Genomic DNA, 144,179 nt, shown 5'->3' with positions numbered 1-144,179 from the left:
GCCATTGAGCTGTGGTAAATTGCTTCCTTAAAGCTTTTTCCCCACCTCAAGATTTAAGGATTTTTTTTTCAAAGAGAATGTTATTATTAAAATTCTCATAAATATTGTTAGTTTTCTAAATGAGTTTATTGTTTGTGTTGCTTAGGAGTTGACCAATAAACTCTTGTTTATTAATAATTCCTGAATTTTTTCCCTAATAATGAGACGGTGTAAGAAATCTATTTGGGATAATTTAACATTTTTATTAGTCACTGTGAAAGGAATGAAACTATTTCCATCGTGAATATCTCTCATTCTTTTTATTCCTAATTGGGACTAGTAATCGGGGAGCTCAGATTTTGTTAGAGTTTGGATAACTGATAATGATAAATTTTTAATTTGTTCATTCTTCAAAATCCTCGTTGAAGATTTTGCTAGTTTTTTCCAGGCTGAAATTGCGGCTTTTAAGATATGATGAGGTGAATCCGGGAGTAAAGGGTTGGCATGATGTTTCCATATTAAATCACATAGAGGATGATATTCATTAGCTGACGATTCTAGTTCTACCCAAGCTGTATGTGAATCGACACTTAACCATTTTTGGCTTTGTTTAATGAGATTAGCATAGTAGTAGCTTTCCAAATTTGGAAGTGTCAATCCACCCATTAATTTGTTTCTCATTAAAATACGTTTGGAGATTCTTGGGCATTTTTGTTTCCAAATGAAATTATTTTGCATGGTTTGTAATTTAAGAATGTATTTAGTTGGAATTATTAGTGGAATGGCCCTAAAGATATACAAAATCTTGGGAAGACTTATTTTAAATGCAACTATTCTTCCTGTCCATGTAAGATCAATAGTAGACATACCATTCAAGTCTTTCATTATAGCATTAGTAATTTTTCCATGTTAATCTCTAAAGTCGTTTTCATTTTCCTTGAGAGCAGAATCCCTAGGTATGAGATTGATTTCACCTCCCACTCATTTTCAGAAAAGCTATTTATGTTATCCTTCATTTTAGTGTCTATATTAAAATCAAGACTTTTTGATTTTTCCAAATTTAATTTGAAGTATGAAACATTAGCATACATATCTAATATACATTGTACTTCTCTAATTGAACGTGATGACTCTGTTAGGGATAATATATCATATGCAAAGAGACTAATTTTGAAGTTACGCATAGGTGTGTGAATCCCTTCTATATTGGTATTTGATCTGATCATTTCCGCTAGCGGTTCCATAACTACAGCGAAGAGTAGTGGGGAGAAGAAACAACCTTGCCTCGTTCCATTAGTTATTGGTCTATTCTTTGAAAATTGATTGGCATAAATTCTAGCTGAGGGCTTTGAATATAATGCCAAAATTGTTTTAATAAATTGATCGTGAAATCCAAATTTTGATAGAGAAGATTTTAAAAGTTCTCTCTGTTTGGAGCTATGCAAGGGTATACGTAGAAATCATGGAGTCATGTAGCAAAAGTCTGACTTTGCATCCACCTCAGGCCGGTTTCAGAAGTCACTGGCTCCAGTACATGTAGTGACAGTTTCCTCACGTACCGGAGACACTGACACACGTAGACTCATTAAAATGAATGTGTCTCTGCGCATGTCAGCATTTTTTCACGGACCATGTGTCTGTGTGAAAAACAAGGAGACATGTCAGTGTTCGTGGGAGGGCACGGACCCATACAAGTCAAAGGGTGCGTGTAAATAAGTACAGCACACGGATCACGTCCGTGTGCGTTTTCAAACTTATAGGGTTAACATTCAAATCAATTGTATCAATAGCAGACAGGTGTCTAGACATGTTATGGGCCAAACTTTGACACAAGTCTAGACATTTTATGCTCTGAGGTGAAGTTGGCAAGTGCTCCTAGTGCTGGAATCTTTATACTCTGGTGATTTTGGACAATATAATGGCCCCACAGCACAGAACACCTAATCAGTTTGGTGGAGCAACATCCCGAACTTTGGGACACTAGATCCGATGGATACCATGACAGGCTGGCGATTGAACGTGGTTGGTTCGCTGTAGCTGAGCAGCTCTACCCCAGACCTGGTTGGTCCACATATTCTCCAGCAAAGCAGGCAAAGTTTTGGTAAGTTACACCATAGATGTTCCTTTTTAATTTGTACATGTAATCAATGTAAAAATATGCTCATAGTTCACATATTGCTTGCTATATGACATGTTACATGTCTTAACACATAAACCTCATGGTTCTGATGGTATTAACGATTGAATTTCCATGCACCTTATGATATGTACTTTACAATATGATTAGTAGAGCATGTTCCCGGTGTTTAATATCAGAATTACTCATGAATCATGCTTGTTAGAAAAGGGCCAAAAAGGTAGTTTTTTTTTTTTTTTTTTTTTTGAGTCCCAAGCTTGATTTTTTGAGTTATTTGTGCATCACTACAATAATACCCAGGTAACTCAAGGGCTACTAGTCTGCCATGTGCACAAACTCTATTGTTTCCCCACACTTCCCTCTCATTCTAAATGTGTTAGCTCATATTTTAGACTGTGTACTGTATTCAAGCATATCTCTCCACATGGCTCACGTTAGTTGGTCTTAGGCTTAACTATGTTTGAATATTTTTATGTGTTATTAAAAGACAGATGTAATATATGCCAAAAGGTTAGCAAATAAAGTGTCAGACATTGTTCAAAACAAAGTTTTAGATTATTCAAATTTTAAACATGTAAGGATCATCATGTGCTGCCTGCTATGCTTAATCCAACATACCCAAAATATTCAAACATAGTAGCCCCTTGGAGTGTTTGCTTTTAACATTTATTTCTGGCCACACCACAGTTTGTGTGTGACTGTGGTAATGCAATGTTTAGACTTCGGTAATAACGTCAGATTAAATTATTCACACAAGGACACCCATTACATATGGCTAATGGTCCTTGTTAATTGTGGTAATGTTTGTGTTGTTAAACACAGCCAAAGTCCTGCAGGCTATGTTTGTCCAAACGGTTTTGAACACTGCTCATTTTGGCCAATCCTTAATGGTTTGCATCACACCATGGCTCAAAGTGGTCACACACTTAAGTCTCAATGGCAATGACCAAAATATTTTGTGCATATGTTTGATTTGACCATGCATGAGGATCATAACCAAATAACTTTTGAAATCTTACATAGCTGAACCTATTGTGTTGTTAATGAACGTTTTGGTCTTTACAGAAATGTGACTTGTTTTTACACTTTCCCAGTTGATTTGGTTAAAACGGCAATGGCGCTCAGCAAGGGACCAGTTTCGGCGGGAATTTAACCCCCTCCCCTCAACCTCCGGTGCTTCCAAAAAGTGGCAATATGTATTCTCCAGAAACTTAGCCTTTCTCTGGCCAATCCTGGAGCTCAATCCGTAAGTATGACTCATTATGATTTGTATAACATATTAACCTGTCAATGTTTTTTACTACCTTTCCATATCTTAAACTTGTTAAAACCTTCCTGTAGATAAGTGATCAATACTTATCTTTCCGAAGAACATTTGTGTTTCACATCATAGACACGTGAATCTGTGAAAGTCACAAAAACACACATGTTCTAGACCTAGCTTCATATGTAATCTCAAAATAGTCACTTTTAACTAGTTTATTTGTGGATAATTTTTACCCAATTAAGAGTTAATGTCATAATGTTATTTATCCTAGGACTGATGACAACCTTGAAGACTGATGAATCGCTGACAACAGCAAGATCAGTGCCATGTACCTCTGTATCGGAGACTGAAGCCCCAGCGGACCCAACTCCAGCAACATAGCCTGATGAACAGGTGTCTGATGCTGCAGAAGCCTCCACTGATGCTGGTCATGGAAGTACACAAACATATGCCCCAACAACATCCCAAGCAGCAGTCCCAACACCACAGCCATCAACATCCAATCTACCGCGGTACCTTACACACACTCTCCGAGATAGATGAACCAGGCAATATGAAGAGCCACGTATGTTGCCAGAGCTCATCGATGCTAGAGTTTTATCCATACTAAATTCAATGACACCGGAAAATTCGGCAGATCGTTTTTGGAGGTCCCTCTCTCCTTGCCTACACAAAGTTCTTGATGAACGGCAGGAACGGGTACGGGCTGCAATTTTGACCCTAATTTCTGCAAGCTAAGGAGAGCAGGAACCAAATCAGGTGCTTGGGCCCATTGAACAATGGCGAGCTGTCCAGCATCAAAGCCAGATTCCAACAGCTACAAATGTAACACATGGCCAAAATGTAGCTACCCTATCTTCAGGGGCTGACCCTGGAGCGGCAACATGACAAGCACACCACATGCCTGCACCCTCGTCCATGCCTCCACCTCCAGCCATCCTTATCCCCAAATGTATAACCTGTTTGGTTTCCTCCTGCCAGTTACTCCATCCATGATTATGGGCCAATGTCTGATCCAGCCTCAGTGCCTCATGCCCGTGCCAGTAGCCAGCAATATGGGCCAATGTCTGATCCAGCCTCAGTGCCTCATGCCCGTGCCAGTAGCCAGCAATATGGGTCAATGTCTGATCCAGCCTCAGTGCCTCATGCCCATGCCAGTAGCCAGCAAAATGGGTCAATGTTTGATCCAGCCTCAGTGCCTCATGCCCATGCCAGTAGCCAGCAAAATGGGTCAATGTCTGATCCCAGCTCCTTCTACAGCCAACATTCAGACACAATCTCATCCAGCATGTCTGTGGGGGATAGTAGTGGGGGTACATTTGCTAGGCCACAGCCCTACAATCAGTCCGCAAGGCACCAGACACCTTTGGTGACCCAATTTGGTCAGCACAGCCATATGCCAAGAGGTCCTAACTATAGGAGTTTGCAATCATATCTGAGCCACATTGCTGACTCACAACATAGTTTACCTGAGACACAAAGTGTTTCCCAAATATTTGGGCATGAGTCTTTACAAACACAACCGTATCCCACATGTACATCTGGTACAAGAGCAATTGTGGCAAATCAACCTCCTCAAGCTACCACACGCCAGGCCACAATGTCTACAGGCCAAATTGCCACAGTCCTCCAGCCCCGAATGTGGAACCGCAGAAAATACCACAGACGAATCGTTCTCAAGTCATGGTGACTTCATTGATTTATGAAGAACCCAAATAAGTATGATGCCTTCATTTTTTGGTTCCAAATTGTTATTTGTTTTTGCTCCACCATCATATGACTACATGTGTTGGCTCCTAAATAAAACACATTTGTTAAGTGTTAATCGGTCTTGTTTATTTTTAACTAAATATGTATTTAGAAAAATATGTCCTTGATCTGAACACAAAAAACTCCAAAAAAAATATGTCAACCGTTATGTTACACGAGGTAATCCATATCTGGCCCATTAACACTTTACAACCAGGATGGTGCTAATATTATTCTGTCCCAGCTGCAAAGTAATGGGAAAGGCATGAGATGGTGGTATCAGACGCAGCTTAGTTGACTAGTGGGGAGGTCACAGGAGCTCTGCTCCCTCACAGCCTCCACTGCGTTGAACTTTTGCCCGTGGTAAAAGGCTCAATAATTTGGTGACTTCAAGGTCAGTTGTTATGAACAAGATGATTGCATGGTGACCCACTCATTCATGAACACAGACAATAAGTGAGGGTCTTACGTATTTGGTCATACTTTACACATATCATAGCAAATACATACGTGATTAAATAGCATATTTATCACACACACATTAAACACAGTATACTGAGGTATTCGTTATTTGGTATGTAGAACAGTAAGGCTTTGTGGCGTCCATGTATCAGTTACCCACATCAAATGTAAACTTGCAACCCACGTCAAGGGTCCTCATTGCCTTGTGAGTCCCTTACAAAAATTTAAGAAATGGACAAAAAAAAGTGTATGATAATTAACACATTCCACTTTGGGTCAGAATACATATTTAAGGTTAACATTAGTAGGTCTCCTCCATTTGCCATGGCACACTACCCTCAGGTGTCAAAAAATGAGCAAAAAGATTCCTCACTTGAAGGGCAGACTGAGCAACTCAGGGAGCATGTTGGCCTTCCTCTGGTAATGTGAAATTAACCACTCTCCCATCATCATCATCCAAGCATGCTTCTAGTTGTCGGCATAAATTATGCAAAATTTAGGCTGGTTTCACATTAGCGTTTTTTAGCGCAGCGCATGCGCCCCTATGTTTAACATGGCGGGTGCTGGTCTAGCGTTTGCACGCGTTCATATGCGTTTTCGTGCGCATGTGTGTTTTTGTAGTGTGCGCCTAGGTGTTTCCGACGCAACCTGTTGCATTTTTGGGTCCGTCCAACGGCGTAAAAAAAACGCATGCGCACGCTTGCGCATTGAATGCGCAAAAATAACACATTACAGTCTATGGGAGCGCATGTCCATGCGCACGCCTGCGTTTGAAATCGCATGCGTTTTAAAGCCTACGGTTGTCCAAACTTCGCTGTGGAAATGGTCGAAGTACATGCCTTGAGAGCGCAAAACCCTCATCAGCAGCAATGATAAATGGTGCAGGTGGGCCCGAGGATCCTGGAAGCACACATGGTTGGGGCAGAGTGAAATTAGTGTCAGCAAGTCGCCGAGCTATTCTTGAAGCTCTAAAGATGCGAGCATCAGAAGCACTCCCATATGCCCCAATGTCAGCAAGAACAAAAGAGTAGTTGCTGTCTGCTATAGCCAGCAGCACTACGGAAAAATATTTTTTGTAATTAAAATAACGAGACGCAGAGTTTGGAGGCCTCTTGACACGAATGTGTTTACCATCCAGGGCACCAATGCAATTTGGGAAATCTGTGGCTTCCATGAAACCCTGGGCAATCCGCATCCAGTGTTGTGTGGTTGGCTGAGGCATGAAGCAGCTCTTCAGCTTGTCCCAAATCAGATCACAGGTTGAGCGCACAATCCCGGATATGGTTGACGTGCCAAGGAGGAACTCAAAATGAAGTGAAGAATATGAGTGGCCTGTAGCTAGGAATCTGTTAACATAAGCATAGTTTTTGTGTGTAAACATCACCGTCAATTGAGGAATATGATGATAAATGAAAGAATTATTACATAGTGAAGGTCATACAGCACAGAACAACAGCAAATATAGCTAAAGGGTCAATATAAACCACACCCATGAATGAAGTACACAGGTGTCACGTATAATTTACATTTCACAAAGTGGATATATTAAGAGTAGATTTGGGGGGGCCTACTTTTTGATTGTTTGTAAGAATACAGATACAAACTGTATTGGGGCCTTTATTTCAAGGCCAATGGTTAAGAAACACGTCTAACTGTTACGATTATGGTCATTGTATAACCAAGTGAAATGGAACATTACTCACTAAACAACCCACAACGGTGATTTGCATGTTAATGGGCAGAATATAATGTGTTGCACAAAAAACTTACCTCAAGGTTACTAGCAAACGCTCCTCAGGAGAGATGCTTAGTCGCATGCAGGTGTCTTGTCTGAGAAGGTAAGGACGAAAAATGAAGTATGTAGTCAAATCCGGTAATGAAAAGATGACAAAAAGCAACAAACTTCACCGGGTATCTGCGAAGTTCATTATACAATTTGGTAAAATGACCATATGCACCACGTAGCAAGAGTATTGGGTGAACCCATAGCATCTTTTGCAGCCATGGTTCCTCATCAAGCATATGTTGGCGAACCCCAAAACGACATGACACAAGCCATGCTAACCATAACAATGCCTCATTGTCAATAGATATATTTGTGATGCCAAAGGAGTCCTAACACACACCCCTAAGATGATATGTCATTGTCCAATACATTTTCGGCACTGTTTTAAGCCATAATCAATAATGGATCACACCTTTGCCAGTATCAAGTGTTCAATGCCTTAACCCCTCATTTTGTCCTCAAATCCTTTGTGTGGGATACGTATTCACACGGATGTAACATGGATGGCCTACATATCCACACGGACACATATAGCTCCGGGACCATATTCTCCGGTACCGGAATTATCTGATTGTGTGAGACTGCCCTCAACAAAAAAACAAACAAAAAACACAAACAATTATTCTGATTAACATAATCAGAACATAATGAACGATTGCTTTAAAAATAAACAAGCAGATAAATTTTAAAATAAAAGCAAAAAATTTTGTTGAGAAAGAGCACTCACGTGAAATATGTCTGGGCTTTGCAATACTTATCTTGCAAAAAGTATTTATTGGTGGGGAAAATTAAATTAAAAGGTATGGTAGACTGAGCATAAGCTGTATGTATGTTGCAGCCACACACAGCATTTTGCGGGAGCAGCAGTAATATTGGAAGTCATGTTGGATCAGTAGGTTGCCCAGACACTTTAGCAAATTTGGCAGGCAGTAAACTGAGATTCTCTATTCTTAGGCTATGTTCATTTGTTGCTTTTTTGCTGCAGCCAAAGCCTGATCTATTGAGCAGTAAAAAAGCTGCAGTCAAAAAAGCAGGTTTTGCTGGCTTTTTTGCTGCTGTTCGGAATTCAAAAGTTTGCTCCCACAATACAAGCACTAACAATGTAAGGAGTTAGGACACCAATGCAAGACATATGTGACAACATAAAACATTTTTGGAAACGGGCAATTGATCAAACAATTTAGTCAAAAAAAGAGTTCTTTTTTTTTTAATCAGGTAATTTTTTATTAAACATTTTCAAAAACAGGTAATCACATACAGAATCGTTCTCAAATCGTGTATTACATAAACACAATAGAACCTCACAAAAATCCCACCCATCTTACCCCCCTCCCTCACCCGACAAAAGACACTTCTCTCCCGATGCATTTGGTCTCTCACAGCTACAGTTTTCCAGTTATATCTTCCCCAACGCTCTCATCCATGTTAATCTAGAAGGCGCCAACCCGGGAGTGTCCAACCAGGGCGCCCACATAGCCTCCCATTTCTTAGTTGTTCTTCTCTTTTGATACACATTTCTCCATATCTATATTAACTGCATCAGTAACTTCAGTGATTGTGGGTACAGAAGATCCCCTCCAGTGAGCCACCACTCTCGTACGAGCCTGATATAATATTCGCGAGACTGCCAGCTGGTGTCCCTCCGAGAGTGGCAAATTCTCCACCCGTCCCAGGAGAGCCATTTTGGAGTCTAGTACCATTCGACATTGATAGACAGTATTAAGTAAATCAGACACATCTCCCCAAAACCTACGTAACCGGGGACAGTTCCAGGTCATGTGTATCAGATCCGCATTGGGCATTCCACACTTCCATCAATCAGCCTCTCTAGCATAGCCCATTTTCAACAGCCGTACAGGAGTTCGATAAACTCGATGAAGCAAATAAAGATGTGACACTCTCTTCGCCTCGCTAACTGAGACTTTCGTGACTTCTTGCAATGCATCTTCCCATTCATCATGTTAAATCACCTACATCAACTTGCCACTTATTCTTCAATGCCTCCAAGCTTGCCACTCTCTTTTCCAACATTGTTGCATATATTATGGCTATATTACCTCTTAATCCTCCTCCCCTCACTACTCTATCCAACAGTGGAGTTTTGGCTGTGTTACCTAGTGGGATGAGTTGCTGTTGTGTTTCACAAGCATGCCTCAGCTGGAGATATTGAAAAATCTTGCATTAGGAATGGAAAACGTCTGTTTAAGATCCTCAAAAGATCAAAACTCCCCTTCCGAATAAAGCTGTGATATTAGTTTAATCCCTCTTCTCTCCCATAGCTCAAAACCCTCTAACTTATTTAGCTCTGTACATGTCAAGTTTCTCCAGATCAGGGAATGCCCCGTGACTCCCTGTATACCCAATATTTCTTTGGCCATGTTCCATACCTTATCCATGCACTTCATTGTCAGACTATTGATAGCTCGACCCTGACGGAAACGACCCGAGTCTAGCACCTGCACCAGCAAGTCCTTTCCCACTACACATGTAAGCATACACCCCGAGGAACTTCGCATGATGGAATCCTCCTCCCCCCATCCTCTAAAATGCTGCAACTGCGCTGCAAGATAATACAGAAACGGGTCTTTATTTCTTTAGATTTACGCAAAACCTCCAACCGAATTATAGGAACACTCCTCTTCCAGATAAGCTCTCTAAATAATCTATTTATCTGATAAAAGACTCGACCAGGAATCCAAATGGGCGCACTATGGAGGACATACAAAGCTTGTGGCATGAGAACCATTTTTACTAGGTTTGCCCTTCCCACCATCCTCATTGCTAGCCTGCACCAGTCCTTTACTTTTTGCTGAAATTTAGCAAGTAGCGGGGTAATGTTTAAACGCTCAAAATCCTGTATATTATGCCCAATATGAATTCCCAAGTATTTAAACGTCCGGCCGATCCCAAGGAGTTCTCGGGGGCCTCTCCCACCGGCATAATTGAAGGTTTCTCCCAGTTAATACATAGACCAGAGATCGCTGCAAAGGATCGAAAGACTTCCATTGCCACCCTTAAAGACTGACAATCTCTCAAAAACATGAGCATATCGTCAGCATACGCTATTTTTTCTTGTAAAGACTCATATTTAAACCCTTTAATTTAAGGTGTCGCCCGAGTTACTACTGCCAAGGGCTCAATTGCCAGAGCAAACAGTAAGGGAGACAGGGAGCACCCCTGTCTGGTCCCTTTGTGTAAGTTTATTGTATTTGAAATCTCCCCATTTACTCTAATTTTGGCCTCTGGACTCGAATAAAGAAGCTGTATCCAGGCAATAAAATTTTTACGGAAACCCATCTTGGCTAATATAGCCCACAGATATGGCCATTTGACGCTGTCAAATGCTTTTGCAGAGTCCAAAGATGCAACTGCTCTAGGTTCCTTTCCATTTGATGGCATCTGTAGATTTAAATACAACCGACGAATATTAATTGCAGTTGATTTCTCTGGCATAAAACCAGTTTGATCTGGATGAATAATACTAGATATTACTCTAGACAGCCGCATCGCCAGAATCTTTGCCAAAATCTTGACATCAACATTTAAAAGGGAGATAGGTCGGTATGACTCTGGAAGACAAGGATCCTTATCAGCCTTGGGGATCACCACTATGATTGCTTCATTCAAGGACCGGGGCAAGTGCCCATCTTCCCTAGCCGCTTCAAACACCTTCAGCAGCTGTGGAAGCATTATATTTGAGTACTGTTTATATACCTCCACAGGCAAACCATCAGACCCTGGCGTCTTATTCCCTGCCATAGAATCTAGAGCCTCCTCTAATTCCTCCAGACTAATTGGCGCCTCCAGCCCAACCGCTTCCGATTCCGGTAGAGTAGGCAGACTAGTAGTCCCCAAGAAGCTACTGAGCGACTCATCAGAGAACACCCCCCCTTGCGAATTATATAATGTCTCAAAAAACTCGCTAAAAGTTGATAAAATTGCCCCGTTTTTATTTTTTATCTCCGCCACCATTGCAGGGCCAGATTGAGTCTTGATCAGGGTAGCTAGCAGATGTCCAGTTCCCTCTCCCTTCCCTAAATAAACCTGTCGCCGAAAGTATCTTTTATCTGCAGCTTTTGAAAGCTTATGTTGGGCTGATCGTTTTTCCGCTTCTTTTAATGCGTTAAAATGTATATCAGACAGTTTTCAAGTTTTGCAGTTCTGCAGAGATAACCTCCTTCTGTAGGAGTTCCCCATATTCTCTAGACTTAGTTTTAACTCTATTCACTTCCGAGATCAACAATCCTCACAGGTAGGCTTTAGACGCATCCCATATTATTTCCCTGGGGGCCGTACCCTCATTAATAACAAAAAATTCTTTCAGCAAGTCAGGAATCCTAGCACCTGCCTGAATAATAGGTAACCATAACGCGTTAAAAGACCATGGTGCCCGTTCCCCTATCCCGCCATTTTCCCAGTTAAATGTTGCCATAACAGGGGAGTGATCCGAAAAAGCTCTAGGTTGATGCTCGACTCCTCTGGACAGTCGAACTGCCTGTGGGTTATCCAGTATCAAATGAATCCTGGACAGCGAGCCATGAGAAAGGGACATATATGAGTACAATCTTGTTCGTGGATTATCACTTCGCCATAAATCCACCAGTTCCACCTCATCCAACAGTCTCCCAAAAGGTGTCTGATCTCTCAATGTTCCCCCTGACCCCTGCGATCGATCTAATGTGTTATCCAGTATATAGTTAAAATCACCTAGTATTATCGTCGGGACTCCCTGATGTCTCTACGAACTGAAGACTCTCCTTCAACACTGTTCCAGAATACGGAGGAGGGACATAAAGAGCTGCAATCAAACATTCAATTTCATTCAATCTGCCTCTCAAACATACAAACCGATCATCCACGTCTATTTTGGAATCAGATTCACAGAACGTAGTATTTTTTCTAAACAGCACACTCACTCCCCTAGAATAAGTGGAAAAGGTCGAATGGAAACACTTCCCAACCCATCGAGGACGCAAATATCGAAGTCTATCCTTTGTCATATGTGTTTCCTGCAAACATATCACCTCCGCCTGCGAAGATTTTATATAGTCAAACACTGCTTTACGTTTAGTTGGCTCGTTCAGGCCCCAGACATTCCACGGCAATATTTTAAGGTTTCGGGCCATTGTACCTACTTATGAGACATAAAAGCAATAGAGCAGCGTGAGGAAGCATTTCTCATATATACCTAGCCGCAATAACCCCATACATCAAGAGACAATTGAGAGAAAATAGAAACAAATTCCCAACATGCCCACCCCCCCTTCCCAAACAGTTCAATACCCCATTTAACCATAGTACTGGAGGCCAGGGGTCTTCTTCTCCACTTAGCGCGAGAGTCCAGACCATTAACCATCAGCTCTCCAGAAAAGGGGAAGAGATGTTAGCAGCTTATCACTGCCAGCAATCAGGAGCTACAAAAAAAGGGAAAAACAAATCCTCTCCATACCGCAGTCCCAGTTCGCTCCACATATTGCCAGAGACTTCGTTATCCAAATATTTTCGCATATTCATGGACTTAATGCACAATGGAAAGAAGGAAATAAAAAATTAAAACAGGAAAAGGAAGGATTAAGAAACCTACAAAAAAAAAATTTTTTTTCCACTCTGTGGCCCGCATGCACCACCAGAGCGGACTTAAAATATACAACAGGGGAGAAGGGGAGATCAATCACTTCTCCGCCGACAGTCAATCCAGAGGGAGGCATCTAAAAAAAAAGAAAAAAAAAAACTCCCAAAAGGCATTTAGTGCAGATCCATTATCATGAAGTAGTTCATACAGCAAGGATAAACAGACTCAAGTCTCCGAATAACGTAATGCTTTCTCATTCTTATCCAGCCAATCCCGGGCTTCCTTCGGAGATTCGAAGAAATGGTTAGCTTCCATAGCAGCCACTCACAGCTTGGCCGGGTACAGCATTGAGTAAGGCACCTTTAAGGATCGCAACCGGCGTTTAACTTCCTGAAATTGCCGTCTCTTATTTTGAACTTCAATGGAGAAATCCGGATACAAAGAAATTTGTTGCCCATATATTGTTAGGTCAGTCTTGTCTCTAGCTTCTCTCAAGACGGCGTCTCTATCCATATAATGAAGGATTCATATCAAAACAATGCGTGGCTGTGCCCCAGGCAGCTGAGGTTTAGTGGGGACCCTATGGGCTCTTTCTATTGCAAACAATGGGGACAGAACATTATTCCCAAACGATTTGCGAATCTAGTCCTCAAAATATTCCACAGCTCTATTTCCTTCTGCCTTTTCTGGGACCCCCACTATATGCACATTATTGCGGCGCATCCGATTTTCCAAATCATCCTGTTTGGTTTTAATTGCTTCTATTACTTTGCCATATTGTTCAACTCGTGTTCTGACAGGCTATAATACATCTTCCACCTCACTCTGTCTCTCCTCCAGCTCAGTGGTTCTGTCATTTAGGGATCTAATGTCATGCCTCACATTCCTCAGCTCATCTTTAATGTCTTTCATCTGAAGGGCCAGGGCTGCATTTCCCCTCAACACAGCGTTCAGGATATCAGTGAGGGTGGGCGGGATTAGCAGTCTGTTCCACAGTAGCCATGAGCACAGGGTCCTGCATCTGTTCCCCAGCCTGAGACTCTATGGCGTCCCCTGCGTCTCCTAGGAGCCATCCACCTCCATCTGCCCTGCATCTCTCTCCAATCCAGTGCTGTTTAGGAGAGCCAGTGGTGGGGGACCGAGCATACTTCTGCAGCCTTGCTGCTGCCGCTCTCCTCCCTTCGTTTCCCGGCTGTCAGCCCACACTGCAGTGCGGCGCCATCTTGAGTCTCTCTCTCCTCACCTCTCCCCAGCCACGTCTTCCTCATAATGACAAGGATCACTGCCTTTCACCTCCCGGTCACAGCCTGTCAGCACCGCAGGTCCCAGGGGAAGACTATAAGACCGTCTGTCAAGTGGTACCGGGATACCTGGGGCAAGCTGGCCAGGTGGTGCCGACCCCTATACAGGGACAATTAGGAGCAGGCCCGAAGGAGTCGACTACCACGACAGCCGATACCAAGAGGGGCAGTTCAGGTGCGGATGAGACAAACAAGGCAGAGGGTCAGGAGTGACCGGAGTCAGGAGCGACCGGGGTCAGGAGCGACCAGATGGGGCCAGAGTACCGTACGGAAGGCACACGATAATCAGGCGCCTCCATGAGGGAGGAGCCGCCTGATATACCCTGTGCTGGAGCTTGATTGGTAATCGCTCCACAGGGCAGGTGCAGCAGGGATTAACTGAGGGGAAGAGCACGTGCCCGTGGCCTAAGGCGCATGCCCGGAACAGGAGCAGAGGAGGAAGCTTTGTGCAGGGCTGCAGGACGGGAGACCGGGGGGTGCCGCGCGGCGGCTGTAACGGTGAGCTGGGAGCCGGACCCGGCATCACAGGTGGCGCCGGTCCCGACCTGACAGGCGGCGCCGGCCCCGTGACAGTACCGTACCCCCCCTTCATGTCTCCTCCTTCTGAGGTTGGCCAAGAATCGGTCCATGATGCACTGAGCATCCACATTCTCTCGCGGTTCCCAAGACCTCTCCTCAGGACCGAACCCTCTCCAATCGATGAGGAAAAAGGTCTTTCCCCTAACCTTTTTCATGGCCAAAATATTTTACTTCAAAGATGTCGTCTGCCCCTACAGGCTGAGGAACTACAGGAGGCGCAGGGCAGAACTGATTGATGACCGGTTTCAGGAGCGAGACAAGGAAGGCAAGGACCCAGAGTGAAGCAGGCAGCCTCAATCTATAGGTCGTATTGTTGATGGTTCTAAAAATCTCGAAAGGGCCGATGTACCGGGGACCCAACTTATAAGAAGGGATTTTCAAGCGGATGTGCTTGGTCGACAGCCAGTCTGTGTCTCCTGGATGGTATGGTGGGAGATCCCTCCGCCTCTTGTCGGCATGTGTTTTCATCCGGGCCGCGGCTTGTATAAGAGCCTCCGTGGTCCTCCTCCAGACCTGGGAAAACTCTTGGGAGAGGGCATCGGCGGCGGGTACGCCAGAGGATGAAGATACTGGAAGAGGTACACCTGGGTTCTGACTGGAGACCACAAAAAACGGAGACTTGGTAGTGGATTCATTGGAATGATTGTTATGGGCGAACTCTGCCCATGGAAGATCGACCCAATTCTAATGATGGACATTAGAGAAGTTCCGCAGGATGGAGGTCAAGACTTGGTTGACCCGTTCGACTTGCCCGTTGGTCTGTGGATGATAACATAGTTTTGAAGGCTGAAGGAAGACCTTATGTCCATCTAGTTCAGCCTATTGTTAGTGTAGCTGTTCTGCATTCTTGATCATGGGGAAGGCAAAAAACCCACAGAGTAGAAGCCAATTTTCTCCATAGGGAAAAAAATTCCTTCCCGACTCCTAAGCTGGGTCAACCATCTACCTATAATATTGTTATTTGTAACCTTCTATACTGTTACTCACAAGAAAAGCATCACCACTTCCTCAGGAAGCGAATTCCAGAGCCTCACTGCTCTTACCGTGAAGAACCCTCTTATATGCTGGTGCAGAAATGGTCTTTCCTCCAAACGAAGAGAATGCCCCCTTGTTCTTGTCACAGTCCTTGGTACAAACAGTTCATTGGAGAGATCTCTGTATTACCCTCTGATATACTTGTACATATATATTAGGTCTCCCCTAAAGCTGGAGTCACACATAGCGACTCACCAGCGATCTCGACAACTATATGAACGTGTCAGGATCGCTGGTGAGCTGTCACACAGACAGCTTCACCAGCGATCAGCACAGCGACGCCAAGCGCGGGGCGTCGCTGTGTTCGTTAGTTACCAGCGCGCTGATGCAGGGAGTTGGTAACTAACGCACACATCGGGTATACAAGGGACGTGCGTCCCTTAGATACCCGATGTGTACGTTTAGTTACCAGCTCCCTGCATCAGCGCGCTGGTAACTGACGTACACATCGGGTATCTAAAGGACGCACGTCCCTTGGATACCCGATGTGTACGTTAGTTACCAGCAGATCGCTGGTCTCCAGCCTGTCACACACAGCGATGCGTGGTGGCCAGCGGAAGACCAGTGACAAAAGAAATGTCCAGCAGTTTCCTACAGCGATCAGCGATACCGGCAGGGGGGCCGGTCGCTGATCGCTGTCACACACAGCGATCTCGCTGGTGAGATCGCTGTTGTGTCACAAAACTTGTGACTCAGCAGCGATCTCGCTAGCGAGATCGCTATGTGTGACGGGGCCCTAAGTCTTCTCTTTTCTAGAGTAAATAGACCTAATTTTGATAACCTTTCTGGGTATTGTAGTGAACCAACTCCATTTATCATTTTAGTAGCCCGCCTTTAAACCCTTCCAAGTTCAGTAATGTCTTTCTTGAGCATCGGCGTCCAAAATTGCACACAATACTCCAAGTGTGGTCTGACGAGTGATTTGTACAGAGGGAGAATTATGTTTTCATCTCGTGTCCCCAGACCTCTTCTAATGCATCCCATGACCCTATTTGCTTTGGTGGCAGCTGCGTGACACTGGGCACTCCAATTTAGCTTCTTATTGACTAAGATGCCTAAGTCTTTTTCCATGTCTGATTTCCCCAGCAGTTTCCCATTTAGTAACTAATTGTAGCATCTGTTTCTCCTTCCCATGTGCATAACCTTACACTTATCTGTGTTAAACCTCATTTGCCATTTTTCAGCCCAATTCTCCAATTTACTCAAATCTGTCTGTAGTTGCAAACTGTCCTCCATTGTGTTAACTACCTTACATAGTTTTGTATCATCTGCAAATACTGATATTTTACTGTGTAAGCCATCCACTAGATCATTAAAAAATATATTAAATAGTAGGGGGCCCAATACAGAACCCTGTGGTACCCCACTAGTAACCCTGGCCCAATCTGAGTATGCACCATTAATAACCACTCTTTGTTTTCTATCACTAAGCCAGCTACCTTCCCATCTACACATATTTTCCCCTAGCCCAAGCTTTCTCATCTTACTTACCAATCTTTTATGTGGGACAGTGTCAAATGCTTTAGAGAAGTCGAGATAAATGACATCCAATGATTCTCCTTGGTCCATTTGAGAGCTTACATCCTCATAGAAGCTGATCAGGTTAGTTTGACAGGAGCAATCCTTCATAAATCCATGTTGATATGGAGTTAATCATTTATTAACATTGAGATATTCCATAATGGTATCCCTTAGAAACCCTTCAAAAATTTTACCCACAACAGATGTTAAGCTTACCGGCCTATAGTTTCCAGGTTCTCTTTTACACCCCTTTTTGAAAATTGGTATATTTGCTTGCCGCCAATCAAACGGAACAGACCCTGTTTCTATAGAGTCTTTAAATATAAGGAATAGAGGCATGTCTATCACATTACTTAACTCCCTTAATACGCGAGGGTGAATGCCATCAGGGCCTGGTGATTTGTCAATTTTAATCTTACTAAGGCGGTTCTTACTAAGCGGAAGAGAAATCCAGAGATATGCCCAAGAGTTTACAGAGTGCTCTCCAGAAGCGGGAGGTAAACTGTACCCCGCGGTCAGACACGATTTGCTGAGGAAGCCCGTGTAATCTGAAAATCTGATGAAGATTTTAGCCAATTCGGAGGCCGTGGGCAAGCCGGGTAACGGGACAAAATGGGCCATTTTGGAAAACCGATCGACTACTACCAGGACAGTCGTACATCCAGAAGAGCGGGGTAAGTCGGTAACAAAATCCATGGCGATGTGTTGCCAAGGAGCTTTGGGAACAGGCAACGGCTGAAGGAGGCCAAGCTTCTAGGTACCTTGTTCCTGGCGCAAATTGAGCAGGAGGCCACGAAGTCTAATACATCTTGGCGGACAGAAGGCCACCAGTAATAACGGGAAACCAGCGCAATGGTCTTCTGGATGCCAACATGTCCAGTGATCTTGGAGGAGTGGTCCTAGCTTAATACTTCTACCCTTTTGGCTTGCAGGACGAAGGTCTTGCCAGGCAACACGAAATGAAGACTCACAGGAGCTACTGTGATTAACCAGGCAGGATCGATAACATGCGACGGAGCCTCCTCCACTTCGGGTGACTGCAGGGACCGGGAGAGAGCATCTGCTTTGGTATTTTTGTCACCGAGTCGGAAGTGGAGATCGAAGTTGAATCAAGAGAAAAACAATGACCACCTGGCTTGTCTGGAGTTGAGTCATTGAGCCAACTGGAGGTAGGCCAAGTATTTGTGGTCAGCGAATATGGTGAAGGGATGGAATGCCCCTTCCAGGAGATAACGCCACTCCTCCAGCGCCATTTTTATGGCCAGCAACTCTCGATCCCCAATCGTGTAGTTACATTCTGCGGGTGAAAATGACTTGGAGAAGAACCCGCACGGGGCAAAGCGCCCAGTAGACGTCTTTTGGGAAAGAATCGCCCCTGCCCCAGTAGAAGATGTGTCTACTTCCAAGACGAAGGGCTTGCCGACCTCTGGCCGATGCAAAAACCGGAGTCGTGGCAAAGGTTTGCTTCAGGGTGAGAAATGCGTCTTCAGCCTCCGAGGGCCAGATGTTCAGTCTAGCTCCCTTCCGGGTAAGGGCAACAATAGGCTTGGTTAAAGCAGAGAAGTGCGGGACAAATTGCCTGTAGTAATTTGCGAAGCCCAAGAATCGTTGAATGGCTTTCACTCCAACAGGTCGCGGCCATTTGAGCACCGCGGACAATTTCTCTGGGTCCATTCGCAACCCAGAGTCCGTGATGATATACCCCAAAAAGGGTAGGGAGGTCTGCTCAATCTTGGCATAAAGTTGATTCTCCCGCAGGCGTTGCAAGACCAGGCGAAAACACTCCTCCTGTGAGAGGACACGTCTGGTGAAAAGATGAGGATGTCATCTAAATACACCACGAGGCACGAGTACAGAAGATCCCAGAAGATGTCGTTAAATTCTTGGAAGACCGCTGGGGCGTTACAAAGTCCAAAGGGCATGACCAAATATTCATAATGGCCATCCCACGTGTTGAAGGCGGTCTTCCACTCATCTCCGGCACGTATTCGGACCAAATTGTAGGCTCCCCGTAGATCCAGTTTGGTAGAGATCCGGGCACCACGCAGGGGGTTAAACAGTTTGGGGATAAGTGGTAGATGATACCTATTCTTGACTATGATGTTATTCAAGCCTCGGTAGTCAATGCAAGGTCGAAGGGATCCATCCTTCTTACGAACAAAGAAAAACCCGGCCCCTGCTGGAGAAGACGGCTTCCGGATAAAACCCCTGGCCAAGTTCTCCTGGATGTACTCCGTCAAGGCTGAGGTTTCTGCAGGTGACATCGGGTATATTCTTCCCCTGGGAGGAGTAGCTCCAGGAACTAGCTCGATTGGGCAATCGTAGGCCCGATGCGGAGGAAGGGTCTCAGCTTCTTCTTGTTGAAGACATCCGCAAACGAATGGTAGGCCACGGGAAGCCCCGGAAGGTCCGCGGGCACTTGGTGCAGACTGGTACGGGTAACAGGCAGCAGACAAGAGTGACCCCAGCGGAGGACTTCTCCATAGCGCCAGGCAAGGACTGGCTCATGCGATCTGAGCCAGGGCAGGCCAAGGAGCAGAGCATGAGACAAATTAGGCAAAACATAAAAAGCAATTCTCTCCCGGTGTAGAGCTCCAATCTGCATTTCCAGCTCGAGAGTGACCGTGGTGACGGTTACAGGTAACGGCTTGCCATCCACCGAGGTGATCATACGCAGCTCTTCAAGGGTGACAACAGGAATCCGAAACTTGTCCACCTCTTCCATCCGAATGAAGTTGCCCGCCGCAACCGAGTCCACATACGCCTCCTTAGATCTATGCTCCCGACCTAGGAGAATTAAAGCCGAGATAGTAAGGGGTAGAGATGGAACAGAGTCACCTAGGGAGGCCTCTCTTACCTGGCCTAGGCGGAGATTCCCGGCCTCTCCAGACAGAAACGCAGAAAGTGGTTGGTTCCACCACAATAGAGGCATAATCCTTGCTCTAATCTTTCCCTGTGCCGCAGCTCCGATAGCTTAACGCGATCCACCTGCATAGGCTCCGGGGCAGAACCACTGGCAGGCTTGGACGAACGAGGGCTGGGGGCAGGGTTGAACCTAAACGGGCCTCTCTCCCTGACTGTCTCGCGGGAGCGTTCCTGGAACCGCAAGTCAATACAAGTAGCCAGGGATATAAGGTCCTCTAAAGAGGTGGGGGTGTCCCGACCAGCAAGCTCGTCCTTGATTTTCCCCGAAAGCCCCCTCCAAAAGGCCCCTACCAACACCTCATTATTCCACCCCAGTTCAGAGGCCAGTGTCCAGAAGCGAATAGCGTACTGCCCACGGTAAGAGTTCCCTGTCGGAGATTGAAAAGGGACTCCGTGGTGGAGGCCAGACGCCCGGGCTCGTCAAAGACCCGGCGGAAAGTATCCAGGAAGTCTTGTAGGCTGGATACCAGCGGATCATCCCGCTCCCACAGGGGGTTCACCCATGCCAAAGCCTCCCCCTCGAGATGGGACACGATAAATGCCACCTTAGCCCTATCAGATGGGTATTGCTGGGGCAGCAGCTCGAAATGTAGGCGGCGCTGGTTAATAAACCTCCGGCACAATTTGGGATCCCCGCTACACCTAGGAGGCTTCCCCAAACGTGGCGGTGGGTGAGGTGCAGGGTCAGAGCGAGGCAGAGGCCGCTGCAGACTGCAAACGGTCATCAACAGACGCCATGTAATTTAGAATATGGGACTGGGTATCCCGCTGCTGCGCGAGCTCCTGCTGGAGACCCGCCAGCAGAGGGGCGCTACCTGGATTGGAGGTTTGAATGGTGGATAACTGAGTGTCCATGGACTTCATAAAAGCCATAATCCGGGTTTGGTTCTCCCGCCAAAAGAGTAGTTCTTTTTGGGTGGCTGCCGAGGCACCAGCAGGGTCCATGGCCTGATTATACTGTCAAGTGTAGCAAGAATGGACCGTCTGGGTCACGGTACCGGGATCCCTGGGGCGAGCTGGCCAGGTGGTGCCAACCCCTATACAGGGACCATTAGCAGCAGGCCCGAAGGAGTCGAATACCACGACAGCTGATACCAAGAGGGGCGGCGCAGGGGCGGATGAGACAAACAAGGCAAAGGGTCAGGAGCGACCGGAGTCAGGAACGACTGGAGACAGGAGTGATCAGACGGGGCCAGAGTACCGTACGCAAGGCACATGATAATCAGGCGCCTCCATGAGGGAGGAGCCGCGTGATATACCCTGTGCTGGAGCTTGATTGGTAATCACTCCACAGGGCAGGTGCAGCAGGGGTTAACTGAGGGGAAGAGCGCGCGTCCGTGGCCTAAGGCGCATGCCCGGGACAGGAGCAGAGGAGGAGGAGGAAGCCTTGTGCAGGGCTGCAGGACGGCAGACCGGGGGTGCTGCGCGGCGGCTGTAACGGTGAGCGGGGAGTCGGGGGGAGACCCAGGGAGCAGGAAAAGCGGGACCCGGCATGACAGGTGGCGCCGGTACCGACCTGACAGGCGGCACCGTGACACCATCCAGACCCCTCTGGGCTCAGGATAAAGGATAAATTGACCGGAGCTCCTGGGTCCTGCTTCTTCTCAATTTGCCGGCTAGCTCCGCCCCAGTAAAAAAAGAGTTCTATGTCTGAAAAAAAGTGACTATTCTGAACAAAAAAGTTAACGAGTTCATGAAATATGAACAATTGCTAATGTATAAACAGTGAGGGGAGCTGAATTGGTCTGGAATAGTTAACCTAAGACATTGGCAGTGCATTCCGTAGGTCAGCAACACTGAGTTGGTCAGGCATTGTTCAATTTCTCATATTGGTCAGGCAATGTTTACTTACTTGTACACAAAGGTCAAGGGCATTGAGATGATCAAGCAAAGTTTACTTTTAAACACATCACTAATTAAATTAATCTGCACTAATCCTGACTGCCATTCTCAGATGGGGAAACATTTTGAGAAGAGAATTTGGTGTAAACTTGATAAAATCACATAAATAAATGTTTCACATACTGCTTTTTACTAAAAATGCAGCAAAAAAACGATAGTATGTTTTTTGCTGCTTGTTTTGCACTTACCAATTGCCTTCTATGAGTGAAAAATGCTGCAAAAATGCTAAAACGACATGCTGCAGTTCTTTTTTTTAAAAAAAGCAGTAGTTTTCCAATTCAGTCAGGAAAAAAAAACGGATTACTTACCTGTAATACTCTTTTGTAGAGCCACGACAGCACCCACTGAGAGGGATCTGCCCGTAGGAACAGGAAACCTACAGAGAGATAAAAGGGGCGGTCCCCCTCGCTCCCTCAGTTGGATTACAGAGAACAAGTGGAACCGCCACACATGCTTTAGTCAATTTGCTCAGTAAGCGATTCGAATATATATTATATATATATATACACACACACACACACACACACACACACACACACACACACACTAGCTGAAGAGCCTGGCACTGCCCGGGCATAGTAACTAACTGTGGTTAGTTATAGCAAATTATAATTATCCTTCCCATAGTCCCGTGCCCATATACCCATCATACATATCCACGATCCCATAGGCCCGTGTCCATATACTCATCATACATATCCTCCATCCCACAGTCGAGTGCCCATATACCCATCACACTTCCTCCATCCCATAGTCCCATGCCCATATATCCATCATACATATTCGCCATCCCATAGTCCAGTGCCCATATACACATCCTTCATCTCATAGTCCCGTGCCCGTATACCCGTCATACATATCCTCCATCCCATAGTCCAGTGCCCATATACCCGCCATACATATCCTCCATCCCATAGTCCAGTGCCCATATACCCATCATACATCCTCCAACCCAGTCAACCATTATGACATCATAATGAGCGGCGGGGCTTGCAACCTATGATGACATCAGCGTCACCATGGCAACCATTATGACATCATAATGAGGGGCAGGCCTTGATACACACTTTTTCCCCATTATGTAGATTGGGGCAAAATTGTTTGGTGAATTGGAACGCGCGGGGTTAAAATTTCGCCTCACAACATAGCCTAGGACACTCTGAGTCCAGATGTGTGACTGTGCCAAATTTTGTGGCTGTAGCTGCAACGGTGCGGATGCCAATCTCGGACATACACACATACATACACACACTTGAGCTTTATATATTCGATATATATACACACATATACAGTGGGGCAAAAAAGTATTTAGTCAGTCAGCAATAGTGCAAGTTCCACCACTTAGAAAGATGAGAGGCGTCTGTAATTTACATCATAGGTATACCTCAACTATGGGAGACAAACTGAGAAAAAAAAATCCAGAAAATCACATTGTTTTTTTTTCATTTTATTTGCATATTATGGTGGAAAATAAGTATTCGGTCAGAAACAAGCAAACAAGATTTCTGGCTCTCACAGACCTGTAACTTCTTCTTTAAGAGTCTCCTCTTTCCTCCACTCATTACCTGTAGTAATGGCACCTGTTTAAACTTGTTATCAGTATAAAAAGACACCTGTGCACACCCTCAAACAGTCTGACTCCAAACTCCACTATGGTGAAGACCAAAGAGCTGTCAAAGGACACCAGAAACAAAATTGTAGCCCTGCACCAGGCTGGGAAGACTGAATCTGCAATAGCCAACCAGCTTGGAGTGAAGAAATCAACTGTGGGAGCAATAATTAGAAAATGGAAGACATACAAGACCACTGATAATCTCCCTCGATCTGGTGCTCTACGCAAAATCCCACCCCGTGGGGTCAGAATGATCACAAGAACGGTGAGCAAAAATCCCAGAACCACGCGGGGGGACCTAGTGAATGAACTGCAGAGAGCTGGGACCAATGTAACAAGGCCTACCATAAGTAACACACTACGCCACCATGGACTCAGATCCTGCAGTGCCAGACGTGTCCCACTGCTTAAGCCTGTACATGTCCGGGCCCGTCTGAAGTTTGCTAGAGAGCATTTGGATGATCCAGAGGAGTTTTGGGAGAATGTCCTATGGTCTGATGAAACCAAACTGGAACTGTTTGGTAGAAACACAACTTGTCGTGTTTGGAGGAAAAAGAATACTGAGTTGCATCCATCAAACACCATACCTACTGTAAAGCATGGTGGTGGAAACATCATGCTTTGGGGCTGTTTCTCTGCAAAGGGGCCAGGACGACTGATCCGGGTACATGAAAGAATGAATGGGGCCATGTATCGTGAGATTTTGAGTGCAAACCTCCTTCCATCAGCAAGGGCATTGAAGATGAAACGTGGCTGGGTCTTTCAACATGACAATGATCCAAAGCACACCGCCAGGGCAACGAAGGAGTGGCTTCGTAAGAAGCATTTCAAGGTCCTGGAGTGGCCTAGCCAGTCTCCAGATCTCAACCCTATAGAAAACCTTTGGAGGGAGTTGAAAGTCCGTGTTGCCAAGCGAAAAGCCAAAAACATCACTGCTCTAGAGAAGATCTGCATGGAGGAATGGGCCAACATACCAACAACAGTGTGTGGCAACCTTGTGAAGACTTACAGAAAACGTTTGACATCTGTCATTGCCAACAAAGGATATATCACAAAGTATTGAGATGAAATTTTGTTTCTGACCAAATACTTATTTTCCACCATAATATGCAAATAAAATGAAAAAAAAAACAGACAATGTGATTTTCTGGATTTTTTTTTCTCAGTTTGTCTCCCATAGTTGAGGTCTACCTATGATGTAAATTACAGACGCCTCTCATCTTTTTAAGTGGTGGAACTTGCACTATTGCTGACTGACTAAATACTTTTTTGCCCCACTGTGTGTGTGTATATATATATATATATATATATATATATATATACACACACACACACACACGCACTTATATTTTTTGCTACATTTCACATATTTATATGCAGCTTCTATCCTTCACTCACCAGAGTGAACCACGTGTAGATATATCAAGGGAGGGAAGTGAGCGGGTGCTGTCGTGGCTCTACAAAAGAGTATTACCGGTAAGTAATCCGTTTTTTTCTCTTCACCACGACAGCACTCACTGAGAGATTTTCAGAGATAATCACCTGGGAGGGCCCACCTTGTTAAGGACAGATATACCAAAGGCCAAGTCATCGGAAGATGACAACTCTAGCCTGTAGTGATTATAAAAGGCAGAAGGAGAAGACCAGGTTGCGGCCTTACATATTAGCTCAATTCGGACATCCGTCCTTTCGGCCCAGGAAGAAGATATGGCTCCTGCAGAATGTGCCCTCACGCTCTGTGGCGGGCCTTCTCCTTTTTTGCAGAATATGCCAATGCGTTTCTGATCCACACTTCTTGTTACCCTGGAAAGAGAGAGACAAAAAGAGCCCTGCTCTGCCTCCAGGGCCTAGAGTTACCTATATAGACAAAGATGGCCCCCCCTTTACGTCTAGGCCATGCTATCTTTCCTTCTCTGGTGTTGCCGGGCTATCATAAAAAAGAGGGAAGGTAGATTTTTTGGATCTATGGAATTTAGCAGCCATTCTAGGGAGGTAGGACGGGTCCGTCTTTGACACTATTCTGCCCTGAAATATTGTCAGGAAGGAGGATCTATTGACAGGGCCTGGAGATCATGCATCCTCCTTGCCGATACTAGAGCTACCAATAAGGTGGCTTTATTGAGGTCAAGTGTATGGGCCCGAATGGTCCCTGTGTGAAAGCATCTAGGACTAAGCTAAGGTCCCCAAGGCGGTCTTTGAAGAATGTGAACCGGGTTTGCTTGCAGGCAAGCATAGAAAGATCGAGCTACCCCTTCGTTGCCCGCACGTTATAATTATACTTGGCCTCCAGAGCCAAAACTTGGAATTTTAGGGTGTTACCTGCAAGTCCGAACTCACGCCCTTCCTGCCGGAACTCTAATATGGCAAGGATAAAGACCCTCCCCGGAAAGGTCTGCTGAGTGGAAAGTTTAAAGTTTTTCCTGCAAGAGGGTGCCAATTAAGTCATCTGCTTAACTTCAGTAACTGCCCCTCAAAGTACATGCCGTGAGGCGTAGACCTTTGACCTGAGGGTGTAACAGGGTCTTTGCGAGCGCAGGTCCCGATCCAGAGGGAGAACCCATGACATGGCTCTCAGCCATGAAACCCACGGCTTTTTGGCCCCACCGGCTATTAAGATGACTCTCGCTCCTTATTACCTCATCATCCTGGTAACAGCTGGCGACCATAACATCGGAGGGTCTGGTGAACCGTCCAAGGGTTTAGAAGGGCGTCAAGTACATCCAAAGTGTCTTGCCCTGTACAGTGGAGCGAACAGATCTATCTCCGGCATGCCCCATATAGTCGCTATCATCCTGAAGATGCCCTGGCTGAGCACCCATTCCCCTTGATGCCGGGTAGGGTGGCTGAGGTGGTGTGCTCCAGAATTGTCCACTCCTCTGATATGGAGAGCAACCATGAACAGGCTCTGAAGTTGTTTATTACCCTGACAAAAACGGGTCAATAGGAACAACAGGTGTGTTTTGGCTCTCTGCAGGATTCTCTCTGCAGTAGATATCAGAGTTCTTGACCGTATTCCTCCTCATACTATGAACGTACCATATCATACCATGAAGCATCCTGAAGTGATATGAGGCCCTATGAAGTACCATGAAGCACTAAGTACCATGAGGTACCATGAAGCACCATGAAGTACTCTGAAGCAATGTGAAGTACCATGAAGTACTCCGAAGCACTGTGAAGTACCATTAAGTACCTTGAAGTACTATGAAGCACTATGAAGTACCATAAAGTACCATGAAGTACTATGAAGTACCATGAAGCACCATGAAGTACCGTGATGCAATATGAAGCACTATGAAGTACTGTGAAGGTACTATAAAGTACCATGAAGTAATATGAAGCACTATGAAGTACAATGATGCAATCTGAAGTACTATGGAGCAATACTAAGTATGACGTAGTACTATGAAGTACCATGAAGCATTATGTATTATGAAACAAAAAAGATGCACGATGCAGCACTATTCAGTACTATTATGCCATCTGAAGTACTATGATGCAATACTAAATATGATGAAGTACCCTGAAGCAATATGAAGTACTATGACTTGCTATGATGCAACAAGAAGCACAATGAAGTCCAATGACATACAATGGCATACTAAAACATATCATGAAGTACTATGGAGTACCATGGCGTACCATGCAGCAATATTATGCGCTATGACATACTATGATGTACTATCGCGAAACAAGAAGTACCACAAGGTACTATGACATACAATGATGTACTATGACCTATCAAAGTACCATGAAGCAATCTGATGAGCTATGGCACACTATGATGCATTATGATACAACCAGAAGTACTATGAAGTACTATAACATATCATGAAGTACCACAAAGCAAATATGACGTACCATGAATTATATCATTGGCTGCGTGTGCATCACTATTTGCGCTTTTTCTTTTTTTGATTCATCTTTGGCGCATGTTTGCACCGGGCCGTAGTATGTAGTATTTGGTAATTTATACAGTGGTGTCCACCTTTCACTGCATATCTTTCGTACTATGAAGCACCATGAAGTACTATGAATTACCATGAAGTATTCTATGATGCAGTACGATTCATAAAGGCGCTATGACGTAATACGATACATCCAGACTCTTTTATACCATATGATATACATAGGCCCCATGGGGTACAGATAGACTTACGGCCCCGCTTGAAGGTGCTAAACAAGAGACCATACCCAGAGTTACATTCAAGGGGGCACCTCTCAGAGTTCCAGATAACCTCCACTCAATGGTACATCTCAATTGTCAGAGTGACCTCACCCGAAGGAGCCAATTAACGAGCTGCAGCTGGTAATCTTCACAGAGACAATGCGCTGCTGAAGTCCCCCATAAGGCTCTCAGCACATGAAATTGTGTGTGCCCCTAGGACTGCTACCAGTATGCTGCTGTTTACCAGGATCTATGACTGGTATTCCATTCTTGTACTTGCCTGGCTTCCAGCTACGTAGCTGCTGCTATCTAACGAGAGCAGTCACACTCGGACTGGAATGGCTGCCGACCCTCGGAGAGCAGGAGGAAGAGTGAGTGAACTCCTGCACACTGCTTCACTGACCCCTGCCGGGTGCTGTAGCCACCAATTGCAAGCCGAGGGTCTAGCTATACTGTGCTTCCCCTCCAGGGAGCAGGGTGAGGTTAGTGCACTTTTCTTTTTTTTTTTTTTCATTCATCAGTCAGACTAGGGATTTTCAGCTTGTCTCCCACTCTGGTAATTGCCCGGCCTTCATCTGCTCAGCAGCCACCTAAAGAGAGCAGCCCCGCATCTCCTTGATGATTAACACATGGTACCGGCTGTGGAAACTCAGCCTAAGATGTGGTCTGCTTCACCGTGTACCACCTCTTTCCGGGGAACCATTCTGTCTAGAGCGTCCACTCTTTCTGCTGCTCTATGGTAGCACCTCCACCACTTCATGTGGGTGTACCTTGCACCGCCATACGAGGCATTCTGAGACGTGGTTCGCTTTCCCGTTTACCACTTTTATCCGTGGCCATACAAGGCCTTCAACTGCAGACCCTCTGCGCAAACGCGTGACAGTTACATTCCAGCCGTATCGTGCTGCATCCCTGAGCGAGGATGGCCTCACCTGGCCCCTGCCTCACGCCGTCATTATCAGCCGAGGGGGGAGTCAATCTGCCTCGGCTCTCATCGTCCCTCTGAGACTCAGGCCCACCATGCCAAGCCCCCGGCTGCTGGCCTTCTGCGCCTCTCATACGCATCAGGATGGTCTCTCCCGGTCTACGCTGTCGGACCGGAACCAGTTCCACTCCAGCCATATGCTGCATCACCATGCTGCACCTCTCATACGCGCCAGGTCGGCCTCTCCCGGTCTACGCTGTCGGACTGGAGCCAGTTCTACTCCAGCCATATGCTGCATCAACCATGCCAAGCCCCCGGTTGCTGGCCTTCTGCGCCGTGCTGCGCCCCTCATACGCGCCAGGTCGGCATCTCTTGGTCTACCCTGTTGGCGCCAGGAGTCAGGTATGGAATCAGCGTTCAGCATCTTACCGCATTCCGCATCATACCTGGGGATGCCGGTAGCCTTGACCCTGAGTCGTGCTCTTACCCTGAGCCAGGACGCTCTGGTCCGTAATGCTGCGTCCCCCAAGGGGAGTCTCCATAGGTGCCGGCTCCTGCCGTTCTATGCACCCAATGTGAGCCAGTCACATCATTACCAGGCCTCACGCTGCATTACCAGCTGAGCGGGGAGTTGAATATCAGATCTCCCCTGAACGCTGCTTCCAGCTCTGGGGCCCCTGTAGCTCATATGGATGCTGTACAGGCAGCAACCAGGCATCCTCTTGCGAGCTTCTTTCTCTCTATGGGTTCCTTCTAGGAACAGGAAACCAACTAAGGGAGCGAGGGGGACCGCCCCTTTTATCTCTCTGTAGGTTTCCTGTTCCTAGGGGCGGATCCCCTCTCTCAGTGGGTGCTGTCGTGGCGAAGAGAAAAAAAAACAGTGTGTGCACACATGAGAATTTTGAAATCTCATAGGTTTCGCTAGTACTGTAAAAAACAGCTTTTAACTTTTCATAATAAATGCAGCAAAAACATAACATGTGAACATAGCCTTATTAACCAGCTGAATCTGCTGAGTTCTGACTAAAGGAAACAAAGTCAGGACCAGGATTAAGACAAGACCCAACCAACTCATGTCCCCTTAGGCCTCTTTCACACTTCAGAATTTCGGGTTAAAACAGTGTCTGGAGGATCCGCCAGAGAAAGAAACGTTGCAAGCTCCGTTTTGAAATCTTTGAGGATGGTGACGGACAGCAACTTTTGGCGGATCCGCAAAAAAACGGATGCAACGGACGACAATCCGTCACAATCCGCCAATAATGTAAGTCAATGGGGAAAAAAATGGATCCTCAAAAAAAAAATTGCGGATCCGTTTTTTTCAAAACCTGGCGGATTGTGACTGATTGTAAAAAACTGAAGTGTGAAAGAGGCCTTAACTGTTGAGTGGTCTCCCTCTATTGGAGGTATGCCACTGGAGCTATAGTTAAGCTTCATTCCGTGTCTTTCAACTTTTTTTGTAAAATTCTGTGAAAGGTGTCACTGTAAAGTTTACATTAAAAATATAAAACATCCAATAAACAGTTTTTTTTAGCTGTTTTTCTCCATCACAGTATGCTGTAGATATTGCATTTCGCCCATAGTCTACATAAAAGTTCATGTTTTAACTGTGACAAAATAACCAGCATAATACTTGAAATGCTTGCTGATTTAGTTTTTCTTTGGACTTGGGTTAAACCTGTGTAAAATACTGCAAGGCCAACCATGGTTCGATTTTTTTCTATTTTAGATTTAAAAATGATTCAAAATATTGTAGACATTGTTTTTTGCTTTGTATCACCATTTTCCAAGACCCCTAAGGGTAAGTTCACACTAGATGTTTTTTCAGCGTTTTTTTCTGGAGTAAAACCTAATCTCTTGGCAGGAAAGAAGCTGCAGAAAAAAAAGCATGTTATTCTTGCATGTTTTGCGGCGGCTTAGGCATGCTAGATTTGTCTCTTGTGCATGCTGATAAAGTTTAGTGTTTGAGAAAAAAAAGTCCTATTCCATAGAATCAGGTTTTGGCAAAAAAAAAAAAGGTAGCAAAACATGATACCTGCGTTTTTTCACTCCCCATTCTAGTCAATGTCTGAAAAACGCTGAAAGAAGCGACAGCCTCTATGTCCTAAAAAAAAAAAAATGCAAGGCAGAGGAGATTTCTGAAATCTCAGACATAACTGATACAGTAAAAAGCAGCTGAAAAATAGCATAAAAAATGCAGCAAAAATGCCTAGTGTGAACTTAGCCTAACAGCTTCATTTTTCTGCTGATGGGGCTGATTGAGGCTATGTGCCCACGTAGCGTTTTATTCCGGACACTAAAAACCGGACTCCTTCCCAGAAATCGCGCGGATTTCACCACGATTTTGCCGCGATTTTCGCGTGCGATATTCAAGCACTTTCCAAGCGATTGGAAAGTGATTGACAGGTTGGTCACACTCGTCAAACATAGTGTTTGACAAGTGTGAGCAGCTTTTTACTATTGAGGCCGCCTATGCGGCTTCAATAGTAAAAGATAGGATGTTAAAAATGATAAAATAAAAAAATCGGTGTATATTTACCTTCCGACGTCCCGCGCTGCCATCCCGGGCCTCAGCGTTCCCAGTAATGCCATGCGAGACCTGTGATGACGTTGGTCTCGCGTTACTATAGCGATCTCGCGAGACCGCTAGAGTCACGCGAGACTACATCATCACAGGACCTTGCCGCAAGGCATTACTGGGAACGCTTAGGCCGGGAATACAGCGTGGGACGTCAGAAGGTAAATATACCCCGATTTTTTATTCTTTTTTTTTACAGGGGTATGGTACCCAGGGCCTGGAGGACACTCTCCTCTCCTCCACATCGTGGGTACCAACCGTACATGAGACGTTTAACTTCCCGCATGGGGGGTATAGCCACATGCGGGAAGTAAGCTATTCTCATGCATTCCTATGGGTGCGGAATCACGGCAATTCTTTGCGATTCCGCACTAAAGAATGATCATGCTGCGATTTTTTCCGCGATGCGATTCCGCCGCGGAAAAAAGCGCAGCATTAGCACAGCATGTGTGGAATGCCATAGGAATGCATGGGGGTCGTTCTGTACATGATTTTTAAACGTTTTCGTGCCGAAAATCGCGGCAAAAACGCTTAAAAATCGCATTGTGGGCACACAGCTTGAAGGATTGTTTTTTTGTGTGGTGAACGGATCTTTTTTTTTTACTTTTTATTTATTTATTTTTTTTCTCTACACGGCGTTTACCGATAGGGTTAATCAATTTTGTATTTCAATAGATTGGACTTTAATGAAAAAAGATGGCAATACCAAATATATTTCTTTTTTACTTTATTTGTGAACTGGAGAAAACGTGGGCAAATTGAACTTACGTATTTTTTTCATTTGTAAAAACTTAAATCTTTTTACATTATTTTTCAGCATTCATAGAGGACTTCAAGCCGCAATTGCTTGATCACATTCTATATACAATAACAAAGTATTGCAGCACACAGTGAAAATCTCAGTCTCCGATGGAGGACAGGCTGTGGCTAAGCTTCACAGAAGGATTGAGCTGGCAGCGATGGCGTTCTTCAGCAGGCTCCCAGATGTGATGGTAACCAGTCGGTCCTCTGCGATCGCACCAATGGGGCTGATGGGAGCAGGTATGTGCGCAAAGAAGCGTACAATCCATCAAAGAGATTAAGGCTACTTTCACACTTGCTTTTTTTGCGGTGCGTTTTTTGCGCACACAAACGCATGAAAAACAAATCATGCGTTTGTGTGCTTTTTTTGCGGGTTTTGGTGCGTTTTTTTTAAAAAAAAGCATGCTTTTTTTGCGCATACGTGCGCATTACAATGCGCACGTATGCGCACCCATAGACTACAATGGGTGTTTTGCTGTAAAAAAAACGCATTGCGTGCGCATGCGTTTTTTGGGGGGCAAGTCGGATGCACAAAAAATGCAACAGGATGCATTTTGTGCGCCTGAGGGCACACTACAAAAAAACGCATGCGCATACAAACGCGTACAAACGAATGTGTATGCGCACCTATGCGCACCCATGTAAAAGATAGGGGAAAAAAAACGCATGCTTTTTTGCGATAAAAAACAGCGCAAAAAACGCAAGTATGAAACCAGCCTAACACCTGCATTTAAATGGTTAACAGCTGGAGTAGGAGCTCAGTGCTATCCCCTGCTATTAGAAACAGACGCTGGCTATTTACTATAGCCTGTATGTCACATGCAGCAAGCGAGCGCAGCCCCCGAGACCCCTGCACATATGAAGATTCCTTCCCAAGATGTGAATACAATGTCCTTTTACGGGGAAAAGTGTTAAAATGTTGCAAAAATAGTAAATTTTAATAGTAAGTAGTAAATACTATTTTATTGATGACCATTCCTTAGGATAGGTCATCGATACCAGATTGGTGGTGGTCCTACACACACCACCCCTAACAATCAGCTGCTCCCAGATGTAAACGGTGTATGGAGCGAAACTCTGCAGCTCAGTCACAGTATTTTGTGACAAGTGCTTGGTATTGCAAATCAGCGCCATTACTTTAATAGGAGCTAGAGCTGAAACTCATAACCGCTGATTGATGAACATACTGGATGTTGCACCTCCACCAATCTGATATTGGTAATTTATCAGTCACAGCCTCATTTCAGAGATACTGAAATTTTGCAGCTGTAAACCAAAGTGTCAGTGAGTTTTGCAAAATCATAGTAGTGTAATCTTACCTGTCACAATGACAGAAGTGTGCTTTAATATTGAATTATTTTCTCCAATTTGACAAAACAACTTTGTTCATCCACCCTATACTCCTAGAAATAAGCAATACCTTTATCTAAAGTTCTGCTACAAGAGAAGAAGCTTCCTGGAAGAGTTACAAGTTGAAATCTGTCTGCTCTTGCCCATGGTTATGGCATCACTAGTAGGCTCCATGTAGTTCAGTCATTTCACAAAGAAATAGAGAAACATTAGTAAAGTGCATCCTACTCCATTCTATCCTTATGTTAGTGGCTCTTTCAGAATGACATTGCACTGGAATAAAAAAAAAAATAAGACAAAATATTGCAACACTTGAATGCATTGCTGCGGCGCTGCATGTTCTACAGTGTACCGTATATTGCTAATATGTTTAAGCTGTAAACAAAAATGCTTCTTATTCACATTGGATTTCCAATCCCAACCACCATTATTACTAGAGAGGTCAATCCCCACCAGACAAAATATAATACAGTAGTGCATTAGATACAGCGTTATGTGGGTTAAGTGCAAATTTGATAATGTCAGGAACAACCCACCCACTGTATACTCTCCTTACGTGATCAAATAAAACTTCAGTAGTGTCTTCAGTTACAGTTGCAGAATGATCATGAATCCAACAAATGTAGCGCCATATTAATTAAACAAAAAGGTTGGTTCTTTATATCCAAAAAGCTTGAAGTATCCTTCAAATCTTTCATAAAGACGTTTGATGTCCCTCTTGGCTACTTTGGAAAAGTAATATTCCACTTTTGATTGGTTGTATTTTGTGAATCCTGGCGGTATAGAGGGGTAAGACACTAGTCTATCGATTCCCGCTTCTCTTAAGATGTAAGGAGCATCCTCCTCCAGAGTCTCATGGTGCCCTACGACATTGTAATTTATTTCACAAGGGGCACAAAGTTCCACATAAGTTACCCAGTGGATTATATGGTCCCCAAACTGGAGATCTAGAAACTTGTGGTTTGGGTCACCGAGGTATCGCACAAAGTCTTGAAATTGCAGTCCACCCCGAGATTCTGTGCGATACTTCCGGTACTTGCGGATAATGACTGGAGCAATCAAAACGGGGATTGCGTACAAACTTATCTTTATATGCAGAAATTATTCTCTCAAAGGGATCTCTGACAATAAGAAACTTGAAGTAAGAATTCAGCCTGAAAAAAATGGAAATGAAAAATTATGAGAAATTATTATATACAAGTGCAGCAAGGTGTATTGCATATGTTGTACAGAAAATCTAATTTCTTTCAAATGCCAGTATAACTTTGGTTGGATGACCAATAACAACTGCTGAAATCATCATTCAGTATAATGTTACACAGCGCTCAATCACACAACCATCACCGCCATGCTCTCTTATCTCTAGGGTGCCAACCTCCGCGGTCTGGTAGTGCCACAGCTAAGGAACAATCAGGGTGCATCATTTGGATCCATAATTGTTTAAACCTTACTAATGAACCAATAAATATGCTTTTAGGGGATTTTTCTGGTAGCTGGAAATCACTATATATACACCAGACATATGGTAAAGTATGAACACATGTTACCCAAAGACTGTGGAGGACATGTGCGCTGATTATATATAAATTCTAGATAAAGTACCATATATACTCGTGTGTAAGCAAAGATTTTCAGTCCATTTTTTGGGCTGAAAGTCCCCCTCTCGGCTTATACGCGAGTCATATACGGGGGTCGGAAGGGGAGTGGGGGTGTCAGAGACCATATTCACCCCCTCCTGGCACAGTCTCCTCAGCCCCTGCTTCCCCCATGATCTCAGTGTCCCAGCTGTTCCTGCATTCAGCGGTCACGTGGTACCGCACATTAAACTCATGAATATGCACATATTTAATGAGCGGTACCACGTGACCGCTGAATGCAGGAACAGCTGGGACGCCGAGATCGTGCGGGAAGCAGGGGCTGAAGCGACCGTGCGCCAGGAGGGGGATATGTATGACGGGGGAGGATGGGGAGCAGAGCAATATTTACCAGTCCCAGTCTCCGTTCCATCGCTGTCTCCCAGGTCCTCTGGCTGTGACATTCAGCGGAGGGCGCGATGACATAGTCAGCTCGAGAGTGACCGTGGTGACGGTTACAGGTAACGGCTTGCCATCCACCGAGGTGATCACATGCAGATCTTCAAGGGTGACGACAGGAATCCGAAACTTGTCCACCTCTTCCATCCGAATGAAGTTGCCCGCCGCACCCGAGTCCACATACGCCTCCATAGATCTACGCTCCCGACCTAGGAGAATTAAAGCTGAGATAGTAAGGGGTAGAGAGGGAACAGAGTCACCTAGGGAGGCCTCTCTTACCTGGCCTAGGCGGAAGAGATTCCCGGCCTCTCCAGACAGAAACGCAGAAAGTGGTTGGTTCCACAAAGAGGCATAATCCTTGCTCTAATCTTTCCCTGCGCCGCAGCTCCGATAGCTTAACGCGATCCACCTGCTTAGGCTCCGGGGCAGAACTACTGGCAGGTTTGGACGAACGAGGGCTGGGTTGAACCTAGACGGGCCTCTCTCCCTGACTGTCTTGTGGGAGTGTTCCTGGAACCGTAAGTCAATACGAGTAGCCAGGGATATAAGGTCCTCTAAAGAGGTGGTGGTGTCCCAACCAGCAAGCTCATCCTTGATTTTCCCCTGAAAGCCCCCTCCATAAGGCCCCTACCAACACCTCCTTATTCCACCCCAGCTCAGAGGCCAGTGTCCGGAAGCGAATAGCGTACTGCCCACGGTAAGAGTTCCCTGTCGGAGATTGAAAAGGGACTCCGTGGTGGAGGCCAGACACCCGGGCTCGTCAAAGACCCGGCGGAAAGTATCCAGGAAGTCTTGTAGGCTGGATACCAGCGGATCATCCCGCTCCCACAGGGGGTTCACCCATGCCAAAGCCTCCCCTCGAGATGGGACACGATAAATGCCACCTTAGCCCTATCAGACGGGTATTGCTGGGGCAGCAACTCGAAATGTAGGCGGCACTGGTTAAGAAACCCCCGGCACAATTTGGGATCCCCGCTATACCTAGGAGGCTTCCCCAAACGTGGCGGTGGGTGAGGTGCAGGGACACGGAGCGGGGCAGAGGCCGCTGCGGACGACTGCAGGGACAGCAAACGGTCAACAGACGCCATGTAATTTAGAATATGGGACTGGGTATCCAGCTGCTGCGCGAGCTCCTGTTGGAGTCCCGCCAGCAGAGGGGTGCTACCTGGATCGGAGGTTTGAATGGTGGATAACCAAGTGTCCACGGACTTCATAAAAGCCATAATCCGGGTTTGGTTCTCCCGCAAAAAGAGTAGTTCTTTTTGGGTGGCTGCCAAGCACCAGCGGGGACCATGGCCTGATTATACTGTCAAGTGTAGCAAGAATGGACCGTCTGGGTCACGGTACCAGGATCCCTGGGGCGAGCTGGCCAGGTGGTGCCAACCCCTATACAGGGACCGTTAGGAGCAGGCCCGAAGGAGTCGAATACCACGACAGCTGAGACAAACAAGGCAAAGGGTCAGGAGCGACCGGAGTCAGGAGTGACCGGAGTCGGGAACGACTGGAGACAGGAGTGATCAGACGGGGACAGAGTACCGTACGCAAGGCACACGATAATCAGGTGCCTCCATGAGGGAGGAGCCGCCTGATATACCCTGTGCTGGAGCTTGATTGGTAATCACTCCACAGGGCAGGTGCAGCAGGGGTTAACTGAGGGGAAGAGCACGCGCCCGTGGCCTAAGGCGCATGCCCGGGACAGGAGCAGAGGAGGAAGCCTTGTGCAGGGCAGGAGACCGGGGGTGCCGCGCGGCGGCTGTAACGGTGAGGGGGGAGACCCAGGGAGCAGGAAAAGTGGGACCCGGCATGACAGGTGGCGCCGGTACCAACCTGACAGGCGGCACCGTGACACCGTCCAGACCCCTCAGGGCTCCGGATAATGGATAAATAAATTGACTGGAGCTCCTGGGTCCTGCTTCCTTTCACATTGCCGGCTAGCTCCGCCCCAGTGAAAAAGAGTTCTATGTCTGAAAAAAAGTGACTATTCTGAACAAAAAAGTTAATGAGTTCATGAAATATGAACAATTGCTAATGTATAAACAGTGAGGGGAGCTGAATTGGTCTGGAATAGTTAACCTAAGACATTGGCAGTGCATTCCGTAGGTCAGCAACACTGAGTTGGTCAGGCATTGTTCAATTTCTCACATTGGTCAGGCAATGTTTACTTACTTGTACACAAAGGTCAAGGGCATTGAGATGATCAAGCAATGTTTACTTTTAAACATATCACTAATTTAATTAGTCTGCACTAATCCTGACTGCCATTCTCAGATGGGGAAACATTTTGAGAAGACATTTTGGTGTAAACTTGATAAAATCACATAAATAATTGGGTTTCACATACTGCTTTTCACTAAAAATGCAGCAAATAAATGATAGTATGTTTTTTGCTGCTTGTTTTGCACTTTCCAATTGCCTTCTACGAGTGAAAAATGCTGCAAAAATGCTGAAACAACATGCTGCAGTTGTTTTTTTTTTTTTAAAAAAGCAGTAGTTTTCCAAGTCAGTCAGGAAAAAAAAAAACGGATTACTTACCGGTAATACTCTTTTGTAGAGCCACGACAGCACCCACTGAGAGAGGGGATCCGCCCCTAGGAACAGGAAACCTACAGAGAGATAAAAAGGGGCGGTCCCCCTCGCTCCCTCAGTTGGATTACAGAGAACAAGTGGAACCGCCACACAAGCTTTAGTCAATTTGCTCAGTAAGCGATTCTAATGTATATAATATATCCCATAGGCCCGTGCCCATATACCAATCATACATATCCTCCATCCTAGTGTCGAGTGCCCATATACCCATCACATCCTCCATCCCATAGTCCCATGCCCATACACCATCACACTTCCTCCAACCCATAGTCCCATGCCCATATATCCATCATACATATTCGCCATCCCATAGTCGAGTGCACATATACCAATCACACATCCTTCATCTCATAGTCCCATGCCCATATACCCATCATACATATCCTCGATCCCATAGTCCCATGCCCATATACCCATCATACTTATCCACCATCCCATAGTCCCGTGCCCATATACCCGTCATCCATATCCTCCATCCCATAGTCCAGTGCCCATATACCCGTCATACATATCCTCCATCCCATAGTCAACCATTATGACATCATAATGAGCGGCGGGGCTTGCAACCTATGATGACATCAGCATCACCTGATTATGTAGATAGGGGCAAAATTGTTTGGTGAATTGGAACGCGCGGGGTTAAAATTTCGCCTCACAACATAGCCTAGGACACTCTGAGTCCAGATGTGTGACTGTGCCAAATTTTGTGGCTGTAGCTGCGACGGTGCGGATGCCAATCTCGGACATACACCCATACACACAATTGAGCTTTATATATTAGATATACACACACACACACACACACACACACATATATATATATACACATACACACACACATTTTTTGCTACATTTCACATTTATATACAGCTTCTATCCTTCACCCATCAGAGTGAACCACGTGTAGATATATCAAGGGAGGGAAGTGAGCGGGTGCTGTCGTGGCTCTACAAAAGAGTATTACCGGTAAGTAATCCGGTTTATTCTCTTCACCACGACAGCACCCACTGAGAGATTTTCAGAGATAATCACCTGGGAGGGCCCACCGTGTTAAGGACAGATCTACCAAAGGCCAAGTCATCGGAAGACGACAAATCTAGCCTGTAGTGATTATAAAAGGCAGAAGGAGAAGACCAGGTTGCGGCCTTACATATTAGCTCAATTGGGACATCCGTCCTTTCGGCCCAGGAAGAAGATATGGCTCCTGCAGAATGTGCCCTCACGCCCTGTGGCGGGCCTTCTCCTTTTTTTGCCGAATATGCCAATGCGTTTCTGATCCACACTTCTTGTTACCCTGGAAAGAGAGACAAAAAGAGCCCTGCTCTGCCTCCAAGGCCTAGAGTTACCTATATAGACTAAGATGGCCCCCCCTTTACGTCTAGGCCATGCTATCTTTCCTTCTCTGGTGTTGCCGGGCTATCATAAAAAAGAGGGAAGGTAGATTTTTTGGATCTATGGAATTTAGCAGCCATTCTAGGGAGGTAGGACGGGTCCGTCTTTGACACTATTCTGCCCTGAAATATTGTCAGGAAGGAGGATCTATTGACAGGGCCTGGAGATCATGCATCCTCCTTGCCGATACTAGAGCTACCAATAAGGCGGCTTTCAATGAAACGCACTTTATTGAGGTCAAGTGTATGGGCCCGAATGGTCCCTGTGTGAAAGCATCTAGGACTAAGCTAAGGTCCCCAAGGCGGTCTTTGAAGAATGTGAACCGGGTTTGCTTGCAGGCAAGCAGAGAAAGATCGAGCCACCCCTTCGTTGCCCGCACGTTATAATTATACTTGGCCTCCAGAGCAGAAACTTGGAATTTTAGGGTGTTACCTGCAAGTCCGAACTCACGCCCTTCCTGCTGGAACTCTAGTATGGCAAGGATAAAGACCCTCCCCGGATAGGTCTGCTGAATGGAACGTTTAAAGTTTTTCCTGCAAGAGGGTGCCAATTAAGTCATCTGCTTAGCTTCAGTAACTGCCCCTCAAAGTACATGCCGTGAGGCGTAGACCTTTGACTTGAGGGTGTAACAGGGTCCTTGTGAGCGCAGGTCCCGATCCAGAGGGAGAACCCATGACATGGCTCTCAGCCATGAAACCCACGGCTTTTTGGCCCCACCGGCTATTAAGATGACTCTGGCTCCTTATTACCTCATCATCCTGGTAACAGCTGGCGACCATAACATTGGAGGGTCTGGTGAACCGTCCAAGGGTTTAGAAGGGCGTCGAGTACATCCGAAGTGTCTTGCCCTGTACAGTGGAGCGAACCTTTCGACCCGTCTATTGTAGCGAACAGATCTATCTCCGGCATGCCCCATATAGTCGCTATCATCCTGAAGATGCCCTGGCTGAGCACCCATCCCCCTTGATGCCGGGTAGGGTGGCTGAGGTGATGTGCTCCGGAATTTTCCACTCCTCTGATATGGAGCGCAACCAGGAACAGGCTCTGAAGTTGTTTATTACCCTGACAAAAACGGGTTAATAGGAACAACAGGTGTGTTTTGGCTCTCTGCAGGATTCTCTCTGCGGTAGATATCACAGTTCTTGACCGTATTCCTCCTCATACTATGAAGGTACCATATCAAACCATGAAGCATCCTGAAGTGATATGAGGCCCTATGAAGTACCATGAAGCACTAAGTAACATGAGGTACCATGAAGCACCATGAAGTACTCTGAAGCAATGTGAAGTACCATGAGGTACCATGAAGCACTATGAAGTACCATGAAGTACCATGAAGCACTATGAAGTACTGTGATGCAATATGAAGCACTATGAAGTACTGTGAAGGTACTATAAAAGTACCATGAAGTAATATGAAGCACTATGAAGTACTATGATGCAATCTGAAGTACTATGGAGCAATACTAAGTATGACGTAGTACTATGAAGTACCATGAAGCAATATGTATTATGAAACAAAAAAGATGCACGATGCAGCACTATTCAGTACTATTATGCCATCTGAAGTACTATGATGCAATACTAAATATGATGAAGTACCCTGAAGCAATATGAAGTACTATAACTTACTATGATGCAACAAGAAGCACAATGAAGTCCTATGACATACTATGGCGTACCATGCAGCAATATTATGCGCTATGACATACTATTATGTACTATGGTGAAACAAGAAGTACCACAAGGTACTATGACATACAATGATGTACTATGACCTATCATGAAGTACCATGAAGCAATCTGATGAGCTATGGCACACTATGATGCATTATGATGCAACCAGAAGTACTATGAAGTACTATAAAATATCATGAAGTACCACGAAGCAAATATGACGTACCATGAATAATATCATTGGCTGCGTGTGCATCACTATTTGCGCTTTTTCTTTTTTTTTTATTCATCTTTGGTGCATGTTTGCACCGGGCCGTAGTATTTGGTAATTTATACAGTGGTGTCCACCTTTCACTGCATATCTTTCGTACTATGAAGCACCATGAAGTACCTTGAAGTACTATGAATTACCATAAAGTATTCTACGATGCAGTACGATTCATAGAGGCGCTATGACGTAATACGATACATCCAGACTCTATTATACCATATGATATACATAGGCCCCATGGGGTACAGATAGACTTATGTCCCCGCTTGAAGGTGCTAAACAAGAGACCAGGCCCACAGTTACATTCAAGGGGGCACCCCTCAGAGTTCCAGATAACCTCCACTCAATGGTACATCTCAATTGTCAGAGTGACCTCACCCGAAGGAGCCAATTAACGAACTGCAGCTGGTAATCTTCACAGATACAATGCGCTGCTGAAGTCCCCCATAAGGCTCTCAGCACATGAAATTGTGTGTGCCCTTAGGACTGCTACCAGTATGCTGCTGTTTACCAGGATCTATGACTGGTATTCCATTCTTGTACTTGCCTGGCTTCCACCTACTTAGCTGCTGCCATCTAACGAGAGCAGTCACACTCGGACTGGAATGGCTGCCGACCCTCGGAGAGCAGGAGGAAGAGTGAGTGAACTCCTGCACACTGCTTCACTGACCCCTGCCGGGTGCTGTAGCCACCAATTGCAAGCCGAGGGTCTAGCTATACTGAGCTTCCCCTTCAGGGAACAGGGTGAGGTTAGTGCACTTTTTTATTTTTTTTCACACATCAACCAGACTAGGGATTTTCAGATGATCTCCCATCTGAAAATCCATAGTCTGGTTGATGTGTGAAAAAAAATAAAAAAGTGCACTAACCTCACCCTGTTCCCTGAAGGGGAAGCTCAGTATAGCTAGACCCTCGGCTTGCAATTGGGTGCTCAGCAGCCACCTAACGAGAGCAGCCCCGCATCTCCTTGATGATTAACACATGGTACCGGCTGTGGAAACGCAGCCTAAGATGTGGTCTGCTTCACCGTGTACCACCTCTTTCCGGGGAACCATTCTGTCTAGAGCGTCCACTCTTTCTGCTGCTCTGTGGTAGCACCTCCACCACTTCATGTGGGTGTACCTTGCACCGCCATACGAGGCATTCTGAGACGTGGTTCGCTTTCCCGTTTACCACTTTTATCCGTGGCCATACAAGGCTTTTAACTGCAGACCCTCTGCGCAAATGCGCGCTTGTTACATTCCAGCCGTATCGTGCTGCATCCGTGAGCACGGATGGCCTCACCTGGCCCCTGCCTCATGCCGTCATTATCAGCCGAGGGGGGAGTCAATCTGCCTCGGCTTTCATCGTCCATCTGAGACTCAGGCCCACCATGCCAAGCCCCCGGCTGCTGGCCTTCTGCGCCTCTCATACGCGCCAGGATGGCCTCTCCCGGTCTAAGCTGTCGGACCGGAACCAGTTCCACTCCAGCCATATGCTGCATCACCATGCCAAGCCCCCGGCTGTGGCCTTCTGCACCTCTCATACGCGCCAGGTCGGCCTCTCCCGGTCTACGCTGTCGGACCGGAGCCAGTTCTACTCCAGCCATACGCTGCATCAACCATGCCAAGCCCCCGGCTGCTGGCCTTCTGCGCCGTGCTGCGCCCCTCATACGCGCCAGGTCGGCATCTCTCGGTCTACCCTGTCGGTGCCAGGAGTCAGGAATGGAATCAGCGTTCAGCATCTTACCGCATTCCGCATCATACCTGGGGATTCCGGTAGCCTTGACGCCGAGTCGTGCTCTTACCCTGAGCCAGGATGCTCTGGTCCGTAATGCTTCGTCCCCCAAGGGAAGTCTCCATATGTGCCGGCTCCTGCCGTTCTATGCACCGTACGTGAGCCAGTCACATCATTACCAGGCCTCACACTGCATTACCAGCTGAGTGGGGAGTTGAATATCAGATCTCCCCCGAACGCTGCTTCCAGCTCTGCGGCCCCTGTAGCTCATATGGATGCTGTACAGACGGCAACCAGGCCAGGTATCCTCTTTCGAGCTTCTTTCTCTCTATGGGTTCCTTCTAGGAACAGGAAACCAACTAAGGGAGCGAGGGGGACCGCCCCTTTTATCTCTCTGTAGGTTTCCTGTTCCTAGGGGCGGATCCCCTCTCTCAGTGGGTGCTGTCGTGGCGAAGAGAAAAAAAAAACTGTGTGCACGCATGAGAATTTTGAAATCTCATAGGTTTCGCTAGTACTGTAAAAAATAGCTTTTAAATTTTCATAATAAATGCAGCAAAAACATAACCTTATTAACCAGCTGAATCTGCTGAGTTCTGACTAAAGGAAACAAAGTCAGGACCAGGATTAAGACAAGACCCAACCAACTCATGTGCCTTTAACTGTTGTGTGGTCTCCCTCTATTGGAGGTATGCCACTGGAGCTATAGTTCAGCTTCATTCCGTGTCTTTCAACTTTTTTTTGAAAAATTCTGTGAAAGGTGTCACTGTAAAGTTTACATTAAAAATATAAAACATCCAATAAACAAAGTTTTTTTTAGCTGTTTTTCTCCATGACAGTATGCTGTAGCTATTGCATTTCGCCCATAGTCTACATAAAAGTTCATGTTTTAACCGTGGCAAAATAACAGCCATCAGCATAATACTTGAAATGCTTGCTGATTTAGTTTTTCTTTTACACAGGTTTAACCAAAGTCCAAATACTGCAAGGCCAAAAATGATTCAAAATATTGTAGACATTATTTTTTGCTTTGTATCACCATTTTCCAAGACCCCTAAGGGTAAGTTCACACTAGACATTTTTTCAGCTTTTTCTTCTGCAGCAAAACCTGATCTCTTGGCAGGAAAGAAGCTGCAGAAAAAAAAGCATGTTATTCTTGCATGTTTTGCGGCGGCTAAGGCATGCTAGATTTGTCTCTTGTGCATGCTGATAAAGTTTAGTGTTTGAGAAAAAAAGTCCTATTCCATAGAATCAGGTTTTGGCAAAAAAAAAAAAAAATTGTAGCAAAACATGATACACCTGCGTTTTTTCACTACCCATTCTAGTCAATGGCTGAAAAACGCTGAAAGAAGCGACATGCTCTATGTCCTAAAAAAAAATGCAAGGCACAGGAGATTTCTGAAATCTCAGACATAACTGATACTGTAAAAAGCAGCTGAAAAATAGCATAAAAAAATGCAGCAAAAATGCCTAGTGTGAACTTAGCCTAACAGCTTCATTTTTGTGTTGAAGGGGCTGATTGAAGGATTGTCTTTTGTGTGGTGAACGGATCTTATTTTTTTTTTTTACTTTTTATTTATTTTTTTCTCTACATGGCGTTTACCGAAAGGGTTAATCAATTTTGTATTTCAATAGATTGGACTTTAATGAAAAAAGACGGCAATACCAAATATATTTCTTTTTTACTTTATTTGTGAACTGGAGAAAACGTGGGCAAATTGAACTTACGTATTTTTTTCATTTGTAAAAACTTAAATCTTTTTACATTATTTTTCAGCATTCATAGAGGACTTCAAGCCGCAATTGCTTGATCACATTCTATATACAATAACAAAGTATTGCAGCACACAGTGAAAATCTCAGTCTCCGATGGAGCACAGGCTGTGGCTAAGCTTCACAGAAGGATTGAGCTGGCAGCGATGGCGTTCTTCAGCAGGCTCCCAGATGTGATGGTAACCAGTCGGTCCTCTGCGATCGCACCAATGGGGCTGATGGGAGCAGGTATGTGCGCAAAGAAGCGTGCAATCCATCAAAGAGATTAAGGCTACTTTCACACTTGCTTTTTTTGCGGTGCGTTTTTTGCGCACACAAACGCATGAAAAACAAATCATGCGTTTGTGTGCTTTTTTTGCGGGTTTTGGTGCGTTTTTTTTAAAAAAAAGCATGCTTTTTTTGCGCATACGTGCGCATTACAATGCGCACGTATGCGCACCCATAGACTACAATGGGTGTTTTGCTGTAAAAAAAACGCATTGCGTGCGCATGCGTTTTTTGGGGGGCAAGTCGGATGCACAAAAAATGCAACAGGATGAATTTTGTGCGCCTGAGGGCACACTACAAAAAAACGCATGCGCATACAAACGCGTACAAACGAATGTGTATGCGCACCTATGCGCACCCATGTAAAAGATAGGGGAAAAAAAACGCATGCTTTTTTGCAATAAAAAACAGCGCAAAAAACGCAAGTATGAAACCAGCCTAACACCTGCATTTAAATGGTTAACAGCTGGAGTAGGAGCTCAGTGCTATCCCCTGCTATTAGAAACAGACGCTGGCTATTTAATATAGCCTGTATGTCACATGCAGCAAGCGAGCGCAGCCCCCGAGACCCCTGCACATATGAAGATTCCTTCCCAAGATGTGAATACAATGTCCTTTTACGGGGAAAAGTGTTAAAATGTTGCAAAAATAGTAAATTTTAATAGTAAGTAGTAAATACTATTTTATTGATGACCATTCCTTAGGATAGGTCATCGATACCAGATTGGTGGTGGTCCTACACACACCACCCCTAACAATCAGCTGCTCCCAGATGTAAACGGTGTATGGAGCGAAACTCTGCAGCTCAGTCACAGTATTTTGTGACAAGTGCTTGGTATTGCAAATCAGCGCCATTACTTTAATAGGAGCTAGAGCTGAAACTCATAACCGCTGATTGATGAACATACTGGATGTTGCACCTCCACCAATCTGATATTGGTAATTTATCAGTCACAGCCTCATTTCAGAGATACTGAAATTTTGCAGCTGTAAACCAAAGTGTCAGTGAGTTTTGCAAAATCATAGTAGTGTAATCTTACCTGTCACAATGACAGAAGTGTGCTTTAATATTGAATTATTTTCTCCAATTTGACAAAACAACTTTGTTCATCCACCCTATACTCCTAGAAATAAGCAATACCTTTATCTAAAGTTCTGCTACAAGAGAAGAAGCTTCCTGGAAGAGTTACAAGTTGAAATCTGTCTGCTCTTGCCCATGGTTATGGCATCACTAGTAGGCTCCATGTAGTTCAGTCATTTCACAAAGAAATAGAGAAACATTAGTAAAGTGCATCCTACTCCATTCTATTCTTATGTTAGTGGCTCTTTCAGAATGACATTGCACTGGAATAAAAAAAAAAATAAGACAAAATATTGCAACACTTGAATGCATTGCTGCGGCGCTGCATGTTCTACAGTGTACCGTATATTGCTAATATGTTTAAGCTGTAAACAAAAATGCTTCTTATTCACATTGGATTTCCAATCCCAACCACCATTATTACTAGAGAGGTCAATCCCCACCAGACAAAATATAATACAGTAGTGCATTAGATACAGCGTTATGTGGGTTAAGTGCAAATTTGATAATGTCAGGAACAACCCACCCACTGTATACTCTCCTTACGTGATCAAATAAAACTTCAGTAGTGTCTTCAGTTACAGTTGCAGAATGATCATGAATCCAACAAATGTAGCGCCATATTAATTAAACAAAAAGGTTGGTTCTTTATATCCAAAAAGCTTGAAGTCTCCTTCAAATCTTTCATAAAGACGTTTGATGTCCCTCTTGGCTACTTTGGAAAAGTAATATTCCACTTTTGATTGGTTGTATTTTGTGATTCCTGGCGGTATAGAGGGGTAAGACACTAGTCTATCGATTCCCGCTTCTCTTAAGATGTAAGGAGCATCCTCCTCCAGAGTCTCATGGTGCCCTACGACATTGTAATTTATTTCACAAGGGGCACAAAGTTCCACATAAGTTACCCAGTGGATTATATGGTCCCCAAACTGGAGATCTAGAAACTTGTGGTTTGGGTCACCGAGGTATCGCACAAAGTCTTGAAATTGCAGTCCACCCCGAGATTCTGTGCGATACTTCCGGTACTTGCGGATAATGACTGGAGCAATGTTGTGCTTGTACCATGGCTCAAAACGGGGATTGCGTACAAACTTATCTTTATATGCAGAAATTATTCTCTCAAAGGGATCTCTGACAATAAGAAACTTGAAGTAAGAATTCAGCCTGAAAAAAATGGAAATGAAAAATTCTGAGAAATTATTATATACAAGTGCAGCAAGGTGTATTGCATATGTTGTACAGAAAATCTAATTTCTATCAAATGCCAGTATAACTTTGGTTGGATGACCAATAACAACTGCTGAAATCATCATTCAGTATAATGTTACACAGCGCTCAATCACACAACCATCACCGCCATGCTCTCTTATCTCTAGGGTGCCAACCTCCGCGGTCTGGTAGTGCCACAGCTAAGGAACAATCAGGGTGCATCATTTGGATCCATAATTGTTTAAACCTTACTAATGAACCAATAAATATGCTTTTAGGGGATTTTTCTGGTAGCTGGAAATCACTATATATACACCAGACATATGGTAAAGTATGAACACATGTTACCCAAAGACTGTGGAGGACATGTGCGCTGATTATATATAAATTCTAGATAAAGTACCATATATACTCGTGTGTAAGCAAAGATTTTCAGTCCATTTTTTGGGCTGAAAGTCCCCCTCTCGGCTTATACGCGAGTCATATACGGGGGTCGGAAGGGGAGTGGGGGTGTCAGAGACCATACTCACCCCCTCCTGGCACAGTCTCCTCAGCCCCTGCTTCCCCCATGATCTCAGTGTCCCAGCTGTTCCTGCATTCAGCGGTCACGTGGTACCGCACATTAAACTCATGAATATGCACATATTTAATGAGCGGTACCACGTGACCGCTGAATGCAGGAACAGCTGGGACGCCGAGATCGTGCGGGAAGCAGGGGCTGAAGCGACCGTGCGCCAGGAGGGGGATATGTATGACGGGGGAGGATGGGGAGCAGAGCAATATTTACCAGTCCCAGTCTCCGTTCCATCGCTGTCTCCCAGGTCCTCTGGCTGTGACATTCAGCGGAGGGCGCGATGACGTAGTCAGTGCGCGCCCTCTGCTAACGTCACTGCATAGGACTCGGGAGACAGCGATGGAGCGGGGAACAGTAAATATAGCCAGTGCCAGGGGCTACACCGGCACCTGGCCCCCAGCAATGGAGAGGCGAGTATGTGTGTTTTTTTTTCTTCTTATACAGCAGCAGCATATGGGGGGGGGTATTTTATGTATGGAGCATCTATTTGGGACACCATTAACCCTTATTCAGCAATATATGGGGGGTATTTATCTATGGAGCTTCTTTTTGGACCACCATTAACCCCTGTGCAGCACCACCCTCGGCTTATACAGTCAATAAGTTTTCCCAGTTTTTTGTGGCAAAAGAAAGATGTGAAAGATTTGCCATGTTGCTATACCTCTTTTGTCCCCATTTGAAAGGCATGTAGAAGGTGACAAATTTTCTCCCAGCTGGAAATTTAGTTTACTACTGCAATATTATACTGATCACTAAACGCACTCAATCGCAATATGATGCAAAGACTAACAAAAGGACACACAACATTTTCAGCCTGACAAAATCGCCCCAAAGTGCCAACCACTAGTGCTGGACTATCAAACTGCATACTGGCATGACAGGGAGTCAGACATTCAGGACAAGGAATTGAATAGTAGCAGGAATAATCATATGGATTGCATATAATAAGGCACGAGAATCGGGACAGATTCTTATCATGTTAGGCTGATATGTTCATCAAAAGCTACTCATACCTACAGCCAAAGTTGAGGGCAGCCAGACCATGCTTTTCTATGAAACTACTTAAATAGAAAAACAGTAAATGCTTTCTGATAATTTTCTGATAAACATAAGCTGTTAGGGTACCGTTACACCTAGCAATGCACCAGCGATCCCGACTACCGATATGACGCGGTCAGGATCGCTGGTGCGTCGCTAGGTGGTCGCTAGTCAGCTGCCACACAGGCAGATCTCACCAGCGACATCGCTGGGGACGGGGATCGCTACTTACCTGTCAGACGCGGCGATCCTGACGTCCTCCCGCCCGGCTCCACGCGTCGTTCGTCGGCACCGCAGGAAGTGGCCGACGAGGAATGGTCCAGGAGCTTCTCGCGCGATCAGCGATAACCAGCGGGGTAGCCGGTCGGAGGTAAGTATCACATGCAGCGATATCGCTAGCAATATCGCTGCAACGTCACAAAATCGGTGACTTTACAGCGATATTGATAGCGATATCGCAGTGTGTAACGGGGGCTTTAGGCAAGATAAATTGGTTTAGAGGGAATCAGTCAGCAGGTTTTTGTTACCTCATCTGAGAGCAGAGAATTAGCAATATAAACCCCATCACAAGGCATATTATTCCAAATAAATTAATGACAAATATAACAAAAATTGGGACCTAAAACTTAACTTTTAATATATTAAAATTGACATATTTAGACACAACCTGAAAAAAGACGCACAAACATAGACACCCTCAATGGGTACCACAGACCGCATATATATAACCAGGGGAAGAGTCTTGAGGAGATCATTTGCATATTCCCAGTGCCTTCTGGGATAGGTGAAGAGTCTCCGCGAGCTCAACGATCACTGGGTTTTGGCCGTTGCAGCTAAAAAGAGGAAATCTGAAAACCGCGCGCCGATAGATTTTAGCTCATCTTTCATCGTTTTTAAGAAATTTCAAGATGGAAGAGGCCAGGAGCCATTTGGTGAGCTGCATTTCATGCTACATGTTCACAGACTTACCAGTGGAAAAGCCGAACTTCACATGCCACAAATGCAAGCTTGTGTCCCTGTTGGAGGAAAAGTTGTAAAATCTCGAAGAGAGGTTAGCTACGTTGAAGATCATTAAGGAAGGTGAAGAGTTCTTGGACAGAGCAGAATTATCTCTTCATGTTACAGAAAGAGAAGAAATTCGAAGTGCACCTGAAGAAACAGAGGAATGGAGACATGTGACCCAGAGAAGCAGGAGGATCAGGAGGCAGTCAGCACCCATACTGCTCAGAAACCAGTACCAGGCTCTCACGCAGGAAAACGATGAAGAAATACATCAGGATAAGACTTTGCCAACAAACAGCAACCTTGTACGCCTTCAGAGTCCTCCTGGATGGAGAAAGAAAAATGTTGTGAAGAAGAAACGGAGAGTGGTGGTCATGGGGGATTCCCTGTTGAGAGGAACAGAGGCCGCTATCTGCAGACCGGATATAACTTCAAGAGAAATGTGCTGTCTTCCAGGTGCAAAAATTAAAGATGTGTCTGACAGGATATCAGGACTCTTCAGACCTACAGATGACTACCCATTCCTGCTACTACATGTGGGGACAAATGACACCGCAAGAAATGACCTGGAAACCATCTGCAGAGACTTTGAAGACTTAGGCAAGAAAGTGAAAGACCTGGGAGCGCAGGTGGTCTTCTCTTCCATCCTCCCAGTGGATGGCCATGGAACAAGGAGGTGGAATAAGATTCTGCAGGTGAACAACTGGCTACGTCGATGGTGCCGACAGCAACGATTTGGATTTCTGGATCACGGAGTGAATTACTTATACGATGGACTACTTGCTAGAGATGGGGTGCACCTTACGAAGACTGGAAAGCATGTATTTGGAAGTCGCCTTGCTACACTTGTAAGGAGAGCTTTAAACTAGAACAACATGGGAAGGGAAGCAAAAGACCAGAAAAAGCCATACACCTGACAAATGCTATTGATAACTCTGCTATTAGAAGTGGAAAGGAAGAACAAAGACAAAAGAATCTAATTAATAAAAATATTGGAGAAAGAGAAACCAATCACAAACTAAAATGTTTCTATACTAATGCACAAAGCATGGGCAACAAACAAGGAGAATTGGAACTACTAACACAGGAAAAGAAATATGATGTCATTGGAATCACTGAAACTTGGTGGGACAATACACATGATTGGAATACAAGACTAGAAGGATACAACTTATTTGCAAGAAACAGACTTGATAAACGAGGAGGGGGTGTCGCATTGTATGTTAGAAACGCGTATATCTGCACAGAGATTGAAGCTTCAGAGACTGGAAGTTCTGTGGAAACTGTTTGGGTAAGAATACAAGGACAGAACAATGGAAAGGACACCATTGTAGGAATTTACTACAGGCCGCCTGTGCAAGCTGAAGATATGGATGAACTCTTTATGCATCAAATGGCCAAGTTCTCCAAAAAATATGACATAGTTGTCATGGGAGATTTCAACTATCCAGACATTTGTTGGGAATCTCTCTCAGGCAAAACTAACAGGTCAAGGAAATTCTTATCCTCTCTTGCTGACAACTTTATCTTCCAAAAGGTAGGGGAGAAAACAAGGGGAACTGCTACCTTGGATCTAATCCTTATAAACAGGGAGGAAATGGTTGAGGAGGTAAAAGTGGCTGGGACCCTAGGAGGTAGCGACCATGCTATTTTAGAATTTTGGATAACTAGAGGCGGAAGACCTGTGAAGACTCAGACATCAAGGTTAGATTTCAGAAAGGCAGATTTTAAGGGATTCAGAAAGAGAATTGGAGGGATCCAATGGCTGGATATCCTTAAAGACAAAAATGTCCAGGAAGGATGGGAAATCTTGAAAAATGAAATTCTCAAAGCATAGTTGTTAACAATTCCGAAAAGAGGGAAGAATAGGAAGCATTTAAGGAAACCAGGATGGATGAACACAGAACTTAAGCACATGCTAAAAAGGAAGAAAAAAATGTTTATAAAATGGAAAGAGGGAGGCATATCTAAAGAAGAATATAATGCTGTCTGCAGAACCTGCAGGGCACAAATTAGATTAGCTAAAGCTGAAAATGAATTGAGGCTTGCAAGAGATGTCAAAAGCAATAATAAAGGATTTTGGGGATATGTCAAAAGTAAAAGAAAAGTCAAAGATGCTATAGGATTTTTACAGGATGAAAATGATGAAATGGTAAGACAGGATATTGAGAAGGCTGAACTTTTCAATTCCTATTTTGCATCTGTTTTCTCTCAGAAAGGAAATGTAACATCAACTGTTATTCACTGTCCTATTAAGGGAATAGAAGAATCCAGGATATCTATAAACAGAAAGATAGTGAGGAAACACTTAGCTAACCTAAATGATTTCAAGTCTCCAGGTCCAGATGAATTACACCCCAGAGTACTGAAGGAGATAGCAGAAGAAATTTTTGAACCCCTCTCCATAATCTTTGAAAATTCTTGGAGAACAGGAGAAGTGCCAGAAGACTGGAGAAGAGCAAATGTTGTTCCTATCTTCAAAAAGGGGAAGAAGGTGGACCCAGGCAACTATAGGCCGGTGAGTCTGACTTCTATACCAGGAAAGATCTTTGAACAAATTATTAAAGAACATGTATGTCAATACCTGGATAAGAATGAAGTGATTAAACAGAGTCAGCATGGGTTTGTAACTAATAAGTCATGTCAGACTAACTTAATTTCCTTCTATGACGGTATCACTGATTGGGTGGATCAAGGAAATGCTGTAGATATAGTATATCTTGACTTCAGCAAAGCATTTGACAAAGTCTCTCATACAATCCTTATTGAAAAAATGACTAAGTGTGGAATGGACAAGGCAACTGTTAGGTGGATTCATAACTGGCTTGGTGATCGGACCCAGAGTGGTCATAAATGGCTGCACATCCAGTTGGAAGAATGTCTCAAGTGGGGTACCACAGGGCTCTGTCCTGGGCCCTGTATTGTTCAACATCTTTATCAACGATTTAAATGAAGGAATTGAGGGTAAACTGATTAAATTTGCTGATGACACAAAGCTGGGAGGGATAGCTAATACTAGAGAAGAGAGAGAGAGGATTCAAAAAGATTTAAATAAACTGGAGAAGTGGGCAGCAACTAACAGAATGGTTTTTAACAGGGAGAAATGCAAAATACTACATCTGGGCAATAAAAATGAAAAAAGCATATACAGAATGGGAGGAATAGGGCTTAGTGACAGCACATGTGAAAAAGACTTGGGTATACTAATAGATCACAGACTGAATATGAGTCAACAATGTGATGCAGCAGCAAAAAAGGCAAATGCAATTCTAGGATGTATTAACAGAAGCATACAGTCTAGATCACGTGAAGTCATTATTTCCCTCTACTCCTCTTTGGTCAGACCTCATCTGGAATATTGTGTCCAGTTTTGGGCACCACATTTTAAAAAAGACATCAACAAACTGGTGCAAGTTCAGAAAAGAGCGACCAGAATGGTGACCGGTCTGCAAACCCTGTCTTATGAGGAAAGGTTGCAGGATTTGGGATTGTTTAGTTTGCAAAAGAGAAGACTGAGAGGAGACTTAATAGCTGTCTACAAATATTTAAAGGGCCGTCACATTTTAGAAGGATCAACTTTATTCTCATTTGCACAAGGAAAGACTAGAAGCAATGGGATGAAACTGAATGGGAGGAGACACAGATTAGATATTAGAAAAAACTTTTTGACAGTTAGAGTGATCAATGAGTGGAACAGGCTGCCACGAGAAGTGGTGAGTTCTCCTTCAATGGAAGTCTTCAAACAGAGGCTGGACAGGCATCTGACTAGGATGATTTAGTGAATCCTGCTTTGAGCAGGGGGTTGGACCAGATGGCCCAGGAGGTCCCTTCCAACTCTACGATTCTATGATTCTATGATCTCAGTACTATACAGAAATATACTGATCCATTGACAAATTCTTAGTTATTAACGTATTCCTAGATGTTGCCTTATGATTTATCAATATCAAGTAATAAAATACGCAATAATTAAATAACAAGGTCTCACCCAATTCCCGTGCAGCTTACTCTGTGTGAGAGCACAGCAACTTCAATAGTTTGATTTTCTATAGTGTAGATGCAGACCACACCGTAATCTCCTGATGCATTTCCTCCTTAGAAAGGATTTATCAGGGTAGCTATAAACATAATTCATTGTTCCTTTGTGGTACATCTACAACACATCCCACCGCCGGCAGTGGTTTCCAGGGCATGCAGCATCTCAGACCAAACTGTCTGTGCCAAGATTAAATATGCGTGTACTGTGTAACAACACTTACGGCTGTCCCGGAGCATAATATACGGGCTTTGGACCGCATTATGGAGCGAATGCATCATTCAATAAGCGCTGCAATGATCCGCATGTCATTTCCTGCGCGTCCAACGAAAATGCCGATGTAATCCTGTGGAACGCAAGAATATCCACAGGAACACATTCACATCGGAACACCACTATTTAGCCAAGTATGTGAGAAACTAATGACGCATCGATATCAAGCGGAGGTGACTACTTAGCATATAAATATAGCGAATCTACTCCATATGTAAATCAATATGGGTACTATTCTGTTAGCCCATACCAAGGACAAGAGACCAGAAAAAGAATTTTAGGCAGGCTTTATCCAAGATACCTGGGAATAAAGAAAAAGATAGAAAAACGGTAAAAGCAGAAGAAGGACATTGAGGTCATGCATTTGCAGACAGAATAGTGCCCATGTTGATTTACAAATGGTGTTGATTCGCTATATTTATATAATTGCTAAGTAGCTTCATTGGTTTCTCAACTACTTACCTAAATAGTGGTGTTCCGATGCGAGTGTGTTCCTGTGGATACGCTTGCATTTCACAGGATTATACAGGCATTTTCACTGGACACGCCCAAAATAATGTATGCAGATCATGGCAGCACTTCCATTAAAAAGAAAGGCAAGAAAAAATATTTGGTAACAATTTTGCATTGTAAACACAGCTGTAAACCGCAGTAGCCATACCTCTCCTGAACATCTGACCTACTGTATGAAGATAGCCTAGGAAGGCCATTCTTTTCATGGTCGTGAACCACATTTTCTGGGATATCCTCAATCGATGAAAACGCCCCTGCAAAACAATGGAAAATGAGATATACAGTATATACATTTTTTTTCACCCTTTCAGTCAAATGATTAGGTTTACAAAGTGAACTCTATTATTTAATAACCTGGCAATTTTAGAATAGACATTTTTACATTAAAAGCAAATCTGAGAGTGAGACCAATCCAACGTATCTTTTGCTGCAATCCAGAGAAATCATAGTTTCTAATCATACATAATTGTAGCATCACACAGCCTTTTCCATAAAAGCAATTTTTCCATGGGAGAATAACTCAATATTTGTCTGTCTATGGTCCTTAGTATGGGGAAGTGATGTGCGCTTCTGCACATACTGTCATATGTGAGGGTATCAAATCTAAAAAATTTTTTTCTTCATTTTCATTGCACCATTGACATGTTGGGAGATTTTGCAAAACTAATGTAAATGAGAAGTGGGAAATGAATGTTGGAACCTGGTTTCAATGGGCAATGTCCTCCATACAGCGACAGTGGGGATGTCCTGCCTGTGCCAGAAGATATATGCTTTTCCCCAAAACGCTGCGGCATTTCATAGAAGATATAGATAGGAGATCCAGAGATGATGTCACTCCCAGCGCTGATGCAGGCGATTGACAAGTCTCTTGCTATGGACCTGTCACTCACTTGCAGCAATGCAGCACCAGATTTGTCTAGTCTCTGGCTGTAGTTCCTGGACAGATCTTTAAAATATATTTTTTTTCGGAAAAGCCAGAATGTTTCAGAGTAAAATACAACTGGCTGCAATTGTTCAGTCAGGCTGCGATTCATTCAGACCACGGGTTGGGGAATTAGGAATAAAATCACAGGTTCCATTTAAATCCACCATGGGCCAGTTTTCAAAGTTTAGAAATAGGGGACAACTCCTTTCATTTTTTTTTTTACTGAAGTCTGCTAAAATAAATATTCAATTTACTGGTCTTAGAGGTATATAGAAAATGATTTTAAATTGTTTACAATTACCATTTAAAACAATGAGAACTTTTTTCCACTGGGTATTTCCTACTTTAGGGGTCTGACAAAATAAGATTCTGTGCTTGTCAGAGACAAATATTCGATCCAACACAAACTTGGAAATGAAGGAATGTGAGACGTTCCTGAGATAGTCATTCCTGCATACACTTCTGAGCAGCTCCAGTCGTTCCTTGTGGATGAGATCAACGAGGGTCAGATTCTTCAACGTGTCCACCGTGGGCTGAAATAAATGATTACACATCTTACAACATTGCAGTTTCAGGACTACTTCCACATTCAGGCACAGGTTTAGAAATTACCACTGTTGTTCTATATGAGATATATGTACGGGACTGTATGGTTTCTGAAATACTGATAAAAAGAACATTTTTGGGAGAAAATATTAAAAGGAAAGAATATAATGAGGAGATAACAGTTTTGACTTGCTCAGTTTAGTAATAAAAAATATCTTAAAATTAAATTTGATTAAATTTGTTATATCAGCAATTTTTCCATTTTAGACTCCCCTTATTGGGGCATAGGTAAGGTAGGAGCAGCTCCTGGAATCTCCTAAAACATAAAGGTCATGTGTCAGTAGTGCTGGGCACACATCGGGTCAGGCCATGTTGTCTTCATAGGCCCACTGTGCCGTAGTGTGCACAGATGCAGCTCAGCCAGGCGTGCATGCAGCAAGGGAAAGATTATTATGACACCAGGAAAAGTTGCTTCTAATCTTTATTACTTCTCGTTAAACATGCTAGAATAAATATATAGGTGACCCTCCCTAGCGATGGATGGGCCCCTTTTAGTCTATGGAGCTAAAGAGGCTCATTCCTCTCATCTCATGACGCAGAACACACTACAGGTCTGTGTGAATGGACTTTCTGGACCATGTTTGCAACTTTGGGATATAAACTTTTCAAACACAGCTCTGCTATATTGTCATTACATGCATCTATATGCTGCACATACATAGCACTGTTGAGTACATGCTGCAAACACAGCTCTGCTCGTATGCACACACTAAATACCTTACCATTTCCAACCTCAGTTGATATTAGAGGTGTGAATGCATGTAGTGAACACATAGCAGAACTGTGTTGCCCGACCTGTGAGTGAGTAAAAATAATAGGCATAAGAGACATGGATTTAACCCCTTAGCGACAGAGCCAGTTTGCAGCTTAATGACCAGGCCAATTTTTACAATTCTGACCACTGTCCCTTTATGAGGTTATAACTCTGGAACGCTTTAATGGATCCTGCTGATTCTGAGATTGTTTTTTCGTGACATATTGTACTTCATGTTAGTGGTAAAATTTCTTCGATAAGTCTTGTGTTTATTTATGAAAAAAACAGAAATATGGCAAAAAAATTTAAAATTTTGCAATTTTAAAACTTTAAATTTTTATGCCCTTAAATCAGAGATGTGTCACATAAATTTCTTAATAAATAACATTTCCCACATGTCTACTTTACATCAGCACAATTTTGGAAGCAAAATTTTTTTTTGTTAGGAAGTTATAAGGGTTAAAAGTTGACCAGCGATTTCTCATTTTTACAACAAAATTTACAAAGCCATTTTTTTTAGGGACCACATCATATTTAAAGTCATTTTGAGGGGTGTACATGACAGAAAATACCCAAAAGTGGCACCATTCTAAAAACTAGACCCCTCAAGGTGCTCAAAACCACATTCAAGAAGTTTATTAACCCTTTAAGTGCTTCACAGGAACGAAAGCAATGTGGATGGAAAAAATTAACATTTAACTTTTTTTTGGAAAAAAATTACTTCAGAACTAATTTTTTTTATTTTCACAAGTGTTAAAAGAGAAAATCAACCACAAAATTTGTTGTACAATTTCTCCTGAATACGCCGATACCCCATATGTGGGGGTAAACCCCTTTTTCAGCACACGGCAGAGCTCGCAAGGGATGGAGCACCGTTTGACTTTTTCAACGCAGAATTGGCTGGAATTAAGATCGGATGCCATGTTGCGTTCGGAGAGCCCTTAATGTGCCTAAACAGTGGAAAACTCCAACAAGTGACCCCATTTTGGAAACTAGACCCATTAAGGAACTTATCTAGATGTGTGGTGAGCACTTTGAACCTTCAAGTGCTTCACAGAAGTTTATAACGTAGAGCCGTGAAAATAAGAAATCCATTTTTTTTTCCACAAAAATGATCTTTTCGCCCCCAAATTTTTATTTTTACAAGGGTAACAGGAGAAATCATACCCCCACAGTTATTATGCGATTTGTCCTGAGTACGCTGATACCCCATATGTGGGGAGGAACCACTGTTTGGGTGCATGGGAGAGCTTGGAAGGGAAGGAGTGCCATTTTGGAATGCAGACTTTGATGGAATGGTCTGCGGGCATCATGTTGCGTTTGCAGAGCCCCTGATGGGCCTAAACAGTGGAAACCCCCAACAAGTGACTCCATTTTGGAAACTAGACCCATGAAGGAACTTATCTAGATGTGTGGTGAGCACTTTGAACCTTCAAGTGCTTCACAGAAGTTTATAACGTAGAGCCGTGAAAATAAGAAATCCATTTTTTTTCCACAAAAATGATCTTTTCGCGCCCAAATTTTTATTTTTACAAGGGTAACAGGAGAAATCATACCCCCAGTTATTATGCGATTTGTCCTGAGTACACTGATACCCCATATGTGGGGGAGAACCACTGTTTGGGCGCATGGGAGAGCTCGGAAGGGAAGGAGTGCCATTTTGGAATGCAGACTTTGATGGAATGGTCTGCGGGCATCATGTTGCGTTTGCAGAGCCCCTGATGAGCCTAAACAGTGGAAACCCCCCACAAGTGACCCCATTTTGGAAATTAGACCCCCTAAGGAACTTATCTAGATGTGTGGTGAGCACTTTGAACCCCCAAGCGTGTCACAGAAGTTTATAAACGCAGAGCCGTGAAAATAAAAAGTCTTTTTTATTTCCACAAAAGTGATTTTTTAGACCCCAATTTTTAGACCCCCAAAGTTGGTAAATAGTGGAAACCCCTCAATTCTTGCTCCAACCCTAACCCCAACACACCCCTAACCCTAATCCCAACCCTAATCCCTAATCCTAATTCTAACCCTAATCCTAGTTCGCCCTAACCCTAGCCCAACCCTAGCCCTAACCCTAGCCCAACCCTAACCCTTAACCCTAGCCCAACCCTAACCCTTAACCCTAGCCCAACCCTAACCCAACCCCTAACCCTAGCCTAACCCTAGCCTAACCCTAGCCTAACCCTAACCCTAGCCTAACCCTAACCCTAGCCTAACCCTAGCCTAACCCTAGCCCAACCCTAACCCTAGCCCAACCCTAACCCTAGCCCAACCCTAACCCTAACCTAACCCTAACCCTAACCTAACCCTAACCCTTATGGAAAACTGAAAAAAAAAATATTTTTTTTATTTCATTATGTGTGCCTATATAAGGGGGTGATAAACGGGGGGGGTTATGTACTATTTTTATTATTTTGATCACTATGATCGTTAGTGATCAAAATAATGAATGGAATCTGCCAGCCGGAGCCAGCAGATTCCCGGCGGGCGCACTGCGCATGCGCCCGCCATTTTCAAGATGGCGGCGCCCATCGGATGACGCCGGCGGGCGCGGGACCACCGGGAGGGGACGGAGGACAAGGGAGAGGTACCGGGAGGGGACCGGGGGGATCGGGGACCCTATTTCTCTATCCTCTGATGTGCGATCACATCAGAGGAAAGAGAAATTAAATGTAAAATCGCAGCTTTTTTTTTGCGGTCGCCGTTATAGGGTTAATAACGGCGATCGCAAAAGCGGGGTCGGCAAAAAACGACCCGATTCATGTTCTCTGGGGTCTCGGCTGCCAGGGAGAAAATCCGACACTGGGGGGCGCTATTTACTTACTCCACAGCGCCGTGAATTAACGGCGCTGTGGTTTAAGTACCCTTAATTACCGCCGTTAAAAGGCGTATCGGCGGTCGTTAAGGGGTTAAGCAATGAGAAAATATCAGACCCTATAGGAATTGCTGTGGATACAATGCACTGATGTAAAATACTGATCTTAGTATTCCCTGTCATGGGCAGCCCATTCTCCAGACCTGAACCCCATTGAAAACCTCTGGAATGTTATCAAGAGGATGATGGATAGTCACAAGCCATCAAACAAAGAACTGCTTACATTTTTGCGCCAGAAGCAGTGTGAAAGACTGGTGGCAAGCATGCCAAGACGCATGAAAGCGGTTTTTAAAAATCATGGTTATTCTTATTCCACAAAATATTAATTTCTGAACTCTTCCTGAGTTAAAACTTTAGTATTGTTGTTTCTAAATGATTATAAACTTGTTTTCTTTGCATTATTTGAGGTCTGGAAGCACTGAGTTTTCTTTATTTTCATGACTATGAAAATTGTAGATTCACTCTGAAGGCATCAAAACCAGGGCTATGGAGTCGGTAAGCCAAACCTGCGACTCTGACTCCTCAATTTCCCTTACTCCGACATATATTGCTTATATTTAAGTGAAAAATTTATTGTAGTACAATGTGAACATCAGACATTTAATCATTTTTATGATACAATAATCAAGATATTTAAAACATAATATATATTTATTGGAATACAACTTTAAACACAAGCTTGCGTGACGTCACACTGGAAGCAAGGACGAGGGCGCAGAAGAGGCACAAAACCAATGCGTTTCAAGGGAATACTTCCCTCTTCATCAGGAACCCTGGTTTTGTGCCTTTTCTGCGCCCCCGTCCTTGCTTCCAGTGTGACGTCACACAAGCTCCACCCCCACCACTCGCCGTGCCCCTCTGCGTAGCTTCCGGCCGGAGCACGCGAGGTGCCGGCGTCTTCCACGTGGAGCCGCAGCAGCTGCAGGATCAGCGCTCCAGCCGAGCACCATCACCCAGCCTACCTCACCGAGCACCAGCCACCCCAAGTAAGTGCACCAACCCAGCACTTCGTTTCCACAGCTGGCCTAGCCTGTCATTCACCCACATCTACCACACAGGGCCTGAGCGCCAACCGCTCTCCATCTGGATCAACTAACAATCACTAGCAGGTTCACCTAGCCCAGCACCTCATTCCATCAGCGGACACAGACTGCTACTCAGCTACCCATCTATAACCTTAATTCAGCGCTTCACTTCCAGCAGCGCTCCTAAGGAATCAATCATTTAATACTGCAATTTATACCATTGCACAGTAAGTGCAGCTTCCAGTTACTTAACTATTATCTCTACCTCAGGCCAAACTTGTCATTGTTACTTCTGTCACGGCTATATCCCCAGTTAAGAATCAGATTATTCTGGATCTAAAATCACCTAAATCTGACATCGGTATCATTCACCATTGGACCTAGACATACTCAAGTGAGTACCACCTGTCCAGGTAGCAGCTTGCTACCTTTTCTATTGGTCAGTACAAACCTAAAAATTCTTACTACTTTATTCTAGTACTTGGTTGAAAACCCTTTGTTGGCAATGACTTCCTGAAGTCTTGAACTTATGGACATCACCAGACGCTGTGTTTCCTCCTTTTTGATGCTCTGCCAGGCCTTCACTGCGGTGGTTTTCAGTTGCTGTTTGTTTGTCGGCCTTTCTGTCTGAAGTGTAGTCTTTAAACGGAATCTGTCACCCTTTTTTTGGCCTTTCAGCTGCCGGCATAGACATCGGGGGCTTATCTACAGCATTCTGTAATGCTGTAGATAAGCCTCCGATGTAACCAGAAAGAGAACAAAAACACGTTATAGTATACTCATGGAGGTGGGCGGTCCGGTCCGGTGGGGCGGCGGGGAAGCCAGCGCCATATATTCTAAACCATGTAAGTGCCCTTCTCGGGAAAATCATTGACTTGTATTAGCAACGGATGGCAGCACATTTCATCCGTCGTCCGATGGATCCGTCGGAAATTTTTTTGTCCGTCAGCCGGAGACGACGCACAAAGGAACGTTTTTTGTCTCCGTCGCCGTCTGTCATCTGCTAGAATGGACGCCTATGGGCGACGGATCCATCGTAGTCTGTCACATGACGGAATCCGGCGACGGATTCTGTTTTGTTTTTTTTAACTGAGCATGCTCAGTTTACCTCTGGTTACTGGTGTCAGCTGATGGGACAACTGATCCCATCATCAGACACCTACAGTACTACTACGAACTGCAGTGAAAGCAGAAGCGGCGGATGGGAGTATTCATCTGCCGCTCCTGCGCTGAATATAAATAAATAATAAAGAAAAAATGGGGTGGGTCTCCCCCTATTTTTGATAATCAGCCAGACGAAACTCACAGCTGGGGCTGCAACCCTCAGCTGTCAGCAAGGCTAGTTATCAAGACTAGAGGGGTTCCCACGCTTTTAATTATTTAAATAAATAATTTAAAAAAAACGGTGTGGGCCCCCTCTGGTGCTAATAAAAATATGGATCTCTTATAGCCTACATATTGTAATATATTGTTTATATGCTTTGATATAGTGTGGTCTCTAGACCAAGGGTGGAATGTATTGCAAATATGAAATATGGTTGTTTGAATCCAAACGCTATATATTGCAATATACTACGGTGTAATAACATTAATGATGAACTTTGATACTGAGCCACAAAGCGTTTGATCTGTGTTAATACCGTAAGACAAGGTTGATAAGGTTTATTGCTCTTTGGTCTTTGAAGCGGTGTGTTTCAAAGATTCATTATCCTGATTTACACACACAAGTGACCACTGTGATATTCGCTTTGACTGAATACTTTCTCTTTACTATACCCTGCCAATTGGGGGGTGGTTGATGGGAAGGAGCTTTCCAACTAAAGGTACTGTCACACTAAGCGATATTGCTATAACTTGTGACGTTATAGCGACATTGCTAGCGACATCGATGTGTGTGATACTTACTTACAACCCGCTTCCCCGCTGGTTATCGCTGATCGCGAGAACGTCCAGGACTGTTTCTCGTCGTCAGCTTCCTGCTGGGCTTCCTGTGGAGAGACGACCATGGAGCCCGGGGGGGGGTGGGGGGAGGGGAGGACGCAGGATCGCCAAGTGTGACAGGTAAGTAGCGACCCCCGTCCCCTGCGATGTCGCTGGCGAGATCTGCCTGTATGGCAGCTCACTAGCGACCACTTAGCGATGTACCAGCGATCCTGACCACGTCATATCGCTGGTACATCGCTAAGTGTGACAGTACCTTAATTCTGTGTGGTATTCTAATATAAGAGTTGTGTGGTGTATTCTTACACATGTGCTAGGAAAATTACAAAGACAATAGGAATAACAACTGTATAGATAATGAATATTTATGCTGCTTGAACAAGGAAGTCTTGTGTTCAATAATAGTATGATGCTCGAAGACAAGAGAGACAAAAATGTTTTGATGGTCTCATGTAGCAATGGTCCTGCATGACATCAATAATCGAGGACCGATTGTGATACAAATGAGACGAGTATGAGTGTGTGACTGGGTTACGATAGGTATCCAGTTTTCAGAATAGGTGATTATGGAAGTTGTGCTGATCACATGCCACCATCTTAGAGCGTTATGCTATGATCATGAAGAGTTAACTTTGTAACAAGCAACATATGTTGAACTTTGACAGGCAACCTTGATTGTTAGAGGCAAATTAGTAGCAAACAACCTTCAAGCATTGAGCTATTGTTAAGAGACATGCCAATGGCAAATAGATCTTGGGTAAGTGCAAACAAACTTTAAGATTGTAGTAGTCTATAACAAACAGACCTTGAAGTCTTGTGCTGTTATCAAGACAACAACCAACTGCGCAATTTCAAGATTATGATGCAGCCTAAACATACTGCATAGATGTAATAGGGGAGGATAAGGGAGTGGTGTATAAAAAGGTGGACCCTGTGTCAGTGAGGTAGGGACATTTCCAGAAGGTATCGTGGGTGCACGGTTTCTGTGATGACAAGACCAGAGTATTTCCTTCTCGCTGACACTGTGGTCCCTCCAGTGGAGAAGTGATGCTACAATACTTGGTAATGTATAGTAATGATGCTTATTTCTCTATGTACTATAATTCCTATTAATTGCATGATTCACATGAAATTAACAAAACAGGGTAATATTACATCTGCCATTCCATTAATTTGATGTTTTATCATTTAAATTAATCATTGTATAATAAAATTGTGTCATATCCAAGTGGTGCCTTCTTTTAAGCTGTAGCCGAACCTTATTGCTAAACAGTTGGTAACACAGCCCCCCCCATTTTTGACAACCAGCCTTGCCAAAGCAGACAGCTGAGGGTTGATATTCTCAGGCTGGTAAGGGGCCATTGATCTTTGCCCTCCACAGCCTACAAATAGCAGCCCGCAGCTGCCCAGAAAAGGCGCATCTATTAGATGCGCCAATTCTGGCGCTTTGCCCGGCTCTTCCCACTTGCCCTGTAGCGGTGGCAAGTGGGGTAATAAGGGGTTAATGTCACCTTGATATTGAAAGGTGACATTAAGCCGGGTTAATAATGGAGAGGTCTCAATAAGACACCTATCCATTATTAGCCCTAGAATAGTAAAGGGTTAAAAAAAGACACATTAAAAATTCTTTTAATGAAATAATCACACCAAGTTTTTGACAACATTTATTAATCTGCTAATCCAAGAAAAGACCATGTTCTGTAAAATAAATAAATAAAAAAAAAATATACATACCTCTCCGCTGTACAGTCAGGTCCCCCGCTGCAATCCTTCACAGGGTGTTAACTAGTTTACAACGGGGACTGATGCTAATGCGACCGGCCCCGCTGTAAACCATTGCAGAATGACTGAATTCATCTCTGCGCAGGCGCCCCGGCTGACCAGGGTTGAACTAATAAGCGTGGGAAAATTTCTAAACTTATTCCCACGCTGTCAGTTCACCGCCGGTCAGGCGGGGAGTCATTGAGGCTGCGCGGAGTCGTTGGTTGACCTGAAGTGAACTCGATAGCGTGGGAAAGTTTCAGAAACATAGATATATAGCCATGGCTATATATCTATGGCTATATCTACAGTATGTATTCTATCCCATATCTATCTAAAGATCTGTGTGTGTGTTTTTAAAAACAGTTCGTCAAAAACGGATGAAAAAACGGACGGGACGGATCCGTCAGTCGGATCCACCGAAAAAACTAATCCGTCGAGCCAACGGATTGTGACTGACGTCAAAAAACTGATGTGTAAAGAGGCCTTAAAAGGGAATCTGTCAGCTCTTTTTTCATCTATTAGCTGCGTCCACTGCCTTTCGGATCTTATCTACAGCAATCTAGAATGCTGTAGATAAGCCCCCGATGTAACCTGAAAAAGAAGAAAAACAAGTTTTATTACACTCACTCAGGGGCAGTCCGGGTCCGATGGGTGTCGCAGGTCTGGGTCCGGCGCCTCCCATCTTCCTGCGCCGCTGCCTTCCTGCTCGCTTGCATATCGTAGGCTGGTAATGGACTTAGCGCATGCGCATGTACTCGGCAAGCATTTGGGCCAAAAGAAAACCCTAGACCAAATTCTGCAGCAGTTTTACTGGCTAGGTGTCCATGAAGTTAAAGGGTACTGTAATTCCTGTCCAGTGTGCCAAGTAACCATTCCCCAGCCTCACTTTCGGAGTCCTTTGGTGCCTTTACCAATTATAGAGGTACCTTTCGAAAGAGTGGCAATGGATCCGGTTGGGCCTGTCAATAAGTCAGCAAGGGGACACCAACACATCCTTGTAGTTCTAGATTATGCTACCTGGTATCCTGAGGCCGTTCCGCAGCGCCACACATCAGCTAAGCTTATAGCATAAGAACTCATGGGTATGTTTTCGCGGGTGGGGATTCCTCAGAAGATTTTAACAGACCAAGGAACCCCCTTTATGTCAAAAATTATGAAGGAACTCTGCCACTTGTTAAATGTTAAACAATTGCGCACATCGGTTTATCATCCCCAAACAGATGGTATGGTAGAAGGATTCAATAAGACGCTAAATAGCATGCTAAAAAAAGCAGTTTCCAAAGATGGGAAGGACTGGGATCTCTTACTGCCATATTTATTGTTTGCAGTGCGGGAGGTGCCCTAGGCATCTACGGGATTCTCGCCCTTTGAACTACTGTATGGCAGACATTCACGGGGCTTACTTGATATAGCCAAAGAGGTCAGGGATAACCAACCAACCTCCCACAAAAGTTTGATAGAACATGCTGCAAAAATTCAAGAAAGAATGGAGACGGTCCTGCCATTAGTCTGGGAACATATGGAGGCAGCACAACGGTCGTAGAGTCAGGTCTATAACCGGGAGACTCGGGTAAGAAGTTTTTTTTAGTCCTGGGGAACGAATGTTGGTACTTGAGCCTACAGTAGATAGCAAATTTATTGCAAGGTGGCAGGGGCCCTACGAGATTATGGAGAAGGTGGGTCCAGTAGACTACTAGGTACACCAACCAGGACGGAGGAACCCAGAACAGGTTTACCATATTAATTTGCTTAAACCATGGAAAGAAAGAGACCACCTTGGTGGGGAGAGTCCGCTGCCTGCATTTCAGGTAGAGAAGGCTCCATTACCTCTGGGGGTGTAAGAAGAAACCCTCTCCATAGTCAAAATAGCAGATACTTTGTCTCCTCGACAGGTTCAGGTGGTCCGGGAGTTTCTTAGCCGAAATACAGACTTTTTTTTGGATCTCCCTGGACGCACCTCCCTTATCCAACATGACACTGTCACGGAGCCACAGGCCAAAGTCCGACTAAAGAAGTATCGGGTGCCTAAGGCCCGGCGGCAAGCCATTTCGGAGGAGGTAAAAACTATGCTGCAGTTAGGGGTCATTGAAGAGTCCCAAAGTAAGTGGGCCAGCCCAATAGTCCTAATACCCAAGTCTGATGGGATGCTAAGGTTCTGTAATGACTTTAGAAAACTTAATGAAATTTCAAAATTCGATGCCTACCCCACGGCCTGGGTCGATGAGTTGATTGGGTTTGGGTTGAGCGGTTTGGGCAGGCATGATATTTTTCAACTCTCGACCTCACAAAAGGATATTGGCAGGTGCCCCTCACAGAGGCCGCTAGGGAAAAAACGGCCTTTGTAACACCCGAAGGGCTGTTCCAGTATAAAGTATTAACTTTTGGGTTGCATGGCGCGCCAGCGACATTCCAGCGATTAATGGATATTGTTCTCCGTACCCATCGCCGTTATGCCTCAGCCTATCTAGATGATACTGTGGTGTACAGTACAGACTGGGAAAGTCACATACCAAAAGTACACGCGGTGATAGATTCTCTGCGAAAAGCAGGGCTAACTGCCAACCCAAAGAAGTGTTCCATAGGGTTGGAGGAAGCTCGGCACTTGGGTTACATCATTGGGAGAGGAGTCCTCAAACCCCAAGTAAACAAAGTGGAGGCAATTCAGAACTGGCCCCGTCCCCTCACATCAAAACAGGTAAAAGCCTTTTTAGGTTTGTGGGATATTACAGGCGGTTTATTCCCAACTTTGCAACCCTGTCCGCACCTTTAACAGACAGCTTGAAAGGGAGAAAGTCGGTAATGGTCCGCTGGAATGATCAGATAGAGGAGGCCTTCATAAAGTTAAAATGGGTACTGCGTGGTACACCAGTTCTGGTTACACCCGATTTCAAAAGAAAGTTCATTGTGCAGACTGATGCCTCCGAGATAGGGCTCGGTGTCGTGCTGTCTCAAGAGGTTAAAGGGGAGGAGCATCCTGTTCGTTTCCTAAGCCGGAAGCTTACCCCAGCCAAAACCAGGTACAGTATTGTGGAGAGACAGTGCCTGGCCATTAAGTGGGCACTTGAGTCATTGCGCTATTTGCTGGGGAGAACATTTCGTTTGGTGATAGATCATTCCCCTCTTACGTGGATGAGTCAAGCTAAAAAGAGAGGAATGCACGAGTCACCAGGTGGTTTCTGACCCTGCAAATTTTCAAATTTTCAGTGGAGCATTGGGAAGGTAGACTACAGGGGAATGCAGATGCCCTGTATATTTCACATGTCCCCGATTTTTGTATTTTTTTTTGTTAGGCAGCTAAAAAATAGTCATACAGCCGTTTACAAAAAAAGATATGGTAGACTGTTGAAATGTCTATTTTTTTTTGTAAACAGCTGTATGACTTTTTTAGCTGCCTAACAAAAATATTCTATCTAGTTAAAATCATATTTTGCATTAATATGTATTAAAATCCCAAACAAAATACCACAGTAGACAAGCAAAATGACAAAGAAGAAAAAAAGGACTTCTTGATGGGGATGGTACAAAACAATAGGCTGTCTATGAATAGTTGAAGTTGAAGAGTGGAAGCACCATCAGCCATCTCCTCTACATGGATAACATCTAGCTGTATGCGAAAAACGAATGAGACATCAATTCACTGATTCACCTGACAAGGATCTACAGTGAAGACATCGGGATGTCCTTCGGACTGGAGAAGTGCTGCTGGTTGGTAATAAAGAGAGGCAAGGCTGTCTACTAAAAGATCAATCAATAACAAAGTCAGAGATATGATTGTCCAAATCAAAGAGCCCAGTGCAAAGTAAAAACAGATACTGTTATTTTTTAAGGGGAATTAAATCCTCCTATGTGCTACAAAAGCAAACACTTAACTGCCTTGTTGAAAGTAAATAGGGCTATGAAGATTAGATAACAGTAACCAATGTATTTCAATAAATTAGCAAAAAATACAGCGCAAATAGAATGTGCAAAGTTCAAAGGACTATGTAAACATATTATTTTAAAGTGGAATAAAATCCTCCTATATTCACCATACCATAGCTAATTCTTGTCTGCCCTGTTCACAACACTTCAGACTATACAGTGAAAGAGCACTATCAAATTCATTAAGATAACAAGTGAAAATGCAGAGCAACCAAAAATAATCAAGAATGATATCCTTACATCACCTGGAAGTAAAGAAGAGCAAGGTCCAGTGGGTAGAAATGTAACAGCCGTGCCGTCTCCAACATATCTCTCTATATAAAAGTGAATGTGTAAGTATGCATGCATGCATGCATGCATGCATGCGCGCGCGTGTGTGTGTATCACCAACCAATCACGAAGTATCTTTCATTTTACCAGAGCTGTTCAAAAGAAGCAGAGCTGTGATTGGTTGCTATGAGCAACAGTTTTCCTTGCAACCAATCACTAAGCATCTCTCATTTCACCAGAGCTGGTTAAAAGTAGCTGAGCAGTGATTGGTTGCTATGAGCAAGCATTCCCACACAACAACTCGGCAGACACTGACATGGTGGGAGAAATCTAGCATCCCCAAGAACATAAGCTCCCAGCCATTGTCTGCTCCCCCTGAAAGGAGCAGAGAGCAAATGACAGAAATGAATCCCCCCTCCCTGCCCATATCCCCATCACACATCCTCCATCCCGTAGGCACGTCTTCCCTCTTAAATGGATCATTGGTATGGAAGTCAGAGCAAATCCATCCAGGGCTTTGGTTTTGACCCCAGGCCTCTCTTAAAGGGATCCCTGGTATGGAAGTTAGGACCGTTCCACTCAGCTCTGTGGTTCTGACCCCAGGGTCTCTTAAAGGGTTCATTGGTATGGAAGATAGGGCAAATCCCCAATGCGCTTTGGTACTGACCCCAGGCCTTTCTTAAAGGGATCTCCGGTATGGAAGTCAGGGCAAATCCCTCAGCGCTCTGATTCTCACCCCAGGCTTCTATTAAAGGGATCATTGGTATGGAAGTCAGGACAAATCCACTCAGTGCTCTGGTTCTGACCCCAGGCTGACGGGATGATGTGGGATATTAGCGGTAGTAGTCCGGTGGCTCTGGCTGACAGAATGATGTGGGATGTTAGTGGTAGTAGTCCGGTAGCTCTGGCTGACGGGATGATGTGGGATATTAGGAGGAGTAGTCCGGAGGCTCTTGCTGACGGGATGAGGTGGGATATTAGTGGTAGTAGTCCGGTGGCTCTGGCTGACGGGATGATGTGGGATATTAGGGGGAAGTAGTCCGGCGTCTGTGATGGGATGATGTGGGCTAATATATATTTATTATGTTGGAGACGGCAAGGTAGTCAAGACTTATGGAGTGTAATTACCAACAAGGCACATGGCAGTTGTACAGACATGCTACAAGTATCTCTGCATCGCACGGGGATACGGTAACCATGATGAGGAGGCCAGGAAAGCAGCAACATCCAAACACCATCAAAGGGTAAGAAAGGTCCTGAAGAGCCAGCTCAATGGGAAGAATAAAATCCACGCCATCAATACCCTGCTGGCATAGTATGCTGGCCAAAAGAAGAGATTGAAGCTGCAGATGTGAAGGCACGAAAGCTCCTTACAGTGCATGGAGATCTTCACCCTAAGTCTAGCACCCAAAGATTGTATACCAACAGAAAGGAGGGTGTTTGAGGATTAATAAGCATCCAAGCCACCATCACAGATGAAACAAGGAGTATCCAAGAATATATCAGGAAAAATGGCACCAAAAGATGAGATGCTGCGAGAAAGCCTAAGGCAGCAACCTCAACTGATCTGGAAGGAAGAACAGAAACCTGAAGTGCCATGGCAAGACAAGCCACTGCATGGGATGTACCATCGACAGATAATGGAGTTGTCTGACATGGAGAAATCCTACTAACAGCTGAAGAAAGCTGGACTCAGACAGCACAGAGGCACAAGAGCAAGCACTACGTACCAGATCCATAAAAGCAAGAATATACAGTACCACACAAGACAAGACCCAAGGGGCAGACTATGCAAAGAATCCTCAGAAACTGTCCATTACATAGTGGCAGGATTCAAAATGCAAACAGGAACAGCATATACTGAGCGCCACAACCAAGTAGCGGAAATTGTATCTGCACAGCATATGGGTTAAGTCCCCCCTAAGTCCAGGTGGGAGACCCCAGAAAAAGCGGAGAATGAAAGTGCTAAAATCCTGTGGGACTTCAAGATCCAGACGGGTAAGTATGTGTTGGCTAACCAACCAGACATTGTGATACAAACATACTGTACATACATACAGTACAGACATACATACAGGGTGGGCCATTTATATGGATACACCTAAATAAAATGGGAATGGTTGGTGACATCAACTCCCTCCCATATACTAATGTGCCACAAACAGGAAGATGATATCACGAATCATCCCCATTTTATTCACGTGTACCCATATGCATGGCCCACTCTGTGTGTGTATATATATATATATATTAGTATTGTTTCTCCAGCGATCAGTCCAATGGTAGAGTAAAATATAACTTTTAATTTTCCTTTAAAAAGGTTCCATGTTTCTTCAGTAACAATTGTGCATATAGTCAATCCCTTTTGGCAGACATGTTTCGACACTACATATTTAACTGGAAACTCTAGTACCGTGCAGTTTGAACAGCCGCATGGGCTTGATAACGCAATATTAAACACAAATGGTGATACTACAATAATGGTTTCACAGTAACAGTAATTAATCCAGTATCAAATAATTCCAATATTAACTATTCCTGTGCTGTGGAATATCTGAATGTTTCCTATAAATTTCTGTATCTTATAGGTATCATTTGATTTTGTTTTTAATATTGATTTCAATCATTTGTTTTTTTCATGTTGGTGAAGTTTTTGGGGATGGAACAACACCGCAAAGGGTTATTGCTGGTTATAGGGTTAATTTGGCTGAACTAAATCCACTTGGAATCTCCTATACACACCAGCTAGTGTCTACAAAGGGTGACACCCAGAAATTCAGTGGTGTTTTCCCTGGCTTCATACTATATGCGGTTTTGATTCATTCCTCACTTGGACCTGGAGGAAGACACATGTAGTGTCGAAACTATTTCCTTTACATGTAAGGATTTATCCCAATCCGTTTTCCGTGCGAATTACAACCACAGGCTGGACTTATTCCTGGTTTTCTTCAAAGCGGTGAACTCGCTGTGCCACACACATATATCCCTCTGGAACTTTTCAACCTTTTCCCACATATCATGCTTCAAACATAAAGATACCAAATGTAAATTTTTGGTGAAGAATCAACAACACGTGGGACACAATTGTGAAGTTGATCTATTGGTTATGTTAAATTTTTGTGGAAATTCAAAAACTGAAAAGTGGGGCGTGCAATATTATTCGGCCCCTTTAACTTAATACTTTGTTGCGCCACCTTTTGCTGCAATTACAGCTGCAAGTCAATTGGGGTATGGCTCTATCAGTTTTGCACATCGTGAGACTGAAATTCTTGCCCATTCTTCCTTGGCAAACAGCTCAAGCTCAGTGAGGTTTGATGGAGATCGTTTGTGAACAGCAGTTTTCAGCTCTTTCCACAGATTCTCGATTGGATTCAGGTCTGGACTTTGACTTGGCCATTCTAACACCTGGATACGTTTATTTGTGAACCATTCCATTGTAGATTTTGATTTATGTTTGGGATCATTGTCTTGTTGGAAAACAAATCTCCATCCCAGTCTCAGGTCTTTTACAGACTCCAACAGGTTTTCTTCAAGAATGGTCCTGTATTTGGCTTCATCCATCTTCCCATCAATTTTAACCATCTTCCCTGTCCCTGCTGAAGAAAAGCAGCCCCAAACCATGATGCTGTCACCACCATGTTTGACAGTGGGGATGGTGTGTTCAGGGTGATGAGCTGTGTTGCCTTTATGCCTAACATATCATTTGGCATTGTTGCCAAAAAGTTCGATTTTGGTTTCATCTGACCAGAGCACCTTCTTCCATATGTTTGGTGTGTCTCCCAGGTGGCTTGTTGCAAACTTTAAACAACACTTTTTATGGATATCTTTGAGAAATGGCTTCTTCTTGCCACTCTTCCATAAAGGCCAGATATGTGCAGTGTACAACTGATTGTTGTCCTATGGACAGGCTGTCCCACCTCAGCTGTAGATCTCTGCAGTTCATCCAGGGTGATCATGGGCCTTTTGGCTGCATCTCTGATCAGTCTTCTCCTTGTCTGAGATGAAAATTTAGAGGGACGGCCGGGTCTTGGTAGATTTGCAGTGGTATGATACTCTTTCCATTTCAATATGATCACTTGCATAGTGCCAGACTCTGTAATTATCTGAGGGGGTTCAAGCCTATGCAGAACAGCAATGGGGAAAGTGCATCACCTTGGTATATGCCGCATTTGATGGCCTCTTGTGCTAGTTGTCCGAGTTGACTTCCATTGTTGTTCTCCATAGCCTCATTGAGCTTCTGAGGAAGGTTCTTAATTTCCTGTTGACATTGTAGAGAGGCAAGCATTCACAGATCCATGTGTGTGACGTTGAGTCATAGGCTTTCCTGTAGTTAATCCAGGCTGTGCTGAGATTGGTCTGTCTGAATCTCAAGTCTTGAGTGACTGCTCTATCTACTAGGAGCTGGTGCTTGGAGCCTCTGGAGTCGGTCCCAATGCCTTTCTGAGCTGGATTCATGTACTGGTTCATATGTTTCTGTAGCTTGGTGGCTATGATGCCTGACAGGAGTTTCCATAAGGCAAGTAAGGCAGGTTATAGGGCGGTAGTTGGATGGAACTGTTCCTTTGTAAGGATCCACTGTTCTTCCTTGTGTTAGCCAAGCTGGGTGGTGGCCTGCTTCTAGCAGTTGGTTATCTGCATAGCCATGCGTTCGTTCATGTACCGCTGTTAATTACTTTAGCCAGTAGGTGTGGATCATGTCTGGGCCAGGTGCTGTCGAGTTCTTCATGTTCTTGACCTGCTGCTGGATGTCTGCTTCTGTAATGGTGACTGGTTCTTGCTCTAGGTGATTGCTGTGTTTCATTCTCAGATCTTGCAGCCACATTGCACTGGTGTTGTGTGTTTTTTCCTTTTCCCATATATTCTACCAGTATTGTTCAGTCTCTGCTATTGGTGGAGTTGCTGCCTTTGTGCTGTTACTCTGTAGTTGGGAGTACATCTTGGATAGTTCTTTGGAGAAAAGTGCATTTATCTTCTTGGCCTCAGCTTCTCTAGTGTATCTCCCTTGCCTTGCAGCAAGTGTTGTGAGCCTTTATTTAACAGTCTCTAGGGCTTCAGTTGGGGTTAGGCCTTTGTAATTGTCCAGCTTGGTTTTATTCTTGATCTTTACACCCTTCTGTATTTCTGTTAGTTGGCTGACTTCCCTTCGAGTCACCTTGATCTTTGTCTCCAGTCTTCTTTTCCAAGGGGGCCACATATTTCTGCTGTGTTTGCTGGTTGTATACCCTTGCATTTCCATGATTACTGAAGCAGTAGCATAGATCAGTTTATTAGTTTGAGTTATGGTGGCGGTAGGTATTGGCATCTTCTAGCAAACTGTCTGGTGGTGTTTCTTTGCTGAGCCTTGGCAGTCGATCTCTGGTATTGATGGTATTTAATTTATCTAAGATCTTCTGTTTCAGATCAGCTGCAGGGCTCTCTAGTTGCAGGATTGGATCAGGATTTTCAGAGGGTTGCACATGTTGTTCTTCATGTGGAATGGATCTGCAGTGCAGTTGATCCATCTCAAGTTGTGATAATAGCTTTCTCTTTATGACATTGAAACGTTGGGTGACTACGGACTAGTTTCTCAGTCACTGGACATGTAGGTCTTGAATAAAGGAAAGACTATGCAAAAAACTAATTTATTTTTTTGCATAGTCTTTCCTTTATTCAGAATCTATAGTATTTCTATGTAAATTTGGTGATCCCATTAGGTTATATTTTTGTACTATTTACTGATGGTGCCCGCTTAAATTGTCTTTGAAATTGGACATGTAGGTCTTATATCCATCCAAAGTTTCCTCATACGCTTCATATATCCTCTCTCATTTGGTCTACTGTTATAGTAGCATTTCATCAGATCCAGGTTCCCTTGCCTTGTCCATGTATAGTTTGTTCCAGCAGCCCATTTATCATCAGATTGTCCGGGTGACGTCCGAGCCGGCATGACTATCATGTTTATTGAGGGAGGCAAGTCAGTAAGGGTGGATGTCCTTCTGATAGCTTTTTTGGAATGCAGTTCTTCAATTACATTTCATATCGCGTTTTGTTGAGGTGGATTACTTGTGTTCATATTCTACAATATATGCTTAATAAAGTTAATTTTATCCACCAAAAATGCTTTAAGAACACAGTGAAAAACGAAGTTGTATTTTTTGCAGCTTTCTTAAATTTTCTCATTGCTTTCTATGGGTGAAAAAAACTGCAAAAACACAAAGAATTGATATGCTGCAGATTTTAAAAAATGCTGCAGTTCTCAAATTCAGTCAGGAAAATAAAGAAAACAAATGTGTGCATAATATTTTGACAATCTCTCCACTTTTGCTGGTACTCTAAAAAGCAGCTTTTAATTTGAGTAAAATAAAAAAGCAGTGCATGTGAACATAGCCTTACAGTGAAGCACTCATTTAGCACATGCACTGTCCAGATTTCAACAATTTCTATAAATAATTTTTTTTTAAAAAAACAGACCCAACAACGATGATCTCCATGATCTCAGCATCTATTTTCAGCATTTATAGTTCACACTTTCACAGAAGCACTCTACACCCTTACATTTTTAAATGTCCATAGACGGGACATATAATTACCGTAGTAATTTAAAAAAAGTTACTATTCTTGTGGTTTAGGAAACACATTCTGGTTCTAACAATACAGCCACTCAATATTGTAACTAGTTATGAAGTATTAGACATGATTCCACAAATACTGTAAAGGTGTCCTGTAGTTTCGGGCACCAAGACGTAGATCTTTTATATAATCACCTTTGTTTGCTTCAGCGCGCTATGGATAAATCAACTGTACAGAAAATCTAGGACGTACATCCTATATGTAGCCTACATATTTATTTGTAATATAATGGCACAAAAAGTAACAAAAGGCTAAAAAATTCCACTTGTGGAAATAGCTTCTCAAACAGGTTTCAAAAAGGTGATTCACTTTAGAAAATTGGACCCCATACTATTACTGGAATTTAAAATAGCAAACATAGATAGATCTCAATCCCCTTCCTCCGCGCTGGCTCTCCATCGCTGCTCCAATCTCTGTGTTTGGCTGCATTAGTGAGGTCATGTCGACCGTGCACATCACCGTTGCAGCCAATCTACCAAGATCAGCGTCTCGAGCCATCTACATTGGGAGGGGGCGTGGCCTGCAGGGGATGAGGCCTGCAGGGGGCGTGGCCTGCATGCAGACGAGAAAGGCCACATAACTCAAAGGCTCTTGCTTCTCCGGACTTAAACCGGCTAATAACAGCACTCTATATTACCTCTACTCCTCCCTGTGCACAGTAACGGCTCCTGGAAGGTCCTGGGCACATGATGACCCGAGGGAGAGCGCAGAAACGCAGTTCCCCTGCCGAAGCTCCCGGACTTCTTTCCCTGAGGACAAACTGCACATGCTGCAGGTAAAATGGCGGCTGCTTCCCCCTCAGCTTCCTCCCGCTCGTCGGGTGGCTCTGGGGGGAGGGAGGCATCTGAGACTCACAGCAACCTGTCTCCTATTACTAAAGGAGACATGAGAGAATTTCTGACCTCCATTCGTGCTTCCCTAAAGGAAGACATGCAGTCCATGCTGCAAGAGATTAGCAGGGAAGTCTCATCCCTGGGGGAGAGAACTGCTCATGTTCAGAGCAAGATGGCTAAATATGCCAAGACTATAAATGCACTAGTGGATGAGAACAAAGCTTTGAGCGAGGATATGGCTGTGGTCCAAGATAAGATGTATGACCTAGAAGACAGATCACGGAGGAATAATGTGCGTGTCAGGGGCATACCGGAGGACATTCCAGATAAGGAGCTGGCTGACTTTTTGCTTAAATTCATGCAAACTGTACACCCAACCTTGCTCCCCAGGGATTTCCTGATTGACAGAATACATAGACTCCCCAAACCCTGGCATGTGGACCCAGCCTTGCCCAGACACTTTGGAGCGCATCCACTTCTATACTACCAAAGACACCTTCATGCAGAGGATGAGGAAACCCCCTGAGCTCCCTGCTGAATACCAAGGCTTACAGGTGTTCCCAGATTTATCAGCGTCCACGCTGACAAGGAGGCGAGAATTCGCTCATGTTTGTAAAGCACTACGTGATGTTCATATCCGATACAAATGGGGATTCAATCCTGTCAGGCTGATAATATCTTATGAAGGTCGTGGTGTGGTCTGTCAATCTCCCAAACAGGCTGAGAACAAGCTAACCGATTGGAAGATTTCCTTTGCTCCCCGCCAGAACCCGATGGGAAAGAAAATTGTTCAGGACTGGGATTCAAACTTGAAGAGGAGAATGAGATGCTGTCCAGATGCAGGACTCTGCTGTGAGGTTGCTACGGATTTTGTCACCTTTTTTTTCTTTTTGCTCCAGCACCCCGTCCAAGATAACTCCCGGTTATTTTCCATCTTTTAGAGAGTGAACCTTGGAACTGCCCTGAGTTGGCATTTACCTGCGGTCTAAGACTGACCACTCAGGCGTTTCACTGCCTGACTAGCCTGGCCTTTGGCCTAGTGGCTGCATGACTTTGTGTTTAAATTTTTTTTAGTTTTCTCTGTGTTTTGTTTCCCTTGTCTCCTGTTTTTTAGGTGCACCTCCGAGATGGGTCTTTTTAATGTGGTTACTGTGGTTCTTTATGTTGCCAACACACGAGCCCAGATTCAGGAGATATGGGTTCATGAAGATGTATGTGTGATAGCAAGTTTTATAATGTATAATTATGAGTGTTACCATTATGTCTTTAAATGTTAGGGGGTTAAACTCCCCCTGTAAGTGGTCCATCCTATGGAAAGAGGTGAAAAAATGAGGTGTGGAGATTATCTGCCTGCAGGAGACACATCTGATAGAAGCTGATAATTTTAGGCTGCGTCACCCACAATTCTCTAATATTTACTTCGCTAATAATAACACTAAAAAGGCTGGGGTGTGCATCATCTTTAAAAATACATTAGCCATCAAATGTATTCGGAATGTAGCAGATCCTGCAGATTTCTGTCCCTCATATGCACATTGAATGGTGAGTTGAACACTATCACAGTCATCTACGCCCCAAATCATTCGCAACAGACATTTATCCGCCAAGTACTACATACAGTGGATGGTCTGGGGCAGGGTGAAAAGATATACTGCGGAGACTTTAATCATCCCATGGACAGGGATCTAGACTGCTCATGAGGTGGCATTCGGCCTAGGGGGGAGTTGAAAGGCATAGCCAAAGATTATCATCTACACGATTTCTGGAGGTACTCCCACGTGAGTGAAAAAGATCATACCTTCTATTCCTTTCGACACCGTACATATACTCGGATAGACCATATTCTGGTGGATACTTCGGTTCTTCCTAGATGCGTCTCCTCCAGCATAGGATTACCGTATATACTCGTATATAATTCGAGATTTTCAGCCCAAAAAATTGGGCTGAAAGTCCCCCTCTCGTCTTATATTCGAGTCATATACAAAGGGGGTCGGAGGGGGCGGATGTGTCAGGTCATACTTAGCCGTCCTGACGCTGTGTCTTGAGCCCCCAGCTTCTCCCTGTGCTCTCTCTTCCTGCCTTCAGCGGTCACGTGGTGCCGCTCATTAAAACTCATGAATATGCGCATATTCATGAGTTTTAATGAGCGGTACCACATGACCGCTGAAGGCAGGAAGAGAGCGCGGAGAAGCTGGGGGCTCAAGACACAGCGTCAGGACGGGTAAGTATAGCGATACTCACCTGTCCTGCGTCCATGGCTGCTTGCTGCTGTCTGTCATCGGTCAGTGACTTCAGACAGCAGGGGGCGCGGTGACGTGATTAGTGCGCGCCACGTCCCCTGCAGTCTGAACGTCACTGACTGATGACGTGGCAGATAGCGGTGAGCAGCCATGGACGCAGGACAGGTGAGAATCTGACACCCAGCGACGGAGAGGTGAGTATGTCTTTTTTTTATTTTTACATGCAGCAGCAGCATGGGGGCAGCATATGGGGGAACAATCTATGGAGCTTCTTCTGAAGACACCATATGGGGGAATAATCTATGGAGCATTTCCCACCCTAGACTTATACTCGAGTCAATAAGTTCTCCCAGTTTTTTGTGGCAAAATTAGGGGGGTCGACTTATACTCGGGTCGACTTATACTCGAGTAGATACGGTAATTACCTGGTCTGACCATGCTCCCATTGTGTTACAGTTAGCGTTAAAACATCAGGCGAACCCTGCTTTACGGTGGCGTCTGAACCCGTCTCTTTTATTAAATGAGAGGGTGACGGGTGGTATCTCTACTGAGTTGACTCACTACTTCCATGTTAACGATAATGGGGAAGTTTCAGATGAAACGCTATGGGCTGCGCATAAAGTGGTTATACGAGGATACCAACACCAGAACTGCTGCAACCCACCAACCTACTTTCTCCTTCTCCACCATCCTGTAGCATGTAAGCCCGAAAGGGCAGGGTCCTCTCTCCCCTCTGTATCATTCTGTCATTGTTAGTTTGTTTACTGTCAGTGATATCTGTAATTTGTATGTAACCCCTTCTCACGTACAGCACCATGGAATCAATGGTGCTTTTTAAATAAATATCTCATACAAGCCTCCATACTGAAGCGTAATAGAGGGATACGGAATGACCTCTTAGCTAGACTTGACCAGTTGGAATCACTGAATAAAAACTCACCCTTGCAGGCGGTGTTGGATGAGATATACGGGGTTCGCTTTCAGTTGCGGAAGGTTTTGCTTTCTGCCTATGCCCGTAATTTACGTAAGCTTAAAACTCACTTTTACACCACTGGAGATAGGGCGGTAGCAATACTGGCCCATAGGGTACGTAAATGAGAGGCTAAATCCAGAATAGATGGTTTACAAGATCAGAATGGGTATCTGGTTAGGAATCCGATTGGCATTTATAAAGTACTACTCCCATTTATATAACTTACATTCTGACCCGCAGACCTGTCAACCCACTCAGGTAGCAATCGATTCATATATGCAATCAGTTAATTTACCGCGTGTATCCCAAGAACAATTATTATTGTTAAACGCCCCATTTACAGAAGAGGAGATCAAAAAAACTATTAAAAGCAGTAAGCTACACACCGCGCCTGGTCCGGATGGACTATCAAATGAATATTATCGAACTTTTCAGGAACTTCTGGCCCCATATCTATTGAGGTTGTTTTCAAGTTGGCAGGATTCAGGCAAAGTTGCTGCCCCTAATTTGGAAGCTACTATTACCACTCTCCCTAAGCCAGGTAAGACCCCTGATAGTCCTGGGAATTTTAGACCCATTGCTTTATTGAATTGTGATTTAAAGATATATACCAAATTGCTAGCCTCCCGCCTTCATTTGATAATCCCCTATCTTGTCTCTCCTGACCAGGTCGGTTTTGTGGCTGGCCGGGAAACCAAGGATGGTACCCGCCGAATGTTGAATCTCATTAGGGTGGCGGAACGGTCGGACCTTCCCAGTGCATTCCTGTCCTTGGACGCTGAGAAAGCCTTTGATAGGGTGCACTGGGGAGATTTGGGAAGTGTTCTTAGGAAGGTTGGTTTGGTGGGCCCCATCCTTTTGGCGATTTTAGCCATATATTCCACCCCATCTGCCAGAGTCCTAGCCTCTGGGTTTGTATCTACCCCCTTTTTGATCACCAACGGGACGCGGCAGGGATGCCCACTATCCCCCATTATATTTGTATTATGCATGGAGCCACTGGCGGAGAAAATCCGTCTCAACTCTGATATCTCCGGTCTGATGGTAGGCCCGGCAGCTCACAAGATCGGTCTTTACGCGGACGACGTTATCATAGCCTGTGTGGACCTGAAGCGGGTGTTTTTGGCAGTCATGGTTGAACTAGAGGAGTTTGCGTCAGTATCCTATTACAAATTTAATGCATCCAAATCACTGATATTCCCTGTCGCAGTCCCTTTGGTCACCAAAGCTGAATTGGAGAATAAGTTTCCCTTTCGTTGTACTGATCAGGGTATCCCTTACCTTGGTATAAAGCTTACACACTCTCAACATATTATTGAGGCGAACTATACTGCTTTATTCAGACAAAGACTGAGCTGGACACCTTACATCTGTTTATGACCTCCTGGGTGGCTAGAATTAATATTTTCAAGATGAAAATTCTCCCCAAGATATTATATTATTTCAGAGGTCTCCCTTTGAGGGACCCAAGCAAAATCATAACAAACCTTTAGCGCTTAACAAACAAATACATATGGGCCCACAAAACTCCTCGAGTGGCCAAGTCACTTTTATGATCTGGGGGGAATGGGATTGCCAAATTTGATGGTGTATTATAAGGCCTCAGTGGTAGCGGGGCTGCGGGATTGGTGGCAGCTAGATAAGGATCATAGATGGTTGCAAATCGAAAATTTCTAGGCGACTAGAGGCTCCACCCGATTTATGTTAGAGGTTGAAGCCTTTGGGTCGCGGCCTTGTAACCTCCCTCTACCGACCATGTCTATTGCACTGCATTTTTGGAGACAGACGGTCCCGACTCTTATTAAAATCCCGTTAACTGAAGGCGCTAGAATTACTGTACATATCCCGTATATAGATTTACAGCCATGGGTACTGGCTGGTGTAAAATCACTTCATCAGCTGTATGACGACACAGCGATTAAGCCGTTTGACCGCCTAGTTGCAAAACACGCAGATATTCGACATAGATTTTATCAGTCTTTGCAACTAAGACATCTTATACACACTACACAACCGTCGTACTTCTTTAATTCTAACCTAGACCGTATAGTAAATTACCTCTTCCTGGTGCCCGGACCTAGTACTCGCAATGTATCTATCTTGTATAGAGCCCTGAATGATCCTGACCCAGAGGTCAAACTGCAATTCATGAGACAATGGGAGGATGACTTGCAGGTCACCCTAGCGCCTGATGGGTGGCGGGAGGCGGTGTTAGAGGTTCGGAGAGTTTCCTCATGTTTAAACCATCTGGAACAATTGAAAAAAGTCCACTTACGCTGGTACTATTACCCAGTTAAAGTTGCTCACTTTGGCCCTCAGCGCTCCCCATTGTGCTGGAGAGGCTGCGGTATGTTGGGGACACAGCCACATGTGGTGGTCGTGCCCGAAATTACTAAATTTTTGGGCTAGCCTAGAGGACGTGATAGCTGAGGCAACTGGGATCCGGATGGCCTTACAACTCAGTATGATTTTATTGCATATCGGTTTGGTTGAGATCCCGCATGTGTTGAGAGGAGTGTTCTTACATTTGTTTATAGCCGCTAGACTGGCAGTGGCATCCAAATGGAGAGTGGCCAGCGCTCCAACCATACAATTTGTGATTGACAGGATGAACCTTCATTGCCAATATTAAAGGGCTCTGGTATTATCTGCGTCATCTAAAAAGAAAAATGCTCAGCTACTTACCAATAGCGGTGTATTTCAGGAGCCCATGACAGCCCCACGAGAGAGGGGATCCGCCCTTCGGGGATAGGAAACCTACAGACATAAAAAGGACGGCCCTCTCTCCCGCTTCAGTTGGATTACAGAGCATGAGAGGACCTCCCTGGTTTTTTTTTTTTTTTTTTTAACCAAAGATTTTTTATTATATTCAAATGTCATTATAATTACATTTAGGCAAAGCTTTCAAATCATCTCCATTGCATACAGAAAAAATACACGACATTCAATTTCCTCCCCGTCATGAAAAAGAAAGGGAAAAAAAAAAAAAAAAGGGAAGAAGAAAAACAAACTCAACCTCCTCCCTCCTCCCCCTTCCCAACTGCAATACAGACTTTCTCAATGTGATTGTCTCCACTGTAACCACATGGCCCAGATTTTTTCAAAGTGTGCCTCTGTATGTCGTCTTCTATAAATTCTCTCTTCCAATCGGATTACGTTATTCACACGAGTGACAAACTCCCCAATCGTTGGGGGTTCAGCATCGATCCATTTTTGTGCGATCAGCTTACGGGCAATATATAAGAGTTTTGCTATGATGGACTTATAGGCACTCCCCACCGACACCTCCTCCACGTATCCCAACACACACGTTATTGGATCCCTTCCTATATCACATCGGTATATCTTCTCAACAAGCCCTATTACCTCCTCCCAGTATGACGAGAGTCTTGGACAAGACCAGAGCATATGAAGCATTCCCGCAGGTTCACACCCACATCTTGGACACTCCGCATTGTCCCTCAAGCCCATTTTCCTCATAAGTTCTGGGGTCTTATATGTTCTATGTACGATATATAGTTGGGATATCCTACCTGGCTCACTCAAAGAGAGTTTAGGTATGTACTCTAAAATAGTCTCCCATGTTTCATCTACTATTTCCCCCACTTCTCTCTCCCATTTAGATTTTACTGTTAGAGGAAACCCAGCCAAGTAAGAGTATAATAAATCTCTATAAATGGTAGAGATAACACCTCTCGTACCCCCAGACACACACACATAGTCCAACACCACATCCCTCTGTACCGTCATATTCGTTGTCTGTTTCTGCGCTTGAAATGCATGCCTGAGACCGAAATATCGAAATTCCCCACTACGTGAGAGTCCAAACTCTTCTTTTAGGACAGAAAAAGGCTTGATCTCGGACCCTTCCAACAGTTGCCACACATATTGCAAACCTCTCCTCTCCCAATCGATAAAGTCCTTCAGTTTATATAGTTCCGATAGGTTCACATTATCCCAGATAGGTGTGTATATCGTCAGTTCCTCAACTCTTCTAAGAAGTTTGATATGCTGCCATATTTTGTGCATTAGTCCAAATGTGGGTATGTCCTTCCCAAATCTCCCAAAGCTTCCTGCTTCTAGACTCTGTACCAATGTTCTCTTGTTGGTCAGTTGGGCCAAAATTTCCCCCATAACGCTCAAGTTCCCCTCCTCTCGCCAGCCCCTAAAGTGCTGCCCTTGCGTTGCTACAAAGTATATCCATGGATTTGGCGCCGCCAACCCACCCTCTTCCTTCCCCCTTTGCAGTATTTCCAATTTAATTTTTGCTTGTTTTTTCCCCCAGATCAATTCTCTAAAAATGGTATTAATTTTGTAAAATTTTTTCTTTGGGATCCAAACCGGGGCATTATGGAGGACATACATCAACTGAGGCATCATTATCATTTTAATTAGATTCGTCCTCCCCACTATTGATAGTACTAATTTACACCATGCTGTCATCTTAACTTTGAATTTAACTAGTAATGGGTCCAAGTTTAGTTCGAGAAATCTAGATACAGGCATAGATAGCCATATTCCGAGGTATTTAAACTCCTTAACTACTTTTAAGTGTCCAACTGCCTCCCCCACATCTCGACATCCCAACTCTCTATCAATCCCCATGATACATGACTTGTCCCAATTAATTCTCAATCCAGAAAAGAATCCAAATTTCCCTATAAGGCCCATGACCTCAGTCAGTGCTTCTCCGCCGTCTTTTAAGAACAGGAGTATATCATCCGCGTATAGGGCGATCTTTTCCTCCAATTCCCCATATCTAAAGCCTTGTATTTCTTTGGAGTTACGAATTTTAATCGCTAACGGTTCCATCGCCACAGCAAACAATAACGGTGACAATGGACATCCCTGACGAGTTCCTCTGAACAACCCAAATGCCTCCGAGGTCTCCCCATTAATCCTAATATATCCTTTCGGGTCTACATACAGTAACTTAACCCAGGAGATAAATCTGTGCCCAAATCCCATACATTTCAATACTGCCCATAAATAATTCCACTCTACCCTGTCAAATGCTTTCCGTGCGTCCAGTGAGGCCACCACCCTTTCCCCATTATCTGCTGGGATTTGAATATTTAAAAACAGTCTTCGCAGGTTAATGGCGGTAGATCTATTTTGTAAGAACCCTGATTGGTCTGGATGTATCAATTTTGGAACAACTCTAGACATTCTTATCGCCAACATTTTGGCTAGTATTTTAACATCTGATGTCAATAACGAGATTGGTCTATAGGATTCTACGGATGAGGCATCTTTCCCTTCCTTAGGAATCACCACGATTACAGCCTCCCTCATAGATCTTGGCAATACCCCCTTCTCTGCTGCCACCTCAAGTACATGCTTAAGTTTAGGCGCTACAATTTCTATTAATTCTTTGTACACTTCTCCCGGGATCCCGTCAGATCCAGGTGACCTGTCATTTGTTAATGATAGGATAGCCTTCTCTACCTCTTCCACAGTAAATAATTCTTCCAAGTTTTGTTTATCAATATCATCTAACTTAAGTAACTCTATCTCTTGTAAGTATCTATCCATCTCCAGATCCGAGGCCCTCAATTCCGAAGTATACAATTCTACATAGTATTCCTTAAAACATTCCAATATCCCGGCGGTGTCCTTGTGAACTGCCCCATCTTTAGTGACAATTTTATATATTTGTGAGGGTTTTTTCTGCGCTGCAGTAATCACTGATAATAAGTGTCCCACCTTTTCCTCCTCTTCATAGAACAATGCTTTTCGGAATGCCCTTTTCTTATCTATCCCTTGTAGATATAACTTATTTACTTCTTCTTGTGCTTCTTTTAATGCGTTTTGGGTGTCGGCATTGGGTCTAACTATCATCTCTTCCTCTGCCCTGCTGAGCCTATCTGCTGCCTCTTGGTTTACCTGCCTCGTTCGTGTCTTCTGCCTCGAGATATCTCGTATGAATAGTCCCCGCAAGTAAGCTTTCATGGCGTCCCATACTATGAATGGATCCGCAGTGCTTTCGTTTAACTGAAAGAACTCAACAATATCATTTTTAATAGTTCCCATGTTTAAACATTTGAGCCATTCCGGATGAATTGTCCCCCCTGCTCTCCTCCCTTTCCCCATTCCCAATCTCAGACTAACCTCAACTGCCCTGTGATCGGAGATAAGTCTCTGTAAGTATTCCACCGTCCCAACCATTCTGTCCATGCCCCTATTACCTAGTGCTAAATCTATGCGTGATAAAGTGTGATACGAAGTCGAATAACACGAAAAGCATTTCTTCCCCTCATTACGTACTTTCCATAAGTCTATCATATCCATTTCGCTAACATATGTCCCAAATGGAGTCATCCTGTCTTTCCTAGGGCAATTTCCCCCATTACCTGCCCGATCCCAATACTCATTCATAACATTATTAACGTCTCCTAATATTAGCACTGGACAATCCCCTCTCCCCCCAATCCACTCAAAAATCTCCTGCAGTTTCTTTTTCGAATATGGGGGTGGGATATAGAGGGCCACCACAATTATGCATATTCCAGAAATTCGACAACGCAGAGAAAGTCTTAGTTACTCACCGGTTAACGGTATTTTTCGGAGTCCATGACAGCACCACCTGAGAGAGGGGATCCACCCCTTAGGAACAGGAAACCTACAGATACAAAAGGGTGGCACCTCTCCCACGCATCAGTTGGATTACAGAGCACAAGAGGACTTCCAAGGTTAATGCATGATTTATGTACAGTATTCTTTACAATTATAAACTTTTACCACCAGTGAGCATATACAAGAAATAGACGTGCACACCCCAATCAACTATAAGGGAGGGAATATACGGGTGCTGTCATGGACTCCGAAAAATACCGTTAACCGGTGAGTAACTAAGACTTTATTCGGTCGTCCATGACGGCACCACCTGAGAGATTTACAGAGAGTAATATCAGCTTTAGGGAGGGACTACAGCCTGCAGCACCCTTATACCAAAAGAGAGGTCTGTGGAAGCACCCAGGTCTAGCCTATAATGACTATAAAAGGTGCTCGGAGAGGACCAAGTAGCCGCCTTACAAATCTGGTCAATGGAGACTTCTGATCTTTCGGCCCATGAGGTTGCCATGGCTCTGGTGGAATGCGCCCTCAGCTTCCCGGGTGGCGACCTGCCCTTTGAGGTGTATGCTATTGAAATCGCCTCTCTAATCCATCTGGCTAGTGTATTTTTTGATGCTCTACAACCTTTCCTGGGGCCTTGATGAGAGATAAATAGGGCATTATCTTTCTTCCAGGGATCGGTGACTATCAGATATTCTATGAGGCCTCTCCTGACATCCAGGGTGTGTAGTTTCTTTTCCTTCTCGTTAGTTGGATTAGGGAGGAAGGATGGAAGAACTATTTCCTGTGTCCTATGGAAACTAGACACTACCTTCGGCAAGTACGCTGGGTCAGGTCTAAGTATTACCCTATCCTCTTTGAACTGTAAATAAGGAGGACACCTAGATAAAGCCTGGATATCGCTTATTCTGCGGGCTGATGTTAGAGCTACCAGGAAGGCTACCTTGAGGGACAGGTTTTTTAGGGAAGCCGACGAGATAGGTTCGAATGGGGTCTCTGTCATAGCAGTGAGGACTAGGTTTAAGTCCCACGGCATGAACCTATCCTTCATTATTGGCCTGGATCTACCTGCCGCCTTAATGAACCTGCTTATCCAATAATTACCAGCGATGTTACAGCTAAACAGAGCCCCCAAGGCTGACACTTGTACTTTAAGGGTACTGGTAGAGAGCCCCATGTCCAGACCTTTTTGTAGGAACTCTAATATCTGCATTATAGGCGCTGAATCCCCAGCGACTACTCCTGAGTTTTGAAGGAATTTCTTCCAAATTCTGACAAATTTTTGTGGTAATGATTTTCCTACTCTTAAGTAGGGTGTTAACTAGGTCTGCGGAGAAGCCCTTCTCTTCTAATAATGACCGTTCAAACTCCACGCCGTCAGATGAAGGCCAGCTACCTGAGGATGGAAGACTGGGCCCTGGGACAGGAGATCCGGGATGTCCGGCAGAACCCAAGGATCAGATACCGACATGGTCCTGAGGCATGAGAACCATGCTCTCCTGGGCCAAAATGGAGCGATGACTATAACCCTTGCTCTGTCTTTCCTGATTTTCCTCATCACCAGGGGTAGAAGAGATAGGGGAGGGAAGGCATAGGCTAGTCTGAAGTCCCACTTTATCAGGAAGGCATCTACCGCCAGAGGATTCTCTCTGGGATTTAGGGAGCAGAATTGTTTCAATTGTCTGCTGTCTCTGGTGGCGAAGAGGTCTACCTCTGGATATCCCCACTTTTGAACAATCAGATTGAATATGGAGGAGTTTAGGGACCATTCCCCCTGCTTTAGCTGATTGCGGCTTAAAAAGTCTGCCGTGATGTTGTCTCTTCCTTTTATATGCAACGCTGTTAAAGATAGAAAGTATTGTTCTGCTAGATGGAACAACCGCTCTGCTACAATCATCAGGGGTCTGGAACGGGTCCCGCCTTGGTGATTGATATATGCCACGGCGACCTGATTGTCGGAGAACACCCGCACGTGATGGCCCTGTAGATACACAAGGAGCTTTTTAGCCGCCTGTTCTACCGCTGTCAATTCTTTTAGGTTAGATGACATTCCTAACTGATCATGTTGCCATTGGTCCTGGACTAATATTTCACCCATATGAGCTCCCCAACCGTAAGGACTAGCATCCGTGGTGACTATGCGGGTTACGTTATACTCCCAGGGCACCCCTTTAGACAAGTTATCCTTGTCTAACCACCACTCTAGGGACTCCCTTGTGTTACGGGACAAGGTTAGCTGACCCTCCAAGTAACCCCCAAGGACCTTTTGATGTAATAAGACCTCGCTCTGTAGTTTCCTTGCATGAAACTGGGCCCAATGGACTGCCGGGATACAGGCCGAAAGAGAGCCTAGGAGGGACATGGCTTTCCTGAGGGACATGGTGGGGTTATTGGAGGCGTTCAGGATCTGATAACGGAGGCGAACAAGCTTCTCCGGGGGCAGACGGCATTCCTGTTTTTCAGAATCCAGGGTTAGGCCCAAGAATTGTTGGACTTTCATTGGTTGCAACCGAGACTTTTTGACGTTCAGCAACCATCCTAACCGTTCTAGGGCGGACATTGCCTTTTGTAGCTGTTGTGAACAATGATTCGCCGTTTTACCTACAATAAGAAAATCGTCCAGGTAGGGGATCACCAGAATGTTCGATTCACGTAGATGGGCCATGACCTCCGCTATTACTTTAGTAAATACTCGGGGAGCGACTGCCACTCCAAAAGGGAGGGCCGCATATTGGAAATGTCGAATTGACCCATCCAACTGAACCGCCACTCTGAGAAACCGCTGATGGCCTGCATGGATGGGTATATGGTAGTATGCGTCTTTCAGATCTAACACCACCATAAAGCAGTTTTGGAACAGCAATTTTATTGCAGATTTAATTGTATCCATTTTAAAAGGACGTATGACCAAAAACTTGTTGAGGGCCTTAAGGTTTATTATTGTCCTAAAGGAGCTGTCTGGTTTGCGGACCAGGAACAGAGGGGAGTAGAATCCCTTCCCCCATTCTGTCTCTGGAACCTCTATCAGGACTTTTTTGGCGCACAGGTCATGAACCTCGGCCTCCAGGGCAGCTTGCTCTGAAGCAGACGACCTGAGTGGGGTGATTTTAAATTGATCAAGGGGAACCCTAGAAAACTCTAGTCGTAGTCCCACGGCTATTATCCCCAATATCCAGCTGCTATTAGAGATCAGAGACCAGGATGGGTAGAAGGCAGCTAGTCTCCCTCCTACCGGGGTAACTAGTCATTGGGGCGGCTTTTTCGTATCTCGAGCTGGACCTTCCTGGCGCCCCCCTCCAAACATGAATCCTGTACCTTTCCTTTCTTTCTCCTCCCATCTGCCCTGATCTCTGGACGGCCTTCTCCGGAAAAAACCTTTTCTTGTAAAAGGACGTCTGTACGAGGGGTTCGGGAGACTGGGAAATTTCTTTTTGTCATCTCCAGCTTTCTCTAACAATTCGTCCAAGACAGGGCCGAATAGGTACTCCCCCTCGCAGGGAATGGAACAGAGACGGGACCGGGCTTGAATATCTCCTGGCCAACATTTTAACCAGAGCGCTCTTCGCGCTGCATTAGATAGACCCGCGGCTTTAGCCGCCATTCTTGCAGAGTCTGCAGACGCATTGGCTAAAAATGCCGCGGCATTCTGAATGATCGGCAAACTTTTCCGAATAGATGATCTTGAGGCTCCGTCTTTTAGCTCGGAATCCAGCTGATCTAGCCAGACCATCATCGATCTGGCTGTACAGGTGGCAGCTACCGCTGGTCTTAACGCGCCTGCTGACATCTCCCATGTCCCTTTAAGAAAAGAATCCGCTTTTTTATCTAGCGGATCTTTCAAGGAGGCCATATCGTCAAATGGTATGGCAGATTTTTTAGATGCTTTGGCTACTGCTGCGTCTAGTTTCGGGGCTTTATCCCATCTGTTTACTACCGGGTTATCAAAGGGGTATCTCCGCTTAAAGGCTGGTGGCATGGAGCCCCTTTTTTCCGGTCTCTTCCATTCTCTGTCAATTAGGTTTTGAACCTTATCGTTTAATGGAAAGGCTCTGCGTTTTTTGGGGTCTAGACCCCCGAACATTATGTCCTGTGCTGAGAGTTCCCGTTTTTTGTCCGCTACCCCCATGGTGGACCGTATTGCTTTCACTAATCTGTCCATCTGGTCTAAGGGGAAGCAGAACCGGCTAGAGTCTTCATCCGAGGAAGACGACGAGGAGGCCGAGGAGTCCGAGGAATTGTCACCTTTCCTAGGGGCGACTGAGGTCTCCGAGCCTGAACCACTAGCCTCTCTTCTCCTAGAAGGTTCTCTTTGAGGTAAGACTTTCATTTCTGCCCTGATCATCTCTCTCAGGTTCGAAGTGAAGTCAGGTGTCTCTTCCGCTACCTGCATAAACGGGGGAGAGTATAAGGGCCTGACAATCTACCCCTGGACTCCCTGTCTTTAATAACCCCTACCGTTTGCCGAATGCATGGTTGGCATAATTTTTTAGGGTGGCCATCTGGTAGGGGGGGAACTACAGAGGGCACATTCCCTGTGCTTCTGTTTTCCCGTAGCCTTCTTCCCCTGAAAAAAAAAAACAAAAAAAAAACATAAGGGAACACTGCATCAGGGTACATTCACGGAGATCTCTTACCCATGCAGATAAAGCAGGTACCGGATCACGGAGGGAGGCAGGGGGGTCCTATCTGGAGGAACTTTCGCGGCTTTGGTCGCTAGTTCATCTCTGTTTTTTCTGCTGGCCACTCACAAGCGGTTTTGTCGTGGCCTGTTTTTGCGGGCGCTCCTGCGCCTCGTCCTGCCGGTCCAAGGGGGCTTCCGTTGAATCCATTGCTGGGGCCTTCAGAAGCACCCCAGTGGCATCCCCATCTGCCTTATATGGCCTCCTGGTGTCCGGGTCAGCAGGTATCCTGCCATAGCACCACCCACCCGGCTTTCCGCACTCCCTCCCCCATGCTCCGGCCCCCTCGCCTTACCCGGGTCGCCGCGCGACCCCCGGACGGGCATGCACCCGCGGCGCGCGCCGGAGGCCGGCCGGCACCCGACTTCCGGTATCGGCGCTATTGCTCCGCCCCTTGCGCCGCGTCACTTCCGCCGCTCATCAGAGCCCTGCGGGAGCGCGCGCGAAGGAGCCGCGCAGCGCCTCCTGGCCGGAATGCCCCACTGCGCACGCCGCCATGAGCCCGCCAGGGGCCAGCACTGACCGGGAGGACCGGGCCTGGGGAAGCGCAGCCGGGGCATACGTACCAGGTGCTGGCGTTTTTTGGAGACGGCATCCACCGGACCCCTGCTCCACCTGCTCCGTCCACTGCCGTGGTGACCTACCCGGCCCCACCGTGGCGCTTCCAGGGACCCCGCACTGACCGAGGTAGGAGACCCCCTCGCTACCTGGGTCGGTCAGCCGGCCTGGGTACTCAACGACGACTCCATGACGGACGATCTGTAGAGAGTCCTGTCCTCTAGGAACAGGAAACCAACTGATGCGTGGGAGAGGTGCCACCCTTTTGTATCTGTAGGTTTCCTGTTCCTAAGGGGTGGATCCCCTCTCTCAGGTGATGCTGTCATGGACGACCGAATAAACAAACTGTCCGTCCTTATCTATGTAAGAATCAATTTCTTCATAATGAGTATGAGAGTGTATCAGTACAGATACTCCCCTTGCGTAAGCCGAATACATTGAGTGATAGGCCCGAGTGACCCATTTTTTCTCCAACCAATTTTCCTTTCCTTTAATCAAGTGAGTTTCTAATAGACATGCGATAGCTGGGTTATGCTTTCTAATTTCTGCCATAACTGCCGCTCTTTTATTTGGATCTGATACACCCCGTACGTTCCAACTTAGAATTTTTACATCACCACTCAGTATGTCCTAAAAATATAAAATATAACCGGTCTCCTGTGGTCACTATATTATATTGCAGTATGCGAACTCACCCATAACAAGACCCCCCGTCCCCCTCCACTCCCCCCCCCCTCCATCCCAATCTAGCTGATTCTCTCTTTCCAACGAGAGAGGGTACAGCCAGCACCCAATTACTTCAAACCCATGTAAAGCCACTGAGTCTCCTTCGTTTGGCGTCCATCACTCCCTCCATCAAAAACAAAAATACTCATCAATACTCATAAGGCCGCATAACATTTTCTAACAAGGATAGTGCAATAATCATCAAAAAACACCCGGGGATCAACACCCCTAAAAAAGTTTCTGAAAAACCAGGTGCCTCGGGGCACAACATCAAAAAGAAAAAAGGATATATGTCCGAGAGTCACTACTTCATCCTTCTCCGTCTCTCTCTGCTCCCAGCTTGGAACGATTGTTCTCCATCCATTTGACGGCTACTTCTGGGGTCGGGAAGAACTGAACAGACCCCAACGCTGCTACTCTCAGTTTAGCCGGATACATCATAGAATACTTCACTCCCAGCGCTCTCATTCCTCTCTTGACCTCGCCAAATTTCATCCGCATTTTCTGGACCTCTGCTGAATAGTCCGGATATATTTCAATACGGCTTCCATTAAACGTGAGGTCCTGCAGCTTCCTGGCTTCCCGGAGGATAGTCTCTCTGTCTCTACAATTCAGTATCCTGGCCAGCATAGTACGGGGAGCACTACCCGGCGGGAGGGGTCGTAGGGGGACACGGTGTGCTCTCTCCACCGCGAACACCCTGGAAAGCGTGTCTCTGCCGATCTTGGATAGGATCCATTGCTCAATAAAGTCGGTGGGGTCGTTGCCCTCTACTTTTTCCGGAAAGCCCACAAATCTGAGATTGTTCCTCCTTGATCTATTTTCCAAATCGTCCTGCTTTAAGTGCACTTCTGATATCTTTTGGGCATGCTGGGTCGGAGTTTTCTGCATTTTGTTTACAGAGTCCTCAGTGGTGCTCACCCTCTCTTCCACAGCACCCATCCTGGTATCTGCTTTGTTCAGTGCCTCCTTAATGCCAGTGATTTCTTCTTTAATCTTATCAACCCGGCTATTCAACCTAGTCAGTGTCCTTTTGCAGAAGGACACCACCATAAAGACTTCTTTCAAGGTTGGCTCTCTCTCAGGGGTCTCATCATCAGCTCCACTGTCTTCCTCCTCAGACACACACTCAGGGCCAGCGACTTCCCCTCCCCCTCTTCTCCTGCTATCAGCATCTCCTGCGGCTTCATCGCTCACCCCCTCTCCCTCCAGCACTATACCTTCTTCGGTGTCCCCCTCCTCCTCTCTTGCAAAGCGCTGCAGCTTCTGAAGGATCTGTGACCTTTTACCAAAGCTCTCAGATTGTCTCCGTGCCTCCTCCACTTTCCCAGCGCCATCTTGTGCAGTCACGCTGCCATCCTCCCCAATATCTTTCTGCCTCCTCCTCCCCATCTCGGCACTCCTCTGCACTCCCGGCGTCTCCTCCCGACTCTTGGGCACTCACTGTGCCAATAGATGTGCCCAGGTCAGTGTTAGAACGGCCTGATTAAGGATATTTCATAAAGCTGATGGCGGAGCTCCTCTGCCTAGCGTCCACTCACATCCGCGCTAGGCCACGCCCCCTGAGGACCTCCCTGGTTAGTAGCAACTTAAATACGTACAGTCAACTACATATCTCTACTACTGTGACTAATTTTTTAAATAAGGTAAAGGTGCTGACCCAATCTGTGAGAGCAGAGGGAGGGAATGTGAAGGTGCTGTCATGGGCTCCTGAAAAACACCGCTACCGGTAAGTAGCTGAGCATTTATTCAGTCGCCATGACAGCACCACGAGAGATTTACAGAGATGAAGAGAACTCTAGGGAGGGATATCTGCCTCAAGCACCTTTCCCCCGAACGCGAGGTCAGCGGACCCACCTAAATCTAATCTATAGTGGTTGAAAAAAGTTGGAGAAGACCATGTGGCCGCCTTACATATGTCCTCGATGGATACTTCCGATCTCTCTGCCCAGGATGTTGCCATGGCCCGAGTAGAGTGCGCTCTTATGCCTTCCGGAATCTCCAGCCCACCTGCTGTATAAGCAAAAGAGATAGCCTCCCTAATCCACCTAGCTAGGGTGTTCTTGGACACTCTAAGTCCTTTCCTAGCTCCCTGAAAAGATACAAATAGGGCATTGTCCCTTTTCCATGGCTCCGTGGCCGAAATGTAACTATGAAGGCACCGTCTCACATCAAGGGAATGGAGCTTCTGCTTGGACAGGTTAGAGGGGTTCGGGTAGAAGGATGGCAGGACTATTTCTTGAAGCCTGTGGAATTTCGAGGAGACTTTGGGTAGATATAAGGGGTCTGGCTTTAAGGTGACCTGATCTTCCCCAAACTGGGTGTCCGGTGGTATTCTAGAGAGGGCCTGCAGGTCACCAACCCTCCTGGCCGATGTTAGGGCAACCAACAGGGCAGTTTTGAATGACAGGATCTTTATGGAAATGAAATCAATAGGCTCAAAAGGGGGCTCTGTTAGTGCTGATAAGACTAAATTGAGGTCCCACGGGACCAGCCTGTCTTTAATGATGGGTCTGGATCTTGCTGCTGCTTTAATGAATCTCGCAAACCAGTAATTGTCCGCTAAATTACAGTTGTAAAAGGCCCCTAGTGCCGAAACCTTGACTCTAAGCGTATTTGTGGCTAGACCCATCTCCAACCCCTTCTGGAGAAATTCTAGAATCAGATCAATTCGAATTTTCTGACCGATTTCCGCTCCCGACACTGCCAAAAACTTTTTCCAGATTCTAGCATAGATATTTGTTGTGGAGACTTTCCTGCTTTTTAGGAGGGTATTAACTAGCCCACGGGAAAACCCTCTCCCCCTTAGCAGCTCCCCCTCAAACTCCTTGCCGCTAGATGTAGGTTGGAGACCCGTGGGTGGTATACTGGACCCTGGGATAGAAGATCCGGGAGCTCGGGGAGAATCCATGGCTGGGACACAGACATCTTCCTCAGCCAAGGAAAGCATGACCTCCTGGGCCAGAACGGGGCTATCAAAATAACACTGGCCCTGTCCTCTCGGATTTTTCTTAGCACCATTGGAATCAGATTCAGAGGGGGGAAAGCATATGCTAGGCTGAAGCTCCACCGAACCAGGAAAGCGTCCACCGCGTACGGATTTTCTCTGGGATCCAGAGAGCAGAACAGAGGGAGTTGACTGTTCTTTCTGCTGGCGAACAAGTCTATCTCTGGAAGCCCCCACCTGTGTACAATCTGTCCGAAGATGGCCTTTTTTAGTGTCCAGTCTCCCTGTTTGAGCCTGTTGCGACTTAAAAAGTCGGCTGTTAGATTTTGTTTTCCCTTTAAGTGTAGAGCTGTGAGGGATAGGAGGTGCAGCTCGGCGATCTGGAAAATACGATTGGCTACCTCCATTAAGGGCCTCGACCGGGTTCCCCCCTGGTGGTTAATGTAAGCTACAGTTACCTGGTTGTCTGAGAATAGTCTGACGTGTTCGCCCTGTAAGGACACAAGGAAAGCATTTACCACCCGCTCTACTGCTAGCAATTCTTTAAGGCTAGAGGTGAAACTTCGTTCGGGGGGGGGGGGGGGGGAGACCACACTCCCTGGACCCAGTTACCCCCCATATGTGCCCCCCAACCCGTGGGGCTAGCATCCGTGGTTAGGATTCGGGAGATTCGGTTAATCCAAGGAACACCTCTACGCAGATTCGAACTTAGGGACCACCAGTGAAGGGACTGAATAGTAATGTTAGATAAGGTGACTCTAGCCTCGAGGCAACCCTTCAGCCGATGGGTGTTGTGTAAGATGTCCCACTGTAGGGTTCTTGTGTGGAGTTGTACCAATAGAACTGCTGGGATGCATGCCGTAAGAGAGCCTAAAAGTGACATAGCCCCTCTAAGGGTAACTGATGGATTATCTATTACCCTACGTATCTGATTCTGGATTTTTAGAACTTTAGACTCTGGTAACCGACATTCCTGTAAATCAGAGTCTATGGTAAGGCCTAGGAACTGTTGTATTTTCGTGGGTTGTAGTTGTGATTTTTTAAAGTTAATGATCCATCCCAGATCTTGGAGGCTGGCTATTACCTTCCCCAATTGGACGGCACAATGAGACTCCGAGTTCCCCACAATCAGGAGATCGTCTAGATAGGGAACTACCAGAATGTTTTGTTCGTGCAGATGGGCCATAACCTCCGCCATTAATTTTGTAAAGACCCGGGGTGCCACTGACACCCCAAAGGGAAGTGCTGCATATTGTAAATGGCTTATTTTTCCTTCCAGCGAGACAGCTACCCTTAAGAATTTCTGATGTTCTGCATCTATCGGAACATAATAGGCGTCTTTAAGGTCTAGGACTACCATAAAGCACCCCCCGAACAGTAATTTAATCGCCGATTTCACAGACTCCATTTTGAAAGAGTAGATTTTGATGAATTTATTAAGGCATCTGAGATTAATTATGGTGCGATAAGAGCCATCCAGCTTCCTGACTAGAAAGAGGGGGGAGTAAAACCCCTTACCTCTCTGTAGCTCAGGAACTTTAATCAATACACCTTTCTGGAGAAGATAGTAGATCTCTGCCTCCAACGCCTTCTGTTCTGTGCAGGGCTGTGGAGTCGGTAAGCCACAGTTGCGACTCCGACTCCTGGATTTTATCAGGCTCCGGCTCCGACTCCTTCATAAATGGCCAATTCATAACAAATTTACTGTTGTAAAATATTAAACATCGTGCTTATTCAGCTTCTCACCATCATATAAGTAATCAGACCACTTAGAGCAAAAACTACATTTATTAGAATACAATTAGAATATAGCAAATAACTTTTATAAACTGTAAGTAAATATGCAATAAACACTTTTATGCAGTTAATAAGAAGAAATCTATAAATTTGTCCTCAGAAAAATTATTGCCTCTGTCAGATCCTCCTTCATGGATGCCCTCAAATCTGATCTAATTATTTTGAGAGCAGAGAACAACCTCTCTACACTAACTTGTGTTGGTGGCAAAGCAGTAACCACTCGGGCAACATCTCTGACAATGTCAGGATACAGAGGAATCGCTTGTTGCACTGTTATTTTTGATGAACGGTCAAATTTCTCAATTTCTTTTAGTGCACATGAAAAAGTCTGCTGAAATGTACTGGCTGTGTTCCTTGATGGGGATGACTCTTCTATGCGGGAACGCTTTGCACGGTCCTTGTGATCCAAATATTTTTCGAAATTAAATTCTTCATCAGTTGATGATGAGGGTGAAGATGTGGCAGGACGACCAAATTCTTCTTGTTCCTCCTGACTGTTCTGCAACCCTTTCATCCTTACTGCTATTTCAAACAGAGCTTCTTTTCCTTTACTTAGCTGTTGATCATCTAGAAGAATCCGATGCATTGGGTCTACATAAACAGCTGCCAAAAGAATGTTATTTTGTAATAGTAGCTCCTCTCTCCGTTTCATTGATGTAGCAATGCCACTTGCAATTAACCCTCCTCTTTGGGACAGGCGAAACATCAGGTTCTTCCACTCCTTTAAGAAAATACCTGGAGTTAAGTCCTCTGCTTGTAATTTTTTAGTCACTGTAAATGGGTGCTCTAGCAATTTTTCCAGCTCAGTCACCTAATTCCACTGACTTTCATTTAGCGTCAGTTGAGGGTTAGCCATGTCTACAAGAAAGGTTTTCAGTTCAACCAAGCGCTGAATCATTAAGTAAGTACTGCCCCATCGTGTGGCTTGATCAATAATTGCCCCTTTTCCAGCACGTCTCTTCAAAATTGAGTCAACGTTAGGGGTTCTGGCAACAGTAGCCAATTTTCTCACCTTGCCAATCAGTGCAGCAGCATGTCCTTCTTGCAGACTGTCTCTTATAGCCAGCTGTAGCGTATGCACAACACAGCGCATGTGATGAATAAAAGAACATATTGACACAGTTTCAACAAGATCATTTAAACTATCATGTTGCTGTTCATCTGAAGCAACTTCAGTTTGCTCCTCAGTTACAATACTGTGTTCCTCTATTTCAAACATTTCTGTGTCTGTGGACCCAGAATGTTCTTCTAGCTGCTGGTCACCATCATTACTCTCATTCATTAGCTTAATAGTACTTATCATATTTGAAGCATTGTCAGTTATGACAGAAAGAACTTGCTCTTTTTTAAGTTCATAGTCTTGCAGAACCTTTTCCACCAAGACCTGGAGAAACTCACTGGTGTGATGAGCTTTGGTGTCTTTTACTGCCAATGTCTTGGTAACTATTTCATTTTTGTCACAAACAAATCGGACATTGATGGCAAAATAGTTCACTCTTGACGTGTGCAGGCATCCATTTTAAGAAACAGAAAGCGTCCCTTGAGAGTTTTTTTAAGTTCTTCCTTTTGTTTAAAAGCTTCTTCGATTACTAATTTTCTAATACTCTCTCTCTCCAGAGAAACACCAAGCTTGCGGGCCATTTCCCCATTCAGACACATAAAAGCTGGTCATGAAAATAATGAAATAGGCACACTATCCTTTACAACAAGCTCTATGATCTGTTTTTTAAATGTATCTACTGTCATTGTCACAGTAACTTTGTCACTGACAAAATATCTTGCAACTGATGGCTGCAAAGTTCTCTGCTCCTTTGTTTGGCTGGAAGAGCTGGGCACTGGTTCATTGGTTTGGATGCAGTCTCTCTCATCCACTGCTTTCAGTACTTCTGGATGAAAGCGCTGTAAATGTCTCTTTAGATTAGAAGCTCTGGTAGGAGCATTTTTATCTTTGCCTGAATATGCACTCATCTTGGCTTCACAGCATTTGTTTTCGTCTGGATCATTTGTCATACACTGACAGACATAATGTTTTCTATCTTGAGTGATGGTGAAATGTTCAAATACAGCTGATTTAATGTGATGCTTCTTTGACATTCTCAGGTTTTTAATTCTGCATTCACAATCCAAATGACAAATGTGTTTCCTAAAAACAATTGTACAAAATTATTGCCAGGTCGTACAACTGATATAGTGGTCAGTAATACTGTTATTATTCCTCATGTACTCACAGTTAACTGATGCAAAGTTTGTTGAAAGGATAATACTTCTTACAGTCTTCCTCTTCTGAGTAGCAGGCAGCTGTGAGATGCTTGGAAGACGCACACCTAGTATGATCTAGTCTAGAGGAGGAGCTTTACTACTAAGAATTTGCAACACATTTTCACTTTCAGTTTCATACATTGTAAGTAGGGGGGGTTGGGGCAGCATGAGGTTAACCAAGTATAAGATTAGATAAGGGCAGTGGAGAACAGTGACACACAAGAAGTAAGAAATGTCTCTATCTTCAGCAGAACTGCTTATCACTGTTGTTCATAGTTTGATAGAACATATATATTTGAGTAACATTTATAAAATTCATATGAAAGTTCAATTATGAAATATTAATACATTTTTTTTTAAAGCCGGAGTCGGAGTCGGTACATTTCTACCGAGTCCGACTCCAACCAAAACTAACTCCGACTCCGACTCCACAGCCCTGGTTCTGTGGGTGAAGAACGGATGGGAGTTAGGATGAACTTGTCGCCCGGAAACTGCTGGAACTCGAATCTTAGTCCCGTTCTGACGATGCCCCGTATCCAAGGACTATTCGAGATCTGTGACCAGGCTGGATAGAAGGACAGCAACCTTCCTCCCACCTGGTCCGACAGTCATTTGGGATCGTTATGGTCACGAGGGGTGTTAAACATATACCCCCAACCTCTTCTTCTGGTGTCATATCTGGGTCTTACTCTGGAGGGTCGCCTACGATCAAACCACCTTCTGTAGGAGCCCCTTCTGAAAGGCGGTCTACCTAGATATGGGAAGCGTTTCTTGCTATCGCCTGCCTTCTCCAACAGTTCGTCTAGAACTTTGCCAAACAAATAAGTTCCCTCACACGGGACTCCGCATAATTTAGATCTGGCCTGCAAATCACCCGGCCAACATTTAAGCCATATGGCCCTGCGGGCCGCATTGGAGAGGTTCGCGGATCTGGCTGCCAATTTCACGGAGTCCGCCGATGCATCCGAGAGGAAGGCTGCTTCTCCTTGAGCTATAGAGAGGGAGGAAAGAATGTCCTGTCTTGGGACTTTATCCCTAATTTGTCCTTCTAACTGGTCTAACCAAACCGTTAGGGATCTGGCGGTGCATGTGGCCGCAATTGCTGGTCGAAGGGCTCCAGCTGATGTTTCCCAGGTTCCCTTAAGGAAAGAATCGGCCTTCCTATCCAAAGGGTCTTTTAAGCTACCCAGATCCTCAAAGGGAAGAGAAGTCTTTTTGCAAGCCTTTGCTATAGCCGCATCCAACCTTGGGGCTTTATCCCATGATGCTGAATCTGTCTCCTCGAATGGATACCTTCTTTTAAAGGCCGGAGGCAGAGAGCCCTTCCTCTCAGGTTTTTTCCACTCTCTAGTGATAAGAGCCTTAACTTTGTCTATTAGAGGGAATGACCTTCGACTTTTCAGGTCCAAACCCCGAAACATAGAATCCTGTACCGACTTCTCTGTTGGGGTTACCTCAATTCCCATTGTAGTATTTAGCGACTTTATTAGGCGATTGACCTGCTCCAGTGGGAAACAGGAACGTCCTGATCTGGTCTCAGATGACGAGGACGATGATGATGATGAATCTGATTTTAGCTCCTGCGAATCACTATCGGAGACTAAGAATAATGGTCTAGGGGACTTGTCTCTAGATTTTGCCGGAGACCGGGATCCAGCCGAACTCCTAAGTTCCTGCCTGACTATCTCCCTTATACTGGAGGAAAAGTCAGCTGTCTCTTCTGAGACCTGGTGGTTAATAAAGGGTCTACAGAGACTCCTTCCCTGACCGTCCGGGAGGGGGACTCCGCACTCGGCACACTGTCTGTGCTTGCTTTTCCCTGAACTCTTTTTCCCCTGGCAGAATGGGAGAGAGGGAACATAAGGGGAACAGATCATCACCCATTGAACTTTCTCAAAGCTCACTTACCCTGGCATACGACAGCGCAGTACCGGGTTCTGCGGGGGGTCCATCGGAGCCGCCAAATTTTTACGGCTCGTGGACTTCTCAGGTCTCGCCTTCTGAGTAGACTGGTGTTTCTCAGAACGGCTGCTGCTGCTGGAACGCTGCTCCGGCTTCTCTGCGGACTGAGGCTGCGTTTCATTCAGAGGCTCTGGCTGCTTCTGCGACGCCATTATGGGCTACTACAGGGCCAGAAGCAGCTCTCCCGGTCACTTGAGCCCTTAAATAGATCTGGCACCGCCCCCTCTGGGGCTCACAGGTGTCCCATCAGCGCCCGGTACCTACTTCACCTCCCCGCATCCTCCACCCCCCGACCGAATCCCCGTCGGGGCCGGCGAGACACTACCCTCCCCCAGCCGGCGCGCACCCCCCCGGGACGCCACACGGACACCCGCCGCCCCCATCCGTCCCTCCAGAGGTGCGCCCACGACGCCAGGGCCGTGGCCATCAGCGCGTGCCCACCCGCCGCGTCATCAGCCCGCGCCCTGAAGGGGAAGTAGGCGGCGGTAATGGCTTATACATCTCCGGGCCAGCGCGTCAACCGGCAGAGTAGGACAGCGCTCATCCCCGGGCCCGGCGAGGTGAAGGAGGGAGGGAAAGGGAACCGGGTTACTACTTACCCGGTACCGGCGCGGGCCCTCCTGTAGTGGACGCTCCCCCTGGAGGCCACCTACAGCTGCCCGCCTGCACCGACAGTTCCCCTGCCGTGCGGCGCCTCCATGGTCCTGGTCAGGCAGAGGCAGGGGATCCCCGCTGCCTGAATCGGCCGCCAGGCACGGGTATCCGTAACTCCTAAGGCGCTGCTCCTCAGGTATGTCTGCAGGGGTCCCCTGCCAGGGACAGGAAACCAACTGAAGCGGGAGAGAGGGCCACCCTTTTTATGTCTGTAGGTTTCCTGTCCCCGAAGGGCGGATCCCCTCTCTCGTGGTGCTGTCATTGCGACTGAATAAAGTCCCAGATTTGGGAACTGTGGCTTGGTAGCCGGCTCTCCTTCAATCCACCGTGATGATGCTTGTGCTACTTCAATTCAGGGTCTGATATTCCCTGCCCGCGTGGAACCCTGCTATGTGTCTAGCTTATATGCCACTTTGATATTCAGGAACCTGCACTTTAGCAGGTCAGTTTCTGTTAAGACCTTTGATTTAAGTAATTTACAGTCGTATATCTAGGTGTACTTATCCCCTCCCCCCCCACCCCCTTATTCCTTGCCTCCTACGTTTATATGTCTGTTTTCTTGATTTATTATTAATCTACTCTGCACTGTTTGCGGAATTGATGTGTTTTCTTTTTTAACTATTTAAAATTTCAATAAATATGATTTTGGAAAAAAAATACATTGGGAGAACTGCATAGAACAAAAAACCTGACCAGCACCTCCGTATAGTGCGAACAGGTGCCTACGACAATGAATACATAACGTGCGAAAAGGAGGAACGCAGCATCACTCTGTAGAGACTAATATATGCGAACACAAAAAATCTATCATGATTGCTGAGTAAACTGGAATTAAAAAAAAAAAAATTTACTTTTTAATTACTTAGGCCTCTTTCACACTTCAGTTTTTTTGCATCAGTTCAAATCCGCCAAAAAGTCATTGAAGCGGATCCGTTGTTAACTGATGTGAACGGATGGCACAGGATTTTTTTTTTGTCCGGCACCCAGAAAGAATTTCGGGTTAAATCAGTGTCTGGAGGATTCGCCACAGAAAAAAACGTTACAAGCTCCGTTTTGAAATCTTTGAGGATGGTGACGGACAGCAATTTTTGGCGGATCCTCAACAAAAACGGATGCAACGGACAGCAATCCGTCACAATCCGCCATTAATGCAAGTCAATGGGGAAAAAAACGGATCCTCAAAAAAAATTTGAGGATCCGTTTTTTTCAAAACCTGGCGGATTGTGACTGATTGTAAAAAACGGAAGTGTGAAAGAGGCCTTACAAAAGTGAAGATTCTTAGCACATAAATCGGCCAATTCATGCGAGCCCACAAGGTGTCGCTTCTCTGATGGGTCCTATCATCTAAAACATGCCTCTCTTGTGCTATAAGGCTACAGTGTGAATGGACAAACATGCCTCTCCTGGGTTACAAGCCTGCACATTTAAGTAAGCTGGTAGGATTCAAAGCTGATTATAAACCACCGTAGGCTGATGGGTGGGGTGCAGAGTCACAAAGGAGGCAGTAACAACCTCCAATGGATAACTGCATAGAACAAAAAACCTGACCAGCACCTCCATATAGTGTGAACAGGTGCCTACTGCAATGAATACAACTTGCAAAAAGGAGGAATGCAGCAGCACTCTGTAGATTGCGTGGGAGAACTGCTGATCTGACTGGATGCAGTGGCTATCTGAACTGTTGATGTAATGTCACGGCTGCAGCTAAAACACAGAGACCGAAGCAGTGGCAGAGAGCCACCGATAGAGTACTTCCCCTTACCCGCACCATCTTTTTCATTGCTGGAATTTTTTGGGCTCCACTATGTTGAAAACCCCTGAAAAATAATCTTTATCCATATGGTATAAAATCTTACAGCTTCACTGTGGGCAGTGGTGTAACTCTGCATATAAACAGTGCTAAAAAAAAAAAAAAAAATGAAAGGAACCCTTGCACATCACAGTATAACCCAAAGTCAGTAAAACTTCAGGCAAATTTGTCCTGTTAGGAAGCAGAAGTGATTGCACATCAATTTCCTCTACTTTGGTGCAACTGAAAGTAACAGTTGCACTGGAGAGGTACCAACAAGACAACCCAAAAAAATAGGGAATGGTTTTCCAGTAGGTGGCCAGATACAGTCCCCCTATGCTTATCCTTTCAGACTGAATCTTGTTTAGTTTTTGATTTTGTTAGTGTCCTTGTCACTACTGGGGGCATGAGCCAGTACCTGAAGCTATTCAGGTTGCACAGGTAGCCCACCTTTCGAGAATGTCACATCCATACACGCGTCACAACAAGGTTTGTGGTGTATCCAAGAGTAGTTACAAAAGCATGGAGCAAATACCAGGACTCTGGCCACTACAGGAGGAGTGATGGACAACAGCAGGGCCATTATCTGCTCTTTTGTGCAATGGGGAACATGAGGAGCACACCCAGAGCCCCACAAAAGGATCTATAGATGACTAAGGGCCCCATAACACATAGCGACTCACCAGCGATCCCGACAATGATATCAACGTGTCAGGATCGCTGGTGAATCGCTACATGATCGCTGGTGAGCTGTCAAACAGACAGCTTCACCAGCGATCAGCACAGCGACGCCGAGCGCGCGGCGTCGCTGTGTTCGTTAGTTACCAACGCGCTGGTGCAGGGAGCTGGTAACTAAGGTACACATCGGGTATCCAAGGGACGTGCGTCCCTTAGATACCCGATGTGTACGTTAGTTACCAGCAGATTGCTGGTCTCCCGCCTGTCACACACAGCGATGCATGCTGGCCAGCGGGAGACCAGATACCCGATGTGTACGTTAGTTACCAGCAGATCGCTGGTCTCCCGCCTGTCACACGCAGCGATGCGTGCTGGCCAGCGGGAGACCAGCGACCAAAGAAAAGTCCAGAGGTTTCCCAGAGCGATCAGCGATACCGGCAGGGGGACCTGTCGCTGATCGCTGTCACACACAGTGATCTCGCTGGTGAGTTCGCTGTTGTGTCACAAAAGTTGTGACTCAGCAGTGATCTCGCTAGCGAGATCGCTATGTGTGACGGGGCCTTAATGGTGTGCATTGGTTGTGACCATACTGTAAGAAACTTATTCCATAAGGCTGGTAAGAGGGCTCAACGTCATGTAGTGGACCTGTGCTCACAGGCCAGCACCAAGCAGATGGATTGTTATTCTCCAGAAAACACCAGTATTGGCAGAGCTATCATTGGAACCTCATAATTTATACCATACAGATAAGAGCAGGTTCACACTGATGACATGTGAAAGACGAAAAGGAGTGAAAGTTATGATGTCTGCAATTGCAATCAGGCCCTAGTACACCTACTAAAAACACTATTAAACCCGGCAATGTAGGATGCTCATTACAGTTAGGGCAGTTGCAGACGAGAGTATGGGAAATCGTCCGCGTTTCAAACAGAAACTTCGGGTTGATTTTTTTCAAATTTCATCCAATTTTTATCTGTGTACAATCAATTGTCATTAAACTCTATTAAAAAATGTACATAATAAAAACAGTTTTCTAGATTCATAATGGAAATGTATCCGTAAAAATTGGATGTTCCATATGGGAGCAGAGGTTATCTATGCACCCATAGACTTGAATGGGTGAGTTGCATTTGAGACCCAGAAGAAGGTAGTGCTGTGATTTTTTTTTTTCTCATGGACAGCTGGACTGAGAAAAAAATTGCTCATTTGAACAGTACTAATCGAATAACATGGGTCAGTGCACGGTCAGATTAAAAAAAAAAAAAATCAGACAGCACAGGTCTTGCTTTATACACATCTGCAAGAGCCCTTACACTAATTGGATATAAAACACTGCAGTACTGAAGTATTGCCCAGCATTATACAAGCAATTGCAAGTTCCAGCCCCTTAGACTTAGATAATAAAGACCCAAACAATAAAGTTATTACTTAGGCCTCATTCAGGCACTGGAAAAAAAAAAAAAAAAAAAGGTCCAGTTTTCATCAGTAGTTTGCCAGTTTTTACCATCAGTGTTTCATCAGTGATTTTTCTAGTCTGAAATAAATTGCAAAGCTTCTCCTGCCCACTGCAATGTTAAAAACAGTACACTTTGCAATGTGTGCACTCAGTGATATTTCATGGACTCCTAGACCTGTATGAGCAAATTTTGATCCGTGACGGATATAAAAATAGTGGACATGTTTCTGTGTTTTAATTTTTGCAGACGTGTAATCAAAAAAAAAAAAACACAAGGACATGTGAACGGCTCCATAAATTATAATGCTGTATAAAGGTTAAGGGACACAAACATTTTTTATGCAAAAGTAGTAAAACATAAATCTATATAAATCTGATATAACCACAATGCCAATTTCTGAAATCTCCTCCACAAAAATAAAATTAATGGGACTATTAATCTCTTTCTGCAAAAGCATGTTTTCATCTTCCAAACCAAATGGTGCCAGAAGAAAATAGTCTATAGATTATTAAAATAGTACATCTTTATTTATAATTATTAAAATAACTCTGTTTTACAAAGACATATAATGTATCGTGTATAATCCAAATAGGGAAGCAGTATCAATAGTATATAAAAAAAACATACTAGTCAAATCTACTACAATATTATGTACTTTTTACCCAAGAAGAGATATGAAAAGAGGATGTTCAGGGAAACAGATAAAGATAATCTATACACACCCTAGAGAGGCCCTTAAAGATTACTGCTGCTTGCATTACTGCGGAGGAGTTTTGAGTTTTTATGCCTGTACGAGTAGTCATATTACACAGAATAGTTGATGAGTAACGTTTACTACTCTTGCCTACTTTACATCAAGTAATTTTCTTTTCATAAGTAAGGCCTGTTTCACACTTCAGCATCGCTTGGAAATCTGATAGATAGGTTGTAAAAAATATTGTTATTCTCACCTTCCAACGGCCTCCGATCTGCTCTGCGGCGCTCCCGGCATCTTCCGGTAATGCTTTGCGCGAAGGACCTAAGATGACGTCACGCTCGCAAGAGAGCGAGAAGGACTCCGGGGGCCGCCAGAGGGTGAGGATATCACTATTTTTTATTTTTATTCTAATTTTAGAGGATTATGGTACCCAGGGCCTGGAGGACAGTCTCCTCTCCTCAAGACCCTGGGCATCATCCGCACATGATCCGCTTACTTTGCGCATGGTGGGCATAGCCACATGCGGAAAGTAAGCAGATCAATGCATTCCTATGCGTGCGGAATTGCAGTGATTCTGCAAAAAGAATGGGCAAGCTGCAGATTTTTCCGCTATGCGATTCCACAGCGGAAAAATCCTCAGCATTAGCACAGCATTGCGGAATTCCATAGGATTGCATGGGATGCCGGTTTTTTTTACTGCGATGTTTGGGAGGCAGAATTAACAAATGAACAGCAGGTCTAAAATTTATTTTATCCATTTATTATGCTGTTCATCGTGTGGTAAACATTATGAGACTGTAAGGGCTTGTGTACACGTTGCAGATTTGGTGTGCTTTTGCCATACAGATTTTCCAGTAAAATCTGAAGCAAAACCTGATGCCAACATAGTGAATGAGTAAACTGAAGTGCCATACACACATTGCTTATTTGTGACTTGCAAATTTGGTGCAGAAACTAATCTGCAGCATGTCAATTCTGTGCGTGTTTTTGCCCTGTGGCTTATGTGTACACGTTGAGGAAAATGTCTGCACCATCTGACTGATTTTAGTGAAATCAATGGTGAAAAATGCAGGGCAAAAACGCACAGAGAATTGACATGCTGTAGATTATTTTCTGCAACAAATCTGCAAGTCACAAATAAGCAACATGTGCATGACACTTCAGGTTACTCATTCACTTTCCTGGCATCAGGATTGCTTCAGATTTATCAACAAAATCTGCAAGGGAAAAAGCGCAATAAATCTACAATGTGTACACAGCCTTATTCTCCAGGTCAGTACAATTACAACAATACCATATTAATACAGGTTTTTATGTTTTGCACAAAAAATTGATATAAAAAATGATTTTGCATTTTCATATTCTGAAGGCTATAAATTTTTATTTTTCCACTAATGGAGTAAAGTGGGGGGCTTGTTTTCTGTTGGATGAAATGACTTTCAGCAATGCCATTTTTATATTTATACAGTGGCTTGTGGCTTGTGAAAGTATTCACTCCCATGGCTTTTTACCTATATTGTTGCCTATTAAGTGCCACATGTTCTGTCAGTATATACAGACTTTTTGTGAAAGGCCACAGAGGTTGTAACACGATTAAGCAAGAGGCACCACTAACCAAACAACACCATGAAGACCAAGGAGATCTCCAAACAAGTCAGGGACTAAGTTGTTGAGAGGTACAAGTCAGGGATGGGTTATAAAAAAATATCCCAATCTGTGATGATTCTCTGGAGCACCATCAAATCCATCATGATCAAATGGAAAGAACACGGTACCACAACAAACCTGACAAGAGAGGGCCACCCACCAAAACGCTCAGCCCGGGCAAGGAGGGCATTAATCAGAGAGGCAGCACAGAGACCAAAAGGGAACCCGTACACTCAATGGAGGTGGCCTTTATGGAAGAGTGGGAAGAAAAAAATCCTTTTGGCCACAAAGGTTAAAGGTAATGTCTGATACCAAAACAACACAACTCATCACCCCAAAATCACGATCCTCACAGTGAAACATGGTGGTGGCAGCATCATGCTGTGAGATGTTTTTCAGCAGCAGGGAAAGAGAAAATGGTCAGAGTTGAGAGGAAGATGGATGGTGCGAAATACAAGGATATTCTTGAGCAAAACCTGTTTCAATATGTCAGTGATTTGAGACTGGGACGGAGATTCACTTTCCAACAAGACAATGACTCAAAGCATAGTGCTAAAGCAACACTCTAGTGGTTTAAAGGGAAATGTGTAAGTGTTTTAGCGTAACCTAGCCAAAACCCAGACTTTAATCCAACTTCGAATCTGTGGTCACACTTGAAAATTGCTGTTCACCAGAGGAAACAATCTAACTTGAAGGCGCTGGAACAGTTTTGCCTTGCGGAATGGGCAAAAATCCCAGTGGCCAAATGTGAAAAACTCACAGAAACTTATCCAAAGCAACTTGCAGCTGTAATTGCTGCAAAAATGAGGCTCGGACTGGATGCAAACACTCAATAAATCAGTGAAATTTGAAGTTATGAGGTAGCAAAACACTAAAAATGCCAGGGGGGGGGGGGTGAGGGGATTAATTACTTTCACAAGCCACTGTTCATCATACGTCAGGAAGGAAAAAAAAAAATTTGTACATTATTGTATATATACTTTTGTCTTTTTTTTCTGCTGACATAGCCGTATGAGGGCTTGTTTTTGCTGAACACATAGCGCTTTTTAACCCTTTGGAAGCACTGAAATGCCACGTCATATAAGGCAAGATTCAGTAGCAGTATTTTGGTTAATTAAACAATACACACAATTGCTTATTTTTTTTCTTTTGGGTAAATGTTTGCAGTCTTGTCTAGCTGCAGAGGCGAACCATCTGTCAGAAGATATGAGGAGATTATTTCTGATCTTATTATGGGAAACAAAAGCCACAGTCCTGAAGCAAGCAGAACATATTGCTGAGCAGCTAAAGATTTGCTGCAGTGCTGAGATGCTATCAAATCCACATTGTTCTCCACACTAGCTGTGCATATGGCACTGTCCATACGGAGCAGCAACATGTGAATGGATTTCTGTATTGCCAGCCATAGTTGGGTCATTCCCATTTTAAACGCACCAAAGACATTACAACACGTTTGACAGATAACGTATTTTTGGAACTGGTTCAAAGGTACTGTTCTTTAAAATTTAGAAATAAGGCTCCTTTGAAACAGTTAGCCACATGACTGCTATCCTCTTACCATTGAGTTTTATACTGCAAAGTACAGAATCCACTTGGCTCCTGCTTGAAAACAGGAAAGAAATAGAATCATAGAACGGTAGAGTTGGAAGGCACCTCCTGGGTTATCTGGTCCAACCCCCTGCTCAAAGCAGGATTCGCTAAATCATCCCCAACAGATGTCTGTCCAGACTGTTTGAAGACTTCCATTGAAAGAGAACTCACCACCTCTCGTGGCAGCCTGTTCCACTCACTGATCACCCTAACTTTCAATAAGTTTTTTCTAATATCTAATCTGTGTCTCCTCCCATTCAGTTTCATCCCATTGCTTCTAGTCTTTCTTTGTGCAAAGTAGAATAAAGATGAACCTTCTACAATGTGACAGCCCTTGAGATATTTGTACACAGCTATTAAGTCTCCTCTCAGTCTTCTCTTTTGCATGCAAGCTAAACATTCCCAAATCCTGTAACCGAAAGGTAAAAAAAGGATCCTGCCTCTTTTTGTGTCCAGTTGAATCCTGTTTAATGGGAATTTTGTGCAACAATTAGGCCCCTCTATCAGATGACTGCGTCTAGTACTTGTGCAGTTTTAAAAAACAGACAACACAGTGATCCATACAAGTCAATGGGGCTGGTCATGTTTATTTTTTTAGAGAACTTTAGGAGAACTGCAAATCATACAGCTTAGCTACAAACACCATGGCGATTATCATTTCACTGCATCACAGAACAATGATGACAGGTTCCCCTTGAGGGTACACTCACACTAGATATAGATTATAGAATATACATATTTTATAATCTCATCCAGGAGAGAGAAACGATTTTTTCTCACTTGCCATCTGTGTGCTGTTGGTATGCTGTTGAATACAATCCATTTTTTTTTTTACTCAACTGTTATCATTTACAGTATCTGAAGCTTCAGAACGGTAATGTATCCATAACAATCGGATGCCATGCTGATAGTCCATATGGTATCGCATGATTTTCTTGCACTGATCTCGGAGTGAAATCACAGCATGCTGCACGGTTTTTTATTTTTCTCATGCCGAATACAGCGGAGAAAAAAAATACACAAATTCCTTGAATAACATTGGTCAAAGTGCAATCCAATTTTTTATCTAATTGCACTTGTCTGATTTATACGCTAGTGTGAGCGAGCCCTAAAGCTGGTTACAGACAGGAGATTACTTTTGACATGACAAAGGTTTATTGCTCTATGGTGCCTCTCTGAGGCGCTGCGTGTTTATGAAGTGGTAAGGCAAGAGACGTGTTGGCGGAATGATAGTTACCTTCTGGTCTCTGATAACCTTCATAAATTCCATTAAACAAGTTTACTAGCATTAAAATGGAAAGTTTCTTTGGAACTCGTCCCCAACAGTCAGTCATAATCAACTATCCCACTACCCTAATCTTCACACTTTTCTATAAAAATAGAGAACGCAACCCTCCAGACGGGGAAAAAAGGGGAGAGAGGACATTACTGTATTACATTCACAAGCCTGAACTGAAAATATAGAAGAGGGCTGTCTAAAGTAGATACCACATTCAGAATAAATTCCTGTGTAGTCACCCAACATGAGTAAAAGATTGGGAAAATTTCCCAAAACACAGTATCTACTGAAACCAGAGTCCAGGGGCCTGCATACTACTTCCAGCATAAGGGCGAAGTAATTGGACGTGTGCAATCCAATAAAAACATTGGATTGCACTCAGCCGAATGTTAACCTATTGAGCAGCTCACATCTGCAATTATTTTCTCATGCTGATTCGGCATGTGAAACCAATGTCAGCATGCGAGTGCATCTGTGAATCAGACCACACGCATCCATATAAATTTATGGGTGCGTGTGAAACATTGCACTGCACTCGGATGCCACTTGAGTGCAGTGAGATTCCCTCGGATGTAGAGAGAGAGAATATGAATATATTTATTCAGCCGCCAGACCTGGCATTTAGGGTTAAATTTCCAGCAGAGGCAATGTACAAGTGCGGATCCGGCCAGCAAAAAAATGTTTCAGTGTCCGTCCTGTCATGTCTGCGGACGCCAAAAAAAACGGCATTCCGATAGGCACACGGACCGCTTCTGCCCGCATCTGTCCTTACTATCAGGTGATGTAATGGTGTCCATATTATCTATTATTTGTTGCCCTGACACTTTGATTATATGACTCTTTAATCACATTGTATGTTTACATGTATAATATGGGCAGTCGTGGTCTATTGTGCCCTTAAGCTGGTTTCACACTTGCGTTTTTTTTCGCGGTATTTTAGCGCTAAATAGCGCATGCGTTTTTTTTTTCCTATACTTTGCATGGGATGCGCTTATGTGCGCATACACATGCGTTTGTACGCGTTTTTCCGCGCATGCGTTTTTTTGCGGTATGCGCTCGGGCGCACAAAATGCAACCTGTTGCATTTTTTGGGCGTCCGACTTGCCTCAAAAAAACGCATGCGCGCGCAATGTGTTTTTTTACAGCAAGACACCCATTATAAGTCTATGGTGAGCATATGTGCGCATTGGCATGCTTATGTATGCGTTTTTTTGCACATGCGTTTTTTTTTTTACCATTATTTTAGACAATGGAATTTAGGGGTTTGGGTTAGAGTTAGGGTTAGTTAAGGGGGTTTAGGGTTAGGGTTAGGATCAGGGTATGGTTTGGTTAAGGGTTAGGGTCAGGGTCAGGGTTAGGATCAGGGTATGGTTTGGTTAAGGGTTAGGGTTAGGGTCAAGGTTAGGGTTAGGATCAGGGTATGGTTTGGTTAAGGGTTAGGGTCAGGGTTAGGGTATGGTTTGGTTAAGGGTTAGGGTTAGGGTCAGGGTTAGGGTCAGGGTTAGTAAAGTCATGGTTTGGGTTAGTGTGAGGGGCCACCTAATGTTTGGAAAAAACGCAAACGCGGTAAAAACGCACTAAAAACGCATACAAACGCATAAAAACGCTGCGTTTTTTTCATGCATGCTCATAAAAATGCTTGAAAAAAACGCAGCAGTTGTATGCTTTTGTATGCGTTTTTTCAATGCGTTTTTTTGCGGGAAAAACGCGCTGCAAAAAAAAGCAAGTGTGAAACTAGCCTTACAGACTCAAAAAGTATTTTGGTTTTACCATACACTTACTGTTACTTGCCTGTCCAATAAAGCAATTTTAGCTTTCACCTTGGACCTTTCGTTGTTTTTTGGACTTTTCCTCCCCCTTACAAAACCATGAACAAGCACGGTGCTTTCGTTCAGATCTGTCATCCCATTTAACCTGCACTCAGATAGGAAGTTTACAGCTTGTAACAGATTGCCAGCAGCATCTAAGCTGTCAGAATAAAACAACGGTGTTATGCACAGTAAACAGCAAAAACAATGGCAGACAAGCCATTTCTTCAGGTAGGTCACACAGGACTTATGCACTGCATGCTATATACATCATGAAGTCAGACATACAAATAATTTTTCGTGCAGATTACAGCAGCTTATAAGCTTTGCATTGCAAATAGTGAAAATTCACAACATAAAATGACAAAGGACAATTTGCAATTCATATCTTCCACACAGAGCATAAATTCTTGTTGTATATATCCATGTTGATAAATTGCCGCGCTATTTTTTTTCTACACTGTAAACCGCAAAAATAACGTCAGACAAGTTGTTTCATAGGGTAGGGCAAGTGTGGCTTATGCACTGCACGCTATCCACAGCAAGAAATCTGGAGATATAACCAAAGTGGATTTTATTGTGGAAATGTTGCAGATTATGATAAGTTTAATCCTCTTCCTCCCAATCAGTGAAATATGAAGTGAAAATCCACACTATAAGTGCTCGCTCACGTGACCATATTTTCGGCTAAAGTGCAGTTTGCGAAAAAAAAACAAAAAAACAGACCAATGTCATTCAATGAGGCAGTTCAGATGAGCCATTTTTTCACTGACCAAATCTGTGCAAATTGGAAGAGACTCACCAATCCAAATCTATTGGTGTGCATGTGGTAAAATTAAAAAAGAGAAAAAAAAAAAAAAATGGATGCCATAAGTAGCCTCAGTATAGCATCCATTTTTTTTTTTTTTTTTTTTACAGATACATCGTAATTCTGTAACAAAGGAAACCATGTCGTCTGGTAAATGATGAATAACTGATGCTGTAAGAAATGGATTGTATACAGATGACTAGTGAGAAAAAAAAAATCGTCCAAATGTTCTGGATGAAATTGATTTTTTTTTTTTTTTTTTTTTTTTTTTTTTTATACACATGTGTGAACATATCCTAAGGCTAAGTTCCCAAGATAAGTATTGGGTGAGTTTTATGCACAAAAATATGCAGCGTATTGCAGTTTAAGGGAAATGGATGAAAATTATAGAAGTCTCATGCTCTGTGTTTTGTTTCTACTGTGAAAACTGATCTGCGGCACGATTTTGAAGTCTGCAACAAGTCAATATCTCTTATGGTACATATGCGTTTTAATTGCAGATTTTCCCCACAGGCTTGAATGAGATGAGGACAATCCACAGATAAACGCACACCCACATTTTCTGCAGTGGAAACGCACACAAACACATGTAATGCGCACATGACTATAATCAAGTGTTCTTAAAGCTAAGTAACAGTAAGTTTCCAAAACAAAGTACCAGTCATTTTATTTAAAAAAATTATCAACCAAAAGGAGAGAAAAGCTGCAACATCAAAAACCCAAGTAATCTAATTTGGCAAATTAGTGCAGAAATCCTCCAGCATCAAAAACTCACCAAATACTCATTGTGAGAACTTGGGTCTAGAATGACTGAGACTGACAATTTACATTGCATATTTTCTCCGCAGTGAGCAAAGTCTCTGTGTAAATGCCCTGCGTTAATTTAAAACATCAAATCATTAAACACACAGAAATCGAGCAAGAAATACCGGAATAAAAATTCACAATTTTGTAAAATGAAATCTTTAGCCAAAGCACAAAATCCAGGACTAACGTGTGTTAAAAAAAAGAATAATAGAAATTAAAATAGCAATGTCCTGTAATTTATTTATTTCTCTTTAACTGTACATACCTGACTTTCAACTTGGAATTTTCTTGCTTCTGTCACGGTCATTTTCTCCAGGTCCGGTACAATTGTTAGTGATCCCTGCCTTATTCCATACCCTTGTTTTTACAGAAAAAAAAAAAAAAAAGAAAAAAAAAAATTAATAAAAATGATAAAAATCCACTGTTGTTCTTTTGGTTAAGGTCACACTAGAAGTTTTTAATGCTGCGTATTTTCACTGCACAAAAAATACAGCACATGTTACGGAAAGGTGCATGATTTTTAATTTTGCTGAATAATTATTGATTATATATTCAATTATTTTTAATACAAAATTAAATGTACAACAGTAATTATTTTTTATCTATTAAGTTTTAGTTTAGCCACGGAAGGCTGCTATTTTCATTTGGGGGGTGTAGGTCTGAGCAGGACACTTACACACCTCGCATACGGCAGCCCCTGGGCATAAGAGACTGCGGTCGGACGGCGACCACATCTCTTGTTTTGAGTCAGCTCCTCCTGCCTCTAGCTCTAACCTGGGTTGTCCAGGTCACAGATGAGGGAAGAGATCGTGAACATCTTTGTGGAGTCCACAGTGTTATGCTGCAGCCTTCACTTTCCCCCTATCATCACACACACTGCTCAGTCAGTCAGTGTGTGCAATGACAGGGGCTTACAGGGAGCGGAGAAGTCTGGGGTGAGGAGAGCATCGGTGGAGAGCAGTGATCACAGCCTCAAAAGTACAGGCTGCGATCAACGCTCACCGCTGACCTTAACCCACAGAATAAGAGCGTAGGGAAGGTAAGGAGAAGCGTTTGTTTTTTTTTTTTTTCTACGCATTGAATATATGGTGTTCATATAGAGACATTTACCAGAATGGGGACCATATACCAGGATGGAGACAAAACAGTATAGGGCCGCATAACAGGATGCACAATATGGGGCCCATTATACAGTGAAGCACTATATGAGGCAATTATACTGTTGTGCCCTATATGTATCCATTATACAGAGGGCTCGGTGACTCTGTTGAGCGGTGTAGATAGTGATGCCACCGCTAAGCAGCCGGGCCTCACGGAGCGCAGCAGGACTCAGAGTGGCTGCTGCTACACTCTATGGAGCTTCCTTCTCTGAACGAGCCTCCATAGCCTTTGAACATCGGATTCGGGGATCATCATGGGAATGCCAGCCCCGAGAGGGAACTTTTTGTTTTATAATAAATTTGTGAACAAGGCACAGTGTCCTGTGTTTATTTCTCCTGTTTTATTTTTATCAGGTTTCCATTTGTGGACTACGGCAGGCCTGCATGTTTTTTTTTTTTTTTCAAAAATAAATTGGTGAAGCATTTAACATGTCTGGAAGTTTGTTTTTTTTTGACTGTGTGTTTTTCTTTCATTATGGCGTTAGCATTGGGGTGTTTCTGATAGACACCTCTCCATTACTAACCAGAGGGCTTGATCCCAGCTGTGATTTTTGACAAATCACAGCTATCTACCCCAACTACCATTACCCAGATTGCCACCGCACCAGGGAAAATCAGGAAGAGTGAAGGCGAAGCGCCAGAACTGGCACATCTAATGTGATTCGCCAAGCCTCGGGCAGCTGTGGGCTATTTTTAGGATGGGAAGGGCTCAATAACCAGGGACCTTCCAAGCCTGATAATATAAGACCTCAGCAGCCTGCTTTACCTTGGCTGGTTACAATAGGGGAGACCCTACATTATTTTCATTGATTAGGGTAAAACTGGCTAAACACCTTTTAGTGCCACTAAATGGTGCAATAAACGTGCAAGTTTACTATATGTAGAAGGCTTGTGACATACATATTCAGATCTATGTTATTACACCACTGCTCCCATAGAAGTGGACAGAGCAAGGTTACACATTCCTGAGAGAGCAGTGAATGTAATGCTTGACTCCGCTCAGTCAACTTCTATGGGAGTAGTAATACAGTTGATAGAGCGGGGCCACACATTACACCACTGCTCTCACAGAAGTGGACGAAGTGAGGTCAAGTATTACACCATTGTTCCATTAGAAATGTGTAACCACGCTTGGTCCAATTACTATGGGATCATTGGTTTAATGTGTGACCCCGCTCTATCTACTGTACTTCCATGGGAGTAGCAATATAGTCGACGAATTGGAGGGTCTACACATTGCCACACTGCTCCCCTAGAAGTGGACGAAGAGGGGGGGTCACACATTACACCACTGCTCCCTTTGAAATGTTTGCAAAAAATCTGCAATATCAAATATCAGTGTTTGGAAAAAACACTTTAGGATATGCTACTATTGAAGTGAATAAAACTGCAAAGAAGTGAAAATAGGAACATTAAAGAACAGATCCACCCAACTGGACTACTTCTGAAAAATTAATAATAGTACTGTCTTGTAAAAAAAAAAAAAAAAAAAAAAAAAAAAAAAAAAAATAAATAATGACTGTAAGAAAGTCCTTTCCTTACTTACTCCTTGGGCTTCTTATCGTGAGGCTGATGAACTTGCTTGCAACCATTAGCATGAACAGGACCCAGAAGCATGCAATAAGTAGCAGCCAACGATGGTGCATGATGTCATCTGCTGGCCATAAATCAACTACAGTGTCCTGCAAAACAAGGATTTGCCACTAAAACATCAAACTTATTAATCTATTAATTATTAGACATGAAGAACCTCTTTCTACTGTCCTTGTAACAGGGAGGTGAATTTCACAAGTTTATTGTGCAAAACATAAAAAAATGCCAAACTGTATCCTTAGCATAGGTCAACAATACGTGACAAGCAGCAACCCCACCAAACAGCTGTTACCTGATCCTTCAGTGGCCGACTGCAAACAGTGTAGGAAGTAGAACACCACTGCTCCGATCATAGCTCAGTGGCCGCTCCCTGGTCAATGCAAACTTTACCATCACTTCTCGACAATTACTCTTTTTATTGCGCTCAGTGATGATTAAAAGTTATGATCCTTGATGTACATACTGTAAATAGACTTTGTTCAAAGCTATAAAACCTAGCTCTTAAAATAATATAACTAGGAATGAACGAACACAAGAGCAAACAATTTCCCTAAAGTCAAACAAGTAAATGCAGGCGGCAGATAAGAGAAGGCTGTTCATACATTGGATATCTCAGTTTTAGCCAATAGATTAGACGTGGGGGTGCACAACTAGGGGACATGACATAAGATTTTCTTGGTGATAAAAGCAGTCAGCAGGTCTGGGAGGTTCTACAGCCCTCCAACACGGATCAAGCAGAGGTCGGGTTAAGACAGGTTTGGTATTTTTTACTCACTCTTATGTAAAATTTTCTTTTCCTTCAAAGGAAATCTCTTGGAAGCTACAGATTCTCCATGAAAAGATCCATTGAATATAATTACCACATTTTACCAACTAGATCTCCACTTACAGAATCAGAACCTCCTAAGAGTTTCTGCTTTTTAAAAATGCTCTCAGTGCCAGCAGTTATGTCCAGGTTTTTGGAAAAAAACTCCACACCAGTTTGTGATACCTGTTAAATGCTTTTTTAAAAAAAAACAAACAAGAGGAACTGTCATCAGATTTCAATACATAAACTGCATACATTACTAAATAAATCTTAGACCTGGCTTGGGCCGGTGTACTTATTTTGAAAATCCATTTCCGATTGCCTGCATAATTTACAAACTAAAATGAGATTTTTTCTACTTTTTGGAATATGAAATCTGATGACAGATCCACTTCAAGTGACATTCTGTAAAAGCATTGCACCCAAAATACTGCACAAGTATGGAAATATTCCTGAGAGCAACTAATCTTCTTCCACATGGCTAGCGTGGTACTAAAACCTTTTTTACTTTTGAGCACAAGCAATAGAAGCATGTCACAAGCCAGAACAGTTTATATGTAGGCATTTATTTTATTACAGACTTTCCACTTACCGTATATACTCGTGTATAATCCGACCCGCGTATAAGCCGACCCCCCTAATTTTGCCACAAAAAACTGGGAAAACTTATTGACTCATGTATAAGCCGAGGGTGGTGCTGCACAAGGGTCAGTGGTTGTCCAAAAAGATGCTCCATAGATAAATACCATCATAAAATGCTGCACAAAGGTTAATCGTGGCCCAACAAGTTGCTCCAAGGATAAATACCCCCCATATATTGCTGTACAAGGGTTAATGGTGTCCCAAGTAGATGTTCCATACATAAATACTCCCTATATGCTGCACAAGGGTTATAATGGTGGCCCAAGTAGAAGCTCCATACATAAAATACCCCCCACATGCTGCACAAGGGTTAATGGTGGCCCAAGTAGAAACTCCATACATAAAATACCCCCCACATGCTGCACAAGGGTTAATGGTGGCCCAAGTAGAAACTCCATACATAAAATACCCCCCACATGCTGCACAAGGGTTAATGGTGGCCCAAGCAGAAACTCCATACATAAAATACCCGATTATGCTGAATATATATATATATATATATATATATATATATATATATATATATATATATATATATATATATATATACATATACACACACACATACACACACACTCACCTTTCCGTCACTGGGGGCCAGGTACCGATGTAGCCACTGGTTCAGGCCCCCGGCACTGGCTATATTTACTGTTCCCCGCTCCATCACTGTCTCCCGGGTCCTGTGCAGTGACATTAGCTGAGGGCACGCGATGACGCTGAATGTACAGCCAGAGGACCCGGGAGACAGCGATGGAATGGGGACCGGTAAATATTGCTCTACTCCCCGTCATACTCACCCCCCACCCGGCGCAAGGTCTCTTCAGCCCCTGCTTCCCAGCGGTTCCTGCATTCATTGGTCACGTGGTACCCCTCATTAAATATGCGCATATTCATGAGTTTAATGAGCGGTACCACGTGACCGCTGAATGCAGGAACAGCTGGGACACTGAGATCATGGGGGAAGCAGGGGCTGAAGAGACCGTGCCAGGAGGGGGCGAGTATGGTCTCTGACTCCCCCCCACCCCCCATATATGACTCGCTTATAAGCCGAGAGGGGGACTTTCAGCCCCCAAAAATGGGCTGGAAATCTCGGCTTATACATGAGTATATACGGTACAATATGTAGCTTCCAACAGGAAAACAGATTTTTGTGATAACTCACCTTTTCTCCGAGACGCTCACTGGGGGACACAGACCATGTGTTATGCTGTGGCCAGTACAAGGCTGACACTAAGTTGAGACCAAAAAAAAAAAAAAAAAAAAAAAGAAGAGGTTATCTCCTCCGCAGCATACATCTTCCTGCTGGCCCCAAGTGAACCAGTTCGGTGCAAAAGCAGTAGGAGAGCATTAATATCATATTAGAGTACAATCGCCAACCTCATGTCAGAGTCTAACCCACTGAATGGGAGACAAGAAGCAGAAGCCTTCAGCCGTGTCCCCCAATGAACATCTCGGAGAAAAGCATTTTACGATGAGTTATCACAAAAATCTCTGTTTTTCCTTCGTCTCACTGGGGGACACAGACCCTGGGACGTCCTAAAGCAGTCCATGGGTGGGCAACCATATAACAGATAAAACCCCATGTAGTGGCTGAGTAAAGGCACCCTACCACCTGTTGCAGAATAATCTGCCGAGGACCGTACTGCGGAAGTCTAAGTATGAGTAGTGCTTCAGGCATGTGAAAATGCTGAGCCAAAACGCAGCCTTGCAGACCTACAAACTTGTTCGGTTGGCATGTGAAGCCGAATGGCCCAGAGGGCGGACATCGACCACGTAGAATACGCCCTAATCCCTACTGGGATGGGCTGCTTCTAAAGTAGTATAACTCCTGAATAGGCAAATTAACTTTTCTGGCTATTGTGACTCTGAAGTGGCTTACAAGAGAGTGCTATCCTCGAGACATCCTGAGAGCAGTCTTTGCCTGCAGGGCGTACGAAACTACCTCCATCTGAAGTACCAGTGTCGGGTCCAAAGAGGGCAACACAAAATCATTGTTAAAATAAAAGGTTCAGCCAACGCTGGAAAAAGGGGCGGAAACAATCTGAGGACAATCGTATCCAGGTTGGGAAGTAGAGAGAAAAAAGCCAAATGAGCTAAACAGGACATGGCTGTCAGCTCCAAGCGTCACATAATAAAGTGACACTGCGACAAGAAGGGCGACTTCCCAAGACAGAACTGCCCGCGAGACATCCTGGAACGGTTTGAAAGGCGTCTCTTAAAGCGCACCCAGGAATGAATTAACGTTCCAGGCTTCTAACGGACTTTTGTAGGGGGGTACCCCTGAGAAATCCTGAGAATGAAAGTCATGAATTACGTCTTGGAAGCAATCCTGTGCTTAAACAGAGACAGGTAGAACCAAGATCTGTTCCTTGAGGGAGGGGAGCATCACGAACCTGAGTCCAAGTCAAGTCAGGAGAAAACTCTCAAAAGAACTGGAGCGGTGAAGACGCGAAGAGAACAACCGTGGTCCTAACACCATTCGACAGAAGGTGTTCAGGAGAGGTGAAAGATGCACCCTGACGTCGGCCTCTGGGCACCAACCATAGTGGAGACCCCTGGGTAGAGTAGATTAGAGCCCCGGGTTTGAAAGCCAGCTTGCGGTTAGGAGAGCAGTAACCTGGATCACTTGGAATACAAGCAAATACAAAAAGACTGCTCTCCAACCAAGGAGGCTGGTATCGACAGTCATCACTGGAGATTAGATAAGAAGAGAAATCTTTCTCCTTGGTATAGAGGGAGAACCTCAATGTCCACCGCCTGTGAGGATATCTGACGTGCGGGGGGGGGGGGGGGGGGGGAGCGGCACCGCCGTCATGGAGAGCAGTCTTCTGGCACCGACTGCCAGAAGAGAATACAATTAATTGAAGAGGATCACTTCAATTGTTACTGCACTCTCCCCCCACCCCGTACCTCAGGGCAATCCGGAAGGACAAAGGAGAGGAGTGCCAAAGAGTGTGAACTGAAGATGTTGTTCACGATCAAGGTAAGAACCGAATGGAGGGACTTCATTCGTGGATGCTGTACCTTGGCCAAGATCCAGCCAGGGTCCTACAGATCCCTCCCTTCTGGGAAGCATGGACAGATTGAATAGGAGTAGGCGATCACTACATTCTGTAGCATCGAATAATGGTTCCGTCCTGATGTCGTATATCTATGGCTCCGAAACACAAGCCCTTCTTCCATCGCTATGACAGAGCGTCCAGGCCCGCGACAACACGGGGGAGTGCAGCGCACGATTGAGGCGTGTCTGCGCATGAGTCGGCGCTTCCAACTTGTTAGGCGTCGAGTTCCCCCCTGCACAGGGGAAATCTCAAGCCATGTCATCTGTGGTCTTCCATTCTTTTGCGGCCGCAGAGACGTCAGTTCCAGCGTCTTGCCCAGGATAATGCTAGGAGTCTGGTTCTAAGATCTTTGGAAGACGTGAAGAAAAAAAACATTTTGTAGAGGGATGATAAGAAAAAAAGGAATCTTTGTATCTAGAAGACCCAGGCTTTGGGCTCGTTCGATACGAACAGCATACAAAAAAAGGAGACCTCACAAACCAGAAATAGGCGGCCGTCCGTAATGCTGTGTGTTGACGGCTTATGCCGGAAATCATTGGGTGAACAAACCGTCAGGAACCTAACTCTCTCAGGTCCAGACACTTTGGGGAGGACCCTTACATTGTCAGCTTGACCCATGGGAAGACTGGGATCCCTTGCCGATGGGAGCGCCGGATATATGCGAGAGGACCAATATCAGATTTGCTGCCGAGGGCAATGGGGAAGATGCCTAGATGGCCCAGGGATTCAACACAATGCTTCCTCTAACCAGCATTCCGGAGGCTTCTGATTTGGTTAACCCTTCGCTCCCTTAGCCAGTTAACTATGCTGCGGGCCACCCGGAGTGTGGTAAATATTGTATTATGGGGTATAGTTAACCGGAAGAATGTTACGATCCGGAAGAATGTTACGATTCGGAACAGACCAGGCATTAACCCTCAGAAAACTGTGTGAGGGCCCTTAAAAAGACAAATCTTCCAGCTTCCTTTTCTTTCCCCCCCCCCCCCCCCCATCTCCAGAGAATCCAAAATCCAGACAAATCATTAAGCTGATACACAGAGTCCTGTACTCTGTAAACCTTTGGTGAAAGGGAAGCAAGACACAGAGCATACGGACACTTAAGCCGTAGTTGGTCGAATAGCGAACTGTGAGCCCCTTCTCTAGATGTCTATGCATCTGTTGAATGCCTGTGTCTGCTAATCAACAGCTGCTGTGATCCTGTGAATGCTCCGATGCACAGCGGGATCGAGGGTAACCTGTACCAAAGGAGAAGCTCGTCCGGAGGGAGGGGGGGTCATAAGCCTATGGAACTCCACGAATCAACCCTTCGGGCATGCGTAGAGCAGGTATAATTCCAGAATAAATACTGCAGAAAAAAAACATTCCAATCCTCTGGAATGTAGGCTGGCCGGGGATATAGAGGGTCAAAGAACACACACATATCTATATATGTATACATACAAATATGCATCCACACACAGTATCTACCAGGTCTCACCCTGTAGACTGCGGTCCTCCCCAGGAAAACAGCACCTTTGTTAGCGATGAATGGGCGCTATACTTGCCTCAGTGCTGTATGACTCTTTAAGTCATATAAGGGTGCCCGTACCCTTGCAGGATGGTGGTACTTGCCCAGCCTCACGCTGCTTAGCAGCTGCCACCTGAAGGACAGAGCGACCGGCGGCGCATTCCATTGGAGGATGAGAGCGACAGTCCTCTGCTGACGGACTATAACTCTTCGGGGGGCATGGTCCCACAGCCAACACGTCAATGTACGTAACGCAGCCCGGCAAGGAATATGGTCGCCGTGATTAGATCCCCCTCCTCCCCGCTCACCGCAGTGTGCATCCCGACATGGAGGCGGCATTCTCATGAGAACCACCGCCGCGTCACTCCGTGAGAGGTGGCTCCTCCGAAGCCGGGGCCTAGATTATTGACTGGCACGGCCCCGGGGAAGGAGCCCGTGGGCCAAGCGCTTTCGGCGCACGCCGGGGGAGGCGCTGACACTCCCGCTCTGCCATGCCCAGTGTACCTGCGAGAAACGTCAGGCAGATGGGCGGGATCTCCGACGTGATGCGTGGATGGTGGGCAGAGTGATCGGCCTAGTAAGGGCAGAAGCCGGGGACTAAATTAGATGTGCCCAGCCGGAAGAACGACCAGGCCCGCGACGCGCCCAGGAGCCCAGCCACGCCACGCCGGGAGAGTGGCCACTCTGCATGCAGGCCAGGGCTGCGACATGGATGGTGCAGGAACCCTCAATCCACCATCCTCTTGTGGGGGAGGTGGAGAGAGACCATCCAGCTCCCTGCAGCACCGCTGTTCCATCAGTGGTGGTGCAGAGGGAGCAGCGCAGACGCCGTGGGAGGCCTCTGTGTATCCTAAGGGTTCGCTCCCCTAGGATTTCACAGGGCTATGTCCAGCTGTGGCAGAACTTGTGCTGCGTGGCCTCACGAGAGCAGTCACGCTTAGCCTAGAATGGCCAATGGCCTGGTACTCACCGCGGTGCGTGTCCCGGCATGGAACCGCCGCGATGGGACTTCAGCACAGAGGCGTGCGTTCCCCAGGCAACCCTCGGACTGTTCGGTCACCTATTTGGTTGCTTCAGGGGCCATGGGTAATCTTCAGGACGGTACGGGGTAAGGGAATGCCTCAATCCAACATCCCTTAGAGGGGAAGTGGAGAGGGACGGCCGCCTCCTTGCATCATCCGCTTTTAAAAGTGGTGAAGCAATGGGGGCTGCACGGACGCCATGTAGCGGCCTCTGAGCACCCTATGGGTTCAATCCCTAAGGGTGGGCAGGGCAGTTTGTCCGGAATAAGCCTGGCTGCGTAAGAGGATACATGTAGGCGACACTCCATGTGCTCGTCCGTAAGTCGGTGCAGGGAGATCGGAGACCCTTAAGAGACCCATCGCCCTTGAATCAGCTCAGGCATGGAATCCCACGTCGCAGGAGAGGATACGTGGAGACGACACTCACACGTGCTCGCCTGTTGTTGGTTCGGGGAAATCGGAACCTTGAAAGGCTCCGTTGCCCCTTCATCCGGATTAAAAAATGAAAAAAGTAAAATGCAAAAAAGTTAAAATAACAAATGGTCTGAAGACCAGACCAGTGTGCCTCCTACAGTCTCTAAGCAAGAACTGGCTCACACTTGGGGCCAGCAGGAAGGTATATGCACGGGAGGTGGAGCTACCTTTTTTTTTGTCTCAAATTAGTGTCAGCCTCCTATTGGCCACAGCATAAAACATGGTCTGAGTCCCCAAATGAGGCGAAGGAGAAAAAAACCTTTGCTAAACATTTTTATATGCAATTCGCCAGCCCCAGTGTATCAGACTTATAGGCATTGGAGCCACAGTGCACATGCTGGACTGCCATGCTGTTCAAATTTAGGACCCCTGCTGTGATTGGTGGGGCCACTAGTTGAAACTCCAGCAAACAGCAACTTCGCACAGATTCTGTGGACAGGTTGTAATTTTCATTCTTGGTACAATACTTTTAAAGGGAACTTGTCTCAATACTCAACCTTAAAATTATGTGGAGACTGGCGCCATCTGTGGAAGACTGGAAAGCAGGTATTTGGAAGTCGCCTTGCTACACTTGTAAGGAGAGCTTTAAACTAGAACAACATGGGAAGGGAAGCAAAAGACCAGAAAAAGCCATACACCTGACAAATGCTATTGAGAACTCTGCTATTAGAAGTGGAAAGGAAGAACAAAGACGAAAGAATCTAATTAATAAAAATATTGGAGAAAGAGAAACCAATCACAAACTAAAATGTTTCTATACTAATGCACAAAGCATGGGCAACAAACAAGGAGAATTGGAACTACTAACACAGGAAAAGAAATATGATGTCATTGGAATCACTGAAACTTGGTGGGACAATACACATGATTGGAATACAAGACTAGAAGGATACAACTTATTTGCAAGAAACAGACTTGATAAACGAGGAGGGGGTGTCGCATTGTATGTTAGAAATGCGTATATCTGCACAGAGATTGAAGCTTCAGAGACTGGGAGTTCTGTGGAAACTGTTTGGGTAAGAATACAAGAACAGAACAATGGAAAGGACACCATTGTAGGCATTTACTACAGGCCGCCTGTGCAAGCTGAAGATATGGATGAACTCTTTATGCATCAAATGGCCAAGTTCTCCAAAAAATATGACATAGTTGTCATGGGAGATTTCAACTATCCAGACATTTGTTGGGAATCTCTCTCAGGCAAAACTAACAGGTCAAGGAAATTCTTATCCTCTCTTGCTGACAACTTTATCTTCCAAAAGGTAAAGGAGAAAACAAGGGGAACTGCTACCTTGGATCTAATCCTTATAAACAGGGAGGAAATGGTTGAGGAGGTAAAAGTGGCTGGGACCCTAGGAGGTAGCGACCATGCTATTTTAGAATTTTGGATAACTAGAGGCGGAAGACCTGTGAAGACTCAGACGTCAAGGTTAGATTTCAGAAAGGCAGATTTTAAGGGATTCAGAAAGAGAATTGGAGGGATCCAATGGCTGGATATCCTTAAAGACAAAAATGTCCAGGAAGGATGGGAAATCTTGAAAAATGAAATTCTCAAAGCACAGTTGTTAACAATTCCGAAAAGAGGGAAGAATAGGAAGCATTTAAGGAAACCAGGATGGATGAACACAGAACTTAAGCACATGCTAAAAAGGAAGAAAAAAATGTTTATAAAATGGAAAGAGGGAGGCATATCTAAAGAAGAATATAATGCTGTCTGCAGAACCTGCAGGGCACAAATCAGATTTACTAAAGCTGAAAATGAATTGAGGCTTGCAAGAGATGTCAAAAGCAATAATAAAGGATTTTGGGGATATGTCAAAAGTAAAAGAAAAGTCAAAGATGCTATAGGATTTTTACAGGATGAAAATGATGAAATGGTAAGACAGGATGTTGAGAAGGCTGAACTTTTAAATTCCTATTTTGCATCTGTTTTCTCTCAGAAAGGAAATGTAACATCAACTGTTATTCACTGTCCTATTAAGGGAATAGAAGAATCCAGGATATCTATAAACAGAAAGATAGTGAGGAAACACTTAGCTAACCTAAATGAATTCAAGTCTCCAGGTCCAGATGAATTACACCCCAGAGTACTGAAGGAGATAGCAGAAGAAATTTTTGAACCCCTCTCCATAATCTTTGAAAATTCTTGGAGAACAGGAGATGTGCCAGAAGACTGGAGAAGAGCAAATGTTGTTCCTATCTTCAAAAAGGGGAAGAAGGTGGACCCAGGCAACTATAGGCCGGTGAGTCTGACTTCTATACCAGGAAAGATCTTTGAACAAATTATTAAACAACATGTATGTCAATACCTGGATAAGAATGAAGTGATTAAACAGAGTCAGCATGGGTTTGTAACTAATAAGTCATGTCAGACTAATTTAATTTCCTTCTATGACGGTATTACTGATTGGGTGGATCAAGGAAATGCTGTAGATATAGTATATCTTGACTTCAGCAAAGCATTTGACAAAGTCTCTCATACAATCCTTATTGAAAAAATGACTAAGTATGGAATGGACAAGGCAACTGTTAGGTGGATTCATAACTGGCTTAGTGATCGGACCCAAAGAGTGGTCGTAAATGGCTGCACATCCAGTTGGAAGAATGTCTCAAGTGGGGTACCACAGGGCTCTGTCCTGGGCCCTGTATTGTTCAACATCTTTATCAACGATTTAGATGAAGGAATTGAGGGTAAACTGATTAAATTTGCTGATGACACAAAGCTAGGAGGGATAGCTAATACTAGAGAAGAGAGAGAGAGGATTCAAAAAGATTTAAATAAACTGGAGAAGTGGGCAGCAACTAACAGAATGGTTTTTAACAGGGAGAAATGCAAAGTACTACATCTGGGCAATAAAAATGAAAAAAGCATATATAGAATGGGAGGAATAGGGCTAAGTGACAGCACATGTGAAAAAGACTTTTGTATACTAATAGATCACAGACTGAATATGAGTCAACAGTGTGATGCAGCAGCAAAAAAGGCAAATGCAATTCTAGGATGTATTAACAGAAGCATACAGTCTAGATCACGTGAAGTAATTATTTCCCTCTACTCCTCTTTGGTCAGACCTCATCTGGAATATTGTGTCCAATTTTGGGCACCACATTTTAAAAAAGACATCAACAAACTGGAGCAAGTTCAGAAAAGAGCGACCAGAATGGTGACCGGTCTGCAAACCCTGTCTTATGAGGAAAGGTTGCAGGATTTGGGAATGTTTAGTTTGCAAAAGAGAAGACTGAGAGGAGACTTAATAGCTGTCTACAAATATCTAAAGGGCTGTCACATTGTAGAAGGATCAACTTTATTCTCATTTGCACAAGGAAAGACTAGAAGCAATGGGATGAAGCTGAATGGGAGGAGACACAGATTAGATATTAGAAAAAACTTTTTGACAGTTAGAGTGATCAATGAGTGGAACAGGCTGCCACGAGAAGTGGTGAGTTCTCCTTCAATGGAAGTCTTCAAACAGAGGCTGGACAGACATCTAACTGGGATGATTTAGCGAATCCTGCTTTGAGCAGGGGGTTGGACCAGATGGCCCAGGAGGTCCCTTCCAACTCTACGATTCTATGATTCTAAGATAAATTACACCACATACGGCGCCAGTCTCCACATAATTTTTAGCCCCAGCTGGGACTTCTGTCTCTCTATTTATCTATGCCTGCCTAGTAGTGACTCTATATACTTCTCAAGAAAGGTTTGACAAAGACCCGGAATAGGGTCGAAACGTTACCTTGCTTTGTCACTCTTTTTCCTGTGGTGAACTTCTACTGTATATACAATAAACTCAAGGGTTTCCTTTTTGCAATCATAACAAGACTCGGAGTGCGGCTGTTTCTTCTTTTGGTAACATGCAGACTGACAGCATTGGGAGACATGACAGGTTCCCTCTACAGGGGCTGTCTCAAGACCTTCAATAGGTGAAATTGCAAAGTGCTTATAAGCGGGCGAGGGGGGTCTTCATTTATTATCAGCGGGCGAGGGGGGGTCTTCATTTATTATCAGCGGGCGAGGGGGGGTCTTCATTTATTATCAGCGGGCGAGGGGGGGTCTTCATTTATTATCAGCGGGCGAGGGGGGGTCTTGACGGGTATATGGGCACGGGACTATGGGATGGCGGATATGTATGATGGGTATATGGGCATGGGACTAAGGGATGGAGGATGTGTGATGGGTATATGGGCACTGGACTATGGGATGGAGGATATGTATGACGGGTATATGGGCACTCGACTATGGGATGAGGATATGTATAACGGGTATATGGGCACGGGCCTAAGGGATGGAGGATATGTATGACGGGTATATGGGCACTCGACTATGGAATGAGGATATGTATGATGGGTATATGGGCACGGGCCTAAGGGATGGAGGATATGTATGACGGGTATATGGGCACTCGACTATGGGATGAGGATATGTATGATGGGTATATGGGCACGGGACTATGGGATGGAGAATATGTATGATGGGTATATGGGCATGGAACCATGGGATGGAGGATGTGTGAAGGGTATATGGGCACTGGACTATGGGATGGAGGAAGTGTGATGGGTATATGGGCACTCGACTATGGGATGAGGATATGTATGATGGGTATATGGGCACGGGCCTAAGGGATGGAGGATATGTATGACGGGTATATAGGCACTCGACTATGGAATGAGGATATGTATGATGAGTATATGGGCACGGGCCTAAGAGATGGAGGATATGTATGACGGGTATATGGGCACTCGACTATGGGATGAGGATATGTATGATGGGTATATGGGCACGGGACTATGGGATGGAGAATATGTATGATGGGTATATGGGCACTGGACTATGGGATGGAGGATATGTATGACGGGTATATGGGCACGGGCCTATGGGATGGTGGATATGTATGATGGGTATATGGGCACAGGACTATGGGATGGAGGATATGTATTATGGGTATATGGGCACGGGACTATGGGATGGCGGATATGTATGACGGGTATATGGGCATGGGACTATGAGATGAAGGATGTGTGATGGGTATATGGGCACTCGACTATGGGATGGCGAATATGTATGATGGGTATATGGGCACGGGACTATGGGATGGAGAATATGTATGATGGGTATATGGGCATGGAACCATGGGATGGAGGATGTGTGATGGGTATATGGGCACTGGACTATGGGATGGAGGATATGTATGACGGGTATATGGGCACTCAACTATGGGATGAGGATATGTATGATGGGTATATGGGCACGGGCCTATGGGATGGTGGATATGTATGATGGGTATATGGGCACAGGACTATGGGATGGAGGATATGTATGACGGGTATGTGGGCACGGAACTATGGGATGGCGGATATGTATGACAGGTATATGGGCATGGGACTAAGAGATGAAGGATGTGTGATGGGTATATGGGCACTCGACTATGGGATGGCGAATATGTATGATGGGTATATGGGCATGGGACTATGGAATGGAGAATATGTATGATGGGTATATGGGCACGGGGCTTTGGGATGGATATGTATGATGGGTATATGGGCACGGGCCTCTTGGATGGTGGATATGTATGATGGGTATATGGGCACGGGACTATGGGATGGAGGATAATTATAATTTGTTATAACTAATTTATAACTAACCACAGTTAGTTACTATGCCCGGGCAGCGCCGGGCTCTTCAGTTAGTCTATTATTAGCGGGTAAGGGGGTCTTCAATTTATCACCAGCGGGCGAGGGGGGGGGTCTTTATCATCAGCGGGCGAGGGGGGGTCTTTATCATCAGCGGGCGAGGGGGGGTCTTTATCATCAGCGGGCGAGGGGGGGGGTCTTTATCATCAGCGGGCGAGGGGGGTCTTCTATGTATTATCAGCGGGCGAGGGGGGTCTTCTATGTATTATCAGCGGGCGAGGGGGGTCTTCTATGTATTATCAGCGGGCGAGGGGGGTCTTCTATGTATTATTAGCGGGTGAGAGGGGGGTCTTCTATTATTAGAGGGCGAGGGGGGGTCTTCTATTATTAGAGGGCGAGGGGGGGTCTTCTATTATTAGAGGGCGAGGGGGGGTCTTCTATTATTAGAGGGCGAGGGGGGGTCTTCTATTATTAGAGGGCGAGGGGGGGTCTTCTATTATTAGAGGGCGAGGGGGGGTCTTCTATTATTAGAGGGCGAGGGGGGGTCTTCTATTATTAGAGGGCGAGGGGGGGTCTTCTATTATTAGAGGGCGAGGGGGGGTCTTCTATTATTAGAGGGCAAGGGGAGGGTCTTCTATTATCAGCGGGCAAGGGGGGGGGTCTTCTATTATCAGCGGGCGAGGGGGGGTCTTCTATTATCAGCGGGCGAGGGGGGGTCTTCTATTATCAGCGGGCGAGGGGGGGTCTTCTATTATCAGCGGGCGAGGGGGGGTCTTCTATTATCAGCGGGCGAGGGGGGGTCTTCTATTATCAGCGGGCGAGGGGGGGTCTTCTATTATCAGCGGGCGAGGGGGGGTCTTCTATTATCAGCGGGCGAGGGGGGGTCTTCTATTATCAGCGGGCGAGGGGGGGTCTTCTATTATCAGCGGGCGAGGGGGGGTCTTCTATTATCAGCGGGCGAGGGGGGGTCTTCTATTATCAGCGGGCGAGGGGGGGTCTTCTATTATCAGCGGGCGAGGGGGGGTCTTCTATTATCAGCGGGCGAGGGGGGGTCTTCTATTATCAGCGGGCGAGGGGGGGTCTTCTATTATCAGCGGGCGAGGGGGGGTCTTCTATTATCAGCGGGCGAGGGGGGGTCTTCTATTATCAGCGGGCGAGGGGGGGTCTTCTATTATCAGCGGGCGAGGGGGGGTCTTCTATTATCAGCGGGCGAGGGGGGGTCTTCTATTATCAGCGGGCGAGGGGGGGTCTTCTATTATCAGCGGGCGAGGGGGGGTCTTCTATTATCAGCGGGCGAGGGGGGGTCTTCTATTATCAGCGGGCGAGGGGGGGTCTTCTATTATCAGCGGGCGAGGGGGGGTCTTCTATTATCAGCGGGCGAGGGGGGGTCTTCTATTATCAGCGGGCGAGGGGGGGTCTTCTATTATCAGCGGGCGAGGGGGGGTCTTCTATTATCAGCGGGCGAGGGGGGGTCTTCTATTATCAGCGGGCGAGGGGGGGTCTTCTATTATCAGCGGGCGAGGGGGGGTCTTCTATTATCAGCGGGCGAGGGGGGGTCTTCTATTATCAGCGGGCGAGGGGGGGTCTTCTATTATCAGCGGGCGAGGGGGGGTCTTCTATTATCAGCGGGCGAGGGGGGGTCTTCTATTATCAGCGGGCGAGGGGGGGTCTTCTATTATCAGCGGGCGAGGGGGGGTCTTCTATTATCAGCGGGCGAGGGGGGGTCTTCTATTATCAGCGGGCGAGGGGGGGTCTTCTATTATCAGCGGGCGAGGGGGGGTCTTCTATTATCAGCGGGCGAGGGGGGGTCTTCTATTATCAGCGGGCGAGGGGGGGTCTTCTATTATCAGCGGGCGAGGGGGGGTCTTCTATTATCAGCGGGCGAGGGGGGGTCTTCTATTATCAGCGGGCGAGGGGGGGTCTTCTATTATTAGCGGGCGAGGGGGGGGGACTATTAGCGAGCGATGGGGGTCTTCTATTATTAGAGGGCGAGGGGGGTCTTCTATTATTAGAGGGCGAGGGGGGGTCTTCTATTAGAGGGCGAGGGGGGTCTTCTATTAGAGGGCGAGGGGGGTCTTCTATTAGAGGGCGAGGGGGGTCTTCTATTATTAGAGGGCGAGGGGGGGTCTTCTATTATTAGAGGGCGAGGGGGGGTCTTCTATTTATTATTAGCGGGCGAGGGGGGGTCTTCTATTTATTAGCGAGCAAGGGGGGTCTTCTATTTACTATTAACGGGCAATGGGGGGTCTTTACTTATTAGCAGGAGAGGGGGGGTCTTTACTTATTATTAGCAGGAGAGGGGGGGTCTTTACTTATTATTAGCAGGAGAGGGGGGGTCTTTACTTATTATTAGCAGGAGAGGGGGGGTCTTTACTTATTATTAGCAGGAGAGGGGGGGTCTTTACTTATTATTAGCAGACAAGGGGGGGTCTTTACTTATTAGCAGGTAGCAGGCAAGGGGGGTCTTTACTTATTATTAGCAGACAAGGGGGGGGTCTCTAATTATTAGCAGGAGGGGGGGTCTTTACTTATTATTAGCAGGAGAGGGGGGTCTTTACTTATTATTAGCAGGAGAGGGGGGGTCTTTACTTATTATTAGCAGGAGAGGGGGGGTCTTTACTTATTATTAGCAGGAGAGGGGGGGTCTTTACTTATTATTAGCAGGAGAGGGGGGGTCTTTACTTATTATTAGCAGGAGAGGGGGGGTCTTTACTTATTATTAGCAGGAGAGGGGGGGTCTTTACTTATTATTAGCAGGAGAGGGGGGGTCTTTACTTATTATTAGCAGGAGAGGGGGGTCTTTACTTATTATTAGCAGGAGAGGGGGGTCTTTACTTATTATTAGCAGGAGAGGGGGGGTCTTTACTTATTATTAGCAGGAGAGGGGGGGTCTTTACTTATTATTAGCAGGAGAGGGGGGGTCTTTACTTATTATTAGCAGGAGAGGGGGGGTCTTTACTTATTATTAGCAGGAGAGGGGGGGTCTTTACTTATTATTAGCAGGAGAGGGGGGGTCTTTACTTATTATTAGCAGGAGAGGGGGGGTCTTTACTTATTATTAGCAGGAGAGGGGGGGTCTTTACTTATTATTAGCAGACAAGGGGGGGTCTTTACTTATTATTAGCAGACAAGGGGGGGTCTTTACTTATTATTAGCAGGAGAGGGGGGGTCTTTACTTATTATTAGCAGGAGAGGGGGGGTCTTTACTTATTATTAGCAGGAGAGGGGGGGTCTTTACTTATTATTAGCAGGAGAGGGGGGGTCTTTACTTATTATTAGCAGGAGAGGGGGGGTCTTTACTTATTATTAGCAGGAGAGGGGGGGTCTTTACTTATTATTAGCAGGAGAGGGGGGGTCTTTACTTATTATTAGCAGGAGAGGGGGGGTCTTTACTTATTATTAGCAGGAGAGGGGGGGTCTTTACTTATTATTAGCAGGAGAGGGGGGTCTTTACTTATTATTAGCAGGAGAGGGGGGGTCTTTACTTATTATTAGCAGGAGAGGGGGGGTCTTTACTTATTATTAGCAGACAAGGGGGGGTCTTTACTTATTATTAGCAGACAAGGGGGGGTCTTTACTTATTAGCAGGTAGCAGGCAAGGGGGGTCTTTACTTAATTATTAGCAGACAAGGGGGGTCTCTAATTATTAGCAGGAGGGGGGTCTTTACTTATTATTAGCAGGAGAGGGGGGTCTTTACTTATTATTAGCAGGAGGGGGGGGTCTTTACTTATTATTAGCAGGAGAGGGGGGGTCTTTACTTATTATTAGCAGACAAGGGGGGGTCTTTACTTATTATTAGCAGACAAGGGGGGGGTCTCTAATTATTAGCAGGTAGCAGGCAAGGGGGGGGTCTTTATTATTAGCAAACAAGGGGGGGTCTCTAATTATTAGCAGGTAGCAGGCAAGGGGGGTCTTTACTTATTATTAGCAGACAAGGGGGGGGTCTCTAATTATTAGCAGGTAGCAGGCAAGGGGGGGGTCTTTATTATTAGCGGGCGAGGGGGGGGGTTCTATTTATTATTGCCTTTGCTGCTGTTAGCAGAAAACACCGGCCCACCCCGGTAATCAGCACTGCCCTGTGAGGTCCACCCTGCTGATACGAGCCGCCCCCATATGTGCCCATTACACCTGATGGGGCATAACCAGCACTGCACAGAACCTCAATATCACACACTGGGTGTCACCCAGGACAGAGGGCTGGAGCTACACTTCTGACAGAAAGAAGGGCACCTTATCAGGTGCCAAGCAGCCATTGCATTAGCTAGGAAGATATCAGGGTTCTACATGGCAAACACACGGACTGTGCTGCCATAGACGAGGGCTGGCAATGCGCTCACCTACCTCACCACCGCGCCCACACCTGGCAGCATGCTGAGGCAGCGGGCAGGATCTCCTCACTGGTCTGATAGGAGGACACAGCTTCCCACTCAGCGCTGTGGTACAGACCGCTTAATGACGTCACGGTCATATGACCGGGCCCAGACCCTGCATCACTGTGTCACGTGACTGCTCCCTCTTCCAAGCCCAAAGTAATGTAGCGGGAGAACGACGACGCGGCGTCAGCCACCGTGAGGTGTTGTGTGAGCGGCGGGTGACGGGGCAGCTCCCGGGCCACCACTGCCTCTGCTCCTCTCAGTAGATTCTCTGGAGCTTTTGTTTAGGCGCCATTGATACAGGAGGAGGGGAATGCTACTTTGCGATCAAGTCAGTTGTGTAAAAGGGTGTCCTCGGTGATACCGGGTGGTGTGAGCCCCTTATGATAGGCTTAGCGCAGCATTGGGTCAGTGCTGCGGGCCCCTCACATATATGGCCGGCCATTGAGTTGATGGCTGGTTTCAGGTTGTCCGCCATGTGTGTCCCTTTAAGCCACCAGCGCATTCAGCCGTGGCAAATGTGTGGCAGAGTTGGCATCTAATCCGCCATAACATGGGCGTGTGACCTGCGAATCATCAATGTGCTGTCCAGCATCATGTCACCCCCAACACACGCCAACTCCAGCTATGCGAGGACCATATCCGCATCTCACCAGTATTATAGACTCAGCGGCAGCTAGCCAGAAAGATAACCATGTATGCCATATGCCCCCGGGCGCTAGTGATGGGCAAAACGGCTCCTTGTCATTTGGCTCCGCTCACCAAATAAGTGTTTTTTTTTTATTGGAATCGGATCCCTAGGTGAACACATACTGTTTGATATTAGCACAGCCAAAACCCTCTTACTTGCAGCCAGCCAATAAAATCGATTACTGGATGGTTATTCGGTTGGGCAGGGTTTTGGCTGCTGAAAACCATCATTTTTCCCCCATTCTCAGATTTTAGTGGCTATCCTGGGGTGCCGGCCCCTATCATTTTACTCTCCTCTGAAATGATCTAACATGTCAGAGGAGAGAGAAATGGTATCCCCAAGCCTCCCACGGTACCTTAGTAATGGAACCGCCATCCCCTAGATCCACTAATCCTTTTCCCAAAGCAAAATGGTGGGCCACACCTGGCAACCGCAGGGATTTTTTCTAATGGTTCTCAACTTTTGATCACTATGATAGACTGTATCACAGTGATCAAAATCCCAATAATTATTAAATATGGCAGCACTTGCGCTGTGCCTCACTGTGTACCCCCTTGATCATCCCCCTGATCAAATTAATTTTGTTCTTATTTTATGATTTTTGTTTCTTTCATTCTTTGCCGTTAGGGATAGGCTTAGGGTTTTTTTTAAAAAAAACAACTGATGATGATATGACAACATATTCAATATGATGACCTAATGTTAGCAAATTCTGTGTAGTACCTGTGGGCGGGGCCAGGACGAGGGGTAGGCAGGTTATACACCTGCCTAGGACGTTACCTTTTGCCTACCTGAGGGGGGCACACTTTGAAAAAAAAAAAATTGCTGATTGCCTGTGGCCGCCTGGCACCTTCCTTCAGCTGCTGACAATTCAGAGCAGGGATGGTTGGGGCGCAGGCACACAGGGGAGCAGTGTCAATTACCGATACCAATCACCCCTCTCTCTGCCTGTGCCCAGCTGTCACTCCCTCCCTGCACTCAATTGTATTCACGTCTGTAATCCGCAAATATAATTCCTTTGAACCCCACCCGTGACAGGAGCAGTGCAGCAGTAATCGCCGATGCTCCACCGGGATCTCCAGCAAGAGGCGGGCAACTTCCGGTCTGTGCCTTGCTTGAGAAGACGCATGCTGGGGATAAAATAAGAGGCTGTGCAGATGGGGGGAATAAAATGAGCTGTGAAAAGGGAGGTAAAATTAGGGGCTTGGTAAAGGTGGTGAATAAAATGAGAGGCTGTGCAGTGGGGTATGAAATGAGAGGCTGTGAGTTTGGGCCGTAAAATGAGGGGCTGTGCGAAGGGGACAGCAAAGTATATGAGGAGCTGTGGTTACCAACAGTGTATGGGGCTGTGGAGCACATTATAATTAGGGCTTTGTTTATTACCATACCATATCACTGTATGGGCTGCTGTGGGGGCCATCATAGTATACATGGGGCTATTTTGGACATCATACTATATATGGGAGGCTGTGGTGAACATCATACTAGACTGCTCAAAAAAATTAAGGGAACACTTAAACAACAGAATATAACTCCAAGTAAATCAAACTTCTGTGAAATCAAACTGTCCACTTAGGAAGCAACACTGATTGACAATCAATTTCACATGCTGTTGTGCAAATGGAATAGACAGCAGATGGAAATTATTGGCAATTATCAAGACACTCAATAAAGGAGTGGTTCTGCAGGTGGGGAACACAGACCACATCTCAGTACCAATGCTTTCTGGCTGTTTTGGTCACTTTTGAATGTTGATTGTGCTTTCACACTCATGGTAGCATTAGATGGACGCTAAAACCCACACAAGTGGCTCAGGTAGTGCAGCTCATCCAGGATGGCACATCAATGCGAGCTGTGGCAAGAAGGTTTGCTGTGTCTGTCAGCTTAGTGTCCAGAGGCTGGAGGTGCTACCAGGAGACAGGCCAGTACAGCAGGAGACGTGGAGGGGGCCGTAGGAGGGCAAAAACCCAGCAGTAGGACCGCTACCTCTGCCATTGTGCAAGGAGGAACAGGAGGAGCACTGCCAGAACCCTGCAAAATGACCTCCAGCAGGCCACAAATGTGCATGTGTCTGCACAAACGGTTAGAAACCGACTCCATGAGGATGGTCTGAGTGTCCGACGTCCACAGATGGGGGTTGTGCTCATAGTAAAAACACCGTGCAGGACGCTTGGCATTTGCCACAGAACACCAGGATTGGCAAATTCGCCACTGGCGCCCTGTGCTCTTCACAGATGAAAGCAGGTTCACACTGAGCACATGTGACAGACGTGACAGAGTCTGGAGATGCCGTGGAGAGTGATCTTCTGCGTGCAACATCCTTCAGCATGATGGGTTTGGCAGTGGGTCAGTAATGTTGTGGGGTGGCATCTCTTTGGAGGGCTACGCAGCCCTCCATGTGCTCGCCAGAGGTAGCCTGACTGCCATTAGGTACCGAGATGAGATCCTCAGACCCCTTGTGAGACCATATGCTGGTGTGGTTGGCCCTGGGTTCCTCCTAATGCAGGACAATACCAGACCTCATGTGGCTGGAGTGTGTCAGCAGTTCCTGCAAGATGAAGGTATTGAAGCTATGGACTGGCCCGCCCTTTCCCCAGACCTGAATTCGATTGAGCACATCAGGGACATCATGTCTCGCTCCATCCACCAACGTCTCATTGTACCACAGACTGTCCAGGAGTTGACGGATGCTTTAGTCCAGGTCTGGGAGGAGTTCCCTCAGGAGACCATCCGCCGCCTCATCAGAAGCATTCCCAGGCGTTGCAGGGAGGTCATACAGGCACGTGAAGGCCTCACATAATACTGAGCATCTTTTCCTTGTCATGAGGCATTTCCACTGAAGTTGGATCAGCCTGTAATTTGATTTTCCACTTTGATTTTGAGTATCATTTCAAATCCAGACCTCCATGGGATATTCATTTTGATTTACATTGATAATAGTTATGTTTTATTGTTCTGAACACATTCCACTATGCAATGAATAAAAATTTCCAACTGGAATATTTCATTCAGAGATATCTAGGATGTGGTATTTTAGTGTTCCCTTTATTTTTTTGAGCAGTGTATATGTGAGGACTAAGGTGGTAACCATACTATATATTAGGAGCTTGTTGATATCATACCGAATGAGCGGCTATGGCGACCATCATACTGTGTACTGGAGTAGTAAATTTTAAAGACATGATTCCCTTTTCTCCACCGCTTTTAATTTAGTGCTCTTATTTGAAATATTTTTTGTACTTAAACCGCATAGATCAGGGGTCCTCAAACTACGACCCGCGAGCATGCGTTTCTATTACGCACGAAGCGCAGCGCTAAAAAACACTAATGTGAAACTAGCCTAAGTTTGTTTATTTAACTTTACTTGTTCTTTAAAATACTGTATTTGTTCCTGTTTTGTTTTTTTTTTACTTCAAAATAAGATATGTGCAGTGTGCATAGGAATTTGTTCATAGTTTTTTTTTTTTTTTAAACTATATTCTGCCCCTCAAATGGCCTGAGGGACTGTGAACTGACCCCCAGTTTAAAAAGTATGAGGACCCCGGGCATAGATGCTCTGTTGCCACCTTTACATGTGATTGTCCTGAGAAAGGAGTCGGAATCGACTCTGAGACATGTTGACAAATAGACCACATTCAATTAGCTCGTTCTCCGATCCGTTTTGGAGTCCGCAGCGCACTTGTCCACTCACTCTGGCTCTCTTTATTGTATACTAATGTGTGGATGTTGCAGTGGCAGACAACTATGCTATGAGTGTGTAACAACCCTGCTGGCATCGCTGCATGGCCTCCGATCTCCCACACACCAACTTACTCACTGCTCCAGGCCATGCTGTGATTTCTGTCTGCTGCCATGCTCTGTGCCTCTTATCTCCTATCTGCTCTGTGCATGTTTCCTGGCTGTGTGCATAGGGGGGTGGCGCCAGAACTTTCTGGTTCTTATGGAATTAGGGTGCACCTGTCTAATGGGTCCATGACCAATTACCAAGAACCCTCTAGTATTTAGGGCAGCTCCACCCTGTGGATCTTGCCTGTGCAATGTGTTTACTAAGTTAGTGTCTGGCTACTGAGCTGTCAGGTCTTGCTCTGTTCCTCCTTCTCTGGAGGCTTTACTCCTTGCTTTGCTTGGTACTTGTCTGTCTGCCCTCCAGGAGGCAGAATATCCTGGTCTCTGTGTCTTTGTCCTAGCCTTGCTTTGTACCTGCGTATACTCTGGTCCCTGTATCCTTGGTCCTGTACCTTGTCTCGCACTGTCACCTTGTCTGAACTCCGTCCTACCTCTGTCTGTCTGTCTCCCTGTCTTTGGCTTCTTTCCCTGCTGCCTTTCTTTGTATTCTCCCAGTCTGCTTGTGCTTCGCTCTCTTGCGGCTCTGTTCATTCTCCGCTCACTTGCGACTCTGCCTGCTCTGTACTCTATAGGCTCTGCCTGTGCTGCGTACTCTTGCGGTTCTGCTTGGTTCTAGTTCTGCTGCAGAATCTCTTGCTGCTCTACTACTCTTCTCCGCTCTCTTGTGACTCTGCCTGCTCTGTATTCTTCAGGCTCTGCCTGTGCTCCGTACTCTTGCGGTTCTGGTGCTGCAGAACCTCTTACTGCTCTACTATTCTTCTCCGCAGCCTTGCGGTTCTCCTCCTGTGTGAACAGGTCCAAACCTGTTCTGTCATGCTGCACTCTTTCTTGTCAGTACCCGTACCTGCTCTTCCTGTGTGAACAGGTTCAAACCTGTTCTGTCATACTCCAATCTTTCATGTCAGTACCCATACCTGCTTCTCCAGTGTAAACAGGTCTAATCTTGTTCCGTCGTACTCCACTCTTTCCTGTCAGTACCTGTACCTGCTCCTCCTGTGTGAACAGGTGCAAACCTGTTCCGTCATATTCCACTCTTTCCTGTCTGTACCAGTTCTAGCACCTGCTGTGTGAACAGGTCTCCTCAGCCGTGCCTACTTGCCCTGTGTCTCAGCCGTGCCTACTTGCCCTGTGTCTCAGCCGTGCCTGCCTGCCCTGTGTCTCAGCCGTGCCTGCCTGTCATGCCTGCTTGCCCTGTGTCTCAGCCGTGCCTGCCTGCCCTGTGTCTCAGCCGTGCCTGCCTGCCCTGTGTCTCAGCCGTGCCTGCCTGCCCTGTGTCTCAGCCGTACCTGCTTGCCCTGTGTCTCTGCTGTGCCTGCCTGCCAGTGTCCCAGCCGTGCCACCGTCTCCCCAAGTGGGATCAGCAGCCACAGCCAGACACCATCCTGGAGTGGCACCTGGCAGCTGCCTGCCGCACAAGCCTGACCTCACCACCAGAGGCTCCAGTGAAAATCAAGGCAACTGTCCTAGCCACGCCCCTTCCAGGGTAGTCTGGTTTGTGGCACAGTGGGGCCACAACCCCCTGGCTCGTGCCCACCAGTCAGGGCGTGAGCATGACACAGTGGTTGTGCCACAGATTTCAACATACTCCTAACCCTTTGTATTGCCAAGTTTTTAACCCCTTTCTGCCATGAGACGTACTATCCCGTCCATGTGCCCTGGGACTTAATTCCCAGGGACGGGATAGTACGTCATAGCGATCAGCGGCGCCCACATGGTGAGCGCCGCTGATCGCGGCCGAGTGTCAGCTGATTATCACAGCTGACACCCGGCACAATGTGTCAGGGGCGGTCACGGACCGCCCCCGACACGTTAACCCCTTGCACACCGCGATCAAACACGATCGCGGTGTACCGGGGGTTAAAGGGAAGCAGCGTCAGGGAGGGGGCTCCCTCCGTGCTTCCCTGAGCCCCCCACGGCAGCGCAATGTGCAGCGCTGCTGCGGGGGGCTCCTTCCCTGCAGGGCCCCGAATCCAAGATGGCGACGGGGGCCTGCAGGGAGCCGGCTTCCTCAGTGCCTGCAAAGCGCAGGCACGAGGAAGCCTGCTGCACTGCCTGTGACAGATCGCTGATCTGTCACAGTGATCTGTAATGTGACAGATCAGCGATCTGTCACAGGACAGTGATGTCCCACCTGGGACAATGTAATAAAGTTAAAAAAAAAAAGTTAAAATATTTTTTTTAAAAATCGCCAAATTAGAAAAAAAAAAAATATTCCCCCAATAAATTCATTTTTTGGAAATAAAAAAAACAATAAAAGTACACATATTTGGTATCGCCGCGTCCGTAACGACCTGCCCTATAAAACTGTCCCATTAGTTAACCCCTTTAGCGAACCCCTTAAAAAATAAAAAACGAAGCAAAAAATAATGATTTATTATACCGCCGAACAAAAAGTGCAATAATGCGCGATCAGAAAGATGCATATAAATATCCATGGTACCGCTGAAAACGTCATCTTGTCCCGCACAAAACGAGCCGCCATACAGAATCATCTGCAAAAAAATAAAAAAGTTATAGCTCGCAGAATAAAGCGATGCAAAAATAATTATTTTTTATATAAAATAGTTTTCATTGCATAAAACCGACAAAACATAAAAAAACGACCTAAATGAGGTATCGCTGTAACCGTACTGACCCGAAGAATAAAGCCGCTTTATCAATTTTATTGCACGCGGAACGGTGTAAACGCACCCCCCCAAAAGAAATTCATGAAACACTGTTTTTTGTTCATTCTGCATCCCAAAAATCGGAATAAAAAGCGATCAAAAAATGGCACGTGCCCGAAAATGGTACCAATAAAAATGTCAACTCGTCCCGCAAAAAATAAGACCTCACATTACTCGGTGGGTCAAAATACGGAAAAATAATAGCTCTCAATATGTGGTGATGCAAAAACTATTTTTACAATAAAAAGCGTCTTTTAGCGTGCGACAGCTGCCAAACATAAAAACCGCCATAAATAGTAAATCAAACCCCCCGTTATCACCCCCTTAGTTAGGGAAAAATAATAAAATTAAAGAAAAAGTATTTCCATTTTCCCATTAGGGTTAGGGCTAGGGTTAGGGCTGAGATTAGGGTTAGGAGTGTGTTGGAGTTAGGGTTGGAGTTAGAATTGGGGGTTTCCACTGTTTGGGCACATTAGGTGCTCTCCAAATGCAACATGGCGTCTGATCTCAATTCCAGCCAATTCTGAGTTGAAAAAGTCAAATGGTGCTCCTTCCCTTCCAAGCTCTGCCATGCGCCCAAACAGTGTTTTACCCCCACATATGGGGTATCAGCCTACTCAGGACAAATTGCAAAACAACTTATGGGGTCCAATTTCTCCTGTTACCCTTAGGAAAAATATCATTTTTGTGGAAAAAAATGATCTTTTTATTTTCACGCCTGGGCGTTATACACTTCTATGAAGCACTTGGGGGTTCAAAGTGCTCACCACACATCTAGATAACTTCCTTAGGGGGTCTAGTTTCCAAAATGGGGTCATTTGTGGGGGGTTTCCACTGTTTAGGTACATTAGGGGCTCTCCAAAGGCAACATGACACCCGCAGACCATTCCATCAAAGTCTGCATTCCAAAACGTCACTACTTCCCTTCCGAGACCCGACGTGTGCCCATACAGTAGTTTTTTCCCACATATGGGGTATCAGGGTACTCAGGACGAATTGGACAACAACTTTTGGGGTCCAATTTCTCCTGGTACCCTTGGGAAAATAAAAAAATTGGTGACTAAAAGATCATGTTTGTGGAAAAAATGCAATATTTTTATTTTCACGCCCGGGCGTTGTAATCTTCTGTGAAGCACTGGAGGGGTCAAAGTGCTCACCACACATCTAGATAAGTTCCTTGGGGGGTCTAGTTTCCAAAATGGTGTCATTTGTGGGGAGGTTTCCACTGTTTTGGTACATCAGGGGTTTTCCAATCACGACATGATGTCCGATCTCAATTCCAGCCAAAAAGTCAAATGTCGCTGCTTCCCTTCCGAGCTCTGCTATGCGCCCAAATAGTGGTTTACCCCCACATGTGGGGTATCAGCGTACTCAGGACAAATTGCACAATAACTTTTAGGGTCCTGTTACCCTTGGGAAAATAAAACTTGGGGGTGAAAAGATCATTTTTGTGGAAAAAATATGATTTTTTAATTTACCGCTGTACGTTATAAACTTCTGTGAAGCCCTTGTGGGTTCAAAGTTCTCACCACATATCTAGATAAGTTCTTTGGGGGGTGTAGTTTCCAAAATGGGGTCACTTGTGGGGGGTTTCCACTGTTTAGGTACATCAGGGGCTCTCCAAACGTGACATGGCGTCCGATCAGAATTCCAACCAATTTTGCATTGAAAAAGTCAAACGGCGCTCCTTCCCTTCTGAGCTCAGCCATGCGCCGAAACAGTGGTTCCCCCCCACATATCAGGTATCAGCATACTCAGGACAAATTGCACAATAAATTTTGCAGTCCAATTTCTCCTGTTACCCTTGGTAAAATGAAAAAAATTGAACCTGAAGTACTTTTTTTTGTGAAAAAAAGTTAAATGTTCATTTTTTTTAAATATTCAAAAAATTCCTGTGACGCAACTAAAGGGTTAATAAACTTTTTGAATGTGGTTTTGAGCACCTTAAGGGGTGCAGTTTTTTGAATGGTGTTACTTTTGGATATTTTCTATCATATAGACCCCTTAAAGTGGCTTCAAATGTGATGTGGTCCCTAAAAATAAAATGGTGTTGCAAAAATGAGAAATCGCTGGTCAATTTTTAACCCTTATAACTTCCTAACAAAAAAAATTTTTGGTCCAAAATTGTGCTGATGTACAGTAAACATGTGGGAAATGTTACTTATTAAGTT

At 45.1% G+C, this 144,179-nt stretch overlaps 1 protein-coding gene, 1 long non-coding RNA gene and 1 pseudogene across 5 annotated transcripts in view; 1 reads left to right on the top strand and 2 right to left on the bottom strand.

Annotated features, from left to right (window-relative positions):
- Positions 1–5,208, top strand: part of LOC141101402 (uncharacterized) — a 133,009-nt gene extending 127,801 nt beyond the window's left edge. The window contains exons 2-3 of the long non-coding RNA XR_012234970.1: positions 3,211–3,362; positions 3,655–5,208. This is a non-coding gene — a long non-coding RNA (uncharacterized lncRNA). The remainder of the gene's footprint in view (positions 1–3,210; positions 3,363–3,654) is intronic.
- A 26,997-nt stretch (positions 5,209–32,205) lies between these two features.
- LOC141101478 (carbohydrate sulfotransferase 10-like) lies at positions 32,206–43,328 on the bottom strand (annotated as a pseudogene).
- Positions 43,329–44,988: 1,660 nt separating this feature from the next.
- Positions 44,989–135,006, bottom strand: CHST10 (carbohydrate sulfotransferase 10). 4 transcript variants are annotated; one of them, XM_073590473.1, is made up of 6 exons: positions 134,774–135,006; positions 117,239–117,374; positions 114,798–114,889; positions 56,311–56,542; positions 55,251–55,338; positions 44,989–47,603 (listed from the first exon to the last, which is right to left on the bottom strand). In XM_073590473.1, exons 2-6 carry the CDS (start codon positions 117,336–117,338, stop codon positions 47,063–47,065), a joined length of 1,053 nt encoding a protein of 350 aa, XP_073446574.1. In that variant the 5' UTR covers positions 117,339–117,374; positions 134,774–135,006; the 3' UTR covers positions 44,989–47,062. The 4 variants fall into 4 exon arrangements, with proteins under 4 accessions (XP_073446574.1, XP_073446571.1, XP_073446570.1 ...); XM_073590470.1 differs by having other exon boundaries at positions 55,233–55,338; positions 134,770–134,995; XM_073590469.1 differs by having other exon boundaries at positions 55,233–55,338; positions 134,774–134,988.
- Between the last annotated feature and the right edge of the window lie 9,173 nt (positions 135,007–144,179).

This window comes from Dendrobates tinctorius, unplaced genomic scaffold (genome assembly GCF_039654945.1).
Source record: "Dendrobates tinctorius isolate UK_male_01 unplaced genomic scaffold, ASM3965494v1 ptg000117l, whole genome shotgun sequence".
Lineage (NCBI taxonomy): Eukaryota > Metazoa > Chordata > Amphibia > Anura > Dendrobatidae > Dendrobates > Dendrobates tinctorius.
The sequence above is the reverse complement of the archived record's forward strand: the minus strand, read 5'-3'. Positions and strand labels throughout refer to the sequence as shown.

What these genes read in the sequence shown, in the direction of transcription:
- CHST10 (XM_073590470.1), bottom strand. Translation starts at nt 117,338, where the DNA reads ATGCACCATCGTTGGCTGCTACTTATTGCATGCTTCTGGGTCCTGTTC. An exon ending in AGTTCTCATTGTTTTAAATG is followed by an intron (nt 55,339 to 56,310) that starts GTAATTGTAAAC and finishes ATTGTTTTGCAG; the next exon opens with GGGCGTTTTCATCGATTGAG. An exon ending in AGGTCAGATGTTCAGGAGAG is followed by an intron (nt 47,604 to 55,232) that starts GTATGGCTACTG and finishes CATTTTTTTCAG; the next exon opens with GCTGAATTCTTACTTCAAGT.